This window comes from Neoarius graeffei, chromosome 11, assembly GCF_027579695.1.
Source record: "Neoarius graeffei isolate fNeoGra1 chromosome 11, fNeoGra1.pri, whole genome shotgun sequence".
NCBI lineage: Eukaryota > Metazoa > Chordata > Actinopteri > Siluriformes > Ariidae > Neoarius > Neoarius graeffei.
Genome location: NC_083579.1, coordinates 48734249 through 48855790, shown reverse-complemented (window position 1 = coordinate 48855790; position 121542 = coordinate 48734249). Strand labels below are relative to the sequence as shown.

At 40.9% G+C, this 121542-nt stretch overlaps 1 protein-coding gene across 2 annotated transcripts; it reads right to left on the bottom strand.

Moving 5' to 3' along the window:
• Positions 1-2366: 2366 nt before the first annotated feature.
• sh3yl1 (SH3 and SYLF domain containing 1) lies at positions 2367-106046 on the bottom strand. 2 transcript variants are annotated; one of them, XM_060934088.1, is made up of 10 exons: positions 105918-106046; positions 54425-54535; positions 43956-44069; positions 41986-42050; positions 28401-28513; positions 21987-22115; positions 21730-21880; positions 13271-13340; positions 13038-13103; positions 2367-3267 (listed from the first exon to the last, which is right to left on the bottom strand). In XM_060934088.1, coding segments are annotated over exons 1-10 (1017 nt in total). In that variant the 5' UTR covers positions 105919-106046; the 3' UTR covers positions 2367-3070. The 2 variants fall into 2 exon arrangements, with proteins under 2 accessions (XP_060790071.1, XP_060790072.1); XM_060934089.1 differs by having other exon boundaries at positions 2367-3264.
• Between the last annotated feature and the right edge of the window lie 15496 nt (positions 106047-121542).

Sequence of the window (121542 nt, the reverse complement as noted above, 5' to 3'; positions counted from 1 at the left end):
TAACAAGGTTTCCAGGGCCTTTGGAGGAAAAACAGCCCCAAAACATTCCAGAACATCCAACATATTTTACAGCTGGGATCGGGTTCTTTTCATTATAACCATCCTTCTTTTTAATGCCAAACCCACCTTGAGTGTTTGTTGCCAAAAAGCTCCATTTTTGTTACCGTACATCAGAACACAGTTCCAGTCAATTGTAGTAGCATTTCACAAACTTCAGGTGCTTATGTTTGTGGTTAACTGACAGAAAAGGCTTTTTTTCTGCCGTACCTTCCAAATGATCTGGAGGTGGCGTTTGATGGTGGTTTTGGAGACTTGAAAACAAGATTTTACTTTTTCTTGTGACTCACCAACAGTCATCCTTGGGGGGTTTTTTTTTTTGGTTTTGCGCCTCTCTAACCATCCTCCTTACAAGCTTCCTCATCAGGGATAAACAAATTTATTAGGGATAAAATGAGCTCATAAGTCTTTACATTTCTGTAAAGTGGCTTTGCAGCAATGTCTCTTGTTTGAAGCGCTATACAAATAAACTTGACTTTACGTGGGGGCAAAATAAACTTGGGTCCTCTTTCAGGGAAGTTTGCAGCAGTTCCAGTTGGTGTCCACTTTTTTTTTTTTTTTAAATTATTGCCCTAACAGTAGAAATGGACATTTTCAGGCGAGTACCGGTAGCTTTTTTTTTTTTTATAACCATTCCCTGACTTATAATCAATACACTTCTCTCTCATTTGGTTTGTGTTCTCTTATCGTTCTTATGTTGATGGATAACTAAGGAAATTTGGCCGCTGTGTCACCTCATATTTGTCCCTCAGTTAATCAGGAAGTTATGGATTACAGCTTAAAAGTTCCTACACACTCCAATCAACTCAAAAATGTCCAATTTAAATGGGAAACATGCTTCAGTTACATTGTGTTCACTATATCCACTATTATTGGCATCCCTGGAAATACATGTTGAAAATAATTATTTCTTGAGAGATTTTTCTCTGAATAAATTTATTTCAATTAAAGATTGGATTTCTCATTTTTCCCCCCAGTGAGAGATGAAGCTACTTCTGTCAAGCATTTCAAAAGAAGCAGTAAAAAACACATCCTAATATACTAAAATTAGATGTTGAAATACAGAGGGGGGAAAAAAAAATAGTCATCAGGTTTTCTGTAGGGGCGGCACGGTGGCGTAGTGGTTAGCGCTGTCGCCTCACAGCAAGAAGGTCCGGGTTCGAGCCCCGTGGCCGGCGAGGGCCTTTCTGTGTGGAGTTTGCATGTTCTCCCCGTGTCCGCGTGGGTTTCCTCCGGGTGCTCCGGTTTCCCCCACAGTCCAAAGACATGCAGGTTAGGTTAACTGGTGACTCTAAATTGACCGTAGGTGTGAATGTGAGTGTGAATGGTTGTCTGTGTCTATATGTCAGCCCTGTGATGACCTGGCGACTTGTCCAGGGTGTACCCCACCTTTCACCCGTAGTCAGCTGGGATAGGCTCCAGCTTGCCTGCGACCCTGTAGAACAGGATAAAGCGGCTACAGATAATGAGATGAGGTTTTCTGTATGTGTGGGGGTGGCTATATGTTCGAGACATTGTATATCAGTTGAATTAACCATCTCAAGTTTCTGGTAATCAATTTTGCATTTATGATATGCCAGTACTTGTCCCTGCATATGACCTGTCTGACATGTTTAATGTTTTTAGTCAGATTTAGGGTGACCTTTTATAATATACTATGGTGGACAGTAAAAGTTAGATATGAAGCTGCAGACTGAATAAGTCAAGTGATTGTGCTATTTCACTACAGAAACTACTCACAAGAGTGAATCCTGAAAACTGTCTGCAACTGAATCTAGTCAGCCATTTAAAATGCTCTTGAATTCAAATCCCAATGATGCCACAGCCATCAGTGCCCAGAAGCTCAAGAGAACAAAACTGGCCTGTGCTTTCAGAGAGGAGAATTGGCATACTTTCTCACCCATCAGTCTCAGCAATGCTAGCCAATCATGGGTATCTGAGCTCATGCATATGGAAATGGATGGACAGCACTTTCCTCAGAGTGTGTTACGCCACTCCCAATGTCACATAAGCAGCAGGTCGAAAAGATGCATTCGGCTGATGTCACATGCCTCGGAGGAAGCGCACGATAGCCTTAGCCCTCTCAGTTTGGTAACTGTCGTGTGATTGGGAGATATGTCTGGCAGGTGGGAATTAACCACATCTAAATTAGGGAGAAACTTGGGGAATGAATGAATGCCTCTTGAATGATGGTTTGACCACTTGTCTTCAACTGCCTTCATGTAGAAGCTTAACCACAACACTAATCAATAAATGGACAAAACCTGTTTAAACAAATGCTATTAAAAAAAAAAAAATTCACAACACAGTTATTGCCAAATGATCAAAGGCTTTAAATGCCTCATTTATTAGAGCCACCCATACAAAAATTAGTATAAAAAAAATTTGCATTTGATTTGTAATACAATAACATCCATCCATTTTGCCAATGTAATCTGATCTCTCATAAAGGCACATGTGGTAAAGCTAATGTGCTAAGAAAAGGAAGAAAAAAAAATAAGTATATCTTAATATAAGAGTATTTTTTGTACATTGTGTGCTCTTCATTGTCCAGTAGCTGATATGAGAACAAATACAATTTAAAATATTCTGAGAGTAAATGCATAAAGTATAAAGTATTTTAAAGTAACAAGTGCACAAAATTTCGCTTAATACTCCTAAAAACACTAGCAGCTGGCATAAGCTCAGCTCACTTAAGTTATGTTAGCTTCAGACTGATAAGTGCATTGCTAAATATATTTAAATAAACCCTGTAATTCAATACAACACAACCATGACCCATAATAACCAACCCAAATATGACCTGCTTAATTCTTTATACAGTAACCAACAATTAAGATGTGTCTCAAACATTAACAATATATCACTACTGCACAAGATTATGCAAGAATAATCAAGTATGTCAGCAATCCCAGTTTATTAAATAAAAAAAAAAACACAACCAAAAAAAAAAAAAAAACCTTGACGGAGTCTTCCAAACAGGGATCCTTAACTCCTGAAGCCCTCTGTGTGTTCAGTTAAGGGAGACGAAGTTAGCCGGAAAAATGCCCACCTGTCCTCTCAGCTCTCCCTCCCACCAGTCATACTGTGAGTCGGTCTTTGTAATGACAGTGATGCGATCACCCACAGCAAAGCTCAAATCACCAGGCTGCTGCCCATTGAATGCATGCATGGCCGTCACTACAACAGCACCACCTGATGCTTTGTCTTCTGTAAAAAGGTTTTTGGGGGAAAAAAAAAAAAAAAGAGAGAGAGAAGCAGATCAGTGAGCTTGGAAGGTTATATGTATTATTAGTGATTTATAATTTGAGTATGGAAAGCATTCTGTGCAAGACCTGCTTTTCAGATATACAAATCAGGATGATGTAAGATTACCAACCACAGCACACTAGAGGGCAGTGTAACATTTACAGCCCCCTCTGAAAGTATTGGAATTGCAAGGTCAATTCTTTTATTTGTTGTATGCTGTAAGACATTTCTGTTCGAGATCAAAAGTTTGAGACAATCGATCAGAATTTCAGTTTTTGTTCCCTGATATTTACATTTAGATGTGTTAAACAACTTACAACGGGGTCCAAAAGTTTATTTGGAAATACAACCTCAAATCATAAAAAGTTGACTACAAAAAAAACGCAAATTAAAAATAAAATAGAGAAAAAGCAGTGACTTCTAAATTTTTGACTTGTATTTCATTTCAGACAGTATGAACCCAAGATATTTCATATTTTGTCTGGACAGTTTCATTTCCTGTTAATATGCATCCATTCCTGAGCTTCAGGCTTACAAAACATTCCAAAAAAAGTTGGGACAAGGGTAATTTAGAGCTAGTAATGAGGTAAAAAAATTAAATAATGATACACTTTGAAACAGGTGATTGTAATCATGATTTGGTAGAAAATCAGTATCCAGGAAAGGCCTAGTCCTTGAAGAGCAAAGATGGGCTGAGGATCTCCAGTTAGTCAACAAATGTCTGAGAAAATTACTGAGATGCTTAAGAACAAAAGTTCCTTAAAAGTAAGAAAGGAAGATTTTGGATCCCTCACCCTCTAGAATGTACAAGATCATTAAATGATTTAAGAAATCTGAAGGAATTTCAGTGTGTAAAGGGCAAGGGCGCAAGCCTAAGCTGAACACCTGTGATCTCTGATCCCTCAGACGGCACTGCATCAAGAACAGTCATTCGTCTATAGCTGATGTAACCACATGGGCTCGGGATTACTTTGGCAAACCTGTGTCAAACACTGCAATATGGAGTTACATCTGTAAATACCAGTTAAAACTTCACTGTGCAAAAAGGACACCTTTTGTTAACTGTCTCCAGAAACGCCGTCGACTTCTCTGAGCTTGGAGGCATCTGGGACGGACCATCACAGAGTGGAAATGTGTATTGTGGGCAGATGAATCAATATTCCAGGTTGGTTGGTTGGTTTTTTTTTTTGGTAAGAAATGGATGCCATGTACTCCAGACCAAAGGCGAAAAGGACCATCCAGACTGTTACCAGCAACAAGTCCAAAAGCCAGGGTCTGTCACCACATGGGGTTGTCTCAGTGCCCTTGGCAAAGACAACTTACACTTCTGTGATGGAGCATTAATGCAGAAAAAGTACACCGGTTTTGGAGCAAGACATTTTGCCTTCAAGACATCTTTTCCAGGGATATTTCAACAAGACAATGCAAAACCACATTCTGCACACATTACAAAGGCATGGCTGTGGAAGAAGAGGGTACCTGTCTCCACTTTCTCTAACACAGAATGTATGGTGAATTTTGAAATGAAAAATATAACTGACAACCCAGTACTGTTGCACACCTAAAGACCTGTTTGCAGGAAGAGTGGGACAAAGTAACGCCTGAAACACTTCATCACTCGGTGTCTTCAATCTCTAAATATCTTAAGTGTTGTGAGAAGGAATGGAAACAAAGTGGTAACTACTTTACCATCCAAACTTTTTTTGAAATGTGTTGCAAGAATCAACATTGAAAGTGTGTGTATTTTAGGGAAATAAATAAATAAAATTTGAGGTAAAACATCAAATAACATACTGCTGTGTGGTTTTGAATGCAATACAGGTCAAAGATTTACAAATCATTTTCACGTTTAAGTTCAGTGTCAACATACCATCCCAACTTTTTCTGATTTGGGGTTGTATTTAAAACAAAGAAAAGTGTTTAATATCTAATATTCAAGATTCTGCACCATTTCTTTTCCCTATTTAAATGTAAGAAAATGTGTGATATTGCTTATAATAACTGCTTTGTACAAAAGGTCATTTTCCTCATGCCTACCATCTTCTAGTGAAGCACGTGTTCAGAGGACACCCTGATGAATTTGATCCAAACTAGATCATGGGGTTTTTCATAAACTTGTGGAGTCCAGGCTAGCTCGAATGCACGCTCATTAAAGCAAAATGGGGACGTACCATAGACTAAGAAATGTGTCCATTTTACATACATTCTACAAGATTAAAATGTACCTACAAACAGAAAGTATGAGATGTTCCAAAACAAAGTCATTGCTGTGAAATAAGAGGTATAAAATGTATTTAGGAAAACAGTCTGCTTTACATCAGGTTGGCTCACACCACCCTAATCACTGATTATTTTCTTAGAACTCCACATCCAGTTGCACATCCATTTAACATATGAAAACTTAAACTAGCATGTAGAGAGGACAGGAGAGGAAACAAGTGGCCAAAGAAAGCAGGACAATCGACAATTCTCACATGCAGTTTCCCACTATTTCCTGTCTTCTAAACCTGGTTCCAAGTCAGGCTGGTTTTATTTTAGTTTAAATTAAAAAAAAACAACTCTGAATTCTTAAAGAATAACTATCAAATGGAGACATTAATTCCTTTTACCACAAGTGCAAGACGCAACAAGCCACAGAATTTTTCACATCTGTCAGGTTGGTGTGTTTTGGCAGAGAGGTGGCATTTTAGTTGTGCAGCCTTCTGCTTGCACATGTAACATCTAAAAAGTGACAGCTCAGGAAAAGGAGGGGTGTTAAGTTATCCCTCATGTCTACATCAATATGTCTGACTGGAATTAACCAAAGCTAAGAGCAAATCACACAAAAGTAGCATGTTTTTTTTAAGCAACCACATGTCAATCATGGGTGTTCAGTGGTGCATGAGAAGCATGGGTGTTAAAAAGGGAGACGGTTTCTGGGCCGTCCATGAGGCCACAGACATCTCTGGCTATAAGCTATTACACAGATTTCTCAATTTATAGACTATAGTGGAATTTGTTTGGAAGAAAATCAGTCTTTTTGACCAGCTTTTCAGGAAGCGCATGTCTTAACTGTAGTATCTGTTGTACTAATGAGTTGAATATGGAAGGAACGTTGTCCAAATTGTGATAAGCAGGTTTTGGAGATCTGCCCTGACACAATCCCGACAATGATAGCTTATGGGGTGACGAATCTTAACTTATAATTTGTTGAGATGCATTTTTTCACAAGGTGTGGTCTCCAATCTCTTCCAACTATGCTGAATTTTACTGTCTAGAACACCAGATGTTTCTTAACCTACAAGTTACTGTACACCACACACACAGTTCATGATAATGCACCAACTAAAGCAAGAACAACGCAACATCCATTTGCTGCATACAAAAAGATAGTCAAAGCTGACCACTTTTTGGATTAAAACAATCAGAAAACGTCACATCACGACACCCAGATCACCTAATTTCAAACATTAATGCACTTTCATACTTCCAGTCCTCTCTCATTCCCACCAGGCCTGAGTCATAGTCCAGAAGTAGTCTTCTGTTTTACGTAAAAGATGTGGGCATTACTGTTTTGGGGCATGCGTTTCTCAATAACTCTAATGTGTCTGAATCAGAGATAAAAATAACAAATGAACTACAATTACATCTAAACCAATTAAGAAAGTAAAGCAAGGGAAATGAGTGAGACCAGGAAATTGGTCTAATAATAACAATAGATTGAGACTGACATTAGAACAAGAGCTTGCTAAAATGTGCATACCGTACTAGTTCATTCAATTGCATTGTCTAATGTAGCTATATGACAAAGACACATCTATCCATCCTATGACTAAACAGCTGCTCTATGCTCACAAACACAGCGAGTATAATATAAATCACTGCCCTTCATTTTGTTAATTCTACAGGTAAGTACAGTAATAATTCATGAAAAATAGGCAAAATTCAGACCAAAAAAAAGCAGCTTAGCCAGCTGAAAGAGGTACTGCATGCTCACCAGGAGCTGATTTAGTGGCACTGCACCCAACATTAAACTTCAGGTAGTAGTTTTTGTTTAGAATCAGAACAAAATATTTGTTCCGATTGTGGCTCATGTACGGTAACAGCCACAAATATGGTAGTCTTGATGGTGCAATGTAAACAAAACATGCTAATTGACAAAAATAATCCTTATTACCTCAAGCTTACTTGAGGTTTGTTTATTCAAGCCCATTTGCTGCACGAGCCTGGATCATGTTGATTGAAGACATAAGCGGGAAAATTAGTAATTTTCTTTAAAATGATGCATGTTTATGTGTGGGGGGTGTAGGGTGATATTTGGGAGGAGGGAACAGTCTCTGAATTATGGATCTTTTGGTGGCAAGACCACCACTTGGTCTGGACCACTAGCACATCTTATCTGTGAGACAAGCCCTGGGAAACCCTCTAACAGCCAGAGATGTTAAGAGAATCCCCATAATTTTAAAAGGATCCCCTGCTTACACACAGCTACACACTTCTGTTTCTTAAAACTATAAAACCTTGGTTCTGTGACCTTGTTTTAACTGAAGGAAAACCAAAAGCCTAAGTGGAAGGAAACCATGTTCTTAAATATTTGCAGCTCCATCAACATAAATGGAAGGGTATCTGGTCATTTTGCACAAATCTAAAAAGTCATTTTGCACAATCGTCGTAAACAACCCTGAAGATGCCCAAGTGTTGGGGTGTAAAAATAAACCCAATCATTGAAACAGGGAACACGCACACACACACACGAGAGAGAGAGAGAGAGAGAGAGAGAGAGAGAGAGAGAGAGAGAGAGCACATTCACCCAGACTTTGGGAGCATTTTGCTGCCTATAAACGCCATCACTGTCCACTTTTTTTTTTTTGGGGTGTCTTTTCAGATGGCAAGAATGTATGACAATGGGATTGTTTACTAGTATCTGTCAGTACTGCATATGTATTACCTAGCTGAGTGAGAGTCAGACGTCATAAAAGTGAAATCTGTTTTGTGCATTTTCTCATCTCATCTCATTATCTCTAGCCGCTTTATCCTGTTCTACAGGGTCGCAGGCAAGCTGGAGCCTATCCCAGCTGACTACGGGCGAAAGGCGGGGTACACCCTGGACAAGTCGCCAGGTCATCACAGGGCTGACACATAGACACAGACAACCATTCACACTCACATTCACACCTACGCTCAATTTAGAGTCACCAGTTAACCTAACCTGCATGTCTTTGGACTGTGGGGGAAACCGGAGCACCCGGAGGAAACCCACGCGGAAACGGGGAGAACATGCAAACTCCGCACAGAAAGGCCCTCGCCGGCCACGGGGCTCGAACCCGGACCTTCTTGCTGTGAGGCGACAGCGCTAACCACTACACCACCGTGCCGCCCGTTTTGTGCATTTTGTTGCCAGTAAAAATCACATGGTTACAGAACATTTCTGATCAGCTTTTTAGAATTAGAAGCCTTTGTCACACATGCATAAACCTGGAAGTCAACTGTAGCTGAACTGGTGTACTGTGTTAAACTGTTTGGAGGTAGAATTGGTGATTAACATATGGGCCCCATCAAGCAGGGCAGTTTCAAGATGGCACCCTGCTTGATGTAGAGTGAAGAAATACAATTACTTGTATTAATTAGAATCTCAGCAACTTCTATTAAAAAAAAATAAAATATTACATCAGATGTGATCAGTAGGTATTTATAATAAAAGATTAAATGTTCTGAGAACTTCTGCAAAAGGACTTTAGATTTGTGCTAAAAGACCATAAACCAATGGAAGCAGTAAATATACTCCATAACATTATAGTGAACTTGCTTTTCTAGGTCTGCTTTACTCCCCCATTCAGGCAACGTATTGACAAATATTGTGGCCTTAATGTGGGAGCATGCTGTCCCACCCCTTTACTCACAGACACCCACCAGCTATTGGCCAGCAGTCTGTGTAATTTTCTTTGGTGCTAATGATACAGTCATCCCTCTGTGGGAAAGAATGCAGATGACTGCTGACATGACAAGCAGCGTGGAGAAGAAATGGGAAAGCAGCCAGGCCCAGGTTCATTCTCTCCGCTTCAATCTTAAAGCTAGTTGAGCAGAATCTCTTAGAAACGAGCACAGGCAGGGCTGCTTCCCATGTGCACGCTCATTTAATCCTGTAATTAAACTGTAAACATAAGCTTTTGTAGCGTATTGAAAACAAATGGATTATAATGAAACAAGTCATTCACTGAATTATAATAGAGATGACTCAGAAAATGTCTTGGAGTCACGAAACTTTTAAACGACTGATACTGCTCAATAAAATTAGATTTATTGTAATGAACAGCATGCGTTTCTGTACTGATTTCTTCAATTTTGTATTTTTGTGAAACGTTTCCTCACCAGTAATAATAATAATAATAATAATAAAATAATAAAAGAGATTTGTCTTTTTTTTTTAATGTTGAACTAATGTGCTATATCCAAATTATACAGAATGCACATGAAAATACCTTCAAATTATACTAATAATCTGAAACAGAATCATAGCCCAGTATGAAACCAGTTCAAAACTCTAACTGAATACATGTTCTTAAAAGTGATACAACAGCATTAAACAAATCAAGCTACTCTGATTTCTAAGAAACACTGCAGTCTAGTTTCCAGATGCCTTACATGATCAAGTAGAAGAAAGACATTTTAGATTCTGCTTGTTCAGAGAGACCAGTTTCCATTTAGTTAAATAACTAAAAGGTCAAACTTTAGAAACAACGCATCAGTAAAGAGACACCATCCACCAACACTGATTTAATCAGTACCTGCAGCTTACAGTGGAGGAAATAATTATATGATCCCTTGCTGATTTTCTAAGTTTGCCCACTGGCAAAGATATGAACAGTCTATAATTTTAAGGGTAGGTTTATTTTAACAGTGAGAGATAGAATATCAAAAAGAAAATCCAGAAAATCACATTTTATAAAATATATACACTACTGTTCAAAAGTTTGGGGTCACTTTGAAATTTCCTTATTTTTGAAAGAAAAGCACTGTTCTTTTCAATGAAGATCACTTTAAACTAATAGAAATCCACTCTATACATTGCTAATGTGGTAAATGACTATTCTAGCTGCAAATGTCTGGTTTTTGGTGCAATATCTCCATAGGTGTATAGAGGCCCATTTCCAGCAACTCTCACTCCAGTGTTCTAATGGTACAATGTGTTTGCTCATTGCCTCAGAAGGCTAATGGATGATTAGAAAACCCTTGTACAATCATGTTAGCACAGCTGAAAACAGTTTAGCTCTTTAGAGAAGCTATAAAACTGACTTTCCTTTGAGCAGATTGAGTTTCTGGAGCATCACATTTGTGGGGTCGATTAAATGCTCAAAATGGCCAGAAAAATGTCTTGACTATATTTTCTATTCATTTTACAACTTATGGTGGTAAATAAAAGTGTGACTTTTCATGGAAAACACAAAATTGTCTGGGTGACCCCAAACTTTTGAACGGTAGTGTAAACTGATTTGCATTTCGTTGAGTGAAATAAGTATTTGATCCCCTACCAACCATTAAGAGTTCTGGCTCCCACAGATCAGTTAGACACTCCTAATCAACTCGTTACCTGCATTAAAAGACAGCTGTCTTAAACTGACACCTGTCCACAGAATCAATCAATCAGACTCCAACCTCTCCAACATGGGCAAGACCAAAGAGCTGTCTAAGGATGTCAGGGACAAGATCGTAGAGCTGCACAAGGCTGGACTGGGCTACAAAACCATAAGCAAGAAGCTGGGTGAGAAGGAGACGATTGTTGGTGCAATAGTTTGAAAATGGAAGAAATACAAAATGACCATCAGTCGACCTCAGTCTGGGGCCCCACACAAGATCTCACCTCGTGGGGTATCAATGATCACGAGAAAGGTGAGATCAGCCTAGAACTACACAGGAGGAGCTTGTTAATGATCTTAAGGCAGCTGGGACCACAGTCACCAAGAAAACCATTGGTACACATTACGCCGTAATGGATTAAAATCCTGCAGTGCCCGCAAGGTCCCCCTGCTCAAGAAGGCACATGTGCAGGCCCGTCTGAAGTTTGCCAATGAACACCTGAATGATTCTGAGAGTGATTGGGAGAAGGTGCTGTGGTCAGATGAGACCAAAATCGAGCTCTTTGGCATTAACTCAACTTGCCGTGTTTGGAGGAAGAAAAATGCTGACTATGACCCAAAGAACACCATCCCCACTGTCAAGCATGGAGGTGGAAACATTATGCTTTGGGGGTATTTCTCTGCTAAGGGCACAGGACTACTTCACCGCATCAACGGAAGAGTGGATGCGGCCATGTACCGTAAAATCCTGAGTGACAACCTCCTTGGGTCGTGGATTGGTCTTCCAGCATGACAATGACCCAAAACATACAGCCAAGGCAACAAAGGAATGGCCTAGCCAGTCTCCGGACCTTAATCCCATAGAAAACCTATGGAGGGAGCTGAAGCTCCGAGTTGCGAAGCGACAGCCTCAAAACCTTAATGATCTAGAGATGATCTGCAAAGAGGAGTGGACCAAAATTCCTCCTGACATGTGCACAAACCTGGTCATCAACTACAAGAAACGTCTGACCACTGTGCTTGCCAACAAGGGTTTTGCTACCAAATACTAAGTCTTGTTTGCTAGAGGGTTCAAATACTTATTTCACTCAAAGAAATGAAAATCAGTTTATATATCTTTTATATGAAGTTATTTTCTGGATTTTCTTTGATGTTTTGTCTCTCACAGTTAAAATAAACCTACCATTAAAATTTACAGAATGTTCATTTCTTTGTCAGTGGACAAACTTACAAAATCAGCAAGGGATCAAATAATTATTTCCTCCACTGTATATATGATCATGTGCATCATATATAATTAATACACATGCATTGCAAATTATTTATCTTGGGAGCGCTTATATACATGCTCCAAGTGTCTGTTTTTTTTTTTTTTTTTATTAGTCTGATGTTAAAATGTTTATAGGGAATAAGAGGTTAAGGACGAGGATATTACAAATGTACATTATTGATCCCCAATGAGAAATTATGCAATATTTTAATATAAAGAGCTCATTAGAGGATACAGTCAGGGTCAGAATTATTGGTGTTCTTGGTAAGATAATGGGTGGGGGAAGGGTCACCATCTGCTCCCCCCACAGATGTTCAATAGAGTTTATGTCAGGGGACTGGGATGGCTAGAACAAAAGTTTGATTTTGAATGCATGTATGGATCACTGAGGCTTTCTTCTGACAAACCTTCAACATATTCTGTTGGGATAGAGATGGCATTTAATAGTTGATTTTGAGACCACGACCCCAAAATGCTACCATCTTTGGGAAATCTCCAACTGTGATGCTTTGAGAAATTTTTGCCTCTCTAACAGCCTCCAGTTAGAGCCTCCTGTGCACGAGTGCAAAATACATCAATCTTATTCCAAACATGATGAACGCTATATTAAATCTCCCAGCAAAACAATGTTTAGTGGCTGCTTAAGAGTTAAACACTTAGTTGAAGAAAATTTTATTCTAAGGAAATATGTATTTTACTTCAAATAAAGGTTTAGCTAATTAACCAAAATCAAGACATGTATTCCCATAACCTTTGTTTTCAACCCGTCTTTATCTAGGGTGCCAATAATTGTGGTCCTAACTTGACAAATATTTGGGATAATTTCCTGGACTGATTGTCATTTTACAAAAAAGGATTTTATGTTCTCTGGCATTACTGATTAAAACACCATTCTGAATTTCACTCACCTGTGCCTTCAGACTCTACGTTAGAAAGGCTGGGATAGAGAGCTGGCCTTGATTCTGCAAAAGAAGCTATGGATAAAGATTTTAACCATTAGGGATGCATGAATAAAATGTTAAAATCAGGAACAAATTACTTGGTGCATCATGATCCAATCACTAAGCCAAATGTTGGCATTTCTTTTTTTGATCAGAAGGGATAGAAGTTCAGTTGTTTCATTTCTATTTAAGGTTCTTACCTTCAGCCCTTGGAGTGGAGGAAGAAGCTGATCTCTGGACTGGGGGCGCTGGTCTACTTGGGACTACACTCTGTAAGAATGAAGACACCACTAAGCAGACCACACGTCACATCCTATAAAAACTACACTCACCGGTAACAATGCTCAAGATTAACTACATCACTAATATCACAGTTAAGCTGCAGCTGTTACTGCATTGCACCACTGCCATTTAGCTGCAATCTGTACTCGAGTTGAGGGGGGATGGGGAGGATGCCATCCCCCCGGAATAAAAAATGGTCAAAATCATCCCCCCTCTAAAACGGGCATCCCCCCTCCCTTCCCTTGAGCAATTTTATCAATAAATGTGGACATTACTTCTATTTAACATTGGAATTAGAAATGCCATTCCACGTTAGTCTGGCTAACGCGACTTCAAAGCTCTGCGAGCATTTGGTCTGGCAAAGATATTAAGCCCAACCGTTTCCCAAAGTGCGTGGTTGACCCACCTCCCTGAAAAGCCTCAGGTTGCTACTGGTCGAAGCCAGAAAAGGCTGTGACGAAGCTTAAACCAATCACATCACTCTTTCCTCTGACGTATGTGACGCGACGGGGCTAACTGGTAGATTAAACTCTTACCGAAGCCGGTTGGGAGCAAGGCGAAAACGTCCTTCCTTTCAATAAATACCTCCAGGGCTGCTCTTTGCTCCGTTTTCAATGAGAACTTGCTCCATGTTCGTAATGTTTCTAGTGAATGAAGCGCTTCCGGCATAGATTCTGTAAACAATCTATGGCTTCCGGTTGCAGTTCTACTACGTCAGTGCCTTGAACACGCCTCTACCCAGGGCTGTTGGAGATGCTCAAAGTTGATTGGCTCCCGATTTTTCTGGAGCTTGGAAGAGCTGTAGATAGCTTGCTTGGCCAGACTAAGCTTGCAACAGGCCCTTGTGTTGCGTCACGCTTAGGATGGGCGGGCCCAAGCTAATTCCACGTAGCTTTGCTGAAACTGGAGCATACAATAAGCTACTGCAAGAGAGGGCACGCGCAAGCGAAGCGTTTGAGGTGACGACATTCAGTTGGGGTTCCGTTATTTTTATTACATTCGGCGTCAGTGACAGCAGCGGATTGCAGCATCATGGCCAAGTGGAGTGGACAGCAAGACCTAAGCAAGTTCAGATTTAAGATCGCAAGAAAAAAACATTTCAGGAGGTAAGTCAAGAGTTACGAATATCAGTCACACTTTCTGTGAGCCCACTATCATGCTGTAAAGTTACCAATATGTAGCCTAATTTGTGGGCGGCGGATAACAACACAGCTATCATAATGAATGTTAGTTTGGAGTCTAGCCAGCTATCGATAGCTTACTCAGGTTCATGTTAGCTTTGATTTCTTGTATAAGGCCATTAATTTAATCAGCCTGGACGTTCGTTTGTTATTCTTCAGGCAACAAAAAGTGTTATTCAAGACAGGAAGGCTAAAATAAACGACACTAGCAGTTTTGAAGGCTTCACTGCCTCATTAGAGAGCCGGTCACAACATGTAAGGCAGAGCAGGATTGGTGTAGGACTCGACAAAGTGTCTGCTAAAATGCAGCTTTCTTTTTCTTCGTCATAGGCTCCTCTTCTGTCTCCTCAATGGGCCTTTTCCCCTTTCCAAAGATGCCTGCTTTTAACTCATTTTGCTAGCTTGTATCCAGTATGTATCAAAGTGCTGGTATGTATCGAAGCAGCTCCTTGGTAACAGTCAACGTTAAGGTGTCACGTGACCTAGATAACAGCGGGAATCAACGTTACAGAAAGAATCCGGTCATTTTTCAAAGCTCAAATCCTCGTTCAGATAATAAATAAATCAGAAATAACATAAGTACTTTTGTTTCCATTAAAATAATAACCGCTATGGACATGTATAATTTGCATTACTCATAAGAATAAACACAATAATAACAAAAAGGAAAAAACAAAAAAAAATGCATAATGCCTCAAACATCTTTGAGGAAGTTTAGTCTGATTTACAATTTACTGTTGCTTGTTTTAGCGTATTGGTTACCTACCTACCTCTGTATTTAACTCAATGTTCCCAGTGTTCAGCTTTGAATAAAAATTCTATTGACTTGATATGAAAAGATTCAGTTGTTCATTTACATTGCCTGCTGAGGTTTTAATAAATTATTTACCAAACGATTTAAAAGGAGCCTACCATGACTGAAGTTACACTTCAAATTTGTCATCTGCATTTCACCCTAATATGGAGAATGTGGTAGGTGTGTCAGCCAGGAGACTGACTAAATATGACACGACATCCACACTGTGCATGTTTTACAGTAAAATACCAGTGTCTTTTTACAACAATAAAAAGGGTACACAGTGTGTACTACACACTATCAGCACAAAATACTGTATGTCCACAGACCTACATTGTGTACAAACCCTCCTAAAAGCAAACCAGTTTCCCACCGATGGACCGACACACGACTAAAAATTTCACCATCCCCCCTGGTTTGATTTTACAACTCGACCACTGGCTGCAATGCACTACAACACAATCCTGAGGTTCAAATAAAACTAATGAACAGCTCAGTTTAACATTTACATATGCCATTCACTCTCTCGCACACCACTCCTGGGGGTGGGTGTGTGTGTGTGTGTGTGGGGGGGGGGGGGGGTGTTAAAAAGCCTGAGGGTTTCTTTTGTTTATTCCAAGGGTACAGTGGATATAAAAATTCTACACCATCCCTGTTAAAAACGGCAGGTTTTTGCCATGTAAATAAAATGAAACCAAGATAAAATGTCATCAGATCTTTTTCCACCTTTGTGACGTAGTCAAACAAAGGACTTAAGAAGGGGTTAAAAAATATGTACAATAATCTGGTTACATAAGTTTGTACACCCTTCTGGAATGAGACATGTGACTGTGGTCAGAATTAACCAATCATGTTTAGATGTGTTCCAAACTAATTTTCATGCACATCATATCACCATATTAAAACACAAATAACATGCAACTGTATTTGTAGGATTTTCTTTGATATCTCCTTGACTTGATCTGACTGCAGAAGCCATGGTCTGCAAAGAGCTTACAAAGAATGTACTGTATTATGGGTTCTTACCGTCAAAAAGTATTGATAAGGAGAGTGGTACGAAAGAACTTCCAAAACATTAGATGTATCATGGAACACCGTGAAAGCCATCAACAAGTGGAGAAAATGGGGCTCCACTGTGGCATTACTAAAATCAGGATATTGCTTTAAAACTGACAAAATGAAAACTTAGAGACTGCCAAGAGATCTAGCTTTATCAAGAGATTATTGCTACTAATTTCTTTGCCAGAATTACCCTTAATATATTTCAAACAGGAAGGCTGTGGAAGAAAGCTAGATCATACATTTCATGCTGTGAGAGTAGGATATGACAAACAGGAACAAAAGTATTCCATCAGACATTTGACCCTGTTTGAATCAATTCTGAAACCTATGATAATTCCATATAAATCCTACTAATATTCAGCCATTCGTTAAGATACTGCACGAATAAGAACTTTGGATGAACAGATGGACAACCTGAAAATATAATGACTAAAACAAAGCTTATCTACATTATGTGAAAATATACATTTAAATCATCCCATCCACATAGTAAATTTTTTTTATGGTCTGCTGACACCAAGACAACAATATGGGCATAACTCAAAACATGTTTGATGCAAAAACAAGAGACAGTTTATCACTCAAAGAACACCATACCCATGATGAAGCATGGTGGTGGTAACAATTCTGTGAGGCTGATTTTCTACAGCTGGGACTGTGGCTTGAGCCAAGAATCATGGATAGCTCCAAATACCAAACTATTTTAGCACAAAACCTGCAGGCCTCCATTATATAGCTAAAGATGAGGAAAATTTTCACAGCACAATAACTCAAAATACAAATCCAAGTCAACAAAAGTAATAGCTTTAGAAGAATAAGATCAATGACTTGGAATGGCCCAGTCAGAATCCAGATCAAAATCCTAATGAAAACCTGAGGAAGGAATTTAAGAGGGCCGTGTAGAGGAGCTCCCACTGCAAGCAGATATGAACTGGAGCATTTTTGCAGGGAAAAATGAAAAAACTGCCAAGCCAAGATATGCCAAGTTGTTCAACTCTTACCTAAAAAGACAGTGAAAGCAAGTGATTGAGATATTTTTATATTATATAATATAAAAAAAAAAAATTATATATGTACATATACACACACACACACCAGTGGCGGCTGGTAGTCTTTCAAACAGGGGAGGCTGGTCGGTTACGATATTTCCAGATGTTTTTAAAAGAAAAAACATCAATTTTGCCCATACTCTTGCCTCTGATCTGGCTGATTGTTGGCAGCATCACAAACTGTGAAATAACAGGTTCTTTTGGCCCATTAGCCTACTGTCCAATATACATAATGGTGGTGTTGGGGGTAGGGGTATATTTTAACATTTTATATTTTAAAATTGTGGCATGTTGTTTAAAAATTGATTATTGAAAGCAGCTCTTTGTCAGGAACCTCAGCAGTAGAGCTGGGTGCCACACATTTCATTCAATGACACTTTCCCTATATTTTACTTATTTTGACTGAGAAATGTTTTATTTACAATTTTGATAACCCTTCACTTTTAATCCAGGTCTGTAGTGTGAAATGTTCTTGGCTGTGTTTTTGTTTAAAAATGTTTTCCAAATTGTAGCTGTGTTTAATTCATATCCAGAAAAATATATATTCCAATATAATATACTCAGCATAAACATTTTAAATAGATTCTATATTTTTGGTGCATCCATGACATATTACTAAAGTAGCCTATTTACTGTTGTTGATGTGGGTCACTTGCTGTTAGCCAATTCACTTTCTCGTACCAGGAGAGCTGAAAGGAACGAGTATTATTCCCTACCTTTTTCACCAAGTCAATTTGAGGTGTTGGTCTACCCTGCTCTTTAATTTTTTCCTCGAAAGGAAGACTGGAAAATGGCTTCGCCAAAATTAAATCAGCAATGCTTGGCATCCATGCGCAGCTTTCTTGCTAGCTGACTAGCCCCCTCAAGTTCAGTCACTCAAATAAACGAAATTTCTGGAACTAAGATAGCAAACTTGACAACACTATATTTACACTTTATTTACAATGAAAATATATACAAACTACAAAAGCTGGTAGAAACCGTATGTAATGAAGGAAATAAAAATGTAAGCTGATCTCTTACAATACACCACACCACTTGCGAATCCGCATGGGACTGAACTGAGATTCACCGCTGCCTGTCTATAGTTGAAACGAGCTGTCAATCAAAGAAAATATCCGGCCGCTTTCACCAATCACCAGTCTCCTCGCGGAAACTGCCATGTCCCTCCCACTGTGAGGCTCGGAGTCCGTAGGCGGGCATTTTCGCAGTATTTGTCCAATAACCGTCTTGCATTTTGAGATTGAAAAGCGCAGAGCTCCCAAATGCCATTGAAGTCCACTGAGGCTGCGCTGCATCGCGCTGTCACGAGGGGGGAAAACTCACGCACACATTAAAGTTATAAGGGAATGATTTCGCACTGTAGTTGGGTTGAGCACATATATTTCTATGATTCTGGATCTGAAATAGCAATGCTATAAGGTTGGCTATAACATAAGCCTAGCGCAATTCATCCTACACGATGTTCGTCATTTTTAGAGGAGGCTGAGCCTCCCTCGTTGTCTTAGAGCAATCGCCCGTGATATACACACACACCCGTTCAAAAGTTTGGGGTCACTTTGAAATTTCCTTATTTTTGAAAGAAAAGCACTGTTCTTTTCAATGAAGATCACTTTAAACTAATCAGAAATCCACTCTATACATTGCTAATGTGGTAATTGACTATTCTAGCTAAATTCTACTAAATGTCTGGTTTTTGGTGCAATATCTCCATAGGTGTATAGAGGCCCATTTCCAGCAACTCTCACTCCAGTGTTCTAATGGTACAATGTGTTTGCTCATTGCCTCAGAAGGCTAATGGATGATTAGAAAACCCTTGTACAATCATGTTAGCACAGCTGAAAACAGTTGAGCTCTTTAGAGAAGCTATAAAACTGACCTTCCTTTGAGCAGATTGAGTTTCTGGAGCATCACATTTGTGGGCTCGATTAAATGCTCAAAATGGCCAGAAAAATGTCTTGACTATATTTTCTATTCATTCTACAACTTATGGTGGTAAATAAAAGTGTGACTTTTCATGGAAAACACAAAATTGCTTGGGTGACCCCAAACTTTTGAACGGTAGTGTACACACACACACACACACACACACACACAGTGAAAAAGTTCAATATTTTCCACGTTATTTAAGAAAGTGAAAATGTTATATATTATAGACTCATTACACACAAACTAAAATGTTTCAAGCATTTTTCTATTTTAATCAGTATGGCATACAGTACAAAAACACAAAAACCCATCTCAAAATATTTGAATATTTCATTTCAAGTTTGAGCAAAACAGGATGAACACAGTGTATCTCTCGGTCTAGTTCAGTACACACAACCACAATCATGGGGAAGACTGCTGACTTGACTGTTGTCCAGAAGATGATCACTGATGCCCTCCACAAGGAGGGTAAGCCACAAAAGGTCATTGCTGAAAAGGGTGGCTGGAAAAGGTGCACAAGCAACAGGGATGGCCGCAGTCTTGAGAGGATTGTCAAGAAAAGTTGATACAAGAACTTGGGAGAGCTTCACAAGGAGTGGACTGAGGCTGGTGTCAGTGTATCAAGACCCATCACGAACAGACATCTTCAAGAAAGGGGATACAACTTTTGCATTCCTAATATCAAGCTACTCCTGAGCCAGAGACAATGTCAGAAGTGTCTTATCTGGGCTAAGGAGAGAAAGAAATGGACTGTTGCTCAGTGGTCTAAAGTCCTCTTTTCAGATGAAAGTACATTTTCCATTTAATTTGGAAATCACGGTTCTAGAGTCTGGAGGAAGAGTGAAGAGGCACAGAATCCAAGATGTTTGAAGCCCAGTGTGAAGTTTCCACAGTCTGTGATGATTTGGGGTGCCATGTCATCTGCTGGTGTTGGTCCACTGTATTTTATCAAGTCCAAAGTCAACACAGCCATCTACCAGGAGATTTTAGAGCACTTCATGCTTCCATCTGCTGACGAGCTTTTTGGAGATGCTGATTTCCTTTTCCAGCAGGACTTGGCACCTACCCACAGTGCCAAAACTACTACCAAATGGTTTGCTGACCATGATATTACTGTGTTTGATTGGCCAGCCAACTTGCCTGACCTAAACCCCATAGAGAATCTATGGGGTATTGTCAAGAGGAAGATGAGAAACGCCCGACCCAAAAATACAGATGATACGCTGAAGGCCACTATCAAAGCAACCTGGGCTTCAATAACACCTCAGCAGTGCCACAGGCTGATCACCTCCATGCCACACCGCACTGATACAGTAATTCATGGTAAAGGAGCACCAACCAAGTATTGAGTGTATAAATGAATATACTTTTCAGAAGTTGGACATTTCTGTATTGTAAATCCTTTTTTTCATTGATCTTAGGGAATATTCTAATAATTTGAGATACTGGATTTCTGATTTTTCATGAGCAAAAAAGCCATAATCAAAATTAAAACAAAAAAAGGCTTTAAATATTTCACTTTACATGTAATGAATATAGAAAAGTTTACATTTTTGAATTAAATTATGAAAAAAAAGGAACTTTTTCATGGTATTCTAATTTTTTGAGATGCACCACACACACCAAAATGATTCCCTTTGGTTTCATTTTTACTTGCCAAAAACCTGCAATGTTAACATCCATCCATTATCCATAACCCCTTACCCTGTGCAGGGTCGCAGGCAAGCTGGAGCCTATCCAGCTGACTATGGGCGAGAGGCAGGGTACACCCCAGAGAAGTCGCCAGGTCATCAAAGGGCTGACACAGAGACAAACAACCATTCATACCTACGGTCAATTTCAAGCCACCAATTAACCTAACCTGCATTTCTTTGGACTGTGGGGGAAACCAGAGCACCCAGAAGAAACCCACGCAGACACAGGGAGAACATGCAAACTCCACACAGAAAGACCCCCGTCGGCCACTGGGCTCGAACCCAGAACCTTTTCGCTGTGAGGCGACAGTGCTAACCACTACACCACCATGCCACTGTAATTTTTTTTTTTTTTTTAAAGATATTTTTTTGGGCTTTTTTATTGGATAGGACAGTGTAGAGACAGGAAATGAGCGGGAGAGAGAGAGACGGGAAGGGATCGGGAAACGACCTCGGGCCGGAATCGAACCCGGGTCGCCCGCATTCATGGTATGGCGCCTTAACCACCTGAGCCACGACACCCCCACCACTGTAATTTTAACAGCTGTGTGTAAACTTTATATCCACTGTACCTTTAATGCATTAGAGAAGTTTTAATTCGAATTTAAGATACCTTTATTATCTAAAGAACCTTCGTGAAATCATGTTATTGACAGGAATACTGACCTTCTTATTAGGATTCATATACTTGCTTTGCCAATCAGTGGTGTATTTTTCAGTGTAGTCCTCCAAAATGGCATACAGGTCATAGGCTTCTGGAGGTGGCTCCACATCACCATTGAGAATTGAAGATGCACGAATGTCTTGGGAATAGAACCTTCCAGAAAACAAATTAACATAACACAAAAGAACAAATAGTGCACAGTGTTATTTAAAAGATCACACCAATATCCAATCGATAGTAAAAGTTTAACAGGACATACTTTCTGTTAGCCTCTTTACGTTCCATCAAATAGGAGCCAACAAGGGAAACTCCAGCGTAGAGGCCCCGTGATTTGCAGTATGAAAAGATTGGTGCTGTGCTGCGGAATGCCACATCTGCCTCCAAATTCCTGTTAAAATCAGACAGATGTGTCTGTGTGCATGCACTGCATAAACTACATTCAAAGACAATCATGGGCTGTTCTCACTTAATGATTAGCCATGACCACTGCAGCTCCGTTTTGAGACTTGCATGTACATTTTTTTTTTAATGTTCATTAATATTTATATTCATTATACAGTATTATGGCAACATCATATTACTAGAAAACAAAGAGCGCATGGTTTTTATTTAGTTCCATAAACAATTAAACCAGAAATTTAAAATAAAAATCAAATATCAATATTTCCCATGCACTGACAGACCAAAAAAAAAAAAACCCCACACAACCTGGATGTAACAAAGTATTTAATTAAACTACCGGTTCTTAATGTGGTAAAGTGCTACCCATCATTATATGTAATTTTCACCAAGAGAAAAAAAAAAAAAATCGTACATGCTGTGCTTGCTCATGCTTGCTAAAAGCATAAATCACTGTTCTTCATCAATAGGAACTGGTCACATGAGGCGCCAAAATGAAAATCAACACAAATGTAACAGACAGCTATATTCATCTCTATTACAAAGAGAGCGCACTCATGTTTTAATATTATTTATAAACCCACCAAACAAGGTCCAATTGTATCATGCAAGAGTTTAGACGGTTATAAGTATTACTGTAAATCTCCAAAGGACAGTAATACTTATAACCGTCTAAACTCTTGCATGATACAATTGGACCTTGTTTGGTGGGTTTATAAATAATATTAAAACATGAGTGCGCTCTCTGTTTTGACATAAAACATGTAATTGTTTGAGGTATTTAATATATAGTCTATAAAAGTTACAGTAATGAGTATCCAAAGATAAAATGTTGACAGAGTAATTGCATAAATGAGTCTTTTTGCCAACCTAACCGTTATTGTAGTTATCACACTATTTACATTGATAAAGTATTATTTTTAATATTTATCAAAATATATTATTGTCCCTTATTCATTAGGCCACAAACCTACAGTGGGGCAAAAAAGTATTTAGTCAGTCACCAATTGTGCAAGTTCTCCCACTTAAAAAGATGAGAGGCCTGTAATTTTCATCATAGGTACACTTCAACTATGAGAGACAAAATGAGGAAAAAAAAAAAAATCCAGAAAATCACATTGTCTGATTTTTAAAGAATTTATTTGCAAATTATGGTGGAAAATAAGTATTTGGTCAATAACAAAAAGTTCATCTCAATACTTTGTTATATACCCTTTGTTGGCAATGACAGAGGTCAAACGTTTTCTCTAAGTCTTCACAGGGTTTTCACACACTGTTGCTGGTATTTTGGCCCATTCCTCCATGCAGATCTCCTCTAGAGCAGTGATGTTTTGGGGCTGTCGCTGGGCAACACAGACTTTCAACTCCCTCCAAAGATTTTCTATGGGGTTGAGATCTGGAGACTGGCTAGGCCACTCCGGGACCTTGAAATGCTTCTTACGAAGCCACTCCTTCGTTGCCCGGGCGGTGTGTTTGGGATCATTGTCATGCTGAAAGACCCAGCCACGTTTCATCTTCAATGCCCTTGCTGATGGAAGGAGGTTTTCACTCAAAATCTCACGATACATGGCCCAATTCATTCTTTCCTTTACACGGATCAGTCGTCGTGGTCCCTTTGCAGAAAAACAGCCCTAAAGCATGATGTTTCCACCCCCATGCTTCACAGTAGGTATGGTGTTCTTTGGATGCAACTCAGCATTCTTTCTCCTCCAAACACGACAAGTTGAGTTTTTACCAAAAAGTTCTATTTTGGTTTCATCTGACCATATGACATTCTCCCAATCCTCTTCTGGATCATCCAAATGCTCTCTAGCAAACTTCAGACGGGCCTGGACATGTACTGGCTTAAGCAGGGGGACACGTCTGGCACTGCAGGATTTGAGTCCCTGGCGGCGTAGTGTGTTACTGATGGTAGCCTTTGTTACTTTGGTCCCAGCTCTCTGCGGGTCATTCACTAGGTCCCCCCATGTGGTTCTGGGATTTTTGCTCACCGTTCTTGTGATCATTTTGACCCCACGGGGTGAGATCTTGCGTGGAGCCCCAGATCGAAGGAGATTATCAGCGGTCTTGTACGTCTTCCATTTTCTAATAATTGCTCCCACAGTTGATTTCTTCACACCAAGCTGCTTACCTATTGCAGATTCAGTCTTCCCAGCCTGGTGCAGGTCTACAATTTTGTTTCTGGTGTCCTTTGACAGCTCTTTGGTCTTGGCCATAGTGGAGTTTGGAGTGTGACTGTTTGAGGTTGTGGACAGGTGTCTTTTATACTGATAATGAGTTCAAACAGGTGCCATTAATCCAGGTAACGAGTGAAGGACAGAGGAGCCTCTTAAAGAAGTTGTTACAGGTCTGTGAGAGCCAGAAATCTTGCTTGTTTGTAGGTGACCAAATACTTATTTTACCGAGGAATTTACCAATTAATTCATTAAAAATCCTACAAATGTGATTTCCTGGATTCTTTCCCCCCATTCTGTCTCTCATAGTTGAAGTGTACCTATGATGAAAATTACAGGCCTCTCATCTTTTTAAGTGGGAGAACTTGCACAATTGGTCGCTAACTAAATACTTTTTTACCCCACTGTAACCTCACTACTTTCACACTGCTGTGTGTCTGTGTAGTATAGTGTACAAACTTGTCACCAAAGGAAAATGTCTGTTGCAGGAAAGTCCCCCAGATTAGCCAAAGCTTTCATATAGCAATCCAATAGTGTTATTCATCTGTCAAACAAGATTCCTTGGTATGAAATTCGATACTATTCCCTTCCTATCTGTTCAGAAAATCATAGCAGCACATACATATGGCATTTATTGTAATAAAATCACTCAATCCAAAAACATCCACTAAACTCCTTGGCTGATATGTACAGGACAACACTCTAATGGCAAGTATGTAAGGGTGAAGTTACTCTAAAGCCACAACAAAACACCCCCATCAACAACAACAATAATAATGAGCATAACTCTAAAGATAAAGCTACTGACTTGAAATAAATTACAAAATTGGTAATAGCTCAAGTTTAACCTACACTCTATGGGACAACTTCAAAGTGGAAATAAAACGCATGTTAATGTCAAAATTGTGTAGATCACTGTTCAGACCTCAGAATTATTTATGGACTTGACCACTGCTCAAGTCAGCCCAAAATAGTGCTATGTCTCAATTATATGCTATTCAGATATCAGTCTCATCACCCCCTATACACAAATTAAGATCTACACAAATGCAATGGAAATATGAAATAATTATACAACAGTTAGTTCTGGTCCACCAATTTGATTGGTTGAGTACCGTTCCAAGAGTGCTGCTATTTTGTGATAACGGCACTGGGATGTTTGACACTGTGCATCACTCTGCTTGTCCATGTAAAATTCCATTTCCTACTTTGAAACTGTTACTACAGTAGTATTAGCGGTATCCTCAGCGCACGTGACAAATGATACTTTTTGACTTAAAATATGAAAACTCATCAGATGAAGATGAAAAGAATGCAGGGATGCCAATTTTACCAGAAGCACCTTTAATAGAATGTACAAAATCAATGTGAGCTAGCTATCCAGCATGCTATAAAGGGAGCATGGCTTCTTTGGGATATAGTTCCTTGTTTATACAGGGATGTGAGTGACAAATTTAAAAAAAAAAGAGGAAAATTTTTAGGCTCAACAGACGACCCCGAAGGGGTCGTCACGACAACGAAGTTGTCGTGGGGAGGGTATGGGAGGGTGTGCCGTCCCATTGGTGGGGGTCTGGGGGGTCTCCCCCACGAAAATTTTTGTAAAAAGGACTTAAAATGGTGACATTTTAAGCACATAAAATGTAAAATTTCTAACATAATACACTTGCAGAAAGTCAAGTTTCAAGCTGGTGTTAGGTTTGGATGTATGCTCCACCAAAAAAATTTGGAATATTTTCAGACAATTTCATTAAAGTTCCTGCATTTGTGCAGTTAAATCCATCATATTTAAGTCTTTACAATTTTCTAACAGTAACTGTTATTAATGTGATTAAGTCAATTTTGAACACCAACTTTACTCTTTGTTACAGAAATAAGTTAATTTTGAAATTTTAGAAATTCAAAATTTATTTCACTCTAAAAGATTCTCATGAAACAAATAGCAAACAACAAAGTATTTAACATAAGAAATTGCTTTGTCAGTATTTACCAATAAACTGCACTTAATATACAATGAATCCATTTAACAAAATTGAACAGTAAACTGAATTTTGTGATACTCACAATGTTATTCAATCAACTTCACTTTGGCCTTTGTAAAATGTCTCAAGCATTATCTTCTATGTACATGAATTGTCACAATAATCAATATGATTAAAAAGAGAGGGAGTGAGCTTCATATGGTTGTATCAGCATTTCTATTTACTGTCATTAGTAATCACAATGTTCAATAAACTTCATTTTGGCCTGTGTGAAATGTCTCAAGCATTATCTTCTATACATGAATATTCACAAATTGCAGCGTAGTAGTGAACACCAAGCTGGCAAAAAGAAATGCTGATACATGATATATGAAGCTCACTCCCTTGAATATTAAATGTGCTAGTGATAAATTAGATTGGAATTATCACATTATTTTCAGAGAACTAAAAATTTCATTCAAAAAGTAACAGTGAAGGTAATGTTTTTAATACGTAGGATAAAACATTATTATTATTATTATTATTATTGATGCCTACCTGGCAATGCATAGTTAGTCTTCTGAATCTCAACTCGACTCCTGTGTTTTTCGCTTTTCACGTGTCCACTGAGAGTCACAAATCCACACCGTCCGTAGTTCAGTTCACAGCAACACAATTTGCAACGTGCGATTCCTTTCTTGTTGAGTTTTTCAAAAACCAAACTAAAAACACTTCCATCGGGAGCTTTGCGCTCTAACCAGTCCCAACGCCACTTATTTTCAATGCCAGAATCTATTTTCGTGACATCGGACTTCACAGACAACGCCGCCATTTTCATTCATACTCGTAGCAGTGCATGTACAATAGCGACTCCTCTCCACACAGCGATAATGATCAGATCGCTGTAAGGGGCTTTCGTCACTTCCGCTTAGTAAAATCCGGAAAAAAGTTTCGCGCCAGACTTTACCGAATATTTTTTTTTTTAATTTTAGAAAACGCGGAAAACGATTTTTTACGCGGAAAGGCAATTTGAAAAACGCGGATTTCCGCGGAAACGCGGAGATTTCACATCCGTGTTTATAGAACTGTGGTATCAAAGCAATATCACGAGAGGACGTGCTGTTGTACTGAATATCAGCATGGCTATGATTAGCTACAGCACTTAGCATTCAGCCACTTCACAGCAACCGAATCACAGCTGTGCTGATATTCATGTACGACAGCACTTCCTCTCGTGTGATATTGCTTCATCAATATTTGCCATTAAGAAACTAAATGTATAGATACAAATACAGGTCCTAATTAAATTATTTGTAAGAATGGATTATATTTATTTTTTAAAACAAAACCTTAATTAAAAAAAATCTTAAATTACATTGTCTATTAGGATTCATTTTTATTTCACAACATTGCTTCACTGCAAAATATTAACATTACCACAACCATCTTGATTTATGTTTGGGGTCATTATCTTGTTCGTTTTAGTCCTCAGTGGAATTCATAATGCCACCCATTTCAATAACATCTGGGGCACCAGGAAAAACAGCATTTAGGACTCACCACCATATTTTATTGTGGGTATTGGGTACTTTTTCCTTTGCATTTCCTATTGTTTGGACAACAGTATGATGATAGTATGCAGGGCCAAAAAGATTAGTCCCATCCAACCAAAAAACATGAACTTTTCAAACCGGCTTGCTGTTACCAAGGAGACAGCCAATAGTTGATTTAGAAACTTGACAAACTCATGATTCAACTAAACTGAAATCTTTCAAAGTATTTTTTTTTTCTATTTCTCTGTACCTTATTGTTAGACTATTACAACTGACACCAAATTACATCTCTAAAATGTGAGGTACTTTATCAGTCAGTCATTGCTTTTAGCATCACATGCATGTTTGAGACACTCCCTTTAAAACACTTGCCTCAAGATCTCCAGTCATAAAAGCTTTGGTTAGTTGCCAATAATCTGAATGAGCTGTCCAGTGCATTAAAATAAGTACTGGCTTAGCACAAGTCCAAGTGATGCATTCCAAGAACTGACTACACTCCATTTCTCTCAGCAATGCTACAGGCTGACTCACTGATGCTGTCAACATGCTGAAAAATGTTTGGCATGGCAAGTGAAGGAATAGCTCCTACCTGCCAAGTGGCCCAACAGCCACAGTGAAATTCCCTCCAAATGTGAGGTTTCCCCCTTTGCTGAAAGCCTCCACTGCTCGTTGCTGATTCAAGATGATGACAAAATCAGATGCCTAAGGACCAAAAATAAAAAGAAAATAAAAATTTAAGCACAAACAAGTTGTAATAACAGCATCATCACATTAAAAGATACACACTCCTAATCCTACCATTCTACAGCCTCTGCACCACATGTACCTGGTGTATTGCAATCCTAATCACCAACTTCAATTCCCTAGAAACCGGGATTCTTAGAGTAAGCATAAGATAATGCATTATTCTCAATGCTGGGTAAAAGCTTTCCCTGAGTCTTGGCTCCTCCCAAGTTTCTTCATTCTGTATTTTTCCTTGCCTTGTTCATTGGAGGTTGAGACATGAATGTTTGTGAAGCTGCTTTGAGATGGTGTTTATTAATTAAATGTAGTGCTATTACATTCACCTAAAAAGATTGCCATCTAAGCCAATACTTGTGTTCATTACATGCAAAAGGAAAAACGCAACACTGAAAATACATAGTGCTCTGCGTCTGCACTACACGAAAGCGCCCAATGTTGAAAATTAATCAACAATGTCATTTCATACAGGTACTCAGTACACAATGAGTCATCCAATGGTGAAACTGTCAGCCATAAAACAAAGCCGGGCTTTCTCTTCATGGTACTGACAAATGACCAAATGACCTTTGCAGGAGAACATGTGGATGATTGCATGGGCCAAAGATAGAAGGATCCAGTCATTGTGCTGAAAAATGATGAAGCCAGTTCATGAGCTGCAAATAGCGCTCTATTTAAAGGCCACATATGCCAGTACGTATAAAGCTTATGTGAAATCCTCTTACAAATAGTCTAGCTGAAAGCCAAGTGTGTAAATCCTTTTCAAAGAGAAATACAATCTATAATTTATGCTTAAAAATATGCAAGTTGCATTGCTGTAAACAATTTCCAGAATGATGCACCATGAATGAATGAAACCTTTATTGCCAAGGGGAATTTGTCTTGCACTTAGGAGCCATAAATTACATAAAACAAAAACACTTAAACATGCAGACTTACACAATAATACATAGAATAGCAAATCTATAAAAAAAAAAAAAATTATACATACACACATTTTATATTTATTTTATATATATATATATATATATATATATATATATATATATATATATATACACACACATACATACACACACATACACACACGGTGCATATTTTAGAATGGTGTCAACCTGTCTAAATTCAGCCTGTTTAGCAGCTGAATGCTCCTTGGCACAAAAGATGTTATAGCTCTGTTTGTTTTTACATGTAGCATTCTATAACGGAGTCCTGAGGAGAGAGGGGAGAACTCAGGGAAGAGGGGGTGGGATGGATCATCCAGTATCTTCAAGGCCAAATTAATGGTGTGTTCATCAGAAATCTGCATGATACTTTTCACTTCTGATCCAGTTATTTTCCTACCAAGTTTTATAATCTTATCCAGCATATCCCTGTTTTGAACAGATAACCCCCCCCAACACTGAATTACAAAGGCCACAACACTCTGTATAAAAGTTAAAATCTCAAAATCCCTGTATCAGCCTTAAAGCTACGCAGTTTCCTTAAAAAATAAAGTCTTTGTTGTGCCTTTGTATATCTTGCAAGAGTTTGCCCTCCATGTGAGCTTATTGTCTATAATAGTACCCAAGTACTTACTATACTCTTCCACTATGTCAATATCACTCCCATGTACAGAAACTGGTTTAAGAGGGGGCCGTTTCCTAAAATTGATAACCATTTCTTTGGTTTTCAAAATATTTAAAATCAAAGAATTTTCATTACACCATTTATAGAGCTGGTCCATTTCCTGTCTGTAGCCAGTCTCATCACCTGTTAAGAAACCCACTATGGCCGTATCATCAGCAAACTTAAAAAGAGAACATTCAGGGGTGTGGCTCACACAGTCATTTGTGTACAGTATATATAATAGGGGTGATAGGACACTCCCCTGGGGGACGCCCCCATTTATACTAATGACAGATGACTGACCATTACCTACCTTAACATATTGGACTCGGTCAGTTAAAAAGTCAAAAATCCATTTCAAAAGTGAATGGTTAACTCCCATTGTTCTCAACTTCTCAATAAGGGTGTGTGACTGAATAGTGTTAAAAGCTGATGGAAAAATCAGCAAACAGGATGCGTACATATGATGAAGGTAATTCCAAGTCCTTGTGTATTCCATTTAACATGGTAGTAATTGCATCTTCCACACCCCTTTTCTGTCTATATGCAAACTGAAGTGTGTCCATTTCAATTACTGTTTTTTTTTTTAAGTGGGTCAAAACGATCCGCTCCAAACACTTCATTGCTATGGAGGTAAGAGCTACAGGCCTAAAATCATTTAAAATGGACAGTTTCGGTTTTTTCAGCAGAGGCAGAATTTCAGCTGTTTTCCAAATTTTAGGTACCGTGTGTGTGTCCAATGACTTTTGGAACAAGTCACAGAAAACATGGCCGAGTTGTTCATGACATGTCCTGAGAACCATACTCAGCAACTTGTCAGGGCCAGCCGCTTTACGGGGTTTGACTTGCGAGAACACCCGCTCGACTTCCCTGCTACAAACACTGACTGATGCGCTCTCTGTTACGTTGTCCGGCCAGTTGGGAAAAGGCCGCAGACCGCTCTCCCACCTAGCGAAATGTTTATTCAAGGCATTTGCCTCTTCGACTGAGTGCTCAGGAATTTTTGGCTGATTACTTTGTCCAATCATAGTTTTAATTCCTCTCCATGCCATCCGTGAGTCGTTATTTATCAACAGTTGTTCCACGTTTGATTTATATATTCCCTTGCTATGATTAATTTCCACCTGTATCTCCCTTTGAATCAACTTCCCCCTGTGCCGATCATTTGCTTTAAACGCCCGCTCTTTTTCCACCAACAGTTTCTTAATATCACTTGTGATCCATGGTTTTGAGTTGGCAAACATTTTTATTTTTTTCGTAGGGATCAGACTATCCACGCAGAAGTTGATGTAGGCTGTAACTGTCTCAATGTGATTGTCCAAGTCCTCACAGTCAAAGACCTCCCAGTCCGTACAGACCAAACAGCCTTGCAGAGCTGTCAAACTGTCAGGGTCCCATACAGGCACTGATCTTACTTTGGGCTTCTCTTTTTTTTAAGTCTCTGGCGGTACGACGGCAGTAAGTAGACAGTATTATGATCTGACCCACCTACTGGTGGCTTACTGATGGCTTGGTAGGCATTTCTTATGTTGCCATAACACAGATCAGTGGTTTATGAACCGCACGTGGCGCATTTAACATATTGCTGATAATGGGGCAATGCAGTTGACATGGAGCAGCCATTAAAATCGCCCAGAATTAACTTGGGTGTATCTGGGGAGGCTGTCTCCAGATCTTGTACGTGTTGATGTATAACCTCTGCAGGCGCTTTGTAATTTGCATCGGGGGGGATATAAACCAAGCACACAAAGAGCTGCCCAAACTCCCGTGGCAAGTACGTGGGTCGAAGGGAAATGGAGAGAAGTTCTAAGTTTGGGGAACTGACAGTGTGTCTGATGACAGTGTTTACACCACTGTGTGTTAATATGCATACAGAGACCGCCACCGATCGATTTCCCAGTGGCTCGCTGGTCTCTGTCGAGTCTTATTGGTGTCCCAAACCCCGGAAGAGAAATACTATCATCGTTTACAGTGTTATTCAGCCACGTTTCACTGGAGCATAAAATACAACTTTCCCTGTATTCAAACAGGTGTTGTGTGGCAGCGTGTAGTTCATCGACTTTGTTCCTCAGTGCCCTCACGTTAGATAAGATGATAGTTGGGAGTGGAGGTTTGAATCCCCTTGCACGAACTCGCCGGCAGATTCCTCCTCTCGATCCTCGCTTTCTCCGACTGAATCTCCATGCTGTAGACCTAAGACATTCCAGGGGAATATCTGATGCAGGTATCCTGTCATGTTGTAGTAATAGGCCCAGCTGCAGTAACTTCACTCTCCCATAGGTAATCTTAGAAGACTCCGTATGTATCATTAGAGGACAGAGCAGAGTGATCGCCAATAAAAGTCCGAAACAAAGCATGTTTTAACCGCTGTTCGTGCAAAATATAGCGTTCTAATTTATAAAGCGCAAACAAGCGCACTTTAACACACATTTAGTACCGCATCTAACAAAAAAAAAAAAAAAAAAAACACACGGACAAACAAAGCTCCCACACGTGTGTTACCTGCAGAGCAGCGCCATTTATCCTCCATCATCAGCCACACCCTAACAGCAAAGTACAATCCAACAATAACCCCCAAACACACAATTTTAATATTTCTCATATTGTTGATGCACGTTTTTATAGTCATGATTAATTTGCCTTCAGCCCCCTAACGCAGAATGAAACCAAGGGCCAGACAAAGAAAAGAAGCAAGAGGACTCGTTGCACCAGGAACCGATGGGGAAAAAGCTTTCAAGAAGCTGTGCAAGGAAAAACGGGAACAGCTGGAGGAAATAAATAGGAGCCTGGATGCTATGAAACATCAGGCTTGTCTCACAAGACTGACAAAAGAGATTGATAATTTGGTGACACGAGTCCAAGTTACCATGCTCATGAGTCATTCTGAAATCAGCAGTTCTGAGGTGGGGATTTCCCAGCCCAGTGCCTTCTTGATCAATATCAAGACAACCACAAGGATCCTGTCAATATTTGGCCACCACAAGTGGCCATTCTAGGGTAAGTGAATGCTAGAATAGGAAATTCAGAGAAACTGTTCCATTACGAAAAGGTTATTTTCCATTTCCATACGAGTTGCTTGCTCTTATCATAGCAGACCAATAATCTGTCAAACACTGATTTGCTCTTACAAACATCTTGCTTAGTATTTAGCAATAAATACTTTTTTGCCCCACTGTATTTAGTCAGTCACCAATTGTGCAAGTTCTCCCACTTAAAAAGATGAGAGAGGCCTGTAATTTTCATCATAGGTACACTTCAACTATGAGAGACAAAATGAGAAAAAAAAATCCAGAAAAATCAGTGTCTGATTTTTAAAGAATTTATTTGCAAATTATGGTGGAAAATAAGTATTTGGTCAATGACAAAAGTTAATCTCAATACTTTGTTATATACCCTTTGTTGGCAAATGACAGAGGTCAAACGTTTTCTGTAAGTCTTCACAAGGTTTTCACACACTGTTGCTGGTATTTTGGCCCATTCCTCCATGCAGATCTCCTCTAGAGCAGTGATGTTTTGGGGCTGTCTCTGGGCAACATGGACTTTCAACTCCCTCCAAAGATTTTCTATGGGGTTGAGATCTGGAGACTGGCTAGGCCACTCCAGGACCTTGAAATGCTTCTTACGAAGCCACTCCTCTGTTCCCCAGGCGGTGTGTTTGGGATCATTGTCATGCTGAAAGACCCAGCCATGTTTCATCTTCAATGCCCTTGCTGATGGAAGGAGGTTTTCACTCAAAATCTCACGATACATGGCCCCATTCATTCTTTTACATGGATCAGTCGTCGTGGTCCCTTTGCAGAAAAACAGCCCTAAAGCATGATGTTTCCACCCCCATGCTTCACAGTAGGTATGGCGTTCTTTGGATGCAACTCAGCATTCTTTCTCCTCCAAACACGACAAGTTGAGTTTTTACCAAAAAGTTCTATTTTGGTTTCATCTGACCATATGACATTCTCCCAATCCTCTTCTGGATCATCCAAATGCTCTCTAGCAAACTTCAGACGGGCCTGGACATGTACTGGCTTAAGCAGGGGGACACGTCTGGCACTGCAGGATTTAAGTCCCTGGCGGCGTAGTGTATTACTGATGGTAGCCTTTGTTACTTTGGTCCCAGCTCTCTGCAGGTCATTCACTAGGTCCCCCCGTGTGGTTCTGGGATTTTTGCTCACCGTTCTTGTGATCATTTTGACCCCACGGGGTGAGATCTTGCGTGGAGCCCCAGATCGAGGGAGATTATCAGTGGTCTTGTACGTCTTCCATTTTCTAATAATCGCTCCCACAGTTGATTTCTTCACACCAAGCTGCTTACCTATTGCAGATTCAGTCTTCCCAGCCTGGTGCAGGTCTACAATTTTGTTTCTGGTGTCCTTTGACAGCTCTTTGGTCTTGGCCACAGTGGAGTTTGGAGTGTGACTGTTTGAGGTTGTGGACAGGTGTCTTTTACACTGATAATGAGTTCAAACAGGTACCATTAATCCAGGTAACGAGTGGAGGACAGAGGAGCCTCTTAAAGAAGAAGTTGTTACAGGTCTGTGAGAGCCAGAAATCTTGCTTGTTTGTAGGTGACCAAATACTTATTTTACCGAGGAATTTACCAATTAATTCATTACAAATCCTACAATGTGATTTCCTGGATTCTTTCCCCCCATTCTGTCTCTCATAGTTGAAGTGTACCTATGATGAAAATTACAGGCTTCTCTCATCTTTTTAAGTGGGAGAACTTGCACAATTGGTTGCTGACTAAATACTTTTTTGCCCCACTGTAGAACTCTAAGAGACTGTATCTTGTGCTTACGATTGAGCGTAACCCAACTTTGTCTAACTAACCTAACTGTGCCACCTTCATGCAAAAGTTCATTTAATACTGCTTTACTGCCAGCCTCCTTAATCCTACCATCATTGTTACCGTGTGTGTGTGTTAATGATATTACAGGAAAATGGCTGGATCGATCTTCATGAAACTTGCAAGATAGATGGGCACTGGTCTCAAATAGAACAGCCAACATTTTGAGGGTCATCCGGTCAAGCTCGCCAAAAAGGTCAAAATCGTTTTTGTTGTGGCTACTGCCTCATATAGAGGCACTAGCCACTACGTCATCATGCTGTAAGAACGCAAGTGTGTAACAGTCAGTCACACGCTGCACATGCGCATACACGTGTCCTGATTAAAATGGCCGGTGAGCGTATACAACTTGGTTCACCATTTTAAATAAACGGACTAAAGAAATCACTTTCAGATGTTTATGCTTATTACAGAGGGAAAGTGCGTTCCACTGAGCTCTAGCCCTGGGCCGTTTCCGGGAAATAAGAGTCTCTGTCATGGCGACAGCATGTATGTCAGCCTCAGTTCGGAGGTTTCAGTTTCGAAAACTGTAAAAGTAGAATAATATATTTAAAAAAAAAAGAAAAAGTACAGACACTTGGTATATTTTATTTCTGTGATTTTTAAATTGTTCATTTTTGGATTACGCTTCATTTTTGTGCCTACTGCCTCAGAGTAAATATGCACACTATATTTACTGTATAGACATGGTATCAGAAAATTTTATTTTTAAGCAGTAGCCACATGTACCCATTTCCCCCCCCCACAATATCTTCCTTCATATTTCATCATAAGTGCGACTGGGCAAGGTTTGTTTTGCTTGGCAACACTTGTTATAAGCACTTGATTATATACTTCAAAAAGTATATTATAGAATAGAATAGGCTTACGTAAATCTATGTAACACTCATTGCAGCATTATCTTATTCCTAAATTGTTATTTTTCTGTACTTTTGTATTTTGATGCGTGTGTGGTTTTTACATTTTTTCCCCCCTTTTTAGCATCAGGAACAATTTTCAACTGGGGAGTGAGCCCTGTTACTGTCTTGCCCACGGGCGATTGCTCTAAGACAAAGAGGGAGGCTCAGCCTCCTCTAAAAATGACTAACATCGTGTAGGATGAATTGCGCTAGGCTTATGTTATAGCCGACCTTATAACATTGCTATTTCAGATCCAGAATCATAGAAATACATGTGCTCAACCCAACTACAGTGCAAAATCATTCCGTTATAACTTTCCCCAGTTCGCCTAATGTGTGCGTGAGTTTTTCCCCCTCGTGACAGCGCGATGCAGCCCAGCCTCAGTGGACTTCAATGGCATTTGGGAGCTATGCGCTTTTCAATCTCAAAATGCAAGACTATTATTGAACAAATACTGCGAAAACGCCCGCCCACGGAGTCTCACGGACTCCCAGCCTCAGTGGACTTCAATGGCATTTGGGAGCGATGCGCTTTTCAATCTCAAAATGCAAGACGGTTATTGGACAAATACTGCGAAAATGCCTGCCCACGGACTCCGAGCCTCACAGTGGGAGGGACATGGCAAAGCTTTCCGCGAGGAGACTGGTGATTGGTGAAAGCGGCCGGATATTTTCTTTGATTGACAGCTCGTTTCAAATAGACAGGCAGCGGTGAATTTCAGTTCAGTCCCATGCGGATTCGCAAGTGGTGTGGTGTATTGCAAGAGATCAGCTTACATTTCGATTTCATTCATTACATACGGTTTCTACCAGCTTTTTTAGTTTGTATATATTTTCATTGTAAATAAAGTGTAAATATAGTGTTGTCAAGTTTGCTATCTTAGTTCCAGAAGTTTCGTTTATTTGAGTGACTGAACTTGAACTTAAGGGGGCTAGTCAGCTAGCAAGAAAGCTGCGCACGGATGCCAAGCATTGCTGATTTAATTTTGGTGAAGCCATTTGCCAGTCTTCCTTTCGAGGAAAAAATTAAAATTAAAGAGCAGGGTAGACCAACGCCTCAAATTGACTTGGTGAAAAAGGTAGGGAATAATACTCATTCCTTTCAGCTCTCCTGGTACGAGAAAGTGAATTGGCTAACAGCAAGTGACCCACATCAACAACAGTAAATAGGCTACTTTAGTAATATGTCATGGATGGACCAAAAATATAGAATCTATTTAAAATGTTTATGCTGAGTATATTATACTGGAATATATAGTTCACCAAAAACCCCTATGGAGAAAAAAAAAAAAAGCAAGGACCGTGACGTCGCCCGGTATGACGCAGCCAGGGCCCCACCCTGGAGCCAGGCCCGGGGTTGGGGCTCGTATGCGAGCGCTTGGTGGCCGGGCCTTTGCCCATGGGGCCCGGCCGGGCTCAGCCCGAAGAGGTGACGTGGCCCCGACCTCCTGAGGGTTCACCACCCACAGAGGTAGCAGTAGGGGATTGGTGCAGTGTGGATTGGGTGGCAGTCGAAGGCAGGGGCCTCGACGACCTGATCCCCGGACACAGCGGCTGGCTGTTGGGACATGGAATGTCACTTCGCTGGGGGGGGAAAGAGCCTGAGCTTGTGCGGGAGGTTGAGCGGTACCGGCTAGAGATAGTCGGGCTCACCTCCACGCACAGCTTGGGCTCTGGAACCCAGCTCCTCGAGAGGGGCTGGACTCTCCACTTCTCTGGAGTCGTCCGTGGTGAGCGGCGGCGGGCTGGTGTGGGCTTGCTTATAGCTCCCCAGCTCAGCCGCCATGTGTTGGAGTTTACCCCAGTGAACGAGAGGGTCGCCTCTCTGCGCCTTCGGATTGGGGAGAGGGCTCTTGCTGTTGTTTGTGCCTACGGGCCAAATAGCAGTATAGAGTATCCGGCCTTCTTGGAGTCCCTGGGAGAGGTACTGAGAGGTGCTCAGACTGGGGACTCCATTGTGCTACTGGGGGACTTCAATGCTCACGTGGGCGACGACAGTGACACCTGGAGGGGCGTGGTTGGGAGGAACGGCCTCCCCGATCTGAACCCGAGTGGTGTTTTGTTATTGGACTTCTGTGCTAGTCACGGTTTGTCCATAACGAACACCATGTTCGAGCATAGGGGTGTCCATAAGTGCACGTGGCACCAGGACACCTTAGGTCGGAGGTCGATGATCGACTTTGTAGTCGTTTCATCTGATCTCCGGCCCCATGTCTTGGACACTCGGGTGAAGAGAGGGGCTGAGCTGTCAACTGATCACCACCTGGTGGTGAATTGGATCCGCTGGCGGAGGAGGAAGCTGGACAGACCTGGCAGGCCCAAATGTATGGTATGGGTCTGCTGGGAACGTCTGGCCGAGCACCCTGTTGGGGAGGTCTTTAACTCCCACCTCCGGGAGAGCTTTTCCCAGCTTCCGAGGGAGGCAGGGGACATTGAGTCTGAGTGGACCATGTTCTCTGCCTCCATTGTGGACGCGGCTGTTCGGAGCTGTGGCCGCAAAGTCTCCGGTGCCTGTCGTGGCGGCAATCCCTGAACCCGGTGGTGGACACCGGAAGTAAGGGATGCCGTCAAGCTGAAGGAGTCCTATCGGGCCATGTTGACCTCCGGGACCCCTGGGGCAGCTGACGGGTATTGGCAGGCCAGGCGTGCTGCAGCTTGGGCAGTTGGAGGCAAAAACTCGGAACCGGGAGGAGTTCGGGGAGGCCATGGAGAAGGACTATCGGTCGGCCTCGAAGAAATTCTGGCAAACCGTCCGGCGCCTCAGGAGGGGGAAGCAGTACTCTGCCTACACTGTTTACAGTGCGGGTGGGGAGCTGTTGACCTCGATTGGGGACATTGTCGGGCGGTGGAAGGAATACTTTGAGGATCTCCTCAATCCCACCGTCATGTCTTCCACTGAGGAGACTGAGGCTGATGACTCAGAGGTGGACTCGTCCATTACCCAAGCCGAAGTCACTGAGGTGGTTTGCAAGCTCCTCGGTGGCAAGGCACCGGGGGTGGATGAGATCCGCCCTGAGTATCTCAAGTCTCTGGATGTTGTGGGGCTGTCTTGGTTGACACGCCTCTGCAACATCGCGTGGCGGTCGGGGACAGTGCCTCTGGAGTGGCAGACTGGGGTGGTGGTCCCTCTTTTTAAGAAAGGGGACCAGAGAGTGTGCTCCAATTATAGGGGAATCACACTTCTCAGCCTCCCAGGGAAAGTTTACTCCAGGGTACTGGAGAGGAGAATTCGACCAATAGTCGAACCTCGGATCCAGGAGGAACAATGCGGTTTTCGTCCTGGTCGCGGAACACTGGACCAGCTCTATACCCTTCATAGGGTGCTCGAGGGTTCATGGGAGTTTGCCCAACCAGTCCACATGTGCTTTGTGGATCTGGAGAAGGCATTCGACCGTGTCCCCCGTGGTATTCTGTGGGGGGTGCTTCGAGAGTATGGGGTTCGGGGCTCTTTGCTAAGGGCTGTCCAGTCCCTGTACGAACGGAGCAGGAGTCTGGTTCGCATTGCCGGCAGCAAGTCAGACCTGTTCCCAGTGCATGTTGGACTCCGGCAGGGCTGCTCTTTGTCACCGGTTCTGTTCATAATTTTTATGGACAGAATTTCTAGGCGCAGCCAGGGGCCGGAAGGAATCCTGTTTGGGAACCACAGGATTTCATCTCTGCTTTTTGCGGATGATGTTGTCCTGTTGGCTTCTTCAAACCAGGAACTTCAGCATGCACTGGGGCGGTTTGCAGTCGAGTGTGAAGCAGCTGGGATGAGAATCAGCACCTCCAAGTCCGAGGCCATGGTTCTCGACCGGAAAAGGGTGGCTTGCCCTCTCCAGGTTGGTGGAGAAGTCCTGCCTCAAGTGGAGGAGTTTAAGTATCTCAGGATCTTGTTCACGAGTGAGGGAAGGATGGAGCGTGAGATCGACAGGCGGATCGGTGCAGCCTCCGCAGTGATGTGGTCGCTTTACCGGTCCGTCGTGGTGAAGAAGGAGCTGAGCCAAAAGGCAAAGCTCTCAATTTACCGGTCGATCTACGTTCCGACTCTCACCTATGGTCATGAGCTTTGGGTAGTGACAGAAAGAACAAGATCGCGGATACAAGCGGCCAAAATGAGTTTCCTTCGCAGGGTGGCTGGGCGCTCCCTTAGAGATAGGGTGAGAAGCACAGTCACTCGGGAGGAGCTCGGAGTAGAGCCGCTGCTCCTCCACATCGAGAGGAATCAGCTGAGGTGGCTCGGGCATCTTTTTCGGATGCCTCCTGGACGCCTCCCTGGGGAGGTGTTCCAGGCATGTCCCCCCGGGAGGAGGCCCCAGGGAAGACCCAGGACACGCTGGAGGGACTATGTCTCTCGGCTGGCCTGGGAACTCCTCGGTGTTCTTCCCGAGGAGCTGGCCGAGGTGTCTGGGGAAAGGGAAGTTTGGGCTTCCATGCTTAGACTGCTGCCTCCGCGACCCGGTCCCGGATAAGTGGAAGAAGACGAGACGAGAATATATTTTTCTCTGGATATGAATTAAACACAGCTACAATTTGGAAAACATTTTTGAACAAAAACCCAGCCGAGAACATTTCACACTACAGACCTGGATTGAAAATGAAGGGTTATCAAAATTGTCAATAAAACATTTCTCAGTCAAAATAAGCAAAATATAGGGAAAGTGTCATTGAATGAAATGTGTGGCACCCAGCTCTATATTTGGCTCCCCAAGGTCAGTGCTTGTGCCTATTCCAGAACACTCTGCTGTTACTGCTGAGGTTCCTGACAAAGAGCTGTTTTCAATAATGATCAATTATTTAAACAACATGCCACAATTTTAAAATATAAAATGTTAAAATATACCCCCCCACCATCATGTATATTGGACAGTAGGCTAATGGGCCAAAAGAACCTGTTATTTCACAGTTTGTGACGCTGCCAACAATCAGCCAGATCAGAGGCAAGAGTATGGGCAAAATTGATGTTTTTTCTTTTAAAAACATCTGGAAATATCGTAACCGACCAGCCTCCCCTGTTTGAAAGACTACCAGCCGCCACTGGTCTTGCCACCAGGTTTATTGTTTTGTATTTGGTTGTATTTCATTCTGGTACATGGACTCTGTTTTGCTGAGGCTGATTGAGAGTCCAAATTATTTGCAGACGACTGCAAATCTGTCTGTTGTGCACTGTATGCATGTCCTCATGTATCACAGCTTTTGGAGAGAAGAAAAAAAATAAAATAAAAAACAAAACACTGGCCATAAAGGAGAAACGAGAGCAGCGCAAGCAAGGCGCACCTCCCGCAGACGTCTTCCTCTGCAACACCTGTGGGAAATCCCGTGCGTCAAAAATTGGACTCTACTCCCACATCTGGACTCACATTAACAAACAGCCCGACTGTCTACTCATCCATCGGCCCGACAGGAGACTCAATCACGTTTTTTCCCCCCTTTTTAGCATCAGGGACAATTTTCAATTGGGGAGTGAGCCCTGTTATTGTCCCTCGCCACCAGGTTTATTGTTTTGTATTTGGTTGTATTCAATTCTGTTTTTTTTTTTATTTTAATTATTGTAATTATTTATCTTTTTGTGGCGAACTGCAATAAACTAAACTTTACCAAGCATCTACCTGGTATTACTAGGCTTAGAACAAGTTAGGATTACAACTGTTTTTGGCACAGATTCAGAAAGTCTTTAATATTTAGTTATACTGAAGTGTGAAGACTTGAGACTTTTAAAGAAAATAAACTATGCTATAGTCTTCATCAATTGTCCTTTAGTCTCAATTAATTTAATCTGCCCATAATTTTAGTACAATATATTAAAGGTGTAAACAAAATTGAGATACCAGTCTTACAATATTTTGCAAACCTTTAATAGGACAAACACACCAGACAAAATGTTCTCACTTTACATTACGTGCCCATAGAATAAGTTGATGCCATACTCACACCCTATACTGCAGCACCTGCACATATCGATTGCTGAATACAATAAAATGTCTGTCATTTTTGTTCATAGGGTAGTTTCTGATTGAGGTCATGGTTCTCTTTTAGGCCCTGGTTTGAAGAGACTGTACAATTCTATGAAGTATGATATTAATCAGAGTTAAGCAGAAACCTACCTCCAACCCAATCTCAAAGCCTCCACCAAGACCGGCAATGCCAATGGCTGAGGGAGCGGACCAACCTTTATCACACAAGAAACAGTCACATTTTAGTAAGTTGCCTGTTTTTTACTGCCTTTTATTAATATGAAAAGCAAAGCAAAGCTTAAAAATAAGTCACGTATAAATATACAGGTCTTCACTGTGTTTAAACCATGGCTAATCTAACTGGTGAAGTCATCGGTTAGGAAGGAAAATCAAAGACAACAGTATTTTTAAACTCGCCCTTTAAAACCACAGGGCCAGATTTCACTGTGAAATAAAAGTTGCATCACATGCAATTTCTCACCATCAGCAGAGAGGAATTAATCAGTGGTTTAGGAGCCCAGAAACAAGCAGAATGTGTGCCTGCATTAGTGTTTAGTAGCCTAATACGCAAGTTTTACACAACTAGTATATGTTTATAATTGATAAATATTGCAAATAAATTACAAGTATAAAAGTTACACTATATGACCAATGATATATAGACATTATAGGACCCCCCCCCACCTTTTAATCTTGTCGTCTGATGAAAGCTCGTTACCCGAGATGGATTTTTTTTTAAGCACAATCAGCAAAATTTGAGGAAAACCCAGACATGATCACAGGTAAGCATGGTGGAAAGATCATGGACATGTTTTTACTTATCAAATTCACCGACATTTCATGATCTTGTCAAAACCTACTTTGTTTCTTACTCTTTCATTTCACAAATCACCATTTTGTATCTAAATGCGCATTTAAGAAGTCACATGAGGTGTCGATAATAGTGATCACTTTCACCAGTGTCACCATTAGACACCCTGTGGAATTAAGTGACATTTACAACTTGTGTATCGATCTTTGTATAACATTGTTGAAGTAGATGAAGTACTTCCAAAAAAAAAAAAGTGCGCTGCGATTTATAATTTTTTCTGATTCATAACAGAACAATTATAGAGTATTTGGAATCCTTTTGCCAATAGAATTAGAGCATAATTAAATTCCTAGCACATAAAAAAAAAGTTACATGCTTGAAATATTCAGATTTTTCTAATCCATTCAGAATTTTTTTTTTTTGCAATTTGTTGTAAATGTCTACCACATATTACATCAGTAAACATTTTATATGTAAAAATATAAAAGTTTTGGTTGGAGGAATGACATGTGACCTTTGACCTGGATTTTCAATGGTTACAAAGTCATCTGCCTGTTGACATTTATTGGTAAACCACAAAACTAGAAATTAATACAAACAACAACAACGATTAACAAAATGTGATCTACAAAAATACTTAGAAAGTGGAACAAAAAGATTTGACAGGTTAAACATCAGTTAATTTGTTTGCAAACATTTACAAACTTCATTTACGTAAGCACCGACATCGATATACTGTATTTTTATAAGAGACATTTTGTACTAAATAAGTCTATGTAAAATAAATTTTAAATAAACTGTTTTGTTAACTTAATACCACATACCTTTTTTTTTTTAAAATAAATCATCTGGATGTCGATAATTGTGGAATGGTATTGATAACTGTGGACAAAAGGTGGTGTCAATTATGGAACGGGGTCACGTGATCTGATGCATTAAGTAATCAGGAATCAACTCCTTCCCCCCCCCAGTGGAAGTTTGAGCAATTATTCAAGCACAATTTATGTATTGAAAGTCTTCTACTTTTGCAATGGCCAAAAGATCATTAAGGTGTCGATAATTGTAGCTGCCGCTCTGCTATACTTTTCAAATTGCATAAAACAGCTGAAGACATTGCTGCTCTTGCAACCAGGTTTATTTATTTTTTGCCTTTTGAATTGGTTCCCTATATAACATTTAAAAAGAGACACTTTTACTGGATTGCTCCTGCTTCATTGGCATGGTTTCCACTGCTGCAAAGAATTCTGTGGAAACAACCTATACAGATCAGGCTTTAGTAATGGCGTGTTTAAAAATAAAATGAACTTACTTCCATCAGCAAGACGAGCAATCACTATCCCGCTTCCCCCTCGAGCAGTGATCATGAATCCTGCTTTGATGACTGATAAGATTGCTAGTCCTTGTGCTTTGGCAATAACATGAGCTTAATTGGACAAAGAAAAAGGAAAGCAAGGTCAATCTATGAACTACTACAACTCATTAGAAAGGTTTATGAACTCCACACCTCATACACATGCACACTAATTTCTCACACTGTCCATGCAAACTAGCTTAACCTGTGTTATTCATTTAATTCTTTGCTACTGAAATTAGCAGGAGACATTTAAATATGTAAAAAATATGAAAAATGTGATATTGTAGGTCACTAAAGTGAAGATACAGATAGATGAATTCAGATTTATGCACTTCGGTGTTTTATTTTGCTATTGATATTTTGAGCCATCATATGACAACCCTGCATAAGTGCACTTAAGATTATTAAGTTAATCAGACAATCTGATAGCTACTTATGTAGAAACAATTACAACCCCGTTTCCAAAAAATGTTTGGACACTGTAAACAAAAAATGTGATTTGCAAATTATGGAAATCCTATTTTTCATTGAAAATAGTACAAAGACAAAATGGGACATTTCATGTTTAAAAACTACAGCAATTGGTCTCCTCAGTTCCCAAACCATTACGGAGTACTGGTAAAAGAAAAGGTGATGCAACATGGTGGTAAACATGCCCCTGCCTTAATTTTTTTTTTTTCAAAGGCATTACACATACACATTTTATACACATATATATATATATATATATATATATATATATATATATATATATATATATATATATATATATATCTCACACAGTCACCCAGACAATCTTGTGTTTTCCATGAAAAGTCACACTTTTATTTACCACCATAAAGTTGTAAAATGAACAGAAAATATAGTCAAGACATTTTTCTGGCCATTTTGAGCATTTAATCGACCCCACAAATGTGATGCTCCAGAAACTCAATCTGCTCAAAGGAAGGTCAGTTTTATAGCTTCTCTAAAGAGCTCAACTGTTTTCAGCTGTGCTAACATGATTGTACAAGGGTTTTCTAATCATCCATTAGCCTTCTGAGGCAATGAGCAAACACATTGTACCATTAGAACACTGGAGTGAGAGTTGCTGGAAATGGGCCTCTATACACCTATGGAGATATTGCACCAAAAACCAGCAGCTAGAATAGTCATTTACCACATTAGCAATGCATAGAGTGTGTTTCTGATTAGTTTAAAGTGATCTTCATTGAAAAGAACAGTGCTTTTCTTTCAAAAATAAGGACATTTCAAAGTGACCCCAAACTTTTGAATGGTAGTGATGTATATTTTATTCATACACACATACATACATATATATATATATATATATACACACACACACACACATATATATACATACACACATATATACATACACACATATATACACATACACACATATATACACACACACACACACACACACACACATATATATATATATATATATAAACAAACACCAGTTTCAACATTTGCCATGTTGTCCTTGTACCATTTTCAATAAAAGTATAGGGTTCCCATGACTTGCAAAATCAACACATTGTTTATTTACATTTTACACTGCATCCTAACTTTTTTGGAATTAAGGTTGTACAACTCAAAATCAGAAAAAGTTGGGACAGTATGCGGAAATTGAAATTAAAACTGAAAATAAATTATCTGTACATAATCTTTGATATGTATTGTACTCAAAACAATACAGCAGCACATTTTGATGTTTTACCTCATGAATTTTATTAGTCCAACCCCCCCTCAAAAAAAAACCTGGATTCCTGAAGCACATTTAAAAAGAAAATGGTTGGTAAGGCATTTACCACTTTATACACGTTTCCCTTCCTTCTCACAACACTTGGATGCTTAGGGACCGAAGACACCACAAGATGAAGCATGTGTGTTATTTTGTCCCATTCTTCCTGCACGCAGATCTTAAGCCTAGGTCACAACCGGACGTACGATTTTTTGGCGTTTCCCCAAATCGCTGCGTTTTTTTTTTTTGTTCGTGGAGAAAGACGCATGTTGGCCGCAAGTTTGTCTTGCAACCTGAAAAAAAAAAAAAAACCGTAAGCGCCCGCAGAGTTTGTTTGACATGACAAAACCTCTGCGGCCGGTCTGCGGCCAGTCTACAGCTCGAAAAATCAGCACATCACACGCGCGCCCTCCATGCGTTTCTTCCGTTTTTTTGCACGTAGACCGGCCGTAGGAGCACATACGGCCGGTTGTGACCTAGGCATTAAGTTGTGCAACAGTACTGAGTTATCGTTGTCATATTTTTCCATTTCAAAATGCACCACATTCTCAGTTGGGGACAGGCACCTTCTTCCACAGCTATGCCTTTGTAATGTGTGCAGAATGTGGTTTTGAATTTTCCTGTTGAAATATCCCTCGAAAAGATGTCTTGAACGCAAAATGTCTTGCTCCAAAATCTCAGTGCTCTTTTCTATGTTAAATGTTGCCATAACAGAAATGCAAGTTCCTTTTAACATGGGGAAAGACAACCCCATACCAAGACAGACTCTGGCTTTTGGGACTTGTTGCTGGAAACAGTCTGGGCGGTCCTTTTCATCTTTGGTCCCGAGCACACAACATCCATGTCCTCACAAAAAAAAAAAAAAAAAAAAAAAAAAAAAAAAAAAATATATATATATATATATATATATATATATATATATATATATATATATATATATATATATCTCTAGAATACCAATTCATCTGACCACAATACATGTTTTCACTTTGTGATGGTCCCAGATGCCTCTGAGCCCAGAGAAATTGATTACACTTCTGGAACCAGTCAGTATACCGGTAAGGCTTCCTTTTTGCACAGTCAAGTTTTAAGTGGCAATTGTGGATGTAACTCTGCATTGCAGTGCTTGACAAAAGGTTTGTCAAAGTAATCCCGAGCCCATGCGGTTATATCCGCTATAGATGAATGACTGTTCTTAAATGCAGTGCGGTCTGAGGGGACAAAGATCACAGGTGTTCAGCTTAGCAGGCCTAGACATTAAGCATTTACCACTGGTGGCCCATTGGGCCAGTGGAATTGAAAAGTTACTGGCCCAAATGGAAAATGTGGTGGCCCGAATGCGCGCAGTACCCGAACCACGGCTGCTACAGGCAGCCGCTGCAAGCACCACAGGTGCTTGTACAAGGGGGGGGGGGGGGGGGGGGGGGGTCCAGGGGCCTTCCCCCGGAAAATTTTGATTTTTCAATTCATATTCGTGCATTCTGGTGTATTTTAAGGTGAAATTAATGAAAATAAGATTATTCATATTTTGCTAACATTATTAAATCTTTGTTTGTTTGCATTTCTTGTTCTATCAATTTCTTAGTTACATTTAAAAATTTCCTTTGTTCTTGTTCTCTGTTCGTTTAACACATGCTGTTGATTACTGTTTTACATTAATTGTTTGTACAAGTTTTAGAATAAGCTAAGTTTTGCCTCACCATGCAACCAACTTGTTTATAGAATAAGCTTTGCCTGTAACCCACCCTGTGTGATGTAGACATATTTTCCTTTTTTGTCATGGTTTCAACTTTGGCTCATATATTCTCAACATTGTAGATATTGAATTCTCGCCACTGTAGATATTCTAATAGAAATAGAAGTACAATGAACTTTTTAAATACACCTTTATATAATAGCCACAAGACACACACAGGCCAGTCCCAAGTCTGGATGAAAGGTGAGGGTGGCATATTAACCCTTATCATGCTGGATTTAAATGGGCATTTTTATTGCCCATGAAGAAGTTTTATTTCTTAATTAATAAAATATAAGAATCACTGACAAACCATACATTTCCTGAAAGGGTGGACTTTGGGGAATAATCTAGTGAGATTTTTGCAAAGCCTTACCTGCTCGGGGGTGATTTATAACCCTAATTACCTATTAATTAGCTAACAGGTATGCTCAGGTGAGCCAAAAAGGGGTGAAATGTGTGTTTTTTTTTTTAATAAGACAAGATATAAAGACCAAATTTTCAGGATATGTCCTTGGGGGAACTAGTAGTACATTTTTGCAAATTCAGCTCATTTGCATAAACTGTTGCCATGGCAATAGCAGATACCCAAGCAACTGGGGTATACTGGGTTTAGCATGGTCTGGTTGTACCAGAGAGGGTCAGAATAGTTGTTATTTTTGTTGTAATGAACTAATGTAGACCTAGTTTGGCTATTTTGATAGATTTCATCATCTTTGGATATTTGAATAATATAATATATGGGATCAGATCTAATTTACCACATTATTTTATCTGTTCTATTTCAGTCATAGCAACCAACATTTATACTTCATTCTTTAAATCACTAAAAGTTGATACACGTGTAGCCATATTTCTTGGCAGTGTATCCTGAAATTTTGATATTAATATACAAAGTCTGAACAATTTTACACCATCTGAAGCTAAAGCGCGCGTGTTGAAATGCTGTTTTACGATTTGGCAAGTTGTAAACCGAGCGTGACGTCGCGCGCTCTGATTGGCTGCCGAGTTCAAAATGAAGCCGTTCGTTAACACCCGATAGTTAATTTATGCACGATCGTATTTAAACTGTTTACCTGGCCTTTGGCCAGGTTGGGGAGCGTGGAGTTTGAACATATTTCTATTTGAATTTCACCGTTCTGATGGTCTCCTTGCCACAGCCGTCTTCATCTCCAAGATGCTATTTTCCTGCCGAAATGACGCTTCCGAACAGCGCCGAACATCTCCGAAGATGCACGAAGACGACACACTCCTGCCGCGGAGCAGAGCGTGACGAAAACAAAGATGGCGGACCTCGTATCGAAAAGGTGCATTTTTACAAACAATTTCTTCACAATTCTGGGTGAAATATGAGTAATAAAATTTGTTAATTTGTATCGAAAACGTACTGGCCCACCCGGGCCACTGTTTGGCCAAATTTAGTGGCCCGAACTGGCCCGAAAGACGTAAAAAACACTGCCGGGGCATCGGGCAAGTGTTGATGTCGAGCCCTGGCTTAGGCTTGTGCCCTTGCCCTTTCCACAATGAAATTCCTTCAGGTTCCTTAAGTCATTTAATATTATGCACCCATAGTGTTATATAACCAAATCCCTTCATACCTTTCTTTGAGGAACTTTGCTCTTAAACACTTCAAATAATTTTCTCAAGCATTTACTGACAAACTGGAAATCATCCTTTACCCCTCAAGGACTAGGCCTTTCCTTAGGGTTGCCACCTGTGTCTGACAAAAATCCTGGACATTTCGACCATCCAATCGACCTTTTTGCTTGTAAGCAACGGCGCCCTTCACACATCTAACCCAAGACAAAAATTGCCCTTCTACGCTGAAATTGTATTGCTCTAATTAGTAAAAATGACGCTTTTGCTAGTTATTTGTTTAGTTAATTGCTTTACATAATATAGAAGGTCTTCATTATTTTGGTTTATTTCCAACAGTTTTTGGTTGTGGACACCTGGGGGCAGTAGTGGGCACAGGTAAAAGGGGAATACATAATTAAGTTGTTTGTTTGCTTATCTCATTCTCATCTCATTATCTCTAGCCGCTTTATCCTGTTCTACAGGGTCGCAGGCAAGCTGGAGCCTATCCCAGCTGACTACGGGCGAAAGGCGGGGTACACCCTGGACAAGTCACCAGGTCATCACAGGGCTGACACATAGACACAGACAACCATTCACACTCACGGTCAATTTAGAGTCACCAGTTAACCTAACCTGCATGTCTTTGGACTGTGGGGGAAACCGGAGCACCCGGAGGAAACCCACGCGAACACGGGGAGAACATGCAAACTCCACACAGAAAGGCCCTCGCCGGCCACGGGGCTCGAACCCGGACCTTCTTGCTGTGAGGCGACAGCGCTAACCACTACACCACCATGCCGCCTTGTTTGCTTATGTGGAATAAAAATAATCTAATTTTTCATTGTATCTAAGAATACCTGAATGTAACAATGTAAGGTGTAGTGTCACAGTTTACCTGATTGCTAGAGTGTGGTGTGTACTTTGCTTGTGCTTGCCTGTGCCTCTGCTGCTCTTGGCTAAACAAATACATAGGAGGACATATAACTGAGTACATACAGGAGTAGGCAGATAAGACTATTTGGATTTCATTTAATTCACCAAAACCTTACCTAATCTTCCATTTATATTTGGTGTTTTTCTTTGCTGCTGCTATGAGTCCTGGCTGATTTTCAATGAATGTCTTGAACTCAGTACAGGACAACTGAAAGTTTAGCCTGACTTGAAGCTCAGCCTTCACCATTGCAACAGAGTCTGTTTCTTTTATCAGTCCAAGCATCCTCCATTGCCCCTTTTCCACCAAAGCAGTTCCAGGGCTGGTTCGGGGCCAGTGCTTAGTTTGGAACCGGGTTTTCTGTTTCCACTGACAAAGAACTGGCTCTGGGGCCAGAAAAACCGGTTCCAGGGTAGCACCAACTCTCTGCTGGGCCAGAGGAAAGAACCGCTTACGTCAGCGGGGGGCGGAGTTGTTAAGACCAACAACAATAACAAGACCGCGAAAGATCGCCATTTTTAAGCGACGAGAAGCAGCAGCTGTACAAACGCGAAGTCATCCATCATTATTATTGTTGTTGTTGCTGCTGCTGCTGCTTCCGTGTTTTTGCTTTGATATTCGCGCCAAGGTTTATGCAAACGCAGCGACGTAACTGACGTATACAGCGACGTAATGACGTATTCAGCGACGTAATGACGTGGCTCCGCTTAGCACGGCGAGTTCGGAAAAGCAAACTGGTTCTCAGCTGGCTCGCAAGTTGAAATACACATTTTGCCCATTATGTACAAAAAACCGGGACATTCAGTGTCCCGGATTTTTTTTTTTTTTTTTCCGGGACAGACCATGAAAATCCGGGACAATCAGGAAAAACCGGGACAGGTGGCAACACTACCTTTCCTGGATACAGCTTCTGTACCAAATCATGATTATAATCATGTGTGATGGTCCAACTGAGCCCAGAGAAGTTGACGGCGCTTCTGGAACCAGTTAATATAAGGCTTCTTTTTAAAAATCACATCATTATTTAATTGTTTTACTTCATTGGCCCTAGTCCTTAAATTGCCTCCATCCCAACTTTTTTTTTTTGGGGGGGGAGGAATGTGTTGCAGGTCTAAAACACAGAAATGGATGTGCATTAACAAGTGAAATGAAGTTGACCAGACAAAACAAATATCTTGGGTTCATACTGTCTGCAGTGAAATAAAAGTTGAGCTAAAATGGGGGGGGGGGCCTTTCTTTTTTGTTTGCATTTTCCATACCGTCCCAACATTTTCTGATTTGAGGTTGTATAACCACAGCTATAGAATTTTTATTCAACTCGACAGAATAAACTAAATCTTCCTAATTTCCTCTTCAAAATTAGCAGCTTGCATACTTGACCACTTACCCACACAGTTCCTCAAACTAATACTACCAGAAGCAATCATCCTTCTATTAAAAATAACTAATAGCCTAATCATAGAAAATGTTACGTACCTACATTTCTTAAACTAAAATCAGTCAAACAATTGATTAAAAAACCTGACCTCAACCCTCATCAGTGGTCTAACTATAGCCCAATATCAAACCTTCCCTTCCTCCCCCCACCCCCAAACATCCTAGAAAAAAGGTTGTAGCACAGCAGCTAGGCTCATATTTGCATATGAAATCGCATTCTTATCTTTCAGTCAGGATTTATGCCTCATTACAGTAGCAAGACAGCTCTGGTTAAAGTGGTAAATTACCTACTACTGGCCTCCAATCAAAGTTGTGTCTCCTTGCTTGCGTTGCTAAACATTAGTACAGCGTTTGATACCATAAATCATAATATTCTTTTAAACAGACTCAGAAAAGTTGCGGGAGTTAAGGGAACTGGCTCAGATCTTATTTGACTGATCATTATCAGTGTAAATTGAGAGTTCTCTATGCATATCAAATAAACTTTTGTGTGTCAGACTTTTGGACCCCACTGTTTATCTGGAGTTCTTTAAAGCTGTCTTGTAACAATGTCCATCGTTAAAAGGGCTATATAAATAAATCTGAATTAGAAGTGGTCGCAAACCTTATTGTGGAAAATGGAAACATGCCTTGACTTGAAGACTCAGGAATAAGAAAATTTGTGGTAATTCCAAGAAGATACTTCCTTAAATTAACAAACTGATGTCTTTCTTGCTTTTGGCAGAAGCTCTCTCAAGCTGTGGTCACTTTAACTAAACAAAACGTGAGAGAATGGCAAATCCCAGAATCAAGCCCAAAAGCAGTACACAATACAGTATGTACACATTTTCAGTATTCCACAGGAGGTACGGATGAAGTATTACTCATGCCTATTTTCCAAATAAATGGCCAAAACATGGTGTGCTATTCCACAATGCATTACAAGTATTTCCTTTTTAAAATAAAAGCCAGAAAATTAGCAATGACTGGACAGCTGTGGAGTGTGCCAGTTTGGTGATTGTTTTAATGATACTGGTAATGTATGCACATGCTACATGTACTAAATGGCACCAAGTATGTGGACACCCAACAAATCACACCCATACATGCTTGCTGAACATCCCATTCCAGAGACTCTCTCCCCCCTTTGCTGTTATCATAACCTCCACTCTTCTGGAAAGGCTTTCCACTAGATATTGGAGCATAGCTGAGCATTTGTGCCCATTCAACCACAAGAGCATTAGTGAAGGCGGGTACTGATGTTGGGTGAGAAAACCCTGGGATGTAGTTAGCGTTCCAATTAGTCCCAAAGGTTCGCAGTGGGGTTGAGGTCAGGGCTCTGTCCAGGCCACTCGAGTTCTTCCACTCCAACCTTGGTAAACTATGTCTTTATGGACCTCAGTCTGTGTGCTGGGGCATTGTGATATTAGAAGAGGGTTGGGCTAGTTCCCTTAGTTCCAGTGAAGTGAAATGCTACAGCATACAATTGTGCGTTTTCAAACTTGTCGCAACAGTATGGAAAAAGTCCACATATGGGCATGATGGTCAGGTCTCCACATACTTTGGCTATATACAATGTGCGTATAGTATATTGTATAATATACTATGCAGAATGTACACTGTACTGCCTACTACTACTACAACAAGAAATAATAAGCACACATTAAATTGAGATTTAGGGACGGGAGCTCTGCCTCTTTCATGGTAGTCAACAATTTGAGAACAATACTAATCACTTAATATTTGCCGTTCTAAATATTGTTGATCTCATGGAAGTGCGATTTTCCATCCGTTTCAGTCATAAGGCCTTAATTTATATAACCACAATTAGGTGGCAAGACCTTAGGTTGTCAGTATTCCTTGTTTGTCATTAAAATTATAATGATAATTATAATCAAAAGATTCTCTGATTTTCTCTGGAAAATCAGTGCCGTCTTTAAATAAGAAAAGTTCACTCAACATTTTTGCTTGGTGGATTGTTTCTTAAAATCAGCAGTGACAATGATGTGTTTAAGAATAACACTAACACTCAATGCACCTGATGAGTTGTAGCAGCACTACACACACCAACCTGCCAGTGTCACTGCTGTACAGAAAATCTACACAAGTCGTTACAGTGGGGATCAGTTAAGAGAAATGCTCTGTAATGCCACAGACAGGCATGTCACACATTGCAAATCATCATAAACTAGCTTATCTTACAATCAGACAGGTTTATGACAGTACAGATTGTCAAAAAGTATTTTTAAGCAATAAGTTGAAAGGATGCACACCTGTGAACATGTGTCGTATGTTGTCAGCTTTTGTTAAATATTAGACAAATTTGTAGAGACTGATTTAAAAAAAAAAAAAAACCTAGATAGAACTCGACGTCAGCGGCATCGATGGGGATGCCTCCGCCCAGTAGACTACACACCTTAAGTTGTGATTTGGGGATGGACATTTGACCTCACAGTAATCTTGACCTGGTGAAATTACTTGTATCAGCCTTGGAGATATTGTGTTCACAAGGTTTTCGGACAGACATTTGACCTCACAGTGACCTTGACCTGAGACCTTTTGATCTCAAAATCTTCTAATCAGTTCATGTTTGTCCCAAAGTGCACAAATGGTGAAAGTTTGGTGAAATTCCTTTCATTAGCCTTTGAGATATCGCGTTCACAAGGTTTCGGGACGGACGCACGCACGCACACATGGACGGGCAGACAGACAACCCGAAAAACACATAATGCCTCCTGCACCTTATGGTGGCGGAGGCATAAAAACCCCACACCACAAGAATAGGCTCAGCATATTTTCAAAAAGCTACAGCAAGTTGTATAACTAGAATTATAAGTCATCATTATTAAAATGTACACACAGCAGATGTCACAGATGAGACACAGTGATCTTACACCACAATTATTCAATGATGATTGATTTAAAAAAAAAAAAAAAGGCTTGCTCTTCTGTTAATGCTTTATTTTATGAAAAATACTAAAATCTGAAATAAAAGTAACATGTATATTGTTTACCTGGAATAAGCTTGTCAGGGCCTTCTCTGTTGCTAATCTCCGTGAATTCCCGGAGGATTTTAGCAGCCTTCTTAGCTTCAGATTTTAGGTTGGATGGAATGGGGTTATTCACTGCAAATAAATTAACAACATTCCTGTGTCATATAAAAGTTAGAGCATTAACACGAAGACTTGATATTTGTACAGACGTTTATTCTGTCAAACACGACAATGAAAGCCTCACAGAAGCCTAAATAACTTTGATAAAACGGTTGGACTAGCTAGGTCATAAAACCCAAATTAACTACTGGAACTTCTCATTTTCAATTGTTATTTTTAAGATTCATATCACCTGTAAAATAATTCACCTTGTGTCTACACTGGTGGCAACACAGGAGCCAAGGTTGGAGAGAACAAATTTATGCCAGCTTATCAGCTTCATGCCCTTAGCTGACCACATCAATTCCTGATCATTAGAGCCTAAACATACTTTAGATATACCGTAAAATACCAAATAATAGCCCGGGCGATTATTTGTCTCAATCACGTAAGAGACCCGGCGCGTATTAGAGACTAGGCGGCTATTTGGAACAGGCGATTAATTCCTTCTTCACAAACACCTTCCCCAAAATCTACCTCAAAACGGGGGAAAAATCATTCTCAGATAGGCCTACTTTTAACCAGTATAACTTACAGTTTGTTTAGAGTTAGATTACAGATAGCACGGTGCCGACTTCGGGGAATTTTGAAGACGCAGAATGCATCTTCGCATGGCACAGTCGGGGTGGATAAAGGATAAATCACACACCTTTTCCTGTTAATGACTAGTTAAGCGCATGCTTTACAAAATAATCAAGAAACCACACCATTGTCTGTGCGCAGCACTGTGATTTAATTACTCTGCAAAGTTATGGTCACTTGCTATCACCCTCACCCATGCAGCCTCCCTCCACCCTTTGCGCTTCGCGATGTCTGTCAATCTGAAATTGCATGGAGGGCGCGACGTTGAAGCAACATAATTAGGGTGCGAAGTGTCAAACCAAAGGGTTTTTTCTTATGCTGAAAAATAAGTGACCTGCAGTGGCTACATACTGTCATCTTGCATTCTCACGTTTCTCTCCAAGACGTCTCCCTATTTGGCCGATATGAGCCTATTCCCCGAGTGAGTTGGTGCGGTGGCTCGACCCCGTAGAAAACTTAAAGTTCGGATGAAAGTTAGTTGAATAGGTTACTGACTTGTAGGCCTACATGTTGCCTGCCTGCCTGACGCGTGCTTCTGCCCAACTTGCACGACAGATTACTTGTTGAAAAGGCCCCTTGGATTAGATTGGCCGCGAGCAGACTGAAATGCATGTTAGAACGCTCTCACCTTTTTTGTAAAGCGTCTTCCAGATCCGAATGGGTAAGGGCAAGTGAAATGGTATAAGGTCTTTAATAAAACTCAGTGTGTGCTTTGACGCATGCATTCGGCAATTTAGGTCGTTTAACAGAAGCAGCAGTCCAACCTTGGAAACCCGCAGTCCTCAATGTCACCACACACGCTGGCTTTCGTTGGGTATACCCAAAGGGGTGGCTAAGACATCTGTCAAAAGTTACGGAGTTGCATTCCTCAAGAAATATTACGGTAGACCAAGATTATAACATTGAAATGGCATGTTTATTATCACGTAACAAAATGTTGTAAACAGTATTATAGAAATAATTTCATTCATTCATTCATTCATTCATATTGTTTCGGTAGAAAACTATGCAATGCAAAATCGTTTAAACACCAGAAAACCAGAAAAGTGCTGGGCCTCAAGATTCTAGATAGAACGTTCGGACGCTTTTTTTTTTTTTTTAGACCCCGGCGAGTATTCGGAACCGGCCTTTATTTGTCACAACACACGCGTACACCCGGCCGTTAAAGGGAACTCGGCGGTTAATTGGAACTCGGCTATTATTTGGTATTTTACGGTAGACTGGCTCCACTGGAGACTGAAACACTGAAAAGGTCAGAGGGTTGAAGTAATACGACTGGTATCAACATAGCCATGACAAACCCTGCTAATTACTTTGATTTAATTAATAAAAAAATAAAAACTAGTAAATAATTATGGGTGGACCCAAAATATAAAATTTTCTGTTTTGGGAGTGTCATATCTGTGACGAATCTCAGTCATCCAGGTACATAGTAATCTGTGGTTGGTTGAAGAGAGCAACTGGACTTGTTTGAAGATTCTTGAAAACGTTTCGTCTCTCATCCTAAAGGCATCCTCAGTTCTGTCTGACTAATAGGGAGTATCCAATATTTATCCTCTCATGGATCATCATAGAATCCGAATCAGAATGCTGATGGCTGCATTGTAGGTGGCTGATAAAAGATGTCATAGACACCCACCTCTGTTCAATGATGGTCGTTCCAGGTTGACAAAAATGAACGATCCTCTCTGGCTAAGAGGTCTGCCAGTTTTCTGGAAGTCTTCTCATAGGGATCTCATCCCAAAGTGCGTAGAAACATATCTGTGATGAATCTCAAACAAGAATCTTCAAACAAGTCCAGTTGCTCTCTTCAACCAACCACAGATTACTATGTACCTGGATGACAGATTCGTCACAGATATGTTTCTACGCACTTTGGGATGAGATCCCTATGAGAGGACTTCCAGAAAACTGGCAGACATCTTGGCCAGAGAGGATCGTTCATTTTTGTCAACCTGGAACGACCATCATTGAACAGAGGTGGGTATCCATGACATCTTTTATCAGCCACTTACAATGCAGCCATCAGCATTCTGATTCTATGATGATCCATGAGAGGATAAATACTGGATACTCCCCATTAGTCAAACAGAACTGAGGATGCCTTTAGGATGAGAGGCGAAACGTTTTCAAGAATCTTCAAACAAGTCCAGTTGCTCTCTTCTACCATCCACAGATTTTGGGAGTGTTCCACTATAAAATCGCCTCTGGTCAAATATCACACCTGAGGTGTCTTTCCCCACCCTCTGCTTTATGAGTAATGGGACAAACTAAAAAGTTATTTTTGTTGTAGAGCTGTTTTGTCGTAGATACTGTATTCTTCAGGTCATCACCCACACTAATATATCTGCTTACATCATCCCAAGTTAAAGTGATTAACACTATCCAAATTAAATATTGTCTGCACTTATTCAAAATTTCTAATTATGACTTCTGAAGGTCTCCATGACCACATTTGACCTAGCAGACCTGTACTATGCCCACATGCTTGTATATACACTTAAGTCCTCTGGCATTGGACTTCTAATTGGTCGCATTATACAGAAAGCATTACATTTACATATAATGGATTCGGTTTCAATTCCGAACGCATGTCTTCTATTGTTTCCAATGAGTAGATCCACTTCTAGTTTGTAAATGCTTGCAAAATGTTCTCATGCCACCCACCCCAATTCATTTCACACTGACTCATTCAATTTTCCAGGCTGAATCACTAAATTTACACCTAAAGTTCAATCAGCCAACTGGTACAAATGAAAGTTATTTTTGGTAACTGGTCCCTTATAGTTTATGCAGGGAGGTGCTTGCAAAATGTCACTTTCAATGCAGTCTTTCAAGTTTTGAAATTCCTAAAACCAGCTTTGACAAGACAATATTCCATTACATGTAGGAGACACCTGCTTCAATATGTTTCCAAATGCTGGATACAGCAGCCACCAATTAGGATATTTTGAAAATGGGTGCCAATCTTCACCTGTTTATTACATAGCCAACTCGCAAGGAGATTAACCATGATGAGCAACAAAGAAAAACACTGCATAACAATGCTAATTATTTTACTTCCGGGCAGAAGATGACTTGACTGTTGATATGCCCCATTTTTAAGTTTTGATACTAATGGTTCATCATACCACAGTTACAAACATCAATAAATAATTGTGTGAGCCCGGCAGTAAAATATTTACCTTCGACTAATGATAAATTACTGGTCCAGAGAAGTTCAAGTCAATCAAAAAGTCCTTCCCACGCCAGGTGGCGCGCAGGGCAGCGCCGATCCCAGTTTCCGTAGCCCTCAGCCTTTCACCTATTACATAGCTAGGGTTACAGTGGGGGGGCTAGTCCTCTGGTAACAGCGAGAGTTTGACTCCCCACTCGCATCTGTATTGCAGCATGCCTTGCCAGATGGCAGTAGGCACCATTTTTACGATGGTCTTTGGTATGACCCAACCGTGAATAGAACTCATGATCGAGAGGCAGACACGCTAACCACTAGGGCACTCGCTGGTTAGAGAAGTTAGAGATATATATTTTTTGCCAAGTGATTTTCAAATTCTCCCTCATGTTTTATGTTTATCAAAAAGTCATGTCACTTATACTACATATTGTTACAGCATTGTCCTTATTTTAGAAGCATTTATCAAGTAAGGAATAAAAGCACGACTAGGTAGTATTACAGAAAATCAACAAGAGGGTGGTATAATGCTGTTAGAACCCCAACATTATCTTCCAATAACAGCAAACCTTACTTTTTTAGACTTGTATAACAACAAAATTGCCAACATAATACATTATTGAAACACAAGTAATACTTTTATCCAATTATACTTGCATTTAATGATGTGGAACACTACCAGAACAGTTTAGTTCCTGTTATTAGTTAAACAGTGATAGTTGTTCCCTCACTAATTCCCCTTTTTTTAATTTAAATTTCATGTGACGTTAATATGACAAACTTGCAGCTTTTCACAGAACTGAGAAACTACCAAGCTCTCCATCTTGAAGGCTATCCCACATCAGAAATCATAAAGGAATAATCTGACCTATTACAAAAGCACTGAGACTAGAGGGTCCTTCCAAAAATGCTAAATAACTTCTCTCAAAATTAAAATAAATAAATAAAATACCCACCCTTTAAAATTTACACATACAGACAGGTCCATAATTATTTGGACAGTGATGATGTCTGAATAGTGATGTCTGTACATTTTGCCTCCGTACACCACCAAAATGCATTTGCAATTACTGGTAAGCAGTCAAGATGTGATTGAAGTGCAGACTTTCAGGTTTAATTTGAGGGGTTTAACAAATGTTGCATTAAGTGTTTAGGAATTACAGCTAGTTTTTACATAGTCTCTCCATTTTCACAGGCCCAAAAGTAATTGGACAAATTAACGATTTTAAAACACAAGCATAATTTTTTAAATACTTGGATGCCAATCCTTTGCAGTCAATGACCATCCGAAGTCTGGAACCCATGGACATCACCAAATGCTGAATTTCCTCTCTCAAGATGCTTTGCCAGGCCTTTACTGTAGCCACCTTCAGTTGCCACTTGCTTGTGGGTTTTTCTGCTTTCAGTTTTATCATCAGTAAATGAAAAGTATGCTCCGTAGGGTTGACTAACTCAGCCACTGAAGGTGGTTCCAATTATTTGCCTTAAGAAGCTCTTGGGTTGTTTTTGCATCAAGTTTGGGGTCATTATCTACCTGTACTGTGAAACACTGCTTTATCAGTTTTGCAGTATTTGACTGAATCTGAGAAGAAAGTATAGTTCTATGCAATTAGAGAATTAATCCTGCTACTTCTATCAGCAGTCACATCAATAAATACCAGTGACTCAGTTCCACTGGCAGCCATACATGCCCATGTCCAACATGTTTGGCAGATATGGTATGCTTTGGATCATGATCCCTTCCTTTCCTTCTCCATACTCTGCTCTTCTCATCATTCTGGTACAATATAGACTTGGTTTCATCTGTCCAAGAATCTTGCTCCACAACTAGACAGGGTTTCCAGCAAAGTCTAATCTGGCCTTTGTTCTTGATTGTTACCAGTGGTTTATCTTGAGGTAAACCCTCTACGAGTGCATCTCAAAAAATTAGAATATCATGAAAAAAAGCTCATCTTTTGTAATTTAATTTAAAAAAGGTAAACTTTCATATATTCTATATTCATTACACAAAGTGAAATATTTCTAGCCTTTTGGTTTCAATTTTGATGATTAAAATATTGATTAATGATCATAGCTCATGAAAATCAGAAAAATCCAGCATCTCAAATGATAAGAATATTTCCTAAAAAAAAGTTTTACAATGCAGAAAATGTCCAACTTCTGAAAAAGTAGGTTCATTTTTACACCTGTTGGTTGGGTGGGTGGGTGGGTAGGTAGGTAGGAAGGAAGGAAGGAAGGAAGGAAGGGACAAAGAACAGAAAGAAAGAACAGAAAGAAAGAATGAACGAACAGAAAGAACGAACAGAAGGAGAAAGAACAGAAAAGAAAGAAAAAGCACGACTTCATTCATCACACACTTGTGAAATTTCCTCTCTGCATTTAACCCATCTGAAGCAGAGAACACACACACACACACACACACACACACACCCCCAGAGCAGTGGGCAGTCATGCCAACAGCGCCCGGGAAGCAGTTGAGAGTTAAGTGCCTCGCTCAAGGGCACCTCAGCCCAAGGCCGTCCCATATTAACCTAACCTGCATGTCTTTGGATTGTGGGGAAAACTGGAGCACCTGGAGGAAACCCACACAGACACGGGGAGAACATGCAAACTCCACACAGAAAGGCCCTCGTCAGCCACGGGGCTCGAACCCGGACCTTCTTGCTGTGAGGCGACCGTGCTAACCACTACACCGCCGTGCCGCCAATTACTGCATCAATGCAGCATGATATGCAGGCAATCAGCCTATGGCACTGCTGAAGTGTTCCTGAAGCCCAGGTTGCTTTGATAGTGGCCCTCAGCTGGTCTGTATTTTTGGGTTGGGTGTTTCTCATCTTCCTTTTGACAACGAGGTCAGGCGAGTTGGCTGGATCAAGCACAGTAATATCATGGTCAGCAAATTATATGGTATTAGTTTTAGCACTGTGGGCAGGTGTCATGCCCTGCTGTAAAAGGAAATCAGCATCTCCATAAAGCTTGTCAGCAGAAGGAAGCATGAAGTGCTGCAAAATCTCCTGGTAGATGGCTGTGTTGACTTTGGACTTACACAGTGGACCAATAACAGCAGATGTCATGGCATCCCAAATCATTATAGACTGTGGAAATGTCACATCGGACTTCAAAACACCTTGGATTCTGTGCTTCTCCACTCTTCCTCCAGACTCTAGGACCTTCATTTCCAAACAAAATGCAAAATTTACTTTCATCTGAAAAGAGGACTTTGGACCACTAAGCAACAGTCCAGTTCTTTCTCTCCTTAGCCCAGCTAAGATGCTTCTGACATTGTCTCTGGTTCAAGAGTAGTTTGATATTAGGAATACAACAATTATACCCCCTTTCCTGAAGACGTTGGTGTGTGGTGGCTCTTGATGCACTGACCCCAGCCCTCAGTCCACTCCTTGTGAATCTCTCCGAAGTTATTGAATTGACTTTGACAACCCTCTTAAGTCTGTGGTCATCCCTGTTACAGCCAGCCTTTTCAGCAATGACCTTCTGTGGCTTACCTTCCTTGTGGAGGGTGTTGATTGTCTTTTGGACAACAGTCAAGTCAACAGTCTTCCCCATGATTGTTGTTGCATGTACTGAACAAGACCAAGAGATACAACAGTATTTATATGATTTTACTCAAACACAAAGTGAAATTCTTATATTTTTTGGGGGGGGTTGGCACTGCAGACCATAATTCTCAAAATTAAAATAGAAAAAAAATGCTTGAAACACTAGCTTACGTTTAATGAGTCTAGAATATATTACATTTTCACTTTCTTAACTAACTGACGTTGAACTTTTATCACGATATTCTAATTTTTGGAGATGCACTAGTACAACCCCGATTCCAAAAAAGTTGGGACAAAGTACAAATTGTAAATAAAAACGGAATGCAATGATGTGGAAGTTTCAAAATTCCATATTTTATTCAGGATAGAACATAGATGACATATCAAATGTTTAAAACTGAGAAAATGTATCATTTAAAGAGAAAAATTAGGTGATTTTAAATTTCATGACAACAACACATCTCAAAAAAGTTGGGTCAAGGCCATGTTTACCACTGAGACATATCCCCTTTTCTCTTTACAACAGTCTGTAAACGTCTGGGGACTGAGGAGACAAGTTGCTCAAGTTTAGGGATAGGAATGTTAACCCATTCTTGTCTAATGTAGGATTCTAGTTGCTCAACTGTCTTAGGTCTTTTTTGTCGTATCTTCCGTTTTATGATGCGCCAAATGTTTTCTATGGGTGAAAGATCTGGACTGCAGGCTGGCCAGTTCAGTACCCGGACCCTTCTTCTACGCAGCCATGATGCTGTAATTGATGCAGTATGTGGTTTGGCATAGTCATGTTGGAAAATGCAAGGTCTTCCCTGAAAGAGACGTCGTCTGGATGGGAGCATATGTTGCTCTAGAACCTGGATATACCTTTCAGCATTGATGGTGTCTTTCCAGATGTGTAAGCTGCCCATGCCACACGCACTAATGCAACCCCATACCATCAGAGATGCAGGCTTCTGAACTGAGCGCTGATAACAACTTGGGTCGTCCTTCTCCTCTTTAGTCCGAATGACACGGCGTCCCTGATTTCTATAAAGAACTTCAAATTTTGATTCGTCTGACCACAGAACAGTTTTCCACTTTGCTGCAGTCCATTTTAAATGAGCTTTGGCCCAGAGAAGACGTCTGCGCTTCTGGATCATGTTTAGATACGGCTTCTTCTTTGAACTATAGAGTTTTAGCTGGCAACGGCGGATGGCACGGTGAATTGTATTCACAGAATGTTCTCTGGAAATATTCCTGAGCCTATTTTGTGATTTCCAATACAGAAGCATGCCTGTATGTGATGCAGTGCCGTCTAAGGGCCCGAAGATCACGGGCACCCAGTATGGTTTTCCGGCCTTGACCCTTACACACAGAGATTCTTCCAGATTCTCGGAATCTTTTGATATTATGCACTGTAGATGATATGTTCAAACTCTTTGCAATTTTACACTGTCGAACTCCTTTCTGATATTACTCCACTATTTGTCGGCACAGAATTAGGGGGATTAGTGATCCTCTTCCCATCTTTACTTCTGAGAGCCGCTGCCACTCCAAGATGCTCTTTTTATACCCAGTCATGTTAACGACCTATTGCCAATCGACCTAATGAGTTGCAATTTGGTCCTCCAGCTGTTCCTTTTTTTTTTTGGACCTTTAACTTTTCCAGCCTCTTATTGCCCCCGTCCCAACTTTTTTGAGATGTGTTGCTGTCATGAAATTTCAAATGAGCCAATATTTGGCATGAAATTTCAAAATGTCTCACTTTCGACATTTGATATGTTGTCTATGTTCTATTGTGAATACAATATCAGTTTTTGAGATTTGTAAATTATTGCATTCAGTTTTTATTTACAATTTGTACTTTGTCCCAACTTTTTTGGAATCGGGGTTGTAACAGAAATGCACCGACCTGATTTTTGATGGCTTGACCGTAGGACCTCCGTACATACGTATACAATCACAGGGAACCCAATCATAAGTGCAAGAAAATGTATCTGAAATGCTCGACCACCAGACAATGAAAATTGTATATCTTTATTTACATAAAGATAGACAGGTTTTTATCCAGCGCTTTTAATTTGCTTTTTAAAAAAATAAAACATGGGATTATTTCCCAACACACGTTACAGAAAATATTCACAACAGTTTCATATAAAAGTGGTTAAAGCAGTTTTATTAGTCCACTAGCTTGTTGGACACTTAGTTTCGGTCATTTAAGGGGGTAGACAGATGTACACTACACTACTCAAATGGTTCATACGTTACAATAATATTCTGTTCACATTGATTTTACATTAATGGCATTTAGCAGATGCTCTTATCCAGAGCGATGTACAACATACCCAGAGCAGCCTGGGGAGTACTTTGGAGTTAGATGTAGGGCTGTGCGATGTCCCCTTAATTGGCATCGACGATGTTTACAGTGCAAACATCGTGATGGACGATCATATCGTGGGCGGGGGGGATTTTAATACCACATTATTAAATATATTATTATTATTATTAAAAAGTATTAGACACTCATCCGAGGCTTTGGCACGTAAAGAAAAAAAAGCGCTAGGTGATGTGGAATATTTGGCCTTGATAACGGATATGTGGTCCAGCTGCAACATGATGCGCTACATGTCAGCTACCGTACATTATGTGGACCGAGAGTGGGCAATGCAGTCCAATTGCCTGCAGACGAGTTTCATGCCAGAGACACATTCAGCGGACAATTTAGAAGACGCATTGAGTGAGACACTTGCCGAATGGAAAATAGAGGAGAAAAAGATCGCCTGCATAACAACGGGGCGAATATTGTCACAGCCATCAGGCAATTGAAATGGCCGTGGTTAAGTTGTTTTGGGCACAATTTGAACCTGGCCATAACCAACTCGCTTGCGCAACAGAGGGCCAGTACAGACCGAGCGTTTGGAGTTTGCCGAGCAGTCAACACTGCGTTTGCGCACAGCTGGCTTCGGAGAAATGAGCTGCGCAAAGCGCAGGTGGAAATGAACCTCCCCGAGCACTCACTGATCACGGCAAGATATTAATCTGCTCTAACAATGAAAGACTAGGATTCAAACTATGAGAAGAAACTACACTTAAGCTATTACTCATTGTTTATTTACACCATATCAATTGAAGATGCATTTCGGCCTTTAGTGCGCACTTGAACGCGCTAATTTTTCCAATTTATTAGTGTTTGAATTATTGCACCAGCTTTTAAAATCATGATTTAATATTGTTTTTTTACTGTCTTTACATTTATCGGAATCACCTTCATTCTTCCCTTTGGTTTGACATTATGGCTTAGAGTGGGCCATTTTGTGTCTGAAAGTAGGCCTATTTACCAGATTAAAGTTATTTGACTTCTGCCGAAGTCTGCGCTTCACTGCCGTTTAGGGTGCAATATTTCCTGACTGAAGTCGTTAATAGTGGCTATTTGTTTGAACAACATGACAAATTTTACATTAAAAGTGTAGTGTAGGCTAAAAAATAAAGTCAAAATTTATTATTAGTAGCATACTGTATTTGTGTAACCACATGTTATGTTCACTAGCACGTCCCTGCACCATAGCCTACGTGAACAAGCGGTAATAGGATATTACTTTATAATGATTTATATAATTATGTATTTATATATAATGTTATATAATATATTTATATATTAAACAAAACTAATTAACTAAACTAACAAAAAACTAGCTTTTTAGGTTAAGTAGACCCAGATGATATATGCATGTTTATGACAGGAGGGGGCGTGGTATCACGATGGTGGCTCTCCATCGTGATGGATGACCACCATCGTCGATGGACGATGGCATCGTCTATGGACGATGGCATCGTCTATCAGCACAGCCCTAGTTAGATGCCTTGCACTTCAGCCATTCCTGCTGGTCCAGGGAATTGAACCAAGAACCTTCTGGTTGCAAAGCCACTTCTCTAACCTTTAGGGCCATGGCTTCCCCTATGCAAGGGTTTTACTGGGAAATATACCACTCGTATTTTTCATACATGCTACATCCAGGACATGAAATGTTCAAAACCATGACCTAAATCTCTGTGCATCACTCAAGAGAAAATCGATTAATTGTTTTCACTCGCCTGTCTTTTTTGTCAGTGCCACTGTCTCTAAACCATACAATATTGCTCAAGTTCTTTGCTGGTCTTACTACTGTCTTGTACACTTTCCCTTTCACTCTTGCTGGTAACCCTTTGGTCACAAATCACTCCTGACACTCTCCATCCATTCCAACCTGCTTGCACTCTCCTTCACGTCTCTTCTGCACTCGCCATTACTTTGTACAGTTGACCCCAGATATGTGAACCTCATCTGCTTTGACTAACTCACTCTATTCCTTGTAGCTGTACCATTCCACAGTCCTCATCCTCATTCACGCACATGTACTCCCTCTTGCTCCTACTTTCATTCCCCTTCTCTCTAGTGCACACCTCCATGTTTCCAAGTTTTCTTCCATTTGCTCCCTGTTCTCACTACAGAGCACAATATCATCTGCAAACATCCTTGCCCATGGGGCTTCTTGCCTGGTGTACTCTGTCAACTTGTCCATTACCACTGCAAACAAGAAAGGGCTTAGGGCCAAGCCCTGAGGAAAGCCAACATCCACCTTAAATGCCTCAGTCATTCCCACTGCACATCTCACTGCTGTCACACGGTCCTCATACATATCTTACACCAATCTCACATACTTCACTACTCCTGATTTCTTTGTGCAGTATCACAACTCTCTTCACACCCCATCATATGCCTTCTATAAATCCACAAGCACATAGAGAAGTCCAGAAGGAGCTGCATTATAATTTTTTCCATCAACATTCTCAAAGCAAATATTGCATCTGTAGTACTCTTTCCTGGCACGAAACCATATTGCTGCTCACCCATCTCTACTCTTTCCCATAACTTCATGCTGTGGCTGGTCAACTTCATGCCTCTGGTTACTGCTAGGGCTGTAACGATATGCGTATCGAAATCGAGATACGCAGAGCCACGATCCGTATCGCGATACAAGAAGGCAGAATCGCGGTACACCCTTTCAAACTTCTCCTCAGCCCAAAAACAGAGGCGCTTCCAAACTTCAATTTATGAATACTTTACTTTTTATTTAAATTACATTTTAAACTTACTTAAATTACTTTTATTTTTTTATATCTATTAGTAAGTCGTTTTTTCGCCGACCTGCGACAATCTTCTGCGAGTCACACAACGTCCACACTCGCCACTGGCAGAGCATTCATTTCTTTTAAGCGGTCGCCACTCTGGTTGCGACACGGGGAGCGAATCTGTAAACAAGCAGCTCATTGGCTGGCTAGGTGTGCCACAAGCCAATCACAATCACTTGACCGGAAAGGCATGCAGTGTTGCCAGATTGGGCAGGTTTAGGTGCTTTTTGGCTGGTTTTGAACATATTTTGGGGTGGAAAACGTTAGCAATATCTGGCAACACTGAAGGCATGTCTGCTTGGGCGGAAGCCTTCTGCGGCAGTTACATTTTGACACGCAAGCAATGTTTCACCATAAAAATTCCGTAATTTCCATCTGTTTTCCGCGACCACAGAAAATCATTGGCCCTATGAGAGTGAGACAGTGAGGGAGCCACCCCCCCAAAAAAAAATCTTAACGGATTTACACGATTTGGAAAAATGACTTTTTCAGAACCGAAAAAAAAAACAAACAAACAAACAAAAAAAAAAACACAGAGCTTCCGGCTCAACAGTATTATTTTGAGAAATAAAACAATCTTTGGATATACATTTGTTCATTCTTGCATACATGTTACTCATTCTCTGCAGTGGTCTGAATTATTTGTTATTAAATAGTTAATGTAAATAAGTAAATAAGTCAAATTTACTACTTTAAAAAAACATTTAAAAAAAAAATCGTGGGCGTATCGAATCGTGGGTCAAAAATCGCGATACGAATCGAATCGTGAGTTGGGTGTATCGTTACAGCCCTAGTTACTGCAGCACTGAACATCACCCTTGTTCTTGAATATTAGTACCAGTATACTACTTCTCCACTCCTCAGGCATCCTCTCACTTTGTAAGATCTTGTTAAATAAGCTTATCAAAAAGTCAATGACCATCTCTCCTAAGCATCTCCATACATCCACTGGTATATCATCTGGGCTGAGGCTTACTTCCTCCTTGTTAATCTGCTGTATTTCCTAATTCAATATCTCCACCTCAGCCGACCTTCTCTCTCTCTCCCTTTCATTTTCTTCATTCAGCAGCTTCTCAAAAGTACTCCATCCACCTTCTCAACACACTTCACTAGTCAGCACATTTCCATCTGCATCCTTGATCAGCCTAACCTGCCACACATCCTTCCCAGCTTGAGCTCACGATCTTGCTAATCAGGACAGGTCCTTTTCTCCATCCTTAGTGTCTAACTTTTCTTCATTATGTGTCATTTCCTTTGCCACTGCTCACTTTGCTTTCCCTTGCATCTTGTATTCTTGTCCACTCTCTTGAGCTTTCTTTTTATCCCAGTTTTGCTTTGCCAGCTTCTTCCTCCTTGTACTTTACTGGACTGCCTCATTCCACCACCACGTCTCCTCTTCCTTCCTTTGTCCTGAGGTCACTCCCAGCACCTTCCTAGCAGTCCCCCTCACCACTTCAGCCATAGTTATGCCATAGTTATCCAATCCCTTTTCAGCCAATGTCTGTCTTACCATATCCCCAAATTCTGACTTACAATCTTCCTCCTTCAACTTCCACCATCTGTTTTTTGGTTTAGCTTTTTTTTTTTTTAAATCATCTCCAAGGTCATCCTCCCAACCACAGCTGATGCTGTTTAGTGACACTCTCCCCTGCCATCACCTTGCAGTCGCCAATCTCCTTCAGACTGCATTGCTGACATAAAATATGTTACTCTCTGCTCTTTTTTTTTTTTTTCTTATTACCTCCGCCAAGGAGGTTATGTTTTTGGTAGCGTTGGTTTGTCTGTTAGCAACATTACGGAAAAAGTTATGAACGGATTGCTCTGAAATTTTTTCCAGGTGTGAGACTGGGCACAAGTAACAATCCATTAAATTTTGGCGGTGATCCGGATCACCGTCTGGATCCCGGAATTTTTTTAAAGGATTCTTGGCGGAGGTCTGTGCTCTCCGAGTGCTTTTCTAGTTCAAGTATGTATTCACCACAGCCATTTAAATCTTCTTTGCAAAATTCACCACCATCTGCCCTTCCATATTTCTCTGCTTCACTCCGTACCCACCCATCACCACGTTATCTTCACCAACATGCCCGTTTAGGTCTGCTTCTGGTCACCACTTTTTCCTTTTTTGGTATCCTTTCAACCACTTCATCCAACTCACTCTAGAATTCTTTTTCTCCTCCATCTAGCTCCCCAATTGAGGGGCGTATGCGTTGACAATGTTAATCATCACCCCTTCAATTTCCAGCTTTACACTCATCCCTCTGTCACTCACTCTTTTTACCTCCAACATACTTAACATACTCTTCATTCAGGATTACCCCTACACCATTTCTCCTCCCATCCACACCATGATAAAGCTTGAAACCACCTCTGATGTTCCTGGCCTTACTTCCCTTCTACTTTGTTTCTTGAACACACAATGTCAATCATCTTTCTCCTCCCATCATATATCAGCAAGTCATAGTAACATTTAAAAGTTCCAACTTTCAATTCCACTCCCCTGCCTTTTCTACCCTCACGGTTCTTCCAAATTCTCCTTCCACTGCTCTTTCTCCTCCTTTTCCCACCAGTAGCATCGTTTCCACTGGTACCCTGGTAGGAAACCGTTCCAGTGGCGGTCGTTGTTAACGCGGGCCTTGACCGAGCCAGTATGAAAGTCCTCTTCATCATCCACATAATTGATTTGGCATGAGTTTTATGCCGGATGCCCTTCCTGACGCAACCCTCATTTATTAGGGCTTGCAACTGGTGCCAAGAATGCACTGGCTTTTGCACCTCAGTGGCTGGATTGGGGTGAGCAGTGGCTCATTGTGATTTAAAGAAAGGTACTCAAATCAACCAATTTGAACAGTGCTGTTTAGATGGAATGACAATATTCCATACACGTCACACTATAATTTAAATGGAATTCACTTTGTGCATGGATTGCTGCACTCCACACCTGACTCAACCAGGCAACTAGTCAGAGTCAAGTTAGTGCAAACACGAATTCCACTCATTCCACACACTTTCATAAAGGGTATGTTGTTACAATTTAGTCCAGTGACTAGTTAAGTCAGTTTATTTGTATAGCGCTTTTAACAACAAGCATGGTCACAAAGCAGCTTTACAGAAAAATAAAAGGACTTTAAAAACATACAAACTCATTTTTGTTTTTAAATGGATTAAAAAAAAAAAAAGTTATCCATCCCTCATGAGCAAACCTAAGGTGACGGTGGCAAGGAAAAACTCCCTCAGACAACATGAAGAAACCTTGAGAGGAACCGGACTCAAAAGGGAACCCATCCTCAGTTAGATGATAACAGATAGCATGATTATTTAAAAAAAAAACTTGCTTCTCCAGCCATGTCCTATATACTCAAAGTACAGTTGTGTTACTAGGAAATTCATTATAGTTTTAGCGTGAAGTCTATTTTGTTCCAGTTATCAGTGGTCCATTGATGGAGACTTGAGTGCAAAACTGTTCAGGACAACTGCAATACTAAAAGTTATGACCATTGCTGGTTGAACTCATTGCAAAACTAACTGTCCAGGGCCATCTGCTAAGTGCATCTTTCGACTGTCCATATGGGGCCATCCTCCACAGGAACAAATGTGATAAGAACTCCAGCCAGAAGTAATGCATCAGAATGGATCAGGCAGGTCCGAAAAGCAAGAAAAGGCCAGCATCACTGGTATTTCAGGATTGATATGCAACTCAACACACACACACACACACACACACACACACACACACACAGAGAGAGAGAGAGAGAGAGAGAGAGAGAGAGAGAGAGAGACAGACAGAAGTTGCTAGGTATGCCCATCGTCACCTAATGGTTAAAAACAGTACACATTGTGTGCTGAGTGCAATCAGGGACTTTGGTAAGACTACCTACGACAGTGTAGGTACAGTCGCCACCTACTGTCTAAGAACTACAACTCCCATCAACTAACTTCCGTGATGACCTACGTCATGCCTGGGCGGGATTACCTACATCACTTCCTCCATGACTCTATAAGTGACCCGGAAACTCCCAGCTCACACACTCTCTCGTCGTGGATTCCAAGCCGTCCAGACACAAAGAGATCCGCTCCTCCGAGCACCCAAGATAAAGACGTCTTTCTCGCGAGAAAAATAATTCAGCGCATTTTTTGTTTACCATTGGCCACAGTAAAACTACTTAAATCGTGCTCTCTCCCTCTCTCTTGGTTGAGCTACAACTGGTTTGTTTGTCCATTATAAGTAACGTTACGACTGCCGCCCAAAGCAGTTTAATTAAAAGTTAGAAGCGACCGGATTCCTTCTAACTAAATCGCTGTGCACATTGTTTGATCAGAGACTTTTCTTCACGAACGACAAAGCGTTGGACCAAGAATTCTCTGCGCTTCCACGGAATCGACTCACGTGCTCCTGTGGACTCCAAAAGTCTCGGAACATCTCTATAATCTTGCACTGGAAGCAAGATACTGAAGTAAGACTGGCATTTTTGGGCAAAAACTAGTCTTAGGAATTAGCTTTATGAAGTAGTGTGAATTTAAACTCAGGAATTGTTTAATTGTGCACACTGTAGACACTTAGAGTGTGAATTGATCATTGTTCTATGTTCTCCCAGTTGTTTTGTTTAATAGATAGGCTGTTGCATACTCTCTATTCCTTCCTAACACCTTTAATTTCATTATTACACATATTTTGACCTCATCAAGATTTCAGTGGATTTAGTAATGTTATAAGCTAGTGGAGTTAGCTACCACGGCTAATTCTTTTGTCTCCACCACGTGGTCACTCACACACACACCTTAGCTAGCAACCCAGGCTAGTCTTGGTTTCAGGCCACGAGGCGCCACACACACACCTTAGCTAGCAACCCAGGCTAGTCTTTTGTTTTAGGCCACAAGGCCACACACACACACACACACACACTCCCATGTACACACATACCTCACTGTTTGCTGAAGATTTCAACTGCTATTATTCATTTTTATCTTTGTTATAATAAATTCAATTAATTGTTAAACTGTGTCTGTGTTGCTTCCATATTTTCGAAGTCATCCAATCTCAAAGAACTCCAAAGTGTATATGAACGCCATTGGTTGTAGTATTTAGGTAATACGGTAGTGATCATAACAATTGGGAATATACCATAATTTAGCTGTTTGGTAATTTATTATTAAGCACCAAAATTAATGGTATTATTAATGAGACTGATTTAATGATATTGATCACTTAAGACCAATTGCACATACATATACCTACAACAGCATAACTAAAAGGGAGAGCCAGAAGGTAACAGATATGAGGATGCCCTGGGACAAAGCATTCAGCCACTCTGCCATCAATAAACCTGAATGAAGCCTGACTGAAGGTGTGTGTGTGCGCGCAAGAGACAGAATCCATACATCCCAGTTTACCAACACACTGCCTGAGGACCCTCCAGATCTACTCCTTTACCTGATAAAATGCTATTAACAAAAGGCTTGACTAAACAGCGTTTAAGTCTAGGCTGAAAACATAAGACTGTGTCCAAGTCCCAAACACTACTTAGAAGGCGGTTTCATAACTGTGGGGCTTCTTTGTAAGAAAAAAAACTCTGTCCCCTGATGTAACCTACACTGTTTGAGGTACCAACAGATAGCCTGCACCTTTTGATCAAAGTAGGCATGGCAAGTCATAAAAGACCAGACATTCACTCAGGCCACTCTTTTTATTTTCTGGTTGACGGATTTTTCAGGTCAAATTGTGTGATGTAGGGCGAAATAAGAAAAAAAAAATAAGGCTACAAGATTGAAAAAAAAAATATTTTCTTTAAATGAAAAAAAGTGTCAGAGGAAAAAAATAATGCACTTAATTTTTGGCTGTATTGTTGAAATTAATTAATCCAAAATATATGTACTAGTCTACCAAAAGAAGTTTCCCGTTGAAATACCGTATTGACGTGTTCATATTAATGAAACAAATGCAAAACCAATTTAGGTATATAATTTATATGAAGGAAAACGTTTCCTCGTGAGGTCAACTTCCATATATGCTGTATAATATAAAACATACATACCATGCATATTTTGGTATCAATATACAGTATTCCAGGTCTATACACATGCAATTAGATTCTAATAATAAATATTTATTATTAATTTAAGTTCGGCCATTTGTCATACCTTTTTGCAGGCAAGGATGTGTACTTTCGTTGGACATTCATGAGGACATCAAATGCTGATGGGCAACTGTCACTTTTTTTTTTTTTTATCTGTTGCAACTGGATCGGTCCTTACGTCCACTGTAAAAAAATTTGTAACCAAATTTGTCCACTACAACTGTCATGGGCACCTGTAGGTCTGCTTGTGTCGAATCTGCTCGATGACCATCGTTGCCGACTCTAACGGTCAGGATATCGGCCAGAGCACAGTCTGCCACGCGCATCATAAACTCGCCGACAGTTTCTACTTCGGCAGACTGCTTAAATGCAGCTTGTCCCCCATTTAAACGAACCTGCACGAACGAAGTCATTGTGATTTGTTATTCGATTCTTCTCACATGGCATGAACACACCTCCTGGACGCCACTAGTATTCGCAATGCATTTTGGGAACTCTCGAGACACGAATACAGTGGGGTCAATACAGTGACCGAAAAAATGGCAAGTTGTATCGCGAGGTATCAAATGGTCATGATAAAGATGCGATTTAACGTTTAATTTAGATTAAATAAAATTTTCACATCGGCATCTTTTGAGAGAGCGGCGAGGGGGAAAAAAAAGTTAATTTTTTTTTTCAAGCGACATTTTTCTCAGCACTTCGGCAGACCCGTCAACCAGATAATATAAAATGAGTGGCCTCAGGTACTGTGGCACAAGACCATTCAGTGCTTTATAGGTCAACAGTAGTATGCTATAAATCAAATGTGAAATCTGATCAGGGGCCAATGCAGTGTGATAAGATAGGGGCGATGTGGTCATATCTTCTAGTTCTAGTAAGGACTCTTGCTGCTGCACTGTGGACTAACTGGAGCTTGTTTATGCACCTACTTGAACATCCAGACGGTAAGGCATTACAATAATCCTACTTCGAGGTAACAAAAGGTATGAACCAGTTTCTCTGCATTAGTAAGGTTTCTTAGTAATATTTCTGAGATGAAAGTAGGTCATCCTCGTAACATCAACATGACTTTCAAATGAAAGACTTGAGTCAGTGATTACCCCAAGGTCTGGGTTATCAAAGTGAATATTAATGTCTTCAACAACTAAGACTTTGTCAAAGGAAACAACCGGGTTTGAGATGAAGTCCACAAATTCAGAAAGTCAGAATATAGCCCAGGAGGTCTGTAAATAATTAACAGAATAAACTGTGAAGACTTGTCTTTTGTGGCTACATATGTTAGTATATTTAAAAGAGGGGAAAAAAAAAAAAACCACACCTTCAAATGCATCAGATTTAGGACTAGGTTTTTGTGTGATGCCTAGATAAATCATTATAAATAGCTGCAATGCCTCCCCCTCTGCCAGTTAGACGAGGCTGGTGTATATAATTATCCAGGAGTAGCAGCAGATGCATAATCCACGTTTCTGTCAAAAACACAGTATATTAAAATACCTGATCAGTAATTAGATCAAAGATGCTGGCAGTGCTTGTACATTCAGTATAATCCAATTTTATGTTAATCAGGTTACTAAAACAAACTACTTTCTACTTTTTTGTCTAGCATGGGGAACAGACACAGGCTCGATATAGTGGAACCTGAGTGATGCTTCTGTGCAGCAAGCAGACAGTCAGTTTAGCCCGTTTGTCTGATCCCTGGCGTTAGCTCTGGACTATTAAATTAACTAGGCCTGTTCTGAGACTATGGGCTATACTGCAAGAAATGAGAGCAGCGCCGTCCTGCCCAGGATGGATACTGCCCCAACAAGCCAGCTTTGCCCTCAAAAAGTACTCCCAGGGTTTTTTCTAGAAAAATTTAGTACGAGGGCGCCGGTTGTCCCCCCCCGCCGTGCAAAGCCTTTGAAAAATGCTCCAATGGGACATTCTGAGGCTGAGAGGGAAATTGTAACAAATTGTCTGTCAACATTGAAAAAGAAAGAAGTAATCTTCTTCTGCCCCGGACAGTCTTTGGCTTTCTTCCGCTTCGTGCCGCGGGATGACATCTTTAAATGCCCAAGTGTCAACAAAAACAACTCGCGAGCTACTTCTGTCAAAAGCTCCCGCGCTGGTGGGTGAAAGGTCATTCAGTCTCGAGAAATCTCGCTCTACAAGTCAGCTGACCTTGTATGTAACCCATGTCAAATCTCGCGAGAGCAGCCGCGACAAGTAAACATGGCGCCTCAGTCTGGAAAACGCCAATTCGGATTGTTTTTGCACCGTCTGGCGGTGTATCTACTATGATTGGAATATTTTTGGAGCAATTATAACGTATTTGATGATCAGACACATTGTCACGTAGTGTTGCTGGGATGTTTTCACGGAGTCGGTAAGGGGGCGCACGCCGAGAGTAAGAGGGCGCAGCGCCCCTGTTCCCCCGTTTAGACGAAAGCCTGACTCCAATTACCTATAAAGCCCACACTGTTTTCAGAGCACCACTTGGACAACCAGCAGTTCAGAGACAATAACCTGCTGTCAGCTACATCACTACACCACATTGGGACGGGGCCAGAGCATACTACAGCATCGGACATCACCTTCACTAATAAAAAAAAAAAAAACACTTCTACAAACCTACTCTTAGTAACCTCAGACTGATGGTGTATATCGTTAGCTCCTACATGAATAACTAACATTGAAAACCAATGCTTACCGAAAACCCCAAGATTACCTCCTACGTCCTAGCTCCCAGCATACACCCAAGTAAAGCTGCCAGTGCTCCAGAAGGCCGAGCTAATTTCACATACTGCAAGATAGAGTCTCCTACAACCAGAGTTCCTTCAGGTTTCCCAACAGGTGCTTCACTGAGGACAGCAAACCTGTTAGACATGTGAAGCGGAGAGGAATGATGCTCCTGCTGGTGAGCCTCAGCATTAACTTTGGCTTTATGATTACACCACTGAGTTGTCAACCATTTGCCCCACTGTGAGGGCTCTAATGCAGGAGTTGGGGGTTTGCGCATGCCACCTCAGACATCCAGACTTTCCCCTAAAGAAACTACATTGCTCTCACTCGCCATCTCTAGAGTCTGGATGTGAACCTCTAAAGTTGCAGTATTCTCTGGTCAGAGGGCTAACTAATAATCACATCACAAATAAAGCTATTACTAATGAAGGAAAAAGAATGACCAAGCATCCTGCACTAAACACACTGAGCAAGCTGCAGGTTTGCTGTGATAAATGGCCAACGTACCTTAATCGAAAACTTGTTGATATTAAGGCAGATCCAATGTGGATGACCTCCGCTTGCTATCTTTAGTGTTCAAGAAAAATTTAAATGTGACAGAAGGTAAAGTGAAAAATAAAAAAATAAAAATGACAATGGAAATTTTAAAGAAAAGATGAAAGACTAGCTTAAACACTGAAAAAAAGACTCGTGGCAAACAATTCCCATCCATCACTTTTTTTTTTTTACCAGTGCATCCCAAACAAGACTACATGATCTTTGTACATCATCTTTCAGCTGCTCCCATTAGGGGTGGCCACAGTGGCTCATCAGTTTCCATGTCACCTTGTCTTCAGCATCTTCCTCCGTCACTCTAACACTAGCAACACTGGCATCCTGCTGGCCCACAGTACTGGTGGCAGTTGTTGGTAACCTGCATCTGCACGATTTTATGCATTGTGTGCTGTTGCCACAATGTGCTGTGGCTGATTGAAGTAAATAAATGAGCACAGAGTAAATACTGTACAGTCGTTTGGCTGGTGAGTGTGGCCCTCAAGCAGTCCTCAGATTTCAATCTCTTATTCACAAACTCCTAACTTTTACTACTTAATTACCACTTTCAGATAATTGTAAAAGTATATACACCAGTGCATGCATTACCATTACACCCATTTTTTTTATAAGCTTTACAGTGCCTCAGTTGCCTTAGGAAACATAGGCGTGATGTTTCTGAAGTCTCTGTATAGGTCACATCTTGTCACTTACAATTATACGGTCCATTTGCAGTTATTTATTACACCTCTCTGTTATTTTGTCGTCTCCGATACAGCACCATGTACATCAGCAATAAATATACAGATAACTGTATACATACTAAGTGCAATTATATGGATGATGTAAAAGTGCTAGCAAGTCAGTGTTGGTATGGATAGGAGTTGGCTAAATATTGCAAATAAATCCCTTGTCTGATATACACTTCAGAATGTAGATACAAGCTGCACAATATATCCTCTTGTACTCCTTGGTGTGGTAATAACTGCTGGGTTTGCTGTCCTGGCATCAGCTGATACACAAACCTTGTAAGCAACAGGCTTCTTTCAACTGTTTTTTCATTTACCACAACAACCTCTTGTTTTCGGTGCCCAAAGGCTCAAATTCCTTTAAAAAAATGAAATAAAATAAATAAAAATAGCAAACACCCTTAAAATATTTTTTAAAAGCAAAAAAGCACAACTTGTTCAAGAAGGAAAAAGAGGACACAAGTGAATGGTCTGTAGTTTTACTGTTGTTTACTTAGGCAAGTACATGTTGTACTTAAACTTGATGGGTATGAGGATGGAAGGGTATTCCATTTGAGCAATTCCAGCGTTATGGACGTGACACTTGAACTCAAAATGGCAACAAATGACCCAGTGCATGTTTTATTGTCTCCCAGTATTTAAACAGGTGTTGCATATTTTAAGGCTGTACCATACTGGAGAAGTGATAGAACAAGAACAATTCCCATAGTACATCTAGGGCATGCCAGAAAACGCCAATAAAAGATGCGTTATGGATGTGACAGAAAAAGTATCACTTTTTTTGGGTGACTGTACATTTTTATCAAACTCTGTGAAATTGTAAACCTAATGTCGAAATGGAGATATCCATTTGATAGAGGGGTCCAAGGTGAATATTAAAAAATCTGTTTAAAATATTTTGTACTTCATGCAGAGTTTCGGAAGGAAAAGTCAGCGTTATGGATGTGACGAAATTCCGTTATGGATGTGACGCGTCTGAAATAGACATGGCATATGTTTAGAAAATCAGCAATTTAACCACCATAACCCTTTGAAAAACTCTCTAAATATCAGCTAAAACTATCAAAGTTCTTAAATAATATTTAGGATGGCTATTGTTTTGCTGTTTTGTGGATTTTAGCATACATTTCTGTGGCTTGTGGCAATAATATAGAATTGTACATGATCAAAGTTGATTTTAGCTTGGGGTTTACATTATAAGAAAGAAAGACTGACAGTGACATATTAGGTTGGTTACAAATTGGTTCAACTTATTCACATCTGTAAAATACAGGCCTAGGTGATATCTCTGGGAGTGGTTTTGATGTATTACATGTTGCTTTATTTTTGCATGGTGAGGTTGACATTTACATGGAATTGCCCATTTACAGTACGCTCTGAAAGCATTGGAATGGCAAGGTCACTTACTGTTTTTGTTAAACTGAAGACATTTGGATTTGAGATCCAGGCTTCAATGTTAACTTGACACCTTTAAGGCCAATTTATGCTGACAACCCAGTCCTCGCAGATGGCATCGCAGACAACGTCTGCATAGCCCCCCCTTCGCAGATGCTCTGCGCGCACCTCCCAAAAATTGTGACCACCGCAGACAGCCTCGCAGACAGCGTCGCAGACAAGAGGGCTCTGATTGGTCCACTCTACATCCGCTTCCCTACTTTCCCGGTTTGGTTTGTTTTCACTACCGCCATTTTTAAAAACACGAGCGAAGATGGAGTAGCACGAAGAGTGGTTGATCGAGGAAGTACGTACATCTATAAGACTCCAGTTCTAGTCATTATAAGTAACCAGAGGATAAACACTCCACTAACCACACCCACCAACTACTCCTAGCGATTTCGCGACTTCGCGCCCCCTTGCGTTGTGGCGGTGAATAACATCGCGCACGCCTATTACTCCCCGCTCAACGATAAATTACAACCGTCTGCGAAAAGCTATCTGCGAAAGCCTTGTCGCAAGAGCATGCAGAGGCCCTTAGCCCTGCAGGGAAAATGGCCTCAACGTTTTTGCCCCCCACCCCCTTGAATTTCCTTTTGCCCTAAAGTTTTGCAGTATTTCAGCAAGTTTTCAAGTACACAGTTCAAGGCAATACTGATGTTTTCTAGGGGTATAATTGAGTTATTTAAAACAAAGTAGTTTTTTTTTAAAAGCCATTTTTAAAAAACATTTTATTTCTGCAACAGAACAAGTCCTGAAAACATGAAACAAATCAATATCATATATGTAAGACTTGCATATGGTACAAGTGCATAATACGTCTTTTTACGGTATATAGAGTTTAGGCCACAAAACACTGTTTTGCCTACAACAATGACTAGCAATATTGCAAAGATGAATTATAAAACTAAGAATGTTATAAAAGTACTGTCATTCAGTTTGCCATTGCATTTAGGAGGAAATTAAACAACCTGTCCTCCTCATCTACATCAGCTTCCTGTGCAACCTCTGCAAATTGTGGGCACCATTCACGCAGTCCCTCCGTCCACCATAGGTGGACTGCTCCCTCAGCATTACACACAAGATCTGGGCCCTGTAGAGCAGGGGTTCTCAACTTTTCCTGCTTTAAGGCCCACCTATTCATACTTGTACCAAATCGGGACCCATTTAAAAAATCCCCAATTATTCTGGCTCGTCTATTCTATTAGAATTTAATAATCTATTGTAAAAAGTGTATTAAATGGGATGCAACATCACTTCCTGTTACAGATGGGAATTTAAATAAATGCAATTAAAAAAAAAAAATTTAGATTGCAGGTATTGTATTTAAAACCATATGGATGTGCCAGAAGCCAAACCATGCATGCAGGGAATTCTCAGTCAAAAGGGATTAATGATCCAAAAGTGGAGTCTGGTCCATTAACACAGGAACTTATTGCCATGTTTGTGTTCAGCAAACAAGCAAGTTATTAAAACCAAGAAGTCCACTCAAAAGAAGTGGATATAGAAACCACTCAATGGGATTAGATCCTTACACGTTAACAAAGAAGGATTTTTCCTATGAAAAAAAATACCACCTAAATTTGACCATATTGTAGCCATAACTAAATAGAAAAAAAGACAATAGTTTGCATAATAACTTAATGTGAAGATAAAACAGATTAAGTTTTTTTTTCCAAAAGCTTGTGTATTTTTTAGTCTTTTGTATTTGTAATTATTTGTATCTGTACATGCACAACCCCACCAGCTCTGCTGATCAACTTGTGTTGTGTTTAAATAAAAAGTTATTCATTCATTAGGAGTTGGAAAATTATCCATCCATTAAGTTCCCTGACATCTCAAAACACCTGGTGCTGCAGACATCATTCGACATGGACAGACAGATGAAAACCTGGAAGAGCATGGAGGAGTACAACTTTTTATATGTGGCTGGGTTAAAGATCTGGGGATCAGGCCACTACAAGATAAATCCTGTCATTTTTGCCCGGGTAAATAAAGAGCTTCTGGGCTTTCTGTCCACATCTTTGCGATGGTTGCTAGGACACTACAAGTTTTGGTATCAGGTGAAAATAAATGACTGCCGCTAGATTCCCAATCCTTCCTGCTCTTCTCTTTCAGCAGGCATCACATAGCCATTTAAAATTACCCACAAACGTATCTCTCTCTCTCTCTCTCTCTGTGTGTGTACACGCGCATGCTCTGTGTGGGTGCGTGAGATCGCCAGTCACTTTTGATTCTTTTGACTGCTGAGAATCCCCAGTCACAGATACTACTTGATAGGGGGATGGACGGACTTTGGTCATGAGAGGTTGTGTAAAATGTCTGAAAGCAATAGCGATTTTGAAGCTTAAATATCCAGAGGTGAAACCATATATGTATGAACCTATGGCTGTTGCGAAGCAATCGGTGAATGTGGCTCACTGGTTCGACCGTGCAGCCTCGGAATCAGACAGCGACTCGGCCCACTCTGATCGCGGTGACGCCGGACCTCAACAAGACTCGCGCCCAAACGATTTACCCTGGTAGTTATGATAAATTCCTACTTTCGTCGTAATACTAAATAAGAGCCCTTTTGAAGAATACCTAAACCGCCCTCCCTAATGGATATAGGTAACAATTACTTGACAGTGCGCTAGACTTACACAAAACCTTGAGAAAACAGTTGAAAACCCGATTCCAAGGTCACAACACAGGCCGATTACAGTTAACACTAAACCCGTAATTCGACCTGTAAAATCAAGGAACCCTATTCCTAGATTTAACTTCCGCAAGGCAAATTGGGAGAACTTCACCACGGAACTTGATGATAAAATACAGTCGTTGGAACCTCATCCCAACAACTACAACCAGTTCCAATCCCTTGTTTGGGAAACTTCAAAGAACCATATCCCAAGAGGATGGCACAAGTCCTACATCCCTTGTTTAAGTGAAGACAGCAAAAGATCTCTATAAGGAGTATGCGAAAGCATATGAAGCCGACCCATTTGCAGAGGAAACAACAGCAATGGGAGAGTCTGTGCTGGCTTCAGTCTCGGAAGGATGTAGAGAAAGGTGGAAGGAACTCATCACCAGTGTTGACACGACTCAGAACAGCAAGAAAGCCTGGTCCACGATTAAGAAACTGAACTCTAGAAATGCTAGAAAGTGAGGATGAGTTCGTAAATTTCACCATCACTGAACTCAACGACGCCATCAAACTTCTGAAGCCTGGGAAAGCTGCTGGCCTTGATGGTATCATGACCGAAGTCATAAGGCATTTTGGTGCCAAAGTCAAAGCCTGGCTGCTACAAACGTTCAACAACTGTACTACCACACTCACAATCCCTAAGATCTGGTGGAAAGTGAAGGTGGTCACCCTACTGAAACCCAACAAGGATCCCTGCCATGCCAAAAACTATTGACTTGTACCGTATCATTGCTGTGCATACTTAAGTTATACGAGAGAATGATACTTGCGCGTATAGGACCTACAATAGATGAACTACAATCTCCCGACCAAGGTGGTTTCAGGCCAGGAAGGTCCTGCTGTGGACAGGTTCTGAACATTACCCAACTCACTGAAGATGGTTTCGAAACCGGGCAGGTCACAGGGGCGGTTTTCATTGACCTGACCGCTGCCTACGACACTGTCAATCACAGACTGCTCTTACTAAAACTGGCTAAAATGGCCCAGAACTCCAGCATCGTTAGGGTAATCAAGTCATTACTCGAAAACCGACGGTTCTTCATTGAGATGGATGGGAAAAGGAGCCGCTGGCGCTCACAGACAAATGGTCTCCCTCAAGGTTTGGTGCTTGCACCAACCCTGTTTAACATCTACACTAACGACCTCCCCCATTTCAAAAATATTCGACGGTTTATATCAGAGATGGGACCAAGTCACACATGTGCAAGTCTCAAGTAAGTCTCAAGTCTTAACCTTCAAGTCCCAAGTAAGTCCCAAGTCTTTTTTGTCTTGGGCAAGTCAAGTCAAGTCACAGGCTATGTCAAGTCAAGTCCTATAATAAGTCAAGTCAAGTCACCTTAGGCGTATTGGCGTAATTTTAGCAGCAGAATATGAATTTAATACATTGAAAAGGCAATACATAAGTACTGTAAATGTCAGTAAACATCCCTGACACGTGCCCAACCTGTTAAATATTTGCATTTTAAATACTCATGTTCTGTAAAATACATCATGGAATAAAACAAAACAGTAATAATGTCACAAAGTTATTTATTGATGGCAAAATTGATTGCAAGATTGAAAGCCAACTAAGTTTCTCACACTGTCATCAGCCAACAAGAAAAATAAACAAAGTGTTATAAAAACATATTACGATAGGAGTCATTTTGAAGGAGTAATGTATTTTGAACTTCTTTGCTTGCTATGATAAAGTCAGAGGTATCGATGCCAGGTCCATAGTGTAAACACTCTACCATGTATTCCTATTCACAACTTAAGCCTAGTTGATTGACCTTCCTGTTTTTTTTTCTTACTGCTTTAACTTGTTATAAGTATTATGTTTCATAGTTCACTCTTGCCTGCACAACAGATTCCATGATGCCTTGCATCACAAATTGCAGGTCTACACACTACTGCCTCATTCATTAATTTTTTATAATTTTATTTATTTCTGATCAGTGATGGGAATAACAGCAGCCGCTACCAACACCTTTACTTGATCTAGTAACAGGCCATCTAATAAATTATTAGGGATGCACCGAAATGAAATTTTGGGGCCAAAGTCGAACACTGCGTCTAATGCCGTACACACTATGTTTAACGTAACTGTACACCCTGAAGTTTAAGAACAGCAAAGGAAGATGAAAAATTCAGGGAGCTGCCCGTCTCATTTTTCACAATAAAATAAAACTAAACAATATATAAATAAATACATATAAATGGTAAATGCAAAAATTAATGAAAAAAACCACCCCATTATGGTAGCCTACTCATGCAGAGAATTGGCATTCTGTTATGTGCGTAGTTAAAAGAGGGTAGGACGACACCTTGGGTTAACAGGGGCATGAGCTCCTCCAATCTCTAATCACGTCAGATGAGATGATTATTATTAATAAGATACACGTGGAGAAACCTGAAGTGACTTCGATGTACGTTTGCGCCAGTTAAAAAAAAAAAAAAAAAAGGATAGAGAAATGTGTCAGACATAATTTAGGTCTCAAAAAGAAGACCTGTTCGCCCGTGCAAAAATGACATCATCTTACCCCATATGACAAGCTACAGAGGTGTGTGCAAAAGCGCTCTCTCGCTCTCTCCCTCTCCGAGGCTGCCTCAGCCTGTGCGGAGCAGGGACATATAGAACGACTTTGGCGCGGGAGTCTTGGTTCCCGCTATAATAGATTGTTACGAAAATAAATGTTAAATGAAATATGCATCCCGCGCATTCCTTTCCACAGGAACTTTGCTCACAACGTTTCGGTCGTGACTAACACGCTGTCCTCCTTACCACAAGTGCAACGTTTCGGGAACAATACGGAAAGGACAGTGCGCGGGATTCATCTTTCCTTGAACAATTACCCAGAGATTTTTTAAATTACCTCACTGGGAAATATCCAATGCACCTGTTCAGTTACAGAGTTGTGCTCTCTAAATTGTAGTCATTCAAACCATTGTTTTGGCGGCCTGGTAGCCTGATATACTAAATGTAAATTCATGGTTTGGATGACTGCACAATTTATTTTCGTAACACTGTGTTACAGAGGGAACCGAGACTCCCGCGCACAGTCAGCCTATTTTGCAGAGTTTAGTATTGCTGCTAGCCTGTATTCAAACAGCGAGTGGCATGCCGGTGAATCCAAATCGTGGCGCTTTTTTCAATAGTGCATGATAGGCAGTGGGACGGAGTTCTCTTTTCTTTTTTGATCGGGTAGTGTGACGAAAAAAAAATGTGCAGGTTGCTGCACTGCTATTTCAAACGGCTATGATAAATTCCCCTGCCTCTCTGCCCTATGGACAGTCTGGCTAATGTACACGAACACACACGAATTTGTACTGCTCATGAACGTGTACATGTTCACAAGCTGACCATTAGCTTAACCCTGAAACAGAACAACACGGTAGGAAGCTGCTTATGTTATTCAGCATCGCGAGTGCAAAGTGCACAATCAACTTACTACTACTGATATACAATATCATTAAACTTGACATAACTACATTGCTTACCAGCATTCACATAAGAATTTCACAATAATAAACTGAATCCCTAGCTACATCTGCAACGGCTAAAATCCTCCTACCGCTCACTCTCATGGCTAACATTGGCTAACGAGGAGTTTAGCTGCTATCACCAAATAACAACACATTAATAAACTTACTGGGCAGAATGGATCTTCAAATGCCGGACGAAATTGGAGGTCGTGGTCTGGCTGTCAAAAATCGCCACATTGCAAATCTTGCACTGCGCCGTTCGTCGTTTACCTTCTAGGCAGTAGCCCTTGAAGCCGAAAGTGATTACTCTTGGGATGGCTAACATGATATGATGTGAAATCTGTGAACACATCGTGGCATGGGGTGTGGTATATAGCCCACGCAGAGAGCGTGCCTGATGGACAGGGCGGTGACAACGCAATGGCAGTGCAATCAAAATTACTGAAGTATGTACATATTACATTTTATTTTCACAATAAAAACATGATGGAAATAACACTCAAGTCACCGCGTGTCAAGTCAAGTCCCGAGTCTTAAACTTCCAAGTCCGAGTCAAGTCTCAAGTATTTTCATGTTTTGTCAAGTCAAGTCACAAGTCATGAAAACAGTGACTCGAGTCGACTCGAGTCCAAGTCCCCAAGTCTCAAGTCCCCACCTCTGGTTTATATACACTCATGACCTAGGACTCGCCACCCAACACAAGTCTTTTGAAGTCATTGAGCGAAGACTTACGGCTGCCCTAAATAGTCTTTCAGACTACTATGAAACCAACTTCTTAAATGCAAACCCTGGCAAGACTCAAGTCTGCGCGCTCCATCTGAACAACCATCAGGCCCAATGACAGCTGAACATCGCTTGGAATGGTAAGAAACTGGTCAACGACAAATTCCTGGTTTACCTTGGAGTAACGCACACAAATGCACCTGAAGTGAGCTAATCAGAATCGCCGTTACAAATCAGGAAGGAAAAAAAACAAAAATGATCACGGGGAGGCGAGGATTCTGGTTAATACGTCTTGTTTTTTGTAATTTAGTCACTCAAATCATTTGTGCTTAAAAGAAGCCAACCATAGGTGTGCCCAAACAGGCTTAACTCGCCAAAATATTTCTGCCCGAACTAGGGTATTAGGCAGAAAAAGAAATTTACCAGTCAAAAATAATATTTTATATAATCCTGATAAGCGCCGCAGGTGCGAAGACGAGCGCCGCAGGCGCGAAGTCCCTCTAGGGGGGTCTGGGGGCATGCCCCCCCAGAAAATTTTTGAAATTTAGACTTCATTTCCTGCATTCTAGGACATTTTCAGGGTGAAATGGCGTGTAATTTTTGATCAGAAATATTGCATATTTTTACTTTGTATTTTTTTCAGTTTCACTCCTGAATGTATCAGATGTATGTATGGTGTTTGATTTGGTAACAAAAGTGAAAAGAAAATAAACAACAATGAATTGTATATAATCTTTTGATCTAGTTACAGTATTTAATAAAAAAAAAAAAAACAACAGTATTCTATTTTACCATACCCCAATGAAACCCCCTTGTTAATCAATGTATCACACATACCTTTTCTGTCTTTTTGTGGAAAAACGAATCAGTTTTTGTCACATTCAATTTGGGGCATTTGTTGGGATTCATCTTGATCCAGAAGAGTGAGTCAGCAAAAAAAAATGCGGTTCTCCCGCCAAGAAAGAGGAAACTACAACGCAGGGTGTTTGGCAATTTTCGACCAATCAGAATTCGCGATTTATTCAGTCCGCATGTTACAAGATTCAGTGTGGGCCAAAATGGCGGAAACGATGAAATATTCTGATTTTTCATTTCAAGTTTTCAGTATTTTTCGTATTAAACTGTGTTTCTTACGATTTGTAAATGATGGCGGAACCACACACGGACTGGCCATCGGGAGTAGCGGGAGTTTTCCCAGTGGGCCGGTGGTTCAGTGTGGGCCAGCGGAGAAAAAAAAAAAAAAAAAAACAGTTGCGCGCTGGCCTTTAATATGATAAGCAATGTTAACAGTTTCTTTAACAAACTGTTAACATTGCTTATCATATTAAAGGCCAGCGCGCAACTGTTTTTTTTTTTTTTTTCTCCGCCGGCCCACGCTGAACCACCAGCCCACCGGGAAAACTCCCGCTACTCCCGATGGCCAGTCCGTGTGTGGGCGGAACATAACTGGATTTATCGGATGACATGTGGGAGTATTCATGTGCGAAAATTTTCGGCATTATCGTCCGTTTCAGTATCCGTCTGTGTGTATACTTGCCCGTTGAAATCGGCAATTGCCCGTCAAATTTACGGGTGGACGGGTCTCTGCCTAATACCTTAGCCCGAACGTCTTGTTCCGGCAAAATCGGGCATTGTTTGGTGTTGAGGCTAGAGATCAAAAGAGGACAGATGACTGATCAGAATTTCAGCTTTTATTTTTCCTGATATTTACACCTGGAAGTGTTAAACAACTTAGAACAGGGCATCATTGGTGGCAGACCACTCAATTTTAAGTGATCACACTTATTGGAACAGATCGTAAGTAAAGTAGAGAACACACAATATTTAGCAGCATATCCCTTGCTCGCAATAATTGCATCAAGCCAGCAACTTGCTGACATCAAACTGTTGAACTCTTCTTTTGTGATGCTTTTCCAGGCATGTACTGCAGATTCTTTCAGTTGAGTTTTTTTTTTTTTTTTTTTGGGGGGGGGGGCACCTTCAGTCTCCTCTCCAGGAGGTGAAATGAGGTTAAAAGTCTGGTGATTGGTCAAGTCAATCTAAAACCTTCTTCCTTTCCCCTGATGAAGTCCTTTGCTGTGTTGGTATTTCTGTGAGGATTCCAAGCTGGCCTTCAGATTCTTACTGCGTTTTACATCTTAAGAGTGTTACGCTTTTCAAGTTGCTATATGTTTCGTTAGCTACAGATGTACTTTTCTTGACGCATCCCTTTACGTGAAACCCACTTGTTTACCATTTAGTAAGTCAAGACATATCTGGTTGGTTTTATTTTTTATTTCTAGCATTAATATTGCAACAAAAATTATAAAAGGTCACTGGAACTACCCATTCTCTTCTACTACATGGCCAGAAATAACAGAGCACCCATCAAGGTCTATCTTCTTCCCATAGCCAGCAAGGGCTGTAAGGGCAATGACATTTTTAACGGTGTGTCTAGAGCATTTAAATTTGATGGAGCTCATGGTTCTCCAAACTTGATAAATGGACAATTTAGAGTAGCCAGTTAACTTAACTGCATGTCTTTGGATTGTGGGGGAAACTGGAGCACTCATACCCCTTTTCCACCAAATCAGTTCTAGGGCTGGTTCGGAGCCAGTGCTGGTTCACAACTCGTTCAACTTGCGAGCCAGCTGAGAACCAGTTTGCTTTTCCATCGCTCGCGGTGCTAAGCGGAGCCACGTCATTATGTCGCTGTATACGTCATTACGTTGCTGTATACGGAAGTTACGGCGCTACATTTACATAAACCTTGGCGCGAATATCAAAGCAAAAACAACACGGAAGAAGCAGCAGCGGCAACAACAATAATAAATGACTTCGCGTTTGTACAGCTGCAGCTTCTCGTTGCTTAAAAATGGCGATCTTTCGCGGTCTTGTTATTGTTGTTGGTCTTAACAACTCCGCACCCCCGCTGACGTAAGCGGTTCTTTCCTCTGGCCCAGCAGAGAGTTGGTGCTAACCTGGAACCATTTTTTCTGGCCCCAGAGCCAGTTCTTTGTCAGTGGAAACAGAAAACCCGGTTCCAAACTAAGCACTGGCCCCAAACCAGCCCTGGAACTGCTTTGGTGGAAAAGGGGCATCAGAGCAAACTCACGCAGGCATGGGGAGAATATGCTAATTCCACAGAGTGGCCTCTCAGCAGCCAATCAAGATCTGTCCTCTTTTTTAAAGACATTTGCCTGCCCTACAGCAAAACTAGCACTATGAGTTAAATGGATACCCATTTTGGAAACTGTGGACTTTGTAGTACACAGGAAACACAAAACATGGTAATTCTAACATAGCTTAATTTTTCACCCCTTTGTCATGCTCGACAAGTCATTTATTTAAAAAAAAAAAAAAAAACGCGCACACACCACAGGCCTTGCACCTTGTGGTATGGCCTCTTTCACTTGAAAAATGGGTGGGTTCAAACAAAAGTGCCATATTCTAGGTTGTTTAACACACCTAGGTGTAAATATCAGAAAATGAAAGTTAAAATTCTCACATTCACTTTTTGATCGCATACGAGCCACATTGTCAGGCGGTGGAAGGAATACTTCGAGGATCTCCTCAATCCCACAGTCACATCTTCCATTGAGAAAGCGGAGGTTGATGACTCAGAGGTGGACTCGTCCATTACCCAAGCTGAAGTCACTGAGGTGGTTTTCAAGCTCCTTGGTGGCAAGGCACCGGGGGTGGATGAGATCCGCCCCGAGTATCTCAAGTCTCTGGATGTTGTGGGGCTGTCTTGGCCGACACGCCTCTGCAGCATCACGTAGCAGTCGGGGACAGTGCCTCTGGAGTGGCAGACTGGGGTGGTGCTCCCTCTTTTTAAAGAAAGGGGACCAGAGTGTGTGCTCCAATTATAGTTGAATCACACTTCTCAGCCTTCCAGGGAAGGTTTACTCCAGGGTACTGGAGAGGAGAATTCGGCCAATAGTCGAACTTCGGATCCAGGAGGAACAATGTGGTTTTCGTCCTGGTCGTGGAACACTGGACCAGCTCTATACCCTTCATAGGGTGCTCGAGGGTTCATGGGAGTTTGCCCAACCAATCCACATGTGCTTTGTGGATCTGAAGAAGGCATTCGACAGTGTTCCTCGTGGTATTCTGTGGGGGGTGCTTTGGGAGTATGGGGTTCGGGGCTCTTTGCTAAGGGCTGTTCGGTCCCTGTACGAATGGAGCAGGAGTCTGGTTCGCATTGCCGGCAGTAAGTCAGACCTGTTCCCAGTGCATGTTGGACTCCGGCAGGGCTGCCCTTTGTCACCGGTTCTGTTCATAATTTTTATGGACAGAATTTCTAGGTGCAGCCAGGGGCCAGAGTGAGTCTTGTTTGGGAACCACAGGATTTCATCTCTGCTTTTTGCGGATGATGTTGTCCTGTTGGCTTCTTCAAACCAGGACCTTCAGCATGCACTGGGGCAGTTTGCAATCGAGTGTGAAGCGGCTGGGATGAGAACCAGCACCTCCAAGTCCGAGGCCATGGTTCTCGACCGGAAAAGGGTGGCTTGCCCTCTCCAGGTTGGTGGAGAAGTCCTGCCTCAAGTAGAGGAGTTTAAGTATCTCAGGATCTTGTTCACGAGTGAGGGAAGGATAGAGTGAGAGATCAACTGGTGGATCGGTGCAGCCTCCGCAGTGATGCGGTCGCTTTACCGGTCCATCGTGGTGAAGGAGCTGAGCCAAAAGACAAAGCTCTCGATTTACCGGTCGATCTACATTCTGACTCTCACCTATGGTCATGAGCTTTGGGTAATGACCGAAAGAACAAGATCGCGGATACAAGCGGCCGAAATGAGTTTCCTTCGCAGGGTGGCTGGGTGCTCCCTTAGAGATAGGGTGAGAAGCACAGTCACTCGGGAGGAGCTCGGAGTAGAGCCGCTGCTCCTCCACATTGAGAAGAATCAGCTGAGGTGGCTCGGGCATCTCTTTCGGATGCCTCCTGGACGCCTCCCTGGGGAGGTGTTCCAGGCATGTCCCCTCGGGAGGAGGCCCCAGGGAAGACCCAGGACACGCTGGAGGGACTATGTCTCTCGACTGGCCTGGGAACGCCTCGGTGTTCTTCCCAAGCAGCTGGCCAAGGTGTCTGGGGAAAGGGAAGTTTGGGCTTCCATGCTCAGACTGCTGCCTCCGCGACCCGGCCCCGGATAAAGACGAGACGAGACATGCACTACGTTCAGACTGCAACCTGAAACGACCTATATCCGATTTGTTGTGAAATCCGATTTTTTTGTTAGGCCGTTCACATTACCAATTATATGAGACTTGTATGCGATTTCAAATATGAACGGAAAACGACCCAAAAGTGTCCCGCATGCACAAATTGACACGTAATAAGCACATCTACGTAATACGTAAAAAAAAAAAAAAAAAGAGCACTCTTCAAGTTTGCAAGTAAAGCATGGAGATGAGGCGAGACCTGGCGATGTGGTTTTTGTGGCGGCGGCAGAACTCACACAATAATCTGATTAATGTGGGCAGCAGACTAATGAGACCGAAGGTGTCAAATTACTGGAAATTTCCAGAACAATCTTATAATCTTGTAATACAGGATGATTTAACATCCAGGTCCCTACCAAATCCACCATTAGCTTGATCAATTCTATAAAAGTCTATTTAAATTCTGAAAACTGTACAAATGTTGTTTTCCACCAAAGAGGCGGGATTAGCCAACGCAGAATAGTGACGTTTGTCTCTTGTTGATGACGTGTAGGTCGCATGAATGCGACCTGTTCGGTCAGACTGCAGTCGCATGTGAAAATAACGGATATGCATCGGAATTAGGACCACATATCCAAGCGGCCTGGGTCGCATGTGAAAAAATCGGATCTGTCTCATTCAGATTGTCAATAACAAATCGGATACAGGTCGCATATGGGCAAAAAAAAAAATCGGATATGGGTCGTTTCAGGGTGCAGTCTGAACGTAGCCTTTTTGATCTCAAACCCAAACATTTAAGTATGGCAAAAGAAAGGAACTGGGTGTTCCAATACTTTTGGTGAGGACAGTGTATAATAATGGAGTATACATACACATTAGAAACATCTGTATATTCATGCAAACATCCAACTGACCAATCAAGGGGCAGCAGCACAAATTATGCAGGCTCACTGAAACTAGAAGTGTGTGTGTATTGGGGGGGGGGGGGGGGACACCTCCGCTCTTTATCCAATCTTCTGTCCAGTTTCAGTGACCTTATGTACACTCAGATTTCTGTTATTGGGTGAGAGAAGTGGTCTCTGATGTGGCCTTCCACTGTTGGACCCCATCTCTCTCAAGGTTCCACATGCTTTATTCTGAGATGCTTTTCTACTCACAGTGGTTGTACAGAGTAGTTATTTGTATTCTTCCATATTAATCTTGGCAAATCAAACCAGTTAGACCATTCTCTTCTGACCTCTAATCAACAAGAATTACTGCTTACTGGAGGGTTTTTGACATGTATATGCATTTTGTGCATTAAATTTACCAACTTATCAAATTCTATTTAGGTTTCAACTGTTGCTATACCAAACATGGCGATGAAGTTGCACCAACTCCTACACCTCTCATAATTCTTCCAGAAAACTAATACTGCTTTGGTTTAAAGCGAGAATATTTCTTCTAGCTCTCGGGGGGGGGGGAGTGTTGTATGCTGTTCCATGCATCAGTTCATATCCCCTGACACATCAGCATGTAAAAACTCTGCCGTCCGACTGGACTGTCCAATGGGGGTAGATTAACAAATGCAAGTATCATAAGGAATAACAATGAATACAATTTTTATGATTACTACTGTACCGGTAATTGCTGCTTATGCAGATTTGCATGATATTAGTCTATAATTGATAAGTGATTCACAAAGCAAAACAAAAAGGATGTAAAATGCAAATGCTTGGGACAATGTAATTATTTCTTAATTCATATTTACCAGAGATAATGACATATTACAAATGCAGCTTCAACCCAGTGAGAGAAAGCGCAAACATCTGCTGTGATCAGAGCCAATTTAAAATTTGACATAGGATTAATTCGAGAAGGTGAATTCTGAACGATCACAATAGAGTGCTAGTTAACGTGTCAGACAAACAACGTCAGAGACGAAACTGCACAGTGATCACTACTAAATGTAATCAGGAAGAGATGAGCTCCAAATAACTAAGGTTTAATTTAATACATGTTAAGCTTTCATTCTCATGTATAATGTAACTGAACTAAGTAAGTAAATTTTAAAGTTATTTCAGAGACACCACAACTAACCATTTATCACATCTTTCTCTCTCAGGTCCGTCAAAAAGCAGCTCAGTTAGTTCAAGGTTTTTGGGTTTTTTTTACACTTAATAAAATCAAGAAAAATGGCATTTGTTTCAGATTATCATTTTCAATACCAGCATAGATGTAACGTGGTCTGTTTCAACAGTGAGGATTTATCTTTCCTTACAGGAAATAACTGCTTTGTTAAAAATAGTGTTGGTGAACATCTAAAAAATACATAAAAGTAACAGGATGTGCACTCACCAGCCATTTTATTAGGTACACCCATCCACCTGCTGTTTTATGCCGTTATCTAATCAGCCAATCCCTTGACAACAGCACAATGCATAAAATCATGCAGATACAAATCAAGAGCTTCAGTTAATGTTCACTCCAAACATCAGAATGTGAAAAATTGTGATCTCTTTGACTTTCACTGTGGCATGGGTGTTGGTGCCAGATGGACTGGTTTGAGTATTTCAGAAACTGCTGATCTCCTGGGGTTTTCACACACAACAGTCTCTAGAGTTTATACAGAATGGTGTGAGGAGAGAAAAAAAAACAAACACACACATCAAGTGAATGACAGTTATGTGGGTGGAAACGCCTTGTTCAGAGAGGTCAGAGGAAAATGAACAGAAAAGAAATAGTAACTCATAGCAACTCTACAACTGTGGTGAGCAGAAAAGCATCTCAGCATGTAACAGCAGAAGACACTGGGTTCCAGTCCTGCCAGTCAAGAACAGGAATCTTAGAATCAAGTACAAGTTCCTATTAAAGTGGCCGGTGAGTGTACAAGCACAAGTTCATCCTAACCGGTGCAAAATATTCACTCTACTGCCCCTTTTCCACCAAAGCAGTTCCAGGGCTGGTTTGGGGCCAGTGCTTAGTTTAGAACCGGGTTTTCTGTTTCCACTGACAAAGAACTGGCTCTGGGGCCAGAAAAAAATGGTTCCAGGCTGGCACCAACTCTTTGCTGGGCCAGAGAAAAGAACCGCTTACGTCAGCGGGGGGGCAGAGTTGTTAAGACCAACAATAGCAAGATCGCCATTTTTAAGCGGCGAGAAGCAGCAGCTGTACAAACGCGAAGTCATCCATTATCATTGTTGTTGCTGCTTCTTCGTGTTGTTGTTGCTACGATGTTCGCGCCAAGGTTTATACAAACGCAGCGACGTAACTGACGTATGCAGCGACGTAACTGACGTATGCAGCGACGTAACTGACGTATGCAGCGACGTAACTGACGTATGCAGCGACGTAACTGACGTATGCAGCGACGTAACTGACGTATGCAGCGACGTAACTGACGTATGCAGCGACGTAACTGACGTATGCAGCGACGTAACTGACGTATGCAGCGACGTAACTGACGTATGCAGCGACGTAACTGACGTATGCAGCGACGTAACTGACGTATGCAGCGACGTAACTGACGTATGCAGCGACGTAACTGACGTATGCAGCGACGTAACTGACGTATGCAGCGACGTAACTGACGTATGCAGCGACGTAACTGACGTATGCAGCGACGTAACTGACGTGGCTCCGCTTAGCACCCCGAGCTATGGAAAAGCAAACTGGTTCTCAGCTGGCTCGCAAGTTGAACGAGTTGTGAACCAGCACTGGCCCTGAACCAGCCCTGGAACTGATTTGGTGGAAAAGGGGTATACTTGAGAAAGAGCAGATTAGAACACAGGGTTTGCAGCATCCCTTGCCACGGCTCACAGATCAGCTGCTATTATTGTGTTCGCCTTAATATTCCAGAAGGGTGTTTTTAATATAGACAAATATGACTGTCACAGTTAAGTATTACATGAAGCTTTATCCTGGTCTGAGTTATGGCGGATCAAGAGCCTATCCTAGTAACACTGGGTGCAAGGCAGAACATTCACCCCAGACGGGACTCCAGTCAATCAAATGCCGCTTTTCCACTACAAACGCGGCTGAGCCGTGCCGTGCCGAGTCGAGCTGAGCGGGGCTGTTGGAGTTGCATTTCGACTACAACCGCGCTGAACCGTGCTGGCTGGAAGTGGGTGGACACATTGGGTGGAGTTAGCGAAAGTGGGTGGACGTCACGTGATGTCGTTAAGCAGCGCAAACAGTGACATCAGTGACAGTGGCGGAACAAGTCAGAGCCGGGCCGGGGGCGGGGCAAATGACCGGGCCCTTTATTAAAGCTTATCATAACATCATTTTAGGCTACAAAATGTCCGCAACTGCGGTGTTTACCAATTTCAACACTACCGGGTGCAACTATGTTATTTAGTACATCAAGTCCTTCAAACGAACATGTAACTCAGAAACAAAAAACATTAGGATACTGTACATGGCTCATAATAAAACATCAATAGCCTATATTGCGCACATTATTTGAAGGGCATACGAATGAGCGCTCAGAGGTTGCAACGGTGACGGGAAGAGTCAGAAATAAAAGGAGGGCGGTGCAAACCTCACTGAATGCACTGTGTTTACCAATTTCAACACTACGGGGTGCAACTATGTTATTTTGTACATTAAGTCCTTCAAACGAACATGTAACTCAGAAACAAAAAAACATTAGGTGACATACTGTACATGGCTCATAAAACATCAATAGCCTACTGCGTGCATTATTTGAAGGGCATACGACGAGCCTTGCGCTCCGCGAACTCGTCCACGATGCTCTGTATGTCACTGATTCAGTGAGCTTTTAAGCGGTAGTCTCACGACCCGGATAGTAAACAATAAACATGGAGGACATGAAGTCGTTAGTGTTGCTGGTCTTGGTGCTGCGGCTTGTTGTCACCGACAACGCCAACAGATACTGGCAAGAGCGTATAGATGAGGTGAGGCGCATAAGGCTTCAGAAATTCTCGTAATTCGTAATTATTATTCTTCCGGGTTTGCGGTGTTTACAGATCCCAGCACGCTCGCGGGGCGTGTGTGGGCATGTGAGGACACTCCTCCTCACCAATCAGTGCACAGGGGAGTGTCTGCTCACGCCCCCAACCTCACTCGGCACAGCTTGGCTCGCTTCAGCCCCACTCCAAAACGGTGCGAGTTTTAGGGGCTAAGCAGGGCTGAAACGAGCTGAGTCGTGCTGGTTTTTGGTAGTCGAAACGCGAGCCGTGTCAGGCTGAAGTGAGCTGAAGCGAGCTGAAAAAGGGTAGTGGAAAAGGGCCATAAGAGCACCATGCAAACACATTAGCACACTCATTCACACCTAGGCGCAATTTAGCATATAGCCAAACTGCTTGTGTGCATGTTTTCAAACAGTGGGAGAAAACCAGAGATCCTGGAGAAAAACCACACCCGGAAAAAACCAACAACCTGACTTTAAAGCTGAACCCAGGAGCTGCAAAGCACTACTATGCTGCCCATTATTACCCTGTGAATTCCTGACCCAAGTGGCTCTTCACGGTGATGTTCTGCGAGATTTAAACACTATACAGAGTTGATAATAGCAAGCTAGCCAGCTTAATAAAACACAAGGCCTTGTTGAAATAGAAATGGTTCTCAGTGTTATGAAGTGTTGTGTGCAGGCTTGTACGTGCACATAAACTTCAGTGTTCCTTGCTTTTCTCATGCCTTTTGCATGCCCTGTCAAAGTTGGCCAAATCTCCAAAACCTAGTTTTGACCAAACACATGCCTGGGATGGGCTCATTAAGAGACAAGGCCAACAAGTTCATTTTCTTGGTCAAAGCACTTCCAGTTAACTTTGTCATACCAGGACAGCTAAAATGAGCGACTGTGTCTCCCTGATTTTTGAATTAGATCGATCTTGGGTATTGATCTGTCCTGTTTAATTTTGAGCCTCTTCTTGTAAGGAAGAGCATCAGATGTCTTCTCCAAAATCAGGTCGGCAACATTAGCACCGTTTGACATTTTGCACAGCTAACAGCTAGCTAGCTGGCTGGCTAGATTTCCCCTCCATTGCGTGGCTTAAAATAAACAGCCTTTACTGAACCGAAACAAAAACAAGTAACAAAACTCAAACTCCATATTTACAAAATTTATTTACAGTATATAAGTGGAAATAGGAACTGTATATTGTTAAGAAAAGGACAAGAATGAGCAGCAGCTAGTCTCATGACTTCACTTGCCAACACACTGCATGCACTGAGCTTGAATCCCTCCGATGTGACAATTTTAAAACACTGCAGGGTTTCCCATACATAGACCATTGTGTGGCGCAGCGCCACATGATGGATTCCTATCACCACACAATCAGACTCGCGATTTTGAAAAAGAAAAAAAAAAAATTCCATTGCGTATCGTTCCGTTCATTCATAGTGCTCTTTCTTCTCATTCATGCGTGCGCGCGCACACCCACACGCCGAGACAGAGAGACACGTGTACACAGGCCTGCCATTGCACATATACCCGGACTGCAAGTAGGCCTGTTAGGCTAATTAAAAATAACGCAGCCTTCCCGATTCGCCTTCCGACCCCTTATTTTAAAAGGTAGCCTACATCGTGCTCGTGATGAGCTTTATCACAGCCTTCTTGGCTTACATGAAACGGACATCCCTGAGTCAGGCTATAAACCAATTTTCGCTACGTTCACACTGCAAGGCTTAATGCTCAATTCCGATTTTTTGTGAAATCCGATTTTTTTTGTGAGGTCGTTCACATTAACAAATATATGCAACTTGTATGTGATCCTCAGTATGAACGAAAAGCGACCTAAAAAAAGTGTTCCGCATGCACATTGCAGGATACGACGACGTCACACGCAGTGAGCATGGCCAGTGTTTACGGAAGTAAAACCGCCCGGTTGCGGTATGACCCATCCAATCTAGCTTGAATAGCTGTATCCCCCCAAATGGAAATCAGCTCCCTAACCTCTGCGTCCTTCCATTGAGAAGATTCAGAACCTTCACAGCCCGAAGCGTCCCTCGCATTGATGTCATGCGCAGGGGCGCAGATACGTTTTTTGAACTGGGGGGGGACAAAGCTGCCAGCAAACCAACCCCGATATGCCTGTCAAACTTGTTGTGGGTTACCATAGCAACCAAGCTCGAGCTCGCAACCTGTGCAGTCTGCGCAGCTCAACCAACTGAATATCAGTCTTTGTTTTGTTTTATGTGAATTGTTGCAACTATGTATACACTGCCGTGCACCTCAATAAACCGAATGGTAATTAGTCTTTTGATTTTTCCGTGAGGTTTGCCTTATGCAAAGAAAGACAGCATAGACATTTTTTCCTCCCTATAAGTGGGGGGGGACCGAACGAGGTGAATTTAAATCTGGGTGGGACGAGTCCCACCCTCTATCTGCGCCCGTGATTATGCGCCATGTTGTTGTAACTTTTTTTGAGAGACCCGCCGCCTACTTCAGCACAGAATAGTGACGTTTGTGGCTTGTTGATGACGTGTAAGTCGGATGAATGCCACCTGGTGGTTCAGACTGAAGTCGCATATGAAAAGAGCGGATAGGAATCGGAATTAGGACCACATATCCAAACGGCCTGGGTCGGATTTGAAAAAAATCGGATCTGTGTCGTTCATATTGTCAATAAAAGATCGGATACAGGTCACATATGGGCGAAAAGATTGGATTTGAGTCACTTCAGCCTGCAGTGTGAACGTAGCCTTAGATGCATACAGTAGCAGCTTGACGCGAGGAACCGGCCTTATTGCATTATCCCGTTTATCCCGCTTCAGCATTCATGCAAGTTATTAATAATGGCTTGACATTCACAACAAATAAGGATTTCCCACTAGCCTAAATAAAATGTTATACTCGGGGGGATGCAGGCTTTGCACCAATTAGGGTAATGCTTCTTCATTACTGTTAGTTGCCTTGGTGTTACCTTAAGTGGTTTCTTACATCTAATTATGATATTTTATTATTATTTTGTTGTTACATTATACTATTTATTTTTCATTTTAGTATTGGTTGAGGTAAGTGTTGAGTTCAATATTGAAAATAAAAACCTCCAGCTTGTTTTTTGCAATTTATTCCTTGAATGTCAACTAAAGAATGATTGAAAGATTGCCACCAAAAAGGCAAAAAACTAAGGTAAAAACTAAACTTTAACTTCAATTTTGGTGAGTAATTTTCATAAATTTAAAAGACAGGTTTTCCACCAACATCAAGCCCAGCAAACTAATGGCCTGCTCTGTAATGTAAAGTTGGGTCGAGGAATGAAACCAGGCAGGGTTCTGGTAAAAAATGTTTTAGATGTCTTCTCTTAAAGAACTTAAAAGAATTTAGATTGAACTGAATAATCTCAAATGCTTCTTGTAGCTTTAAAACAGTCCAGCAGGTGACTCTGAAGAAAAATACTGTGTGTTTGAACACCACCCGCTGTAAACACTTTGCATACACCCCAATGACCGACTCCACCGACTGCCACGACACCACCGCACACGATTCCCTCATCGGCACAGTGGAGCACCACAAATTGCTACCTGGTCTGTGGGAAACACTGTACAGTCAGTCACACAACATTCACAAGAGATTTGAGAGTTCCTCCAGTCATCATACAGAAGCTCAGCGACCAGTCCCGCATTACTGTCACCGACTGTCCACAGATCCCCAGTGAAGCCAGGCATCCAGAAATTACGTTTTGTAAGAATGCTGTCCGATAAATGTCTAGCTTTGCTGCACTAAAATCAAAGCATGTCCTGTAATGGCATTAAACTACAGAGATGCTGAGCATCAATGGGTTGTGCTTCCACAGGCTTCAATGGGGGGAATTTTTTTTTTTTTTTTTAAAACACAGTATCAGATTATGACAACCACCAAGAAATAACTGCTGAATAAACTAATCATAAAGCTAAGCACTTTCTAGCACAAAATATCAATTTGGAATAAGAGAGTTAAGTAGTGTACACGTACACATATTTAAGACACTTTCGTGACATTTTACAGAAACCTGGGTTTCCCTTGTCGTCTTAGAGCAGTCACCTTTGCTCAGCTTATAAACTTGGTATCATCTGAAAGGGTTTTTCCAAGCTGTTTCTATCTGTACTATTTATTTTCACACCTAACCATTTTGAAGATTTTACTCACATGCCGACTTTTAGCTTAATTAATAAATAATCAGTGGTTAATTACTTATGTATTTTACTTTTTAGAAATAGAATATGCAGATGACATGGCAAAAAGCATTTAACAATGCTGAAAATTTTGTTCACGTACACAGCATTATATTTTAATATGCAAACGAGGGACTATTTAATGCATATGGGTCTGTCTCAGAAACTGGGTACTGTGGGGGGACCCCACTAAATATACTCACAGTCAATAAACTATACGGTTTTGAATGGTGATGATTTTAATTTGAAATAAAATGATGAAAGAAATAATACAGATAAAACTAAATCTTTGTGAATATTCAGAATTTGCCAAAAAGTCTGCAAATTTGTGGAAAAATGGTGGCTTGATCTGGGACATGATAAATGGTTGACTACCGGTACATCGTGTTCCCTTAAAAAGGTTGTAGTCCACTGAAAAGTCTACAGTTATCACTAATTGTATTTTAAGTTGCAACTTTATACACCTAAGGATTGTTGCACTCACAGAATAATCATAACCGTAATAAAACATCATACAAAATATTTGATTACCGTTGTAACTCCATTTTCCGCATACCCAAAACCAATATGATCATGTGTTTTGATCTAAACGGAAAGCCTCAGTGTCAAGGTCACTACCTCACCAAAAGTAGTAACTTAAAATCACTACGCCATATAAAAATTTAGTTATAAATCTGCGATTTTGTTTTTTAAAATAAAAGCTGAAAGTTAGGTATAGAATATGTTTCTTACAGAATGTTACGATGGTAGCTGGTCTTGTATGAATTTCTGAGCTATAAAATGAGTTGTGGTCTATTTTTTATCATGTTATTTGTGTGCGGGGAAGGACACACATTTACAATTTGCATGTGTAGAATGGAATTTTCCACTCCAACACTTAGAAGTTGATCGTGCTTCCATTTGCAGTCTCTGTTACGTGGGTGATCTGTTCGGACGTCATCACTGAAAAGGTGAGTTTTAACAGTTTTATTTTGTTTTAGTCTTGCAGTATAAGGCAATAGAATGTTTCTTTTTCATCTTACTTTCATATTTCGTAGTGTTTGCATTTTTTTGGCCAATATTTTGCAACCACGGTCAATTTAGATCGAACTTTTGGATAGAATCTATGGCCAGTCATTTTAGCCCGCCCCGTCCGGTGTAGTGCAGTAGTGACGTCCCGTTGCTTGCACGCCACAGCAGAGACCTGTGCGACCTTCAGCTGGTACAGTCGCTGTTCTTTTACCACCGCTGTTATTCTCATCCTTCTGGTGTGTTCTTGATTTTTCCATTGTGTCCTATTTCGCCAAATCAAATACCCAAAATGTATCATATTATTCATATGTAAGTGAATAATCAATTCAGTCATCATAACTTGGCATTTTTAACCCAAGCAATCAAAAAGAGGAAATTTAGTCAATATTTTCACTCATCTGTGAAGGAGGGGCTTTATTTTTCATTATTATCTCTAGCCGCTTTATCCTGTTCTACAGGGTCGCAGGCGAGCTGGAGCCTATCCCAGCTGACTACGGGTGAAAGGCGGGGTACACCCTGGACAAGTCGCCAGGTCATCACAGGGCTGACACAGACACAGACAACCATTCACACCTACGGTCAATTTAGAGTCACCAGTTAACCTAACCTGCATGTCTTTGGACTGTGGGGGAAACCGGAGCACCCGGAGGAAACCCACGCGGACACGGGGAGAACATGCAAACTCCGCACAGAAAGGCCTTCGCCGGCCACAGGGCTCGAACCCGGACCTTCTTGCTGTGAGGTGACAGCGCTAACCACTACACCACCGTGCCGCCCCTTAATTCTTCATGATTCTTCGTTTTATCGACCTGACAACTACTATCCTGAATCGGCGAGCGCGGCTAGCTCCGCGTAATGATGTGGGTCAAGCTGGAGAGGCTAGCCGGGAAGTGGCCTCGAGTGACTCACGAACCTCATCATACATCAACGTAACATCAGAGACATTATCACCTGGGACTGTTAATAAGTTGGGTGAGTTTTTGCCCTCGACTATCACAAACCGAAAACAAATTAATAAGGCCATTGGTAAACATCGCAAATATAAGTTCTTTCAAACTCTTAACCACGCCAGAGTTATGTGGGATCAAAAAGCCAAACCAAAGGGCTTGCTTGGCGGTCATCTGAATATTAGAAGTATTTTATCAAAGTGTGATCAAGTTCAACATCTACTTGTTGAGTCGAACTTAGACTTTTTATGTATATCTGAAACATGGCTTCATGCCAACTCTCCCATGGGTGGGTTATATGTACCAGGTTATAATATTTTTAGGAAAGATTGGTCTGAGGGTAGGGGAGGAGGGGTGATGTTCTATATCAAGGATCATTTAAAATGTGAACAGATTCACTGGTCATGTATAAATGATCTGGAATGTCTAGGTGTTAATATAACACTGTCCCCACAAATGTCCTTTATCCTAATTGGGATTTATAGACCTCCATCAGCCTCCAGTATTTTCTATGAGCAATTACAGGCTGTTCTTAAAGAATGTAATTTTAAGAAAGAGATTATTTTACTTGGAGACTTTAATGTAAATTGGAATGAAAAGAAAAATAGGAAACAACTTCAGTCACTAATGGAGAGTTTTGATCTCTCACAACTCATCAAGGACTCCACTAGAATAAGTAGCTCATCAAACATGCATAGATTTGGTTTTTAGCAACAAGGGAGAAAGAATACAAAAAATATATAATATGGTCACAGGTCTATCTGATCATAATCTTATACTCTTCTCAAGAAAACTGTCTAAAAATAGGTTTACTAATGCCTGTAGAAAAAACACAGAACAGCTAAGGATACCGAAGGGTGAAATGAATAACCTGGAAAATGCCATTAATCAAATAAATTGGTCTGATCATCTTATTCATGAACATGTTGATGACAACTGTAACACATTCATGACTGTTGTTCAACAAACCATGAATGGTTTCATGAAAAAGATGAAACTGAGACCAAGAAAAAGTAATCATCTCCCATGGTTAAATAGCGAAATATGGTCTCTGATGAAACAGCGAGATCATGCACTTAAGATTGCTTTAAAGACAAAAATGATACATAATAGACAAATATTCACCTCTCTCAGAAACAAAGTTATTAAAGAAATTATAAATGCAAAGGCAATTTTTTTCATAAATGCAATAAGTAATGCGAAAGGCAATGCAAAGGAGATTTGGATAAATATAAAGAAACTAACAGGACATAATGCTGCACATAAAGACATAAGGGAGCTGCAGCTAAATGATAGCCTAGTTCAAGACTCACATGAGATTGCAACAGCTTTAAATACGTATTTCATTGATTCTGTAAAGAACTTGACTCAAATTCCATTATATAGCACAACCACATATGGTAGTAAATACTGCAACTGCAGTTTTTAATTTAAAGGAAGTGTCTCAAACAGAGGTTGACAGAATTATTTGTGGTTTCAAGAATTCCAGAGCCAAAGATGCATATCAAATGGACACAATGTTACTTAAAACTTTTAAAACACCTTTCATTGTACCAATTACTAGTATTATTAATCAATCAATAAATGAAGGTGTTTTTCCTACTCATTGGAAATCTGCAGTCATTACACCGATTTTCAAATCTGGAGACCCTGCAATAGTAAGTAACTATAGACCAATAAGTATTCTTCCAGTGGTCTCTAAAATAGCTGAAAAATTAGTGGCTGAACAGCTTATTAAGTATTTAAACAATAGTCCATATAATTTAAATAAAATGCAATTTGGCTTTAGGAAAAATCACTCTACAGAGACGGCTATTTGCTATCTTCTGGAAAATATGAAATTAAAATTAGATACGGGGGGGGTCATAGGAGCTGTTTTTCTTGATTTGCGGAAGGCATTTGATACCGTAAATCATGACATTTTAATGACCAAGTTCTCTCATTTTAATTTTTCTTTAAATTCAATGCAATGGATAAAGTCATACATCACACAGAGAAAACAGTGCGTTAAAGTACACAACACTACATCCACATTTCTAGAAAGTTCATTTGGTGTTCCTCAAGGTTCAGTTTTGGGACCATTGTTATTTAGTTTGTACATTAATGATCTTCCAAATAACTGTGCACCAAATGTTTTCTGTCAAATGTATGCAGATGATGTAATTGTGTATGTACATGCAAAAACAAAACATCAAGCGGCACAACATCTATCTGCTGCTATGTCTAATGTATCAAGCTGGTTGCAAAATTCTCATTTACAACTAAATGTTTCAAAGACTGTATGTATGTTTTTTTCAAATAGAGCAAGTGCTAATATAACTCCAGATGTATTTGTGCAGGGAACAAGACTTGTGGTTGTACAAGAATTTAAATATCTTGGAATCACAATAGATTCACAGTTGCATTTTAAACATCAGGTAAAAAGAATCATGAATAAATTAAAATTTAATCTTTCCAACTTCAGATTTATTAGAAATAATTTAACTGTTGATTCATCTAAATTATTCCTGAATGCAATGATATTGTCACATATTACATATTGTATAACAAGCTGGACAATGGCCTGTAAATCCACACTAAAGCCTATTGAGAGGGCATACAAGCAGTCTTTGAAAGTCTTGGATAAAAGGTCCAACACCTATCATCATTGTGCTATCCTGAGGAAATATGAACTTCTGAGTTGGGACAATATAATTAAATATTCAGACTGTATTCTAGTATATAAGGTTTTCAATGGTTTAGCTCCACCACCATTGAATAACTTTATAAAGAAGAATATAAATAGGACAACCAGAGCAGGGTCTAGAGGTGACTGTGTAGTCCCATTTAGAAAAAGTGCCTTTGGGCAGTCAGTATTTTCATACAGAGCATCTCATACATGGAACACCATACCAAATGAAATAAGAGACATGCCCACCCTTGCTTCTTTTTCTATACATTTAAAAAAATGGCTACTGGAGAACCAAATCTGCACTCATATCATAACTTAATGTAAGTGATTGTAGTAGAGTGTGTGATTATGTGTTGAAGTGTATGTGTTCTTTATGTAGTGTATATGGTTGTTACAGTGTTTGGGGTTGTTGTTGGGCTGTACTTTGGGGATGTTGCTGGTATCAAACTATTTATACATAAATCTTATGAGTAAATACTTTAAGTAATGCACACAATATACATCCAAATACATGTTAATTAGTGCTTTAACATCTGTACATTTACTTTGGTGCAAGAAATAGGCCAAAGGCAAAGCATGTAACATCAGCTTGTTTTTGACATTGCATATTGCATTTTAACATCTAAAGCATTTTTTGCACTGAAGCATAGCACTTTAACATGCTTGGACTTTAGCATTTAAGTACTTTATGATTGTCTATATTCTGGATTTTTACCTGACCTTATTTATATGTCTGTGTATACTGTATTGACCTGTTGATCAAAAGTTGCACTCAAGCACTTTAATGCCTGGATACTATTATTATCATTATTTACCTTATTTTTATTATTATTATTATTTTTTTTATTATTCCAAAGATCAACCTGCCACAGGGACTAAAGATGCAAATTAGCCGTTGGCTATAATCTTGCGTATTTACATGTAAATGTTTTTATTAATATGCATTGTCCCTGTTAAAAGAATAATATAAAATAAAATAAATAAAAAATGTAGTTATTTTATATGTAAATAAATTTTACAAAAGCATTTGAATTGTAATTTTAAAAAAAATCCCACAGTGGAGACCAGATAAAGCAAGATGCTATCTTTATTCTTATTAAACATGACAAAAGAAGCATTGAGTGTTAGGTGAATGGAAAAAAAATAGTAAAACTAGAAAATTTATTTTTTGACCATAATGTCCCAAATGAGAGACCAGTTTCTGAGACGGACCCATATGTAAATTAGATTATGAAGTTTTCTGCCCAAATCTAGCAACTTTTCTGAGCGAGCATTACTGTAGCTACTTTTCCCTGAAGAAAGTAAGCAAGTTAGCTACCGGTCAGCTAGTCACCCTTTTCAGGCTGGCCTGCTCTATTTAAACATAGTCCAAATCCACCAAAAAGATGGTAGCCAAAATAAGGATTTATATTTTAACTTTATCTTTTAAGGGTTTATATTTTAAGATAGTAGTATGATTGTGTTGTATCTTAAAACATGGCGTAATTCCCCCAGAATGTTACTGCTAATACTGCTTCATAACTCCCAATTCAGTTTGATGGGAACAGAAGAAGGACAGGCTACTTTTATTAAAAACGTCAAACAAGCGTTTGTCTGAACTGAGTGCCAGGAGATTATGGCAGTGAAGGAGAAAAACTTTCTGTTGTACTTACTTTTTTACCGAAAGTGGACTTTGTTTTGCGAGGGTTGGAGACGCTGAGTATTTTTAACTTCTCTCTCACCTGTCGCAGGTAAAGCAACTTCAGCTAGGTACTGCCTTCACTTCCGGTATACACCTGCCAAACCTGCTGCTCCGGTCTTAAAGGACCCAAGTCACATTACATTATAGAAAAAAAATACAAAAAAAGAATATATATATATATATATATATATATATATATATATATATATATATAGTCAAAAGCCAAATTAAATGTATTACTTTTTGTTTTGGCGGCACAGAATAGATTGCAATGTACCATGTTGACGATTTTGGATCAGGCAGTTTCTACAAAGCCGGGAAAATGACGTCACTTGGATGAGGACCCAAAGCACGTGGTTAAGGAAACAGCGTTTTGTTTTTTTTGGAACGAAAGGATACATACAACGACAAACTCTTTATAATACATTTAACAATTCTATCAAAAACCAAAAATCCCACCTCCTCTAATGAGTGGATTAAAGATATGTAAGACAAAGAAAATAAAACAAATATAACAAGGGGTTAGTACAACTGATATGACGATATAAGTGAGGATGAGTTCTCAGTCTGGGCATTGTTAATTTTCTTGAGACATTTGTGAAATAAAGATAACTCCTGTTTAAGTACAGGCCATAATGCAGAGCACTTTCTAAATCGACATTTCTGTATGTAATATTTTGTAACTAAAATGAAATTATTCACTAGAAACTCAATGTTCTTATTTTTCAGAATCACACCCATGTGAATATTTTGCATGAAAAGAAATCTATACTTATGGATTTGGAAGATATCCCATTGTGAAGGGATTTCCATAAGTTCTGAACTGCATCGCAAGCATAAAACAGGTGTTCTGTCGTTTATGTTGGTGGTACAAATATAGGAATTTTCTACTTCTAATTGAAATCTTTTTTAAATAAATTCATTGGAGGGATATTGTTTTAAAATGTATTTATAGTTGGGGGGGATTGTAAATTTTAAGAAATTTGTTCTGATAGTTGAAATTTTAGATTTGTCATAATTTTGAAGACTAACTGTGCTCCTTGTTATATCTGGAAATAGAGTGTTAACTAAATATTTTCTCAAAAACTTATTGTTACACTTTTCGTTCACCAGGTCCACATCATCAATTTTAATATTGCGTAATCTCGTCATCGGTACATTTAATATATTAATTTTTATTGATTGAATAAGGGCTCTTGGAATGTTCTGTGTCACTTTCTTATTAGTCTCAATGGAGCAATCCATATCATATTTAGTATTAAATTAATTTAATTCAAGTATATTGCCATTTCCATCCATAATATGTACAACCCTGATTCCAAAAAAGTTGGGACAAAGTACAAATTGTAAATAAAAACGGAATGCAATGATGTGGAAGTTTCAAAATTCCATATTTTATTCAGAATAGAACATAGATGACATATCAAATGTTTAAACTGAGAAAATGTATCATTTAAAGAGAAAAATTAGGTGATTTTAAATTTCATGACAACAACACATCTCAAAAGAGTTGGGACAAGGCCATGTTTACCACTGTGAGACATCCCCTTTTCTCTTTACAACAGTCTGTAAACGTCTGGGGACTGAGGAGACAAGTTGCTCAAGTTTAGAGATAGGAATGTTAACCCATTCTTGTCTAATGTAGGATTCTAGTTGCTCAACTGTCTTAGGTCTTTTTTGTTGTATCTTCCGTTTTATGATGCGCCAAATGTTTTCTATGGGTGAAAGATCTGGACTGCAGGCTGGCCAGTTCAGTACCCGGACCCTTCTTCTACGCAGCCATGATGCTGTAATTGATGTAGTATGTGGTTTGGCATTGTCATGTTGGAAAATGCAAGGTCTTCCCTGAAAGAGACGTCGTCTGGATGGGAGCATATGTTGCTTTAGAACCTGGATATACCTTTCAGCATTGATGGTGTCTTTCCAGATGTGTAAGCTGCCCATGCCACACGCACTAATGCAACCCCATACCATCAGAGATGCAGGCTTCTGAACTGAGCGCTGATAACAACTTGGGTCGTCCTTCTCCTCTTTAGTCCGAATGACACGGCGTCCCTGATTTCCATAAAGAACTTCAAATTTTGTTTCATCTGACCACAGAACAGTTTTCCACTTTGCCACAGTCCATTTTAAATGAGCCTTGGCCCAGAGAAGATGTCTGTGCTTCTGGATCATGTTTAGATATGGCTTCTTCTTTGAACTATAGAGTTTTAACTGGCAACGGCGGATGGCACGGTGAATTGTATTCACAGATAATATTCTCTGGAAATATTCCTGAGCCCATTTTGTGATTTCCAATACAGAAGCATGCCTGTATGTGATGCAGTGCCGTCTAAGGGCCCAAAGATCATGGGCACCCAGTATGGTTTGCCGGCCTCGACCCTTACGCACAGAGATTCTTCCAGATTCTCTGAATCTTTTGATGATATTATGCACTGTAGATGATGATATGTTCAAACTCTTTGCAATTTTACACTGTCGAACTCCTTTCTGATATTGCTCCACTATTTGTCGGCGCAGAATTAGGGGGATTGGTGATCCTTTTCCCATCTTTACTTCTGAGAGCCGCTGCCACTCCAAGATGCTCTTTTTATACCCAGTCATGTTAATGACCTATTGCCAATTGACCTAATGAGTTGCAATTTGGTCCTGCAGCTGTTCCTTTTTTGTACCTTTAACTTTTCCAGACTCTTATTGCCCCTGTCCCAACTTTTTTGAGATGTGTTGCTGTCATGAAATTTCAAATGAGCCAATATTTGGCATGAAATTTCAAAATGTCTCACTTTTGACATTTGATACCGTATGTTGTCTATGTTCTACTGTGAATACAATATCAGTTTTTGAGATTTCTAAATTATTGCATTCCGTTTTTATTTACAATTTGTACTTTGTCCCAACTTTTTTGGAATCAGGGTTGTACAATAGACCATATCTGTTTTTCCATCCATTCTTCCGTAAATATAGATTTCCTCCTACTTAATATAGCTCTATTATTCCACAATGGGATATTATAAGGGCTGAAGTTATGTTTAAAGATCAACTTCCATTGTAACAATACCTGTTGATGAAAGGTGGAGAGTTTAATAGGCAATTTAGGTATTTTGAAATCGCATGTTAATAGAAACTTGATACCTCCGACTTTACTAAATACAAATGTAGGTAATGAGAACCATATCTTTTCACTGTTTTTAAAAAAGGATTGAAGCCATTTAATTTTTAAGGTTCCATTCATGATTTCAAAATCAATTGCCTTTATGCCCCCCTCCTCATAATTTTTTAGCAAGTCCCCCTTTTTGATGTAGTGATGTTTGTTTCGCCAAATGAAATTAAAGTTCATTCTATTAATTTCTTTAATGATCTTGGGAGGAATCTCTAGAGAGTATGCTGGATAAATTAGCCTCGATATACCGTAGATTCAATTTTAGTTAATCTTGTCCTTCCAAATAATGTTAAATCTCTTTGCAACCAGTTACTTAGTATTTTTTGACATTTATCAACGTTATTTTGGATATTCTTTTTCCCACTTGTATCTGAGCATTTGGTGATCCAAATACCTAGGTATCTAATTTCTTTTTTGACTGGTAAATTATATAGTGAAGTCTCAGAGCAGTCATGTATATTCATAAGTTCACATTTGTCCAGATTCAAACGCAGACCTAAGGCTTGAGAGAAAAGCTCTATTGTTTCTAAGGCCAGTGGTATTTGTGGTTGTTTATGTCTCATCCTTCAATATTCTAATTTCTAACAATTATAGCAAATAATTCTGTTACCACAATGAATAGAAGAGGTGAGATGCTGCATCCCTGTCTTATGCCTCTTTCTACTTTGAATCTAGGACATGTGCCTTCTGGTAGGGAAACACAGCTGTTAATATCAGTATGTAATATAATGATCATGTCAAGAAACTTATTACCGAATCCAAAATGTCTCAGTGTGTTTACAATAAATGCATGTTCAACTGAATCAAATGCTTTGTGGAAGTCCAAGAATAACATAAAACCATCACCCTTAATTAAATAGCTATAATCAATAAGATCCAGCACCAAGCGGATATTGTTATGGATAGATCTTCCTTTGAGAAAACCTGATTGTATTGAGCTAATGATTTTGGATATGCCTGCTCTTAATCTTGTTGCTAAAGCTGTTGTAAAAATCTTGTAGTCTCTGTTTAAAAGAATAATGGGTCTTAGGTTACTTAAAAATTTCTTATCTTTTCCCGGTTTTGGTATCAGTTTTATGAGGCCTTGTTTCATTGTTGCCATTAGTTATTTTTGATAAATGCATTCTGTTATAGCCTGGAACAATAAGATTTTTATATCTTCCCAAAAATGCTTATAGAAATTGGCTGTTAAACCATCTGGCCCAGGTGAGCGGTCAGATGGCATCTTTTTTATTGTGTAGTCAAATTCAGCAATCCTTCATCCTTAATTAAACAGCTATAATAAATAAGATCCAGCACCAAGCGGATATTGCTATGGCTCCTCATCACAAATTTCTTTAAAATGTTCATCAATTACAGGAATCAAATTATTTATCTTATCAAAGAAGAATGTGGCACTCTGTTCCGAGTATGAAGATTTGTAAAGGTTCCTCTAAAAATCAAAAACTTCTTTTGTTATGCGTTTGGGTTCTGTACATTCCTTTCCATTAATTATTAGACTACAAATTTAATTATATTCTTGTCTACGTTTTTCTAAATTGCAGAAATAGGCTGTGCTTTTTTTCTCCCTCTTCTATCCACTTGGCTCTGGACCTTACATATGCTCCTTTTGCTTTATTTAAATACATCTCATCCAGTCTGGACTGCAAGCTATTTATTTTTCCTCTATCGTCTTCACTCCAATTTGGTTTAGTGTAGTGTCATGAGTTCTTTGATCAGATTTGCTTCTTCTGCTCTCCTTTTCTTATTCAATTTTTTTTCCCAAAAGCTATTGAAAGTTTTCTTATACTGAATTTTGGGTATTCCCATTTCAGTATTGATGTGTTGATTGAATTGGCATTTTTAATATCCAAAATTAGTTTATTAATATGATGACAATACTCCTCATTGTTTAGCAACTGTGAATTACATCTCATCTCATTATCTGTAGCCGCTTTATCCTGTTCTACAGGGTCGCAGGCAAGCTGGAGCCTATCCCAGCTGACTACGGGCGAAAGGCGGGGTACACCCTGGACAAGTCGCCAGGTCATCACAGGGCTGACACATAGACACAGACAACCATTCACACTCACATTCACACCTACGGTCAATTTAGAGTCACCAGTTAACCTAACCTGCATGTCTTTGGACTGTGGGGGAAACTGGAGCACCCGGAGGAAACCCACGCGGACACGGGGAGAACATGCAAACTCCACACAGAAAGGCCCTTGCCGGCCACGGGGCTCGAACCCGGAACCTTCTTGCTGTGAGGCGACAGCGCTAACCACTACACCACCGTGCCGCCCCTGTGAATTACATTTCCAATAATTTTTTAATTTATTGCTTCTATTTTTGTTTGTCAGCTTCAAATTAATGATACAATGATCACTTAAAGGACTATTAGAAATTGTTGTTTCTGTGGCATGTTTTAAGATTGAGTTTGATACCAGCCAATAATCAATACGTGATTTGATTTGACCATTAGGTATGTGCCAAGTAAACTGTTTAACCTCTTTGTTTAAAGTTCTCCAGATATCTATCAATTTGTTATCACTCATGAATTCCCCTATAATTGGATTTCTATATTGTTGTGATAGTCTTGAAGGCCATCTATCCATGCACTCATCAGGAGTTAAGTTGAAATCACCTCCAACCACTATTTTATCAGTGGGGAAATTTGCATGTAGTTCTTTGATAACTGTTGATATCTGATGCAACAAGTTTCTGTTGTTTTTAATCATTATTATAACCATAAACATTAGTCAAAATAATAAGAACATTGTCAATTTCCATAACACAGGCAACCCAATGTCCATTTTCATCAGCCTTGTCACACAGAATTTTACCAGGACATCTGTTTAAACATATGGCAACTCCAGCTGAACGATTTGTCCCATGACTAAAGAGGATTTTATCTCCCCATTGTTGTAACCGAAACTTGACATCAGATTTATCAGAATGAGTTTTCTGCAGAAAAGTACAGTGTGCTTGTTGCCCTTAGCAGAACAGAAAAACAGCTTTGCGCTTAACTGAGTCTTTAAGTCCCCTTGTATTCAAAGAAATAAAAGAAATATCAGTTTTTAACTGGCACACAGAACACATAAAAGAAACTTCTTTGAGAAAAGTTTAGGGAGGTGGAGTGAAAAACCTTGAGGTAGAAGTCCCATTTTCAGAACTGTTCCACTATGTTTACATTTCAAAGTTCAAGATCAGCCCAATCCTGAGGTCTCTTCCATAATGCGCTTGCCTTCAATGAAGCCAAATGGGCCCCTAAAGCCTGCAGTCTTGCCTTCCTTTCTAGCCTGCTCAATTTTTGGCCACAGTGCCTGTCTGGACCGCCAGTCTTCTTGGGTTAGGTCTTCAGCAAAGTGAATCCTTTCTTCTTTGCAGACTGGGGAAGTTCTCGTTCGCTTCCAGATGTCATCCCTCACTGCCCGCTTTGCAAATAGAATAATGATTTGTCGGTGCCTGGTTTCCATCACTCGACCTACTCTGCAGACAACATCGACCGCATCATCCATCTTCGCCTCCAAGTTAGGCGCAATTTTACCCAGGAGCTCCAGCACCTCTGCTCTGATGTTCTCATTGGGTTTTTCCTTTTTTTTCCTTTAATGCGAAGGCACCATCTTCTTTTGTATCTTTCTTGGTTCAATAAACGTCCCTTCATGTCATCATTTTCCTCTCTAAGTGTTTCCATTTGTGTTTCCAAGTGTTTTATTTTTGTCTTGCATTCTTTTATCTCTTCTGAGTTGAACTGTACCGTTTTAGATATAGCGGCTAGCATGGAGCTATGTTGTATGCGGTCGTTGACACGTTTTCCCAGTAACTCGATAGCTTTCAATATAGTTTCAGTTGATGCGTTTATTTCTTCTTCTGGAGACATACCTTTCGTTTTCTTGTCCATTTGTGTTTTTTCAGGAGTATCTATTGGCATTGTCCCTCTATCCCATTTGTTGTTGCTAGCTGTTTATATGGGTGTAGCATAGTAATGCTCACTCAACTTTTCCTTGCTTTTAAATGGTAGACTTTTTACTGCCTGGGGTTTCATGTTAATATTTTTCTTCATTTTCGGGCTGAGTTTTGGTTAAAAGGCACAGTCGAGTAGAGTAATACACTTAAAATAAATTTTACATCGGGACCTCGTTGAGGAGCTCAGAGGGATGTGACTCTCTCTCTCTCTCTCTCTCTCTCTCTCTCTCTATATATATATATATATATATATATATATATATATGCGAGGTGTAGTGAAGTTTAGATAGGGCTCAACCCAACACAGGTGCTGTTTCCCTAACCATGTGCTTTGGGTCTGCATCCAAGTGACGTAATTTTTCCGGTTTTGTAGAAACTGTGCCTGATTCAAAATTGTCAACATGGTACATTGAATCTATTCTCTGCCACCAAAACAAAAAGTCTAATACATTTAGTTTGGCTTTTGACTATATATATATATATATATATATATATATATATATATATATATACTGGGTGCGATTTGCTGGGGGGATGGTGGGGATCATCCCCCCCTCTGGTTTTTATCTCTGCTGAAAAAAAATCCTCGGGGACAACCCCGTCAATAAAACAAACAAACCAAAAAAAAAAGTTGACATGACAGGCATGTTGTGACACAGTTTTCTATGGTCTACATTGCACTCACTTTCAAAATGACCCAAAGTGGCAGCTTTGATATTCACGAACATCCCCAGCAAATAGATGCATTGTAGATAATAACATCTTTGCGTTCTATGCAGGGATGCAAACAGCGCGCCTTTTGGCGGATGCCGCCTTTTTCACGGCTGAATCACGCAGATCCGATTTTTTTTTAGGGGGGGCGTTGGAGTGTCTGATTATAATTTCAAAGTAAATTCTGTATTAAAATTACTAAATAAGCAAATCCGTTACAGTCCATGAAACAGGAAGTATAAGGATGAGAAAAAAACAGCTTAAATCGGAAAGCTGCGCACAATGTGAACTGCGCCATCAGAGCAAACTGTTCATTTAGTATTCATGTATTTTAGTGATTTTCGAGTCACTGTCCATTTAATCCGGAGGGAGAGAAACATCACAGCAACGCGACAAGCAATGCGAACTTTGTTGTGTGTTAGTGTTCGTGTCTTTAGTCAGAGAGATAGGAAGATGAATTTACTATCTCTGGTTTAGTGTTCGTTTTCATTTAGTGTTATTCATTTGATATCATCGGATGTTACTGAGCTGTTACTCATTATCTCTAGCCGCTTTATCCTGTTCTACAGGGTCGCAGGCAAGCTGGAGCCTATCCCAGCTGACTATGGGCGAAAGGCGGGGTACACCCTGGACAAGTCGCCAGGTCATCACAGGGATATATATATATATATATATATATATATATATATATATATATATATATATATATAAAATCAAGCAGTTGCAATAATTTCAATGAAAATCAAGCAAGACAGTCTCTCGTGGTTTAAAGGAACAGTCCACCGTATTTCCATAATGAAATATGCTCTTATCTGAATTGAGACGAGCTGCTCCGTACCTGTCCGAGCTTTGCGCGACCTCCCAGTCAGTCAGACGCAGTCAGATGCGCAGTCACTCCTGTTAGCAATGTAGCTAGGCTCAGTATGGCCAATGGTATTTTTTGGGGCTGTAGTTAGATGCGACCAAACTCTTCCACGTTTTTCCTGTTTACATAGGTTTATATGACCAGTGATATGAAACAAGTTCAGTTACACAAATTGAAACGTAGCGATTTTCTATGCTATGGAAAGTCCGCACTATAATGACAGGCGTACTAACACCTTCTGCGCGCTTCGGCAGCGCATTGATATCTGAATATTCATATCAATATCACATTGATATTGATATGCTGCCGAAGCGCGCAGAAGGTGTTAGTACGCCTGTCATTATAGTGCGGACTTTCCATAGCATAGAAAATCGCTACGTTTCAATTTGTGTAACTGAACTTGTTTCATATCACTGGTCATATAAACCTATGTAAACAGGAAAAATGTGGAAGACTTTGGTCGCATCTAACTACAGCCCCAAAAAATACCATTGGCCATACTGAGCCTAGCTACATTGCTAACAGGAGTGACAGCACGTCTGACTGCGTCTGACTGACTAGGAGGTCGCGCAAAGCTCGGACAGGTACGGAGCAGCTCATCTCAATTCAGATAAGAGCATATTTCATTATGGAAATACGGTGGACTGTTCCTTTAACGCTTATTATTTAAGAACAGAGAATCTTTGAATGGGGGTAAGAATGGACATGAGCTGAACATATACTGAACACTTTGTATTATACACACACACACCCATCCATTATCTGTAGCCGCTTATCCTGTCCTACAGGGTCGCAGGCAAGCTGGAGCCTATCCCAGCTGACTACGGGTGAAAGGCGGGGTACACCCTGGACAAGTCACCAGGTCATCACAGGGCTGCCACATAGACACAGACAACCATTCACACCTATGGTCAATTTAGAGCTACCTATTAGCCTAACCTGCATGCCTTTGGACTGTGGGGGAAACCGGAGCACCCGGAGGAAACCCACACGGACACGGGGAGAACATGCAAACTCCAAACAGAAAGGAGTGGGCTCGAACCCAGGACCTTCTTGCTGTGAGGTGACAGTGCTAACCACTACACCACTGTGCCCCCCACACACACACGTGTAATATAATGTGTAATAAAGCATAGATTCAGCATTGCATGCATGCTCTTAGGAAAAGATACAATGTGGACAATCGGTTGATATATTAATAATTTTAATTTAAATTTGACTCTAACATGGTCATTTCAGTGTCTTTTTTTATCAGCAACACATCATGGGCACCATGTCTCAGCTGACTAAACAGTGATATCAGTGTGCTCTTCTTTTAATAATAAAATTGCCACTGAACAAGCTATGTTCCACTTAGATTTGCAGTAGATTGAGGATCAGGAATATTCATCTCTCTTTTTAAATTATTATTATTAAATACTTCACAACTTTATACTTATTAGAAAGGGGAGAAAGAATAACTGGCTTTGTAGCAACTTGATAAATACGGTAAAAGATAATCAGCAGTTAAAGGTCACACTCTTATTTAACATGACTTTATATTTGCCTCGGTTAGGTCAGTCCTGTTGACTTGATTTTACAGTTATCTTTCATATGGCTGTGTTTCATTAATTCATTATGTGATTCCAGCATGCATTTATTCAGGCCAACTTTTTGATGCCAATTAAGAAATTTCAAAGGATCCTCTGGGAGATTCTAACATTGAATACAAATGTCACATTTTACTTTAATCTCCTTATTGTCTGAGGTTAAGTCAGTGTGGTCAATTGAGGACACTGGAAAAATGTAGCACTGTCTTGCAATATCCCTGTTTTTGGCATCTCAAGAAAAACCTGTCTTCTCCCCACTGTCCTATCAAAACAAAGCTCAGATTTGTCAGGATTATAGCGCAGCATAACTTAAGTGTGTAAAAACATGATGAAAAAGCAGTCGAAAAATAAACTTGTGTACATTTCAGGTCTCATACAGAGAACACACCAACTGTTTTATATTTCACTGTTCGTTTCCCTGTTGAGAAATATGTCATTCAAATAAAGGCTTTTATTGAATGTGTAAAATGTAATGTATTTCTTTTAGTGAATCCCATTGTATTTTTTCATGGTATGGGTACACTCAAGGCAGTTATTGATTTGTGTTAAGTGAATTTGTTATATGTTGAATACAGTGGTGCTTGAAAGTTTGTGAACCCTTTAGAATTTTCTATATTGCTACATATTTATGACCTAAAACAACATCAGATTTTCACACAAGTCCTAAAAGTAGATAAAGAGAACCCAGTTAAACAAATGAGACAAAACTATTATACTTGGTCATTTATTTATTCAGGAAAATGATCTAATATTACATATCTGTGAGTGTCAAAAGTATGTGAACCTTTGCTTTCAGTATCTGGTGTGACCCCCTTGTGCAGAAATAACTGCAACTAAACGTTTCCAGTAACTGTTGATCAGTCCTGCACACTGGCTTGAAGAAATTTTAGCCCATTCCTCTGTACAGAACAGCTTCAACTCTGGGATGTTGGTGGGTTTCCTCACATGAACTGCTCGCTTCAGGTCCTTCCACAACATTTCAATTGGATTAAGGTCAGGACTTTGATTTGGCCATTCCAGAACATTAACTTTATTCTTCTTTAACCATTCTTTGGTAGAATGACTTATGTGCTTAGGGTCGTTGTCTTGCTGCATGACCCACCTTCTCTTGAGATTCAGTTCATGGACAGATGTCCTGACATTTTCCTTTAGAATTTGCGGGTATAATTCAGAATTCATTGTTCCATCAATGATTGCAAGCCATCCTGGCCCAGATGCAGCAAAACAGGCCCAAACCATGATACTACCATCACCATGTTTCACAGATGCGATAAGGTTCTTATGCTGGAGTGCAGTGTTTTCCTTTCTCCAAACATAACTGTAGAAATCAGAGCGGGTGGGTGGAGCACAGAAGTACGGCAGGCCAGAACTGAGTTCCAAAAACTCTTTTTATTTGCACTTTTCAGTCGCAAACACACTCTCCCAGCCACACGCATACACACACACATAAGTCATCTGGTTGGGGAGAGAGCTCTCTTCCTCTGCTCTCTCTCTCCTTATATAGGGCGCGGTCACTGGGGAAGGCACACAAACACAGGTTAACTAACATCAGGTGTAGTGATTCTGCCACTTACCTTTCCTGACTCCGCCCTCCTGTCACAGACCGATGCTTGACCACGCCCCCACTGCCACATACCCCCACCGCCCGACTCAGGCTGGGCAGCCGTCCGGCCTGCAGCCGACTCCCCCCCCCCCCCCCCCCCCCCCGATAGGAGAGGAAGTCTGCCACGACCATCTGTGCCCCCGGCCTGTGGACCACCTTGAAGTTAAAGGGTTGGAGTGCCAGATACCAGTGGGTGATCCACGCGTTGGCATCCTTCATGTGGTGGAGCCACTGGAGGGGCACGTGGTCCAAATAGAGGGTGAAAGGGCGTCCCAGCAGGTAGTAACGGAGGGCAAGGACTGCCCACTTGATGGCCAGGCACTCCTTCTCTATGGTGCTGTAGCGCCCCTCACACACTGACAGCTTCCGGCTTATGTACAGCACTGGGCGATCCTCCCCCTCCACCTCCTGGGACAAAACAGCCCCCAGCCCTCTGTCTGACACGTTCTTCTGCAATATAAAAGGGAGAGAAAAGTCAGGGGAGTGTAACAGTGGCCCCCCACACAGTGCAGCCTTTACCTCAGAAAAAGCCTGCTAGCATTGCTCCGTCCACTGGACCGGATCTGGTGCCCCCTTTTTAGTGAGATCAGTCAGCGGGCTGGTGACGTCCGAATAATTAGGTATAAACCTACGATAGTAGCCAGCCAGCCCCAGGAACTGTCTCACCCCCTTTTTGGTCTTGGGCCTCAGGCAGGCCGCAATCGCTGCCGTCTTGTTAATTTGGGGATGCACCTGCTCATTGCCCAAGTGAAAGCCCAGATACCGTACTTCCACCCGCCCACTCACACACTTCTTCGGGTTGGCTGTGAGACCCGCTCACCTCAGTGACCTAAGGACGGCCCTCAGATGTTGCAGGTGCCGCGGCCAGTCATTACTATAGATAATAATGTCATCGAGGTATGGGGCCGCATAGGTGGCATGGGGGCGGAGGACCCTATCCATCAGCCGCTGGAACGTAGTGGGCACCCCAAACAGCCCAAAAGGAAGTGTGACAAACTGGTGTAAGCCAAACAGTGTGGAAAAGGCCGTTTTTTCTCGGGATAATGGAGTCAAGGGGATCTACCAATATCCCTTTGTCAAATCCAGTGTCAAATAAAAATGAGCCGTGCCTAGTCGATCAAGCAACTCGTCAATACGAGGCATTGGGTACGCATCGAATTTAGACACCGCATTGACTTTTCTATAGTCCACACAGAACCGGACCGACTCGTCGGCCTTGGGAACCAGGACCACTGGGCTGCTCCAGTCACTGTGGGACTCCTCGACGATGCCCATGTTGAGCATGGCCTCGAGTTCTTCCCAAACCACCTTTTTTTGTGTGTTCAGGCAGCCTGTAAGGGCGGCTGCGCACTACCACCCCTGGGGGCGTCTCTCAGTGGTGTTCTATGAGGCGGGTGCAGCCGGGCAGGGGTGAGAACACGTCTGAAAATTCGGCTTGCAACTGGGCAACCTCCAAGAGTTGGGTCGAGGAGAGGTGGTCTCCACAGGGGACCGGAGTGGTAGTCAATGTTCCCTTTTGAACCTCCGGCCCCAGCTCCGCCTTCTCTGGAACCAGTGACACCAATGCCACGGGGACCTCCTCGTTCCAGAGTTTTAACAGATTGAGGTGGTAAATCTGTAATGCCCCGCCCCTGTCCGGTCGCCTCACCTCATAGTCGATGTCCCCGACTCGCCGTGTGACCTCAAAGGGTCCTTGCCACTTGGCGACCAATTTGGAGCTCGACGTGGGCAACAGCACGAGCACTTTATCTCCCTGTGCGAACTCCCTAAGGCGCGTGCCCCTACAGGCGGATTTGCCATTCTTGGGCCTGCCGCAAATTCTCCTGGGTCAGGTGTGTGAGGGTGTGGAGTTTTGCACGCAGGTCGAGAACCTATTGAATTGTATTTTTGCTGGTTGAAGGTCCCTCCTCCCAATTTTCCCGCAGCACATCTAGGATGCCACGTGGCTTACGCCCATATAATAATTCGAACGGGGAGAACCCCGTGGAGGCTTGTGGGACCTCTCGCACTGCAAAAAGCAGGGGTTCGAGCCATTTATCCCAATTACGTGCGTCCTCACTTACAAATTTTTTAATTATGTTTTTGAGGGTGCGATTAAACCATTTGACTAAACCGTCCATTTGTGGGTGATAAACGCTGGTGCGGATCAGCTTGATTCCCAATAACCCATACAATTCGCTCAGTGTGCGTGACATAAACAAGGTGCCTTGGTCAGTCAGAATCTCTTTGGTGAATCCAGCTCGGGAGATGACAGGGAAGAGCGCTTCCGCAATACTGCGTGCTGAGATATTGCGCAGAGGCACTGCTTCCGGGTATCGCGTTGCATAGTCCACCAGGACTAAAATAAAGCGATACCCTCGTGTTGACCGATCTAATGGCCCGACGAGATCCATCCCAATTCTTTCAAACGGGGTCTCGATTAATGGTAGAGTACACAAAGGCGCTTTTGGAATGGATGCTGGATTTACTAACTGGCATTCGCGACACGCCGTACATCACCTACGGACATCGCCGCGAATCCCTGGCCAATAGAACCAGGCCATTATTCGGGCTAGTGTCTTATCCTGCCCCAAGTGTCCAGCCATGGGATTAAAGTGAGTCACCTGGAATACTAATTCCCGGTGGCTCTTTGGAATCAAAAGCTGCGTGATCTGCTCTTTAGTCTGAGTGTCCTGCGTCACTCGGTATAATATAGCTTTCATAATAGAGAAATAGGGGAAGGATGGGGTGGTGTTTGGCTGGAGCGTTTGGCCATCGATTACTCTCACTTGGTCAAATGCATGCTGCAGAGTCTTGTCTCGTGCCTGCTCTAATGGGAAATCCTCTAGGGATTCCCCGAGAGAGGGAGGAGGAGCCTGACGCGGAGATGATGTAGGCGGCTCTGTGACAGCTGCTCCTGCCAATGCGACACCGGGACCTCCCCCTGCTGAACTATGGCAGGACCCACTCTTTACTAAATGACTCATTAACTCCCCAAATCCCAGCCAATCAGTTCCCAAAATTATCGAGTGGGTAAGGCGAGGATTAACCGCTGCCTTTACACTAAACTTCTCCCCTCGAAATAGAATGTGGACCGACACTAAAGGGTAGTTGTGAACATCCTCGTGCACACACAACACCTTCACCAATTGTGCTTCCCCACAATGCCTCATCTTGCACCAGGCTTTGGTGGATTGAGGTCTGATTGCAGCCAGAGTCCACCAAAGCCTGATACATATCCCCTTGGATACTCACCGGTATGTGATACGCTCCGGCCCGATCGAGGGTGGCTCCTGGCACATCGGGGATCCGGACCACCGCGCCCACCTCCTTTGCCGAGCATTGATGCTGGAGGTGCCCCGGCTCCCCGCAGCGCCAGCAAACTGGCCCGGGCTTTCTCTCTGCACCGGTACTCTGGGGCTCACTCACCTGGGGGGGGAGAGACAGACATGGAAGCGGGAGATGGGAGGGCACCGCTGGTGCGGCGGACCGGCTGTGAGGGAGCCGGCCCCCGCCTCCACGGTGGGGGAATGGGGTGAGGACGAGACACAGAAGGGGAGGGGGAGAGAGAGAGAGGAGAGAAGCGAAGAGGGGATCTGTGATCCTGCCACGGGAACAGCCGCCAAATGATCCTCCGCCAACTCGATGGCCTGATCCAGCGATGCCGGGCGATGGCACTGGACCCACTCCGCCATTCCTTTGGGAAGTTGCACGATGAACTGCTCCAGTACCACCAGGTCA

Excerpts from the sequence above, each read along its gene's own strand:
- sh3yl1 (XM_060934088.1), bottom strand. Across the intron at positions 22,116-28,400 it reads GCTGTTGGGCCACTTGGCAG|GAATTTGGAGGCAGATGTGG; the intron begins GTAGGAGCTATT and ends TGATTTTAACAG. Across the intron at positions 13,341-21,729 it reads ATATGAATCCTAATAAGAAG|AGTGTAGTCCCAAGTAGACC; the intron begins GTCAGTATTCCT and ends TCATTCTTACAG.